At 43.0% G+C, this 121,896-nt stretch overlaps 1 protein-coding gene and 5 long non-coding RNA genes across 13 annotated transcripts; 3 read left to right on the top strand and 3 right to left on the bottom strand.

Annotated features, from left to right (window-relative positions):
* The first annotated feature begins 667 nt into the window (after positions 1 to 667).
* On the top strand, positions 668 to 87,619 carry SH2D4B (SH2 domain containing 4B). Of its 5 annotated transcripts, none has more exons than XM_081190945.1 (8): positions 668 to 887; positions 28,843 to 29,002; positions 30,043 to 30,190; positions 41,281 to 41,428; positions 48,968 to 49,178; positions 52,656 to 52,783; positions 79,834 to 80,054; positions 86,476 to 87,619. In XM_081190945.1, exons 1-8 carry the CDS (start codon positions 860 to 862, stop codon positions 86,566 to 86,568), a joined length of 1,137 nt encoding a protein of 378 aa, XP_081047071.1. In that variant the 5' UTR covers positions 668 to 859; the 3' UTR covers positions 86,569 to 87,619. The 5 variants fall into 5 exon arrangements, with proteins under 5 accessions (XP_081047071.1, XP_081047070.1, XP_081047074.1 ...); XM_081190944.1 differs by lacking the exon at positions 668 to 887 and adding an exon at positions 4,601 to 6,102; XM_081190947.1 differs by lacking the exon at positions 668 to 887 and adding an exon at positions 28,483 to 28,500.
* On the bottom strand, positions 4,240 to 5,629 carry LOC308585370. Its single transcript, XR_014007340.1, has 2 exons — positions 5,529 to 5,629; positions 4,240 to 4,605 (listed from the first exon to the last, which is right to left on the bottom strand). It is a non-coding gene; the product is annotated as an uncharacterized lncRNA (long non-coding RNA).
* Positions 54,035 to 62,106, bottom strand: LOC308585356. Of its 2 annotated transcripts, none has more exons than XR_014007320.1 (3): positions 61,688 to 62,106; positions 56,223 to 56,448; positions 54,035 to 54,159 (listed from the first exon to the last, which is right to left on the bottom strand). It is a non-coding gene; the product is annotated as an uncharacterized lncRNA (long non-coding RNA). The 2 variants fall into 2 exon arrangements; XR_014007321.1 differs by having other exon boundaries at positions 56,223 to 56,445.
* On the top strand, positions 66,956 to 76,446 carry LOC308585345. The gene is made up of 3 exons (XR_014007308.1): positions 66,956 to 67,248; positions 71,448 to 71,496; positions 75,450 to 76,446. It is a non-coding gene; the product is annotated as an uncharacterized lncRNA (long non-coding RNA).
* Positions 87,620 to 90,203: 2,584 nt separating the features above from the next.
* Positions 90,204 to 96,628, top strand: LOC308585507. Its single transcript, XR_014007453.1, has 2 exons — positions 90,204 to 90,315; positions 94,291 to 96,628. It is a non-coding gene; the product is annotated as an uncharacterized lncRNA (long non-coding RNA).
* A 17,653-nt stretch (positions 96,629 to 114,281) lies between these two features.
* Positions 114,282 to 118,532, bottom strand: LOC308585361. Of its 3 annotated transcripts, none has more exons than XR_014007327.1 (3): positions 117,592 to 118,532; positions 117,026 to 117,113; positions 114,282 to 114,640 (listed from the first exon to the last, which is right to left on the bottom strand). It is a non-coding gene; the product is annotated as an uncharacterized lncRNA (long non-coding RNA). The 3 variants fall into 3 exon arrangements; XR_014007328.1 differs by lacking the exon at positions 114,282 to 114,640 and adding an exon at positions 114,954 to 115,363; XR_014007329.1 differs by lacking the exon at positions 114,282 to 114,640 and adding an exon at positions 114,954 to 115,329.
* Positions 118,533 to 121,896: the final 3,364 nt, after the last annotated feature.

Genomic DNA, 121,896 nt, shown 5'->3' with positions numbered 1-121,896 from the left:
GCCACCATCTTCCCCTTTCCTCTCCCAGTAAGTGGCGGTGACATGGCTGCTGAGTGGCTACTGCTTTGGCTGCGCCCCATTGGGCAAGCTGTCCCTGCTGAGAGTCACCAATACATTGGGTAGAATCCAGACTAATTTAGTTGCACTGAGATTCCATGGATTTCAAAGAACAAGTCATAACTAGGTTCTCCTGTTGCACCTAACTTAGTCCAGATCTGACCCATTGACTTGTGGATGACCTGGAGAATATATTGGCTAGGTAGCTATTTTGTGTCTTGGAGATGCTAACGCCCCACCCCTATGCTTGAAGATCCTGTAACATAAATCTTCTCCAATGACATTTACAAGCTTTGCTATCTAAGGCTGCCTAGTGGCTTCTTGCCTGATAAGAGCGAGCTGACACACATACCTTCAGTTGCTATGTTACACCAACTTTCACTTGAGACAATTGCACTTGGCCGTACAACTATGCTGTGTCCAGCTTGAAGGCTGTGTTGTTCATCTATATGCAAAATATCTGCTTAATAATAATAGTAATTTATTACAAAAGCACAATAGTTTAGAGGATTTATACAGGCTTCTCTAACATTTGACTGTCAGACATAAACAGGGCACCTGTACACTATTTCCTGAATTCAATAGGTAATTTTTGTATATGGACAGAGTCCCAAGAGCTTAGCCTTCAGTCTGTGAAAGTGGTATATAAACAGCTGGTCCAACAAAACTTCATGTGCTATGCAGTGATAGCAACCACGCGCATAGTAATACATTCTGAACTTTGCTCTAGAAAACAACAATTCTGCTCTTATTTGAAGAAAGGGGAATTATAAGGCAAAGGCCTAGACACCAAGTTTACCAAATGCTGAGTGACAACATTAAAGCAGCAGGTAACAAGAGACCTTTAAGTCAAAGATTTGGCTGGCTATTTCAAATCAATATGTGAGCTTCATCTTTCATCCCTTCTACAGATCCCTAGGCTTGTGCGGGTCTCTTTTCTGCCCCCACTCTCTTTCAGCTTTCCTTCTTTCCTCTGAAATTATTTTCCAGTTTTGTGCTTAGTTAATTTCAGACTCTGCATTTAATAGTCTTGGAGGGACCCCCCCTCCTGCTGTGTGGTAGGTCAGTCCTGTCATGTTTGGTGGCCCCATCCTATTCATTCTACCCCAACCAATTGCCCTGACAGCAGCTCTGTAGATCTTCCTTTTAATTTTCTAATCTAGGCTGCTGCAATTTTGCAGACCACTCTCTTTCCCTAGAGACCTCTGCTTCTTCTGTTGATTCTTCCTGCCTTGCTTTTCTGTAGGATTAAGCAGTCCAGGCAATGATAGCTGGATACACTTCTGCCTACTTTTCCAACCTGTGACATTAGGATAGCTCATCCAATCCCTATCAGAGGCTTCCCTACTGTAACCACCACAACTAACCTAAAATCATTCTGTTGAATTCATCTCAGACGAGCATGTACCATAAAAAAAAATCAAAGGGAGAGGTGTGGGGCAAGAAGGGAAGGTGTTTCTTTCTTTTACCTTCTCTCTTTACACCCCTCCAATTCCTGTCAATGGAGCTGGCTGTGGGAACAACCCATGGAGCTCCCCTGTTCAAGGAAGTCATCACCAGTCTCAAGCAGAGAGGTTGTTGTGAGTCTCCCCAAATTCTATTCCACTCAATGGAGTTGATGTGCAAGAGGAGCCAACAGGGACTTTGCTGCCCACAAGCAAACTGGAACAAACTGTACGAAAATCGGCATGCATGTAAGTTTGCAAATAAAAAGAAGAAAATACTCCGCCAATGGGTGTCCTCATGCTGCCAATGAGCATTTTTTTAATTAACATTCTTGTGTTACATATGTATACATTGTCATATTACATTACATGGCTTATTATAATATGAATTTCAACATGTATACAAAATTTATATACAAAATATATATACCTAAAGAAAGGGGGGGGGGGGGAGAAAAAAAGAGAAAATAAAGACAAAAAACTATTCCAAAATCATATATGTACCAACACTACAGACTTCCTGTCAATCACGTTGTATATTCCTTTTTTACAAACGAATGTACTCTTATTATTGTATATTTCTTTACATTTTATCTGATACATTCCTATATCAATATGTACCCTTAATCTTATTTCTCAACTCAATTTCTCTCCAACGTCAATCGAATGCTAGCATAGATAGCGAACCTTTACTGTATTTCTGAACATATATCTTATATCTATCCCTCATGCTGCCAATGAGCATTAGAAGCAGAGAGTGTCTACAGAAGTCTAGTGTTCCAAACATGGGAAGTAATAGTACTGCTCTATTCTGCCTTGGTGAGACCACAGCTGAAGTACTGTGTCCAGTTCTGGGTGACCAAGATGCTCAAGGATCTGCAAACCAAGCCCTATGAGGAACTGTTGAAGGAGCTGGGTATGTTTAGCCTGGAAAATAGGTGACTGAAGAGATATGATAACCATCTTCAAGTATCTGAAGGGTGTCACATGGAAGATGGAGAAAGCTTGTTTTATCCTCTAGATAGTAGGGACCAGACCAATGGCTTTGCATTACAAAATAGGAGACTAAACACCAGCAAGAACTTTCTGACAGCAAAAGCTGTTGGCAGTGGCATGGACTCCTTCAAGAGGTGGTGGACTCTCCTTCCTTGGAGGTTTTTAAGCAGAAGTTGGATGGCCATCTGTCATGGATGCTTTAGTTGAGGTTCTTGCATTACAGGACTAGATGACCCTTGGGGTCCCTTCCAGTACTACAATTCTATGATTCTATGAAATGTACCAAAATGCCTATAATAATGTATATTCTAGGAAAAATCAATTTTAGAAATGCATAATTTGAGAGAAAATTTGTTTAGAAATGTATATTTTGTCAGCAACTGTAAATACAAATTTTCAAAATCTTTTATGAGTTTTTTTTATAAAGAAAATAACAGATTAAAGCAGAAATGGAACAGGACAGAATTACAAATGAACACCCGTGAACCTGGCAGAGAGTGATCCACTCATTCTGATGCTGAACTGCTCTGATAATTAACACAAAGCTTTCTTGGTGGTGTAAACTGACTGTAGAGTTTTGCCAAGGAAGCTTCTGCCAAAAAGAAAAAAGAAAGACCTTGACCAGAATAATCATTTAGAGAATTTTGCCCTTTTCTGTTACCTTGAATCATGATCAGTAAATGTCCACCTCTTAAAACAAACAAGTTGTTTGATTTACATCATTCTCACTGACGTTGGGGAAAAGATATGTGAGAAGCTTGGAAACCTTCCATTATGGGGGATAGTTCTATCAGCAGCTACCAGCTATGATAGTTAAATGGAACCTCCAAGTCCAGCAGCAATATATGCGTATGAATGCCGAGTTGTGGGAACAAAGAACAGAGGGGAAACTCTTTCCACAATGTCTTATGTTGCCTATGCAAAAAGTCACACACAAAAATATTTCACCAAGGGCAGCTGTAATACAAAGGGTAGTGATGTGATAGCAAAATGCAATACAGTGGTACCTCTGGTTACGTACTTAATTCGTTCCGGAGGTCTGTTCTTAACCTGAAACTGTTCTTAACCTGAAGCACCACTTTAGCTAATGGGGCCTCCCGATGCCGCCGCACCACCGCATGATTTCTGTTCTCATCCTGAAGCAAAGTTCTTGACCCGAGCTACTATTTCTGGGTTAGCGGAGTCTGTAATCCGAAGCGTATGCAACCTGAAGCATATGTAACCCGAGGTACCACTGTATTTTTGTGTGAATTTGCATTTTGTTATTATATCACTGCTCTGTGTATTGTGTTGCCTATGGCAGATATTTTGGTCAGTTTATGGGTGGAAATAGCTGCACTTCGCAGTTTTCTTTAGCTGAAAATGGAGCAGAGGTTTTTAGGTCACATTAATGTCATACATGTAGAGCACGAAGCTTCACCCAAAAATCCTGGGAACTGTAATTGCTGGGAATTGCAGCTCTGTAAGGGTAAACTACAGCTCCCAGGATTCTTTGGGGGAATTCATGTGCTTTGGATGTATGATGTGGATTTCACTGTAGATGGAAGTTGGATTACAACCGAGACTTGCAACAAAATGTTGTATTCTTGCCTTCTAAGAGAAATGTTCCTATTCAGGGTACTAGCTAGCCAGCTAAGTCCTCCTCTGGGGTAGTATAAACTATAAGGGGCTCCAAAACATCCATTTGCTTCTTATCCCCAACTTTCTGTGTCTACTCAGCATGCTTGGTATTCATCAGGTGTTTTTTAATGGTTCTTTTAGGTTTTATTTTGAAAAGCCTTTTTTTATACGACTCGGTTCTCTCGAGTATGACGATACCTTCCTTAGAGGCACTGGAATTGTTCCAGTCTAAATGCTATGATGTGGTTAAGGTGTCACTCCACCTAAGACAGGCATAGAGGAATCCGATACAAGTTGGCCAAGGATGTGACTCTCAGCCGATGAAGATCTGAAGTCAGAAAGCTAATGTTAAGGTCATGTAGCCTTTTGAATTAATGGTTCTCTTGATGTTCCAGAGAGACTGCCTTCCCTTAGCATCCTGCTTGACCTTTTGCTCTAATCCAGCAGGACTCTTACATTCTGATGATCCAAAAAATAGTTATCTTTTCTAAAAAGCAAGGGGAAAAAAGAGTAGATGTCTTACAAAACTATTTTGATGATATCTGAATAATTCAAAGAAGCCTGAGCATCTTGTTAGACTATTAACATCTCCATGGCCTTTTGGTGGCCTGAGATCAACTGGTTGGCAGTTTTGTTATGCATTTAGCTGTTTCAAATGGGATTTTAACAGAATTTTACCATCGTCTATTATGCTTTAAAATCTATTATTACACATCTTAGACCTTAGAGGCTGGACTGATTAGTTGCATATAAATTATTGTAATAGAAACCCCGAGGAGCTAACAATAGTATTTCACGGAGAGCAGGAAAATGCCAGTAAACAGCAAAAGGTCACCATTTGCTTAAAAAGCAATCTCGTCTCTATCTTCCCACCGCAGAATGGAAAACACACCCATGGCAGGAGGGTTAACGCAGTGTGCTTGAACTGCCAAGGCCAGACTTTGGCTTAATTAATATTAATTAGCTGCCTTGCAAGTTTTCCTCCTGACAGCTTTGGGCTGCTCTTCCATCCCTTTCTGCAAGTTTGAGAGAGGGGAAAAACCCCTTAAAAAACTTTTTAATCCGTTAGTGCTGAATCACCATGTCTGTTGGCAATAAGTAAACATGACCCTAGACACAGCCAGGTGGTGGTGTGTGCTCCAGCGACCGGGGAGAGTAAGCAGCGCTAGAGATAATGTGTAAACGTGTGTTGCCTTTTATCGGAAGGGATCAGTTCCCAAAAGGCGCTGGAATGACATAGATATCACCGGTGTAGTTGTTACTTTTCACCATGACATCATAGATTTAAAAATAAACCCCGAGGCACAAATCCCCAGCACTACATCAAGGGGAACACACCACCGTGGAAATGAGAAGCAAGAAACCTGGGACACCGCGCCATAATCGGATCAGTTTTGTAAAATACTGAACTGTTTCCAGGTATTTAAGTGGCAGCTGTCAGGAGTTATCCTCTTTCCCCTTTTGGGGAGCCTTTTAATACCATCCAAGTGGCTCATCCTTGTTTGTACGCCTTCGCCCTGACAATCTCCTGTTCCATCTCTCTCTCCCCCCCATTGGACACCTGTTGATAGGTGACACAAGCTATTATTATTGTGGCGATTAACGGAAAGCGATCGGAGCATGAAAGAGAACCCAATCCCTCTCAGGAAGGGCCAGCACTTTCATTTCAAGTTGTTTTTAAGGAAGTGCTAAAGGCGTTAAGTTGGCTGGAGTGGACAGGGTATTTTTCCTTCGGTTTTGAATTTTGTCTTTTCCACCTGGCCACTGCACACGCGTTGCTTTCTTGACCGGATTGCCATGCTGCAGCAAATTTTGCGGGATATGTACATTGACCCGGAGCTACTGGCTGAACTGAATGAAGAACAGAAGCATGTCCTCTTCTACAAGATGAGGGAAGAGCAGGTCAGGCGATGGAGGGAGAGAGAGGAAGACACGCAGGAGGGAGAGGCGGCTGTGCTGCAAAGGACAGCGAGACTCAAGCAGAGTAAGATTTGACAGCTTTTCTGATCACCAGTCATTTCTGTGGGGAGTTGAATGTCTCAATGTCTGTGTATTCCTCATATTGTCTGCTCTGGCAGTTGCCCTGTGAAGGAAATCTCAAGAAGATGGAAACTGAGACCTCACCCAGGCAACTGCCAGGTGTATTGGTCTTGAACCTAAGCATTCCAAGGTAAGGCCTAGAACTCTGCCCAATGAGTCACAATGGCTCCAGTGCAGAATACGGTAGTTGCAGTTCAGTCGCATTGAAATGAAGGGGGATTAAGTCAGCTTTGAATTTTTTCTCCTCTATGGATTAAGCACGACTCTTTGTTTCTCTTTATGCGTGGGGATTTGTGCCTTACGACTTGCACACATAATCCATAGACTCATTGTTTCTGTATAATGCTTAACAGTGTGTAAAACTAGCAGACCAGAAATGTAGGGCCTACTGGCACCACCAGTCCCCCTACTGGGATGTGAATGGGCTAGAGTGGGGTGGTGGGCAATACCCTCCCTCTCTAAATTGTCCTCTGAATGCCTCATGAGGACATGATTATACATTAATTCAGGCATAGGCAAACTTTGCCCTCCAGATGTTTTGGGACTACCATCATCCCCAGCTAACAGGACCAGTGGTCAGAGATGATGGGAATTGTAGTCTCAAAACATCTTGAGGACCGAGTTTGCCTATGCCTGCATTATTTCATGGCACACCCTCCGTGTCCCTATTTTCCAGGAACAGTCCTGGATTTACAGAAGCTGTCCCAGTTTCTGATTTGATCCTGAATTTCCCACTTTTCCTGAAGGCATCCCTATTTTCCTTGGAGAAATGTTGGGCAGTATGGAGTTCTTTGGCCCCTGAGTCAAGGAGATAGGTAACTATACAAGCTTTTGAAGACATCTGAGGGCAGCCCTGTATTGGGAAGTTTTTTAAAAAAAAGTTTAATGCTTCTATATAAGTTGGAAGCCTCCCAGAGTAGCTGGGGCAACCCAGTCAGATGAGTGGCGTATAAATAATAAAATTATTATTATGGAATAGGCCGTCCCTATTGTCATTGGAGAAATGTTGTAGGGTATGTCATGGAGGCTGGGGAAACCCACCCAGATGGGCAGGGCATTAATAATAATAATAATTGCAAATGGAACCCATCCCAGAAAAGGCAGTAGCTCAGCAGAGAAATGGCACCCTGGGATGTCTTTCTTAGCTATTTACTTTACTGTTTATATTCTTTGAATTTGTTCCATTTTCATTTCATATTTATTTTTGTACCTGTTTTGTTTGTATGTAGGTGTGTGTGTTTTTCATTTCTTTTTCTTTTCTTGTCTTTATTTTTGCCAGATGTATGTACGCTTTGCCTTTGCTTTGTATTTGCATAATAAATCAATAACAACAACAACTATATAGTTTTTCCTGTAAACAAAGCAAAGACTATGAAATAATTGTGTGCTGTAGTCGTCTGTGGTCAGAAGCATAGACACACGTCAGTCAGAGGTGTTTTGCGGGCACAGAGTAGGAAGTGACCCAAATGGCCCATTCACACTGGGACTGAAAGACTTTATAATCTCTGATTCGCTTGTCTAAGACCTACTGTTTTTAAATACAGTGTGAAGGGTATCTCTTCGGGAGACCTTCAAGAGCATTCTTGCATTCTTGCAGTTCCCTCCCATGTGCAAATAAAAGCCTGTTCAGTTTGATTGATCTGTCATTTGTTGGGAGTAGGGGGTTCAGAATGCAGCTCAGCTCTGTGCGCCAAAACAACATTAAGAGGATGAAGATTGTCTTGTGCAGAAGATGAACATAATGCACACTAACACCGAAAAATGTAACTGCAACATTTTTATATAGTAATTTGTCACAGTGTTGACAGCTGCATTTCCATATATAAATTATACATTAAACCTATTCTGCTTTTTAGTGCACAGAATTGTTTTCCGGGTAATTAATTTTCTGGTTTACAAAGAATGATGAAAAAGAGGAGAAAACGATCACAGGAAACTTTATACTGTCTTTCTATCTCTGCATGCATGCGTCTCACCTATGCTCAATGTTTTATGACACTTTGCTCCTTCCAAATGACTTGCCCATCTCTTTAGCTGCAGTTTTTGTGTGTGGGGGTGGTGGTTGTGAAATTGGGGCAGAGTGACTGGCGAAAGTTGTTTCCATCCTTCATAAAAGGGAAGGACAATGTTTTTCACCTTAAATGGGAACAAAGGCAGCCTGATCAATTCTGAACTCAGTTGGAGTACAATGGAGACCAAGGTTATGCCAGTAGGCTAAGCTGAAAAACTTACATGGGTGACTTTGAATTGGCACTGCAGCTTGCATGGTGAGAAGGAATCTCACAGCTCTGTGTTCCACAGAAAGCCCTATGCCAGCCAGTGCGCTGTAGTGGTTAGAGTGTTGGGATTCAGAGTGGGGAGACGGAGACCCTGGTTCAAAGCCACAATCAGTTGTGTAACTCTCACTTGGTGACTAACTTACCTTTGTTGTGAGGGTGAAAAGGGGGCTGGAGAGAACTTTGTACACCCCTCAAGGATGAGCTGTGGAAATAATAAAGAGAATTAAAAATATTTCAAATTACCTAGAGTTTTAGGAATGTTACAAGGCTGGTGCACATTTTTCAATGTTTTCTGGCTGCAGCTTATTTGCATGTTTGAGCTATTGTAGCTTAAACACCCCAGACAAATCTTTGGGCTCACTCTTGTTTGCCCCATGCCTAGAAAGCATGGGTTCAAATGGCTTTGCCGATTCCCTCCGGAAAACCTGCTCCTTGGCACTAAATCAGAACAAGCGTCAAGCTGCAGAGAACCTGATTGCCATTTGTTCCGATTCAGTGCTAAAGATCCGGTTTCCACGAGTGAAAGCAGCAGGGCAAACGGAGGTGTGGCTAAGCCCTTTGATTCTCACTTGCCTCCTAGGGCTTCTCTATGTCTAGAGTCATACAATCCTAGAATTGTACAGTTGGAAGGGACCACAAGGGTCATCTAGTCCACCCCCTTGCAATGCACAAATCTTTTGGCCCAATGTGGGGCTCGAACCCACAACCCTGAGATTAAGTCTCAGGCTCTACCGATGGAGCTATCCAGCACCTGGCATCCAGATTTCAGCCCATTTCAGAAACACGTATTTGCTTTGCTCCTGGTCTTGGAACCCTGTGATTGTGCTAGGGATCTTTAATAAGGCTGAGAATGAGTTTTTGTCCCAGGTAAGAGTTGAACCAGGAGCTTCCATAGCTTGCTTTCTTAAAGCATCATTCGACGCTTCTTTAGCGAGAAGTAGGACCCACAATGCTTAGGTGGATATATATCTCCAACTGAGTGTGCCAGGGATTGCAACCCTAGCCTGTACATTATACCATGTGAATCTGAAATTTTTAGTCGCATATATTCTCTCGCCCTCTGAAAGGGGGATTCTTACTTCAAATGGAGAAGCAATACTTTACTGCAATATTTCACTAGAAAGGTCTTTCCATAGAAGGAGGCAGGTCTCTCTATGCCCTATGATATTGTGGTGTTTCTTCAGCACATACCTCTCATCTCAGATCATAAACTTGGGAAATACATATTTAGCCATTTTCCATTTTAAGCCTTCATTAATACGCATACATTTTCATTTCAGTGTGAATTAAATCAACTATACTTAGCCCCACACCTGAAATTACATGATGTCAAGTTGTGGGGCAGGTGAACATGGCTTGGCAAAAATGGCCTCACAGGGCAAATTAGGACCAATTTGTCTGGTGGCCAGAGGTTCATACAGTACCTACCCTAGGTTAATCCAGAGGCTTAATCTTGCCTGTCAGTCACAGGGGCTGAAGCTCACACACGATTCCCTTCTGTGTCTGTAGACCTGCATACCCTCAGACCCAGCCTTGAACCCGGAGGTTCTCCGTTCAAGCCCCAAAGTCCTTCATAATAGGTTACCTTAGTAGGGCTGGTAGTTGGGTACTTGTGTAGAAACAGGATGATTCTTTCTGCCTAATGCTGGGCTCCCTTGTTGCGCATAAATCTTGCTTCTTTTACTTAAGAGCTAAACGATTAAACAAGTCTTGTAGTAACAGATGTGCCTTAGCTTGGGCTCCTGCCTCCATCAGCTCTTTGCATAGCTGTCAGGATAGTTTTAGATGTTATGAATGGGGACTTGGTTTCGATCATAACAGCAAAACCAACTTCAACAGATTCTACATAAATTGGAAAACCATCCCTGCCCTTTGGACATACTTAAAAAGTGTGTGTTAATGTCCGCGGACTGGTTAAACCATACAGAAATGGAGTAGGAAATCTTTCACAAGTGAGTACCTTGGGCTCAAGAGAGCTTAAAATTATTTTTCCTTTTCTCTTTCTCCCAGAACACAGTTACGTGTATCTTGGAGCACAATATGGGAGTTGCTCTTCAACATGATCTTGCAGAGCTGTATCACTTTTCCATTTACTCAGAGTAGGAGGCTAGAATAGATCTTTGCTTCTAAGGACCCCCACTTTAGGGCACCCACAAAGGGGAATTGATCATTACCCCTCCCTGGGGCCTCCCTGACAAAAATGAGAAGAACCAGTTTGGCAGGTGTCTATACCCGGTGATCAAAGGTTGCTGAGAGAAAAAGTAGGATCAATAGGGCCATATCATTTCCCCTTAGTGATTTCTAAGTGAAGATCATTGATCAAACCACAGGTGCAGCCTCTGTGCTGTTCCCAGCATGCAGGCTGAACTAGCAGCACCCGCTTCTCAGTCACATACCTACCATAGAGTTGGAATCATAGAGTTGGAATGGACCCTGAGGATCATCTAGTCCAACCCCCTGCAGGGCAGGAATATGCAGCTGTCACATACGGGGATCGAACCTGCAACCTTGGCATTATCAGCACCACGCTCTAACCAACTGAGCTATCTGGGACACAAAACAACTACTCTAAAATCACTGAGCGTGAGCCTTTCACTAAGGTTCCTTATATGCCATTTGATTGCTACTGACTTGGGGGCTTGTCCTAAAATAGCAAAATCCAGATAATAGCCTGAATATGCCATTTATTAACCACCCACGTCTTTTGTCAACAAAGCATTTGTGTTAATCAATTATGGATAATGCCTTCCTTCATCAATTATAGAATGACAAATCTGCAGGATTTTTTTTCCTTTTCCTTTTAAAAAAATCTGACCCTGAATGGTGAGAAGACTGCCTTCCAGGATGATCAAAGCACCTTTACTGATGAGGGGGGGGGGGAACCTGCTGTTCTGGAAAATTCAACAGCATCTGGCTCTGTCCCTTTTGATTATGCGGAAGGTGGAGCCTGTCTAAGAGACCATCTTTCAACCGTACAACTTTTCCACTACGGTCACGGTGGCACCATTTTCAAACAATGTTTCCATTGAAATATTTTGCCTTAGGAGCCACTTATAATTCGGGAATAAGTTGTGGCGTTTGTCTCTTCTGCCTATCAGCTTGTAAGTGACAATCTGCACAGAGAACTGATCACTACTGAAAAGCGAATTAATTAATGAATTAATGAATTAATGAAATAAATAAATAAATAAATAAATAAATAAATAAATAAATAAATAAATAGAAAGCTCCATGGCTAAGTCTCTCCATGTCTCTCCAGGCAAAGTACAATGTCCAGTTTAGTATAGTATATAAGGCAGAAATATTAATTTTAGTGGGAAGCAATGGTGGATTTTTTTTGCCTGTCTGATTTTTTTGTGTTGTTGTTTGTAGTATGTCAGGAGAAGCCAATTAGAAAAAATTATCATGTACTTTTAAAGCAACCTAATTAGTATTAGAAGGAAATGGGTCATTTCACCCTCGTTTCAAATCTGCTGTGACGCTAATATTCTATTTGACAGTGCTATCTTTTCCCAAGCTTCTTATCTGTTTTTATATATAAAGCTTGTTGGCCTCTTCTCCACAAAATGCCCAAACTGTTGTACAATAAAACAAATAATTAAAATAGCGTATCTGTTAAAGACAAGCATAACTTAAAACTAGCAAGAGTTTATAACCTGCAGCAATAAAAACACCTGTATAAAACCCCCCTCAACTCAGCCTTCCAGCAGTTTTATTTTAAAAGGCTGTCCAATAATGATAACGATAAGAATAAACAAAATACAACAACTTGCTGGAGAAGTTAGCACATGGATAAAGAGGCATATTTCATGTGGCTAGCTGTCCCACAAGACCCCTGAAAAGTGCTTTTTAAAAAACACAGTTCCCCCAAATGCACACTTTGGAGCAGCGCACAAGATCCCTGCCCTGAAAAAAAGCTTTTTTGGGGGGGGGGGACACAATCTCATGTGAGTCACATGATTCACACGCAACCCTGAAAAATGGTATCCTGGTTTTGGGCCACTTCGTATTGGAAATTTTGGGAGTGGAAGCACTGCAGCACTGTGACCACTAGGTCCAACACATGGAGATGATCCAGTCTCGATGGTATCAAAAGCCAAATAGAAGAAGGAAAAAGCCACTGGACCATACTCCCTTAGGGATTTTCAAGGCTGCTTCTGTCCCCGAACCAGGCCTGGATCCAGTCTGAATTAGGCCCATGTGATTTGTTTCATCCAATAACTCCTGCAGCAGAGCAGCTTTGCATATCCCCTCACAAAGTCTTGGCTCCTTTTCCTCACCCTTCTCAGTGGGCGATCACTCGGAGAGCTGCCCACTTGAAGAGGCAGTGAGAGCTCTTGTTCACCTGGGACTCCTGATCAAGGCTGTTTCATTTCCCTTCCTTCCAGGGCCTGTGACTCTTGCACCTTGTAAAGAGGGCATGTCTTTGGGGGAGACCACAAGGGCTCTCGTCCTGAAGTCCTCAGCCCAGGAGGAGCAGCTGGCAGGAGATAGGAACGGTAGTTGCAGCATGAACACACAGCAGTGAATAGAAGGCTTACAATGCATGAAACTTGGGGTTATTTTTATGGTTTAGGGTATGTTTAGGCCGCAATCCTAGGCACACTTACTCAAGAGTAAGTACCACTGCAATTGATGCTACAGAACATTGGCCGTGACCTTGTTAACATCCTTAAACTGGGTGTCAAATGTATGAGAGGGTGTTTGGGGGAAGTTGCTAACCTGCCCACCTGCTACACTTTGAGCTTTACTGAACCCAACGTTCAGCATCACCTGGCAGCAAAAGCCACTAGATAGGGTGCTGAACCTGACTTCCTGCCATGGAGCTTTGGTTGTGTGTCAGCAGAATGCGTGGTACTGTTTCAGCATAAGAGTGTGACACAGTTGTGTAAGGGCTAGGTATTCTCTTTGCCATTGCCTTTTTTCTTTAGTGAGTAACAGTTGGTTTCTCGCCTCCATCTGGTGTGGGTATTAGCTTTCTTAGCAGCATTTGCGTCCTTCCCCTATGTCTTCTGTATATCTATAGGTAGCTCTTTCAATAGCATTTAGTCCCCCAACCCTTCATTTAGTGTAAGTTAGCATTTCCCCTGTCACTCCACTTGCCTGTTTCATTGTTGTTCCCAATTGCCTCCCTAGTTCTTTATCCCATCTGCCGTCTTGTGCCTCCTCTCCTCATCTTTGCCTTTGAAACTCACAAAATACCCCTCTCTGTTTCTTTCCTGTTGCTTCCCATTGGCCAATGAAATCCAAAGCAATGCTTACAAAATCAAGACTCATTTAAACAGAATGGCTTTTTCCGGATGGAGTGGAGCTGGTCAACTACACTAAATAGCAGTCTAAAGCAGGGATGACTATCCCACGGCTTGACTTCTGTAAGAACTGCATACCCTCCAACATTTCTCCAATGAAAATAGGGACATCCCATTCCATAAACTGCTAGAATTCCTGCTCCACGATTGCAGTCATGGGATTGTTGTCTATCACATGACGGTATATGTTTTGACTCCACAGAGTGGGAAGTGATGGAGACAGGATGTTTGTGTTACTGTGTTCCTCGAAGTGGGACTACTGTCCTTTGTTTTTTCTCTTTGCTGTCTGATGCTAGAGAGAAAGGGATCCATGTTGCAGTGTTACGTGTGTGTTTATATGTAAATAAAGTAGATTAGCCAAAATGCTGAGTTGCTGAGATCTGTTATGTAAGCTGCGGAAACTCTGCGGATCCTTAAGTGTGCCAGTGTCTGTTGGCATCGGTCGCTGTGATGTTCGGGCTGAAGAAAGCTTTTGAAGCTCCGAATCATTGAGACCAGGAGGGAGGGAACATGCCAGTCGGGCATGTGTCTCTGCCAGGGTCCTACTCGAGTGTAGGACGAGCTCCTGACATGAACACCATTTATACCCTGCCCATCTGGCTGGCTTGCCCCAGCCACTCTGTGTGACTTCTAACATACATAAAAACATAATAAAACATTAAACATTGAAAAAACTTTCCTTTACATGGCTGCCTTCAGATGTCTTCCAAAAGTTGTGTACAGTGGACCCTCCAGATATGAACTTAATTCGTTCCGGAGGTCCTTACGTAGCCCGAAAAGTCCGTAACATGAGGCGCCACTTCTGCAAATGCATGTGGCGTGATAGAGTGCTTCTGCATGTGGCACGCAGAGCACTTTTGTGCATGTGTGCGTGGCAAAACCCAGAAGTATACATTTCTGGGTTTGCCACATTCACAACCCGAAAGTTATGTTACCTGAAGGTAACGTAACCCGAGAGTCCACTGTAGTTACTTATCTTCTTAGCTCGGGGGGTCACATAACACCATACTGTCCAATGTTTTTTCCAATAAAAACAAGATAATCCTAAGGAAAAGCAGGACATTCAAAGATCAAATCAGAAATCAGGACAGCTTCTGTAAATCCAGGACTGTCCCTGGAAAATAAGGACACTTGGAGGGTCTGCAACTGATGTTTTAAATGCTTGGAGCAAGTTTTTGAGTCTTTGGCATTGAGTGGTGGTGGGAGAAAGCAATATTACATTATTAGGCTAGGTATTTTCTTAATGTTTCTGTGCTATCTATTAAAACAGAGGACCAAGAAGTTAATGCAGGCATATGGCTATCATTCTGTGCCTGCATTAATTTGGAGTTAATGACGTTGAGTAGACTCTGTACATCAGTGAGGCCAACACACTGTAGTGCCATTTCACACATTATTTCGGAACCTATTGCCAAACATGCTGATGGCATGCATGTCTATCATCTGCAATATTTGCTGGGAAATGCTTGTAAGCAGGACCCAGGCCCTTAATGGGGCACTGCTTGCAGGGATTTTGCCAGAAAAGGCCATGATTTATACATGTGTGAGCTGAACCATTCATCAAAAATGCTGTGTGTACTTTGTACTCAGAAATAGGTTCCCCAACAGGGAAAATAAAAATGAATTGGCCCTAAGATATGCCTTTTAAAATACAAGTCACCTAGCAACCCTAACTCCCAAAGTTCCAGAGGCTCTAATTGGATGATTTTGCAAGTATTCATAAATGATTCCTATTGAAAGATTTTTTTTTTACAGGCTTTAATGAACTAGAGGCTAGGCAAGAGTTATCAGCCAGTTTTATAAGAATAGGAAAGGCATTTTGAATCATGAGTGAAGACTGACTGAATTTTCAGCAAGGATGAATGAGAAAACCATATATGATTTCTCACTAGTATAACTGTGATGGGCACAACCTGAACAAGGTGCAAAATTGGCAATAAATATTACATTATCAACACTGAAGTAAAATGATGGTCAGTTGTGCAATGTTTACAGGATGGAAAGACCAGGTATCAGTATGGTTGGGGAGGGTAGCAGACCAGATGGAATGGCACCACTGCAACTTCTGATTGACTCTATAAAAAGGTAAAGGGACCCCTGACCATTAGGTCCAGTCGTGACCGACTCTGGGGTTGCGGCACTCATCTTGCTTTATTGGCCGAGGGAGCCGGCGTACAGCTTCCTGGTCATGTGGCCAACATGACTAAGCAGCTACTGGTGAACCAGAGCAGCACACGGAAACGCCATTTACTTTCCCGCTGGAGCGGTACCTATATATCTACTTGCACTTTGACATGCTTTTGAACTGCTAGGTTGGCAGGAGCAGGGACCGAGCAACGGGAGCTCACCCCGTCACGGGGATTCGAACCACCGACCTTCTGATTGGCAACTCCTGCTACTGAAAAAAGAAATTATAGGTGGTGATGAGAACACCAGACGTTCAGCACTGGAAGCATTAATTAACAGATTTTGTGCCTCCACAGAGGAAATACCTCATCTGTAACAGTGGATGGTATGGTGGAGCAAACCTGCTCACCTGATCTCTCTGTGTCTGGCTGAGTCACTGCAGAACACTGGGATGGGGAGCGACACAGTGGTGAGGTTGGCATGGTGCAAATGCACCAGCAGATCCAATCTGGTGCTGCTGCCAGTGTGTTTGCACCACACTGACCTGCCTGCTATTCTCCTTCCCCTCTCTTTCCCAGTATGATGCAGGAACTGAAGGAGTATACCTGAAAGACCATCTCCACCCCCATCGTTCAGCCCTGACACTGAGGTCTAGTGCTGAGGGCCTTCTGGTGGTTCCCTCACTGCGAAAAGTGAGGTTACAGGGAACCAGGCAGAGGGTCTTCTCAGTAGTGGTGCCCGCCCTGGGGAATGCCCTCACATCAGATGTCAAGGAAATAAACAACTATCTGACTTTAGAAGACATCTGAAGGCAGCCCTGTTTAGGAAAGTTTTTAATGTTTGAAGTTTTATTCTGTTTTTAATACAGTGGTACCTCAGGTTACATATGCTTCAGGTTACAGACTCCTCTAACCCAGAAATAGTGCTTCAGGTTAAGAACTTTGCTTCAGGATGAGAACAGAAATCATGCTCTGGCGGCACAGCAGCAGCAGGAGGCCCCATTAGCTAAAGTGGTGCTTCAGGTTAAGAACAGTTTCAGGTTAAGAACGGACCTCCGGAACGAATTAAGTGCTTAACCTGAGGTACCACTGTATTCTGTTGAAAGCCACCTAGAGTGGCTGGGGAAACCCAGCCAGATGGGTGGGGTAGAAATAAACTATTGTTATTATTATTACTACTACTCAGCTGATCAAAGGTCATGTGAGCAGCATAGCCTTACCATGCCAGTTGCAGCTGCTCAGCATTGAGAATGTGTCATCTCAGCAACAACACTCATGAACTTGGTTTATGGTAGAGGGCATATAAGTGGCTAGCAGGGGCCTCTCATAGCAGCAGGGAGGATGAAGGCTTGTTTCACAGCACTCAGATAAGGAGGGACTATTTTTGCCTATGGTGTCTTGGCTTAAGCTTAATGGAGAGTGAGAGTTTTTAAAATTCAAAGCTGCCCATCAATTCTTTGCATTTGTGGCAACTGAAAATGGAGAACAGTTCTTAACAATACTGTATGCACAGAACCAGTGCATGTGGGAAGCATGGGGGAAGATAATAAATAAGCTACAGTGAGAAAACAGAGGCATGGAAACAAGGCAAAAATGGGACAAAGCTAGTATGGCTATCAATGGCCTAAGCAGGTATAATGAATATTACCTACATCTAAGTCCAGAAATGTGGATTGTTGCATTCGCAAAGTAAAGGAAGGACTGGACCCTGATTTAAAACAAGACACGAGGCTTTGACCAGCAAGGCTCTTGGAGAAAGTGCATAAACCACACCCCTCACCAGGCCATTTTATTAACAAAAGAATCCTTCACACAGTGCTCGTGAGAACCAATCCTATTTCCTCTGAGCATTTCATCAAACCCCACGTGGGGAAAAAGTTACACTACAACACTAATTAGCATGCATATATTTTGGGGTAAATAAGTTGAGAACTACAAAGGGGTGGTAAATAAGTTGAGAACTATAAAGGGGAGCATGTGGCAACCCCAGAGGTGAGAAATATACATGATAAGAAGGATGGCCAGAAAGACAGGATCACTATCACCTTCATGTGAGATCTCTTTCCTGGCTCCAAGATTAACATTTTAAGATTACATATTAGAAAAATACTTCAAAGAAACTTGCCCACTATCTTTATGGCCCAGGATGCCTGCCTGGCGACATCTGGGCCGTGTACGTGACATGTGAGGAGAGAGAAATGGAACAGGGATGCAGGGGTGTAGATTGATCAAGAATCATATCCAAATACAGTGGTGCCTCGCAAGATGAAAAGAATCCGTTCTGTGATTCTCTTTGTCTAGCGGTTTTTTCGTCTTGCGAAGCAAGCCCATTGAAGGATTAGCGGATTAGCGCTATTAGCGCTATTAGCGGCTTTTAGTGGCTTATCTGCTGATCGGATCAGCTGATAAGTGGCTTAGCGGCTTAGAAAAAAGGGGGGAGGGAAAAAAAACCAGCAGGAACTCGCAAGACATTGTCGTCTTGCGAAGCAAGCCCATAGGAAATTCGTTTTGCGAAGCACCTCCAAAATGGAAAACTCTTTCGTCTAGCGAGTTTTCCGTCTTGCGAGGCATTCGTCTTGCGGGGCACCACTGTAGTTTAAACCCAGTCAATGCAATTCTTTCATTGCTGACACAGATGGCTTACTCTATATTTGTTATAATTCCTCATAGCAATCCCACCTGATCACTACAGTGGATGAAGAGCTCAATATGCTCTTATCATGTGCTCCAATGCAGCTTTTATAAGGGCATTATTAGCCCATTGATTATGAAACTGAATAGTATTTATCCTGCAGATTTGACAAATCCATATCGGAACGTGTGACAATTCATCAACAGTGAGCATTGATAAAAAATGTAAGTGGTAGTTAATTTCATTGCCCATCCCCTGTGCTAAACCATTCAGTACATTAGGATGCACTAGGCTTCAAAATATGTGGTGGGAGAGAAGGAGGGAGGGAGGGAGAGAAAACAAGCCTTCAAAAGCTTGTCTCAAAAACTACAAAGAAGAATGATTAGGTCTATGGTGGATCACTGAATGCTGATGGAGCATATTTGAAATGTGCAGAACAGCTGCAGCAGAATATAGCAGAAAGGAAACAAATAAGTATGAAATCTTTTAAGCAGCAAGGATGAGAACACAACTTTCTAAATTTAAGGTTAGGTGATTATTTGTTTCAAATAACCTGTCCTGAGCCCTGGGGATGCATGACCTAAGGGTTCAATAAACAAGCAGTTCAAATAAACATACAATAGCCAAATAACGCTTTGACTTAAGGAAAGTGATGAAAATGTGTTATTTTTAACAGATGATGCGTGTCCCACATCTCTGCAATTGCGTGTCTCAATCTTCCCTCATGAATTTTTTTGGTAGCTAAGGATGAGGAAGAAAGTACTAAGCTTTATTTGAGGAACTTACTATATTTCTCTTAGGAGGACCCCAACTGCTTCTTCTCTCAAGGGACTCTACACTGGGACAGGACTGCTTCCTCTTGCTTTAGCAGGGAGTAGCTCAGGGTCTTTGTGACATCAGCAGTTACTGCACAAATCTCCACCGTCAGTTCAAATCTAAATTCCAGATGAGATTGGTTCAGTGGCAGCTGATGTCACAAAGTCAGCTCTTTTCTTCCAGCATGGCTACAGAGGTGGACTACAGCTGAACAGTATGAGGAGGAGGCAAAAGCTGCAGGAAATCTGAGCTTCAGCTGCAGAGGAAGCAGTGGACAGAGTCCAAATGGACAGCGAGAGGCAAAGAAAGCTGGGTCAAAGCCAGCTGGAAAGGGATGTAGCCAGGTATAGCCAACCACTTGATGGTCCTTCCAACCATCCAATGGGCCTCCAGCTTGTTAAGAACCTTGGTTGCCATGGCAGCCAAAACAGAATCCTGTGCTTCTGAATGACAGTCTAGGATTGAAATTGAAACTGAAATACTTTATTGTCACTTGTACAACTTGTATACAGTGAGATTACATGAGCACCCCCCACTCAGCTCTCTTAGTCTTAATTCCCCTCGTTTACTGATGCACACCCACCAAACCCAAAAGTCAGTTGCCCTGTTGTTATCTTTTCATTCAACAGCCTAACAGCCCATGGACAGAAGCTGTTCTTTACCCTGTTGGTGTGACTAATCATGCTTCTATATCTTCTGCCTGAGGGCAGGAGATCAAGAAAGTGCCGGCCAGGGTGTGAATCATCCCTGAGAAATTTCCTCACTCTCCTGAGGCAACGTTCTTCTGCTATTTCATCCAGTGGATTCACAGGACAGCCCATAATATCTTGTGCTGTATTCACCACCCTCTGTAGGCACTTCTTATCAGATGGTGTCAAACCAGCGTACCACACCGTGATGCAGTATGAAAGGACACTTTCTATTGTTGACCGGTAGAAGGAGATAATCAAATGTTGATTGACATCCTTCTTCCACAATACTCAGAGGAGATGGAGTCTCTGTTGGGCTTTCTTAACCACCTGGGTTGTACTTATTTTCCAAGTAAGGTCTTCACTGAGATAAACTCCTAGTAATTTAAAGGAAGAGACTCTCTCCACACAGCCCTCCCTGATGTACAGCGGGGCTAGTTCTCCTCTCTTCTTCCGAAAGTCCAACGCCATCTCCTTTGTCTTGCTGATATTAAGGTGCAAGTTGTTCCCTGTAGATATTTTTTGGACCTCCCCTCTATACGCTGATTCGTCCCCACCTATTATTAAACCCATTATGGTGGTGTCATCTGCAAACTTAATAAACTTAATAATAATAATAAACTTAATAATATGGGGCGAGCCATAGCTGTGGATGAACTGCCAAATGCTAATACACACACCACACAAAACAAAATGGTAGAAATCAGGACTGTGCCACAGTAGGTGTTTGTCTTATATTTTTAAATTCTTCTGCATATTAACCAACCCTCCACATGAAACAAACTAGGACCTTAGGAAGACAAGTTTAGTGCAGTCCAGTTTCTGTTATACTAGTTTACTGCATCTAGGGAACTTTAGTTGTGAGGAACATGTGATAGAAACAAAGGGATTAAACAGGAAATTGTAGTCAGCAGCAAGCAGGATTTGGAAGTACCTTAATGTTACTAAGGTTCCAAGGCAATGATCCACTAAAACGATAATTTAATTAGCAATTAATCTGCCACACAATAGAGTGACTGAAGTACCTGAATATTTCGTTCGGCTGAGTGTGCTGCAACCCTTGTCTAACTAATGGTATTTCTCTGAGATTTGATATCCAATTGGGTTTGCAATGGACTTTCCACACAAAAATGAATCAATTTCAAAAGGCTGTGGAGATGGCAAACAATGGGGAATTGTCAAGGATGCCATAATTGCTAAAAACAATGATAAATGAGCCTGCATGCAATGAGCTGATTCTAGCAATATCCCATCAACTGCAGCCCCAGTTATTTTAAATGGCTTTTAATTAGCAGCATGAATGCAAATGACTTGAGGCCTCAAATGAGAAATGCAGATCTTTCTGTACCTGCCTGACTTCTGCTGGGGCTGGAGACAGATTTTCTTACATATGTTCTTAGGTTTGTTAAAAATGGATGAATATAATATTGGTATGCAGCATCTTAATTCTGGTAGCCATTATGGATGGACCCCGAAAACTGTATTACAGGTTATCACAGGGAATCCTGGATCCAGGTTCTTAGGTGCCAAGGTTTATCCAGGTGAAGGTTTATCCAGACTTGCCTTTGCTGCACTGAGGAAACCCACTCTTTACCATTGAATTGGAGCAAAACATTGATTGGGTTTTCTCTGGATTGATGTTTGCTCCAATTTATAGTTAAAGAGTGGGTTTTCTGGGGGAAAGCAGCAAGGCAAGGTCAAAACTGCTCTTACCCATGCTAGAAAGTGTGGGGCAAGGGGAAAACTGCTCTGACACCTGCTGGCAATTATGGATGAGCCCTCAGATTGCTGATCAGACAAGCAGACCTGATGGGGGTTTGGGTGTCCTGGATTTGGGATGGAAAAAGTTGGCACGTACGCTGATCTTCCCTCACAAAAGGAAGGGGGAGAGCAACATGTCAGTGGCTCAGAAGGGAAACTCTCAGATCCCTTCCATTCCAAAGCTCTCTTCCCTACCCCTTTTCTGTCACCGATGGATAGAAGTGAGTAGATCGTGATAATGAAAATTCTGAGAAAGTGTGAAAAGTACCTTCAATTAATCACAGGGGACCATAAATGGGGATGCTGACTTAGTGGGTTTTTTTGGGGGGGGTAGCACTCCCCATGAATGAGTGCAGGCAAGCATTATTGCCATGAAATTGTTTTTTATTTAGTTCAAAGTTTTGCAGGTCAGAGGGTCTTCTTCATAAAATTCTTACTGCCTGGTGTATTGTGGAAGGTTCTTCCTCTGCTTCCCCTCCCCTCTTAATCTTCTGAAACTTCTTTTTTCTTTTAGTTTTGTTGGCCTTTTGCGAGCATGAGGCTGGGAACAGCCACTCCAGACCATGGCATACATTAGACTGGCAGTGGAGTTCATTGGAGACTAATGATTCTTACAGGCCAGAGTCCTAAGCTCCGTATTGCTCTCTAAGGCCTTGTTTCCTGAGCTCATTGCTGTGAAGTTCAGCCAGAAGTGGTTTCTATTTATCTGTCATAGAAGGCACTGGAAAAGGACAAGCAAATATTATGGTTCTGGTGCTAGCGCTGCTTGTGTTTACGAGCAATAGTGAGTATACATTTTCAATGTTATATTAGTCACAGCCTCCTGCCTCCTGGAAGGCTGCCATTGTAGTCACTGGCACTGCAAAAAGAGAATGTGCTGTGTACTTACCACACGGATGCAGCCTAGAATGATATGCGTTGAGGATGTAATCCGAACAATTCTTAGGGATGCTGGTTTGCTTAGCACAGGTGAAGCCAAAGGGCCAGAGATGAGTGAACTCTCCAAAATAGCCTCAGATGGACTTGTTAACTATCTGTCCTGCCCCCCACTGCTCCACATATCAGGGGAAATAGGATATTTTCCAGTCAATTGGAGGGTACCAGGCTGCCTCCAGATGACCTATTTATTGATATTTATCTTAACTTGTTTTTAGAGAGATTCCTAGCCTGAATTTCATTATTCAGGGAACAGTGACACTCTGGGTGGAAAAGAAATGTTCCTGCTTATAAAAGTGATGCCTGTTCTTGGATCTAAAGCAAAGGAAGAAAACTGTTTCTGTTCCAGCTCTTGAGTTCGTGTTTGCTGCAGTGCTACGTTCTCAGTTAGAAAGACCTCTATTTAAGTCCCGATGTGCATGCTCTGTACGGAAGAGTGCTCTGCAGAAGGCCAGCAGTCACATGCATACAAGTGGGCAAGGGTAGATCTGCTATGAAACTAAGGAAGCTCAGACCCTCCACATGTCCATATTTTCCAGGGACAGTCCTGGATTTACAGAAAGCTGTCCCAAAGTTTGAGAGTCAGTAGCACAAATGTTGTATAGGTGTGGTGATCTGTCTTCAACAGGCCCATTGAAGAAGATAACAGTGGTTACCCAGACTTTGTTGCTGGTTGCAAAGGGGCCACCATGACAGTTTAAGCTTCAAGACCCCCAAAATGTAGGTCAGCCTGTGGCTGAGAAACATCCAACTCTGCCAGTCTAAACTTATTTCTCATGTAGGAAGCCATCGAAATTAAGGGTTTATGGCACGTCAGAGGTTTTCAACCTTTTTGAGTCTACGGCTCCCTTGCCCAACTACATCATTTCTGCGGCACCCCTGTGGGGTTCAGGAGCCCAGCTATGTCACCCCTTGCCTGCATAGATGGTAGTCCCTCACCACTTTTCAAATACCCTCCCTTGTGGGGTGTTCCCTCAGCCTCCTCTCCCCTCTTGTTGGGAGTCCTCTGGGCAACCACTGCTGGCACCCCTGGTCTCTGCCCTGCTCTCCTGCCCCAAAGAGAGGTGTCTTCACACACTACTCCACAGGGGCTTAGAAAGGACCCCCAGGCTAGCCCCAGACATACCATTCACCTGCTGAGCTTGTAGCTAGGGCTGCTGCAACAAACAGCTGTGCAAGCCTTTGGCAGGCAGAGATGCAAGAGGGCATCAGAGGATGGAGGGAAGGAAAGAGGGACAGAGGCCAGTGTTGCCTGCAGCACCCCAGACGATCATTCAAGGCACCCCAGGGTGCCACAGCACACTGGTTGAAAACCACTGGTTTGTTGATACAGTGGTACCTCAGTTTACAGACGCTTCAGGTTACAGACTCCGCTAACCCAGAAATAGTACCTTTGGGTTAAGAACTTTGCTTCAGGATGAGAACATAAATTATGTGGTGGCAGTGGGAGGCCCCATTAGCTAAACCTCAGGTTAAGAACAGTTTCAGGTTAAGAACGGACCTCCAGAACGAATTAAGTTCTTAACCCAAGGTACCACTGTAGTTGCTGTACAGTCATCTGCTATAGTAATAGGGAGTTGGAGGGACTAAAGACCTCGCTTAGCCATAAGCAATGTTTTACATAGTGTCCATTAACACAAGAGAATGAACTGCGAATTGAAGTGTTGCCTCCTACCATCCATCATTCACATCACAGTGGTGAATAATGAGAATGAAACGTCCACAAACTCTTATTTGATAGGAGCCTTGCTGTTGATGTGTGCCGATGCAAAACAGCCATTTTCCAGACGTACATCAGGATAATTTTACCTCAGCATTTGTTCATAAAACAAGTCAAGTGCAGCTCACGACAGCCTGTTTTATTTATTATTTTAAACAATTTATATACTGCTTACCTACCATCGCCTCGACTGTGTTGCTGAATTCAGGATCCTAGAGAACATGACCAAACATTAAAGTTCACCTTACTTTAAATGTAAGTGTCCCATGTTTCAGATTCCTTCCATCTTTTATTGGTGTGCATGATGCAGGGATATATGAAAGTACCTCAATTGGCTCCATCAAAAAATTTTATTCTGATTTTAAATTATTGGAATCTATTCCAACTGGGACCAAAGGGTGGGTTATAAATGTTTCTATTTTTAAAAAGTACCACATAACTTCTTTAGGCTCAATATATATCTAGCATAAATGTATGCTGTTGATTCATCCTAGTGTTGGACACTGTCTTCCAAATGTGCTAGATTTGCACAATCATGTGCCTTGTACTTCTTCAAAATTTTATTTCATGAAAGCAGCATTTGAACACACGCCAACGTTTATGTGGGTGAAAATGTATTAGGTTGTAGGCAGTTCTATTTTTTCCTAGAAAAAGAGGTGCCTGAATGCACCATAGACACCCCCCTTGTTCTCTTTTAATGGCACTAGCGCCCACCTGAGACATGCCGGAACCGAGTTCCGGCAAGTTCTGGCTGAAAAAAAGCCCTAGTTGTACTTCTCTATTGCCTGTGTACAAGCATACGCTTCAAAAACCTTTTCCGGTTTGAGGAGTGTTGTTATGCCTCCTCTTTTCATGGCTGATGGAATATTTTTGGGATTACTTTAATTATTCTAGGTCTAAATGCAACATTCTGACACAAATAAATACATCTGAATTCATTTGTTTGATGAGCAAGGTTAAAACAGTTCTGGATTTTCTGCTCATTGCATCCTTAAATCACTTGGTTCTAATATATCTAAAACCGCTCACAAGCTATTCTTCGGGATACAGGTTTGTTGTTATGACATACTGTTTCCTGTATATGAAAACATTATACTCCATGTCCATGTGGAGTTTTAAAATTGGTTTCCACAAAAAAGTGCACTGTTATCATTGTCTTTGCCCTATTGTTTCTGCCTTTAGGGAGACACATAAACAACTTTGTTTATACTTTGCTGACTTGTGAATTTCTCCCATTTTTTTGGATGTTATATTTATACTGCTTCTGCTTCTTGACACTTTACTGTATGAACCCCTCTACTTGGTTCCTGGTAGGGGTGTGTGTGAACTTCATTTACTTCCTGAATTATGAGGCAGATAGGAGTGATACGGATGAGGTTTCCACATGCCTAAGTTGGAGCATGCTGTTTAACAAGAGTCTTTGAGTCAGATAAGGGGCTCCCTAAAGCCCCAAGTTACTCTGTGAAGTCAGGTGCGCCCCCCCCCCAGCATTTTCAAAGCTATCACTGCGTTAAAATAAAATGAAATACAGTAAAAGCAAAATGAAGCTGATAGCAAAACATCCTGAACTTAAGTGGTGGAAAGATGCAGGGAATCTTTTGTCTAGGCTTTAATCACAGTTAATTATCCCTTGGCACTCGAACCACGGTAATTTGTGGAAGAGATGTTGAGCAAAATATTAAAAAGTGTTTGTTTTTCACACTGATCTGTTCTGTTTTTTCCTACCATCACCCTTTCATGTCTCTCTCCCTGGGAGAAGTGGCTATATCCCCAAAAATCCCAGGGGGAGAGCAGAAGCCCACTGTACCAACAAACTTTGTGGTAACAGGGTATTTTCTGGGTGCCAGGTAGGTGGGTAATATTTTCCCCACTTCAGAATTTCTTTGGGATCTATACTAATTACTTCAGTATCCTGGTCACCCTATGATTTCTATTGTAACCCCCCCCCCAAGTATGTTCTTGAAGAAAAATCACTGCACTTATAATTCTGAAATTTGGCAGGCTTCATCTTTTCAACAGGGCTGATCATGCCTCCATTTCTGGCAGAAAACAAGATACAGGTATCAAAAATAATAACAATTAAAGATCAAACTTCAAAGGTTTCTTGCACAAAACTCATGGAATGTGTCTGCCTATGATTTGGCAGGCTTAATCCACTCTGGAGGGGCTTGTATGCCTGCGATTTCATTCACTTCTGTGAAAAAGTGTGTGTGTGTGTGTGTGTGTGTGTGTGTGTGTGTGTGTGTGGAGTTTTAGTCTTTTTTTTTAATTCCCCATAATAAGTGAATGTGGGCGGGGAGAGTTTTGTTTTAAACAGATCTAATTTGGTCCCGAACAGGAAGACACCAAACAGCTCTCAAACTGTCTCAAGCACCCTGATCTACAAACACAAATTGATTTTTGTGGCCATTGCATGCCCCTAGTTATTGATACGGTTTCAAACAGTTATTAGACAGTGTTTCCCCATGATTCCCCTCCCTCTCACACACATTTCTTTCCCCACACCTAAACATTTTCAGTCGATCTGCTTTGGGACTTTTATCATTTTTCTCTGGCTTGACTTAAATTGAACAACTTTTTTCTTTCTCTTCACTGCCTTTTTGTATATGTATGGAAACATCCCTTCATGTTTTATTTATACAATTATATTAACTTTTTGATTTGGTAGCTGTTCTGTTTCTTCAAAGTAGGAGCTGCTATCAACTCCCCCCCACCCGCCGGCCACCCTGCTTTTTATGAGATTTCTGTTTAATTTTTCCAGACTCTGATTTTTCCTTTTTTTCATTCAGTTCTGACCATTCAGTGGCAGCTGGTGACATTTTCACTTCATAGGGCTGCAACTTTTAACCTTGCTGTTTCCATCAAAATAGAACTTGTGCCACACTTATTTAGGAACGTGTGCCATTACACATGTGCAGTGCCATTGTCTCATGATCTCTAAATTAAATAAAATCAATTAATTTCTGCACATATCTTGACAAGGAAGCAGTTTCCATTTAAGAGACCTAAGTATGTTTTTCAGACAAGATTGACTCCATAATGTTAATGACCAGAGCTGTGGGAACTTCTGGGATCATTTGAGGTTTATATTGTATATCTATATTCATTTCACATGATTCTTGCTCAGGAACTCAAAACATAATTTTAACTTCTAACCCAATTCTGTTTGATAGGTTTGGTGTGTCTTGTTCTTCCTGGGTAGCCTGGGCATATACAGTGGTGCCTCACAAGACGAAATTAATTCATTCCGCAAGTTGTTTCTTCTTGTGAGTTTTTCGTCTTGCGAAGCACGGTTTCCCATAGGAATGCATTGAAAATCAATCAAAGCGTTCCTATGGAGACCGTCCGGGGACAGAGGGGAAGCGCCGCTCTGTCCCCTCTTCTGAAGCAAGGGGCGGAGGGGAGAAGATCACTTCTCCCCGTTGCCGCCCCTTGGTTCAAAAGGGGTCCGGGGACAGCGGGGAAGGTGCGCGCCTTCCCCTCTGTCCCCTCTTTTGAAGCAAGGGGCGGAGGGGAGAAGATCGCTTCTCCCCGTTGCACCCCTTTTGGTTCAAAAGGGGTCTGGGGAGAGGGGTCTCTGTCCCCGGATATTGCGGGGCTGGCAACAGGGAGAAGTGATCTTCTCCCCGCCACCCCTTGCTTCAAAAGAGGTCCGGGGACAGCAGGGAAGACGTGCTGCGCTTCCCTGCTATCCCCGGAGCTTGCGGGGCAAGCTTGGTTTTGCAAAGCAAGCCCATAGGGAAATTCGTCTTGCGAAGCAACTCGAAAATGAAAAAACCTTTCGTCTTGCGAGTTTTTCGTCTCGCAAGGCATTCGTCTTGTGGGGCACCACTGTATCCTGTTGTAACAGACTCGGGAAAAGGTTATGGGTAGCCTCCTTCACACAGTTCTGCATTTACAGAAAGATTTCACACTTCAAAAGACTGTATTTTTTACCTCCGGTGATGTATTGTGATGTCATCTTGAGTGATCAACAGCCAGCATTATGAAGTCAGCAGTAAACTGCTTTGTTGCACAAAACCAAGTGCAATAGCAGGAAGGGAAGTTTATATGGGAGCAGGGAAAGGCAAGGAAGTGAGTAAAACAAACTGGTGAAGCTGATGGGAGTCTGCAGCTTTCTTTCTTTCTTTTTTCTTTTTTTTACCAAAAGAGAAGTGATGGCTCAGAAATTGAAGCCTGCAGCTTAGCTCCCAGGAGGTTAGTTGCTGGTCCTGATGTTCACTCAGAGTGTTGCCACAAATAAGCACAGGGTTGGTGTAACATATTAAGGTTGGCTTCACTTCTGTGAAACAGCTCAGGTGCTTAGGTCCATGATTTGTATTTTGATCCTTGTGCCGACTGTGTGTTATTGACTCTTGAGAACATCATTCCCTTGTCGTAAAGCCTTTTTGTTGTGTATTTTGACGGCTGTTGCAGGTAATGACAAACGAGTGCAGTGGCTCTGTGGGACTGATGGCGAGGTCTGGGTTTGGATTATGGGAGAAGCTCCTGGAGACAAGCCTTATGAGCAGCTTACAGAGGAACTTATTGCAGAAAGAGCCAGACAACAAGCCCAGAAGGAAGCGGAAGAATTATGGTGAGCATTTTGCAAAACCAAAGTTACTCATGTCAGTGATGTTGGATAAGGAGGCTCACATTTCTAGAACACTGTCTCCTCAAAGTATAGGACAATGCTTTCATTTCAAAACCGTTTTCAATTTTTAATCTAAAATATCAAGTAGATCCATCTTTGCTTTTGTTATAAATAACCCACTTTGGTAAGGTCAGCTATGACATTAGTGCTAAACAAAAACAAAAACCCAACCAACAAGCAAAGCCATAAAACCTAATCAATTTGCATTTAAGTTTTTAAAAAATCTTAAGAATATTATGTCTCTTGCTTTAATCAGGAATCTCTTCCAGTTTTTCCCATGATCTTTAATACCCACAAAAACCTCTATATGGATGAAGAGCTTGTAAACACACAGACCTCTGTGTTTCCATTGTTGTTGGGAATCATCAGAATCCATGGAGCTTTAGTCTTCAGTTCTGAGGTTTTGTCTCTCAGACAGTAGGGTGGTTGCTTGAAAGAATGCCAATAATTACCATTCTCAGTGAGATCTTGCTGTGAATTACAGTCTGAGATCCTGCCCCCACTCTCATCACACCACAGGCAACCTATTGGGAGTGAAATTTTATCCTTGGTTGGCAGGTATATATATGGGTATAGAGGGGAGGAAGGAATTATAAACAGTATGCAAAAGCTTATGTTGGGGAACCTCTACCCTGCAGGCCAAATTTGGACCACTAGGTCTTCCCATTGGGCCCATAGCAGATGTCATATGTGGGGCAGGCAGAGATGTGGCTGGATCCTGCAGCTGGAAAGCAGGACTAAATTCCCTGCACATCAGTTCATGAGTGTGTAATTCAATCTTGCTTGCTCTTTATCTCTGTCCATCCTGCAGGCCAATTTTGACTGCTCGGTGGGGAGGTAAAGATCTGGCCCACCAAGTCTATGTGTTTCCTAATCCCTGGTATACCTCAAAATAAACATGTGAGCTTTTAAGGAGTCACAATCCTCTTTGCTGTTTTTACTTTTTTTGTTTTACTTGCCTACCTGCTCCCTTTTTTTTAAAGGAAGCAAAAAGAAGCGGAAATCACAAAGAAGTTTCGAGATGCTATGGCGAAGGAGAAGGCTCGAATAGTGGCAGAGAAGTGGAAGATAGAGACAGAAGATCGCAAAGCAGCCAAAATGATGGAGGAGAAAATTCAGGAGGAATTAAAGGTTTGTTGACTCCCTTAACTTATGTGTTTGCATTCTGCCATTGATCTTCCTGGGATGGCAAGACTCCCTTGGACTATCACGGCATTTTCACTCATGGTGAAGGCTCTCTTTGAGATGATATGTACAAATGGAGTTGGCCCTTAGGATTTGTGGTAGCTGAAAAGAGCAGCCCTGTGTAATATTCTCCACCTCATTATCTTATTTCCCCCCAGATTTACCTGTGACACTTCCCAAAGTTTTTTGCCCCTGCCAGTAGCAGCCACCCAGTGATGGGAATCAGAGGTGACCCAATACATTTTGCTGCTGTAGTTGAGGGACAAATGTCTACCCTTCTCCATTCCATGTACAGAAGCTGACTGGACTGGCAGCTGAGGATTTCATCATTACTGGACTGGACGGTGTAATCCAGTCACTCAAGGGTAGCTGACTAGCTCCCAGCAGATGTCAAGGCAATAAACAACTATTTTACTTTTAAAAGACAACTGAAGGCAGCCCTCTTTAGGGAAGTTTTTAATGTCTAATGCTGTATTGTTTTTAATATTCAGTTGGAAGCCGCCCAGAGTGGCTGGGGAAACCCAGCCAGATGGGCGGGGTATAAATAATAAATTATTATTATTATATAGGTGGACACAGACAGTTCATGTGGCATGTTCTTCAACCTCTCGCTACCATTCTTCATTTGCTGCTTGAGGCAGCTGCCTCACTCTATCTAATAGGATGTATTGACTAAATGTTCCAGGAAATGGGAGACCTGCATCAAACATCACATCTAGTTTCATGCACAGGATATATACGAAATTGAAAATTAACACACGTTAAGGACTGATGTCACATGGCAGAAGTGCAGATTTGATAGGAGAACTGGCACCGGGGAAGAGAGCACTGAAATATTTTTCTTTTGGTCTATTTCTGAGCAAGACCACCTACACTGAGTTGTTTTTCTACATGTGTGTGTATGGGGGGGGGGAGAAATATTGGCGTCATTTGAAAACTATTGAAAACCATTGGTAACATGAACCCCAACCTACAAATTCCAGATTTGTAAGATCCTAAAAAGTTCTTATTATAGGAACCAATTCCTAGGGACCGAGATCCCTTCTCCCCCTCCAATAAGATATTTGAGGGGGTGGGGCCCCCCAAAGTTGAAGCTGTTTGTGCTCCATGTCTTGTATTTTATTCAATTCCAACTGAACCTGGAGTGTGTGAAAAAAAATGTACTTGTGTGCATTTTCTAGTTGGCTCCACAGGAATGCATTTCACATAATAATAATAATAATAATAATAATAATAATAATAATAATAATACCCCACCCATCTGGCTGAGTTTCCCCAGCCACTCTGAGAGGCTGTATTTAGTGTGTTTTCTATAGCTTCTTTTGAAAGATTTGGATTTGAGCTCTTCTTTACTGCAGCAAAGCTGTGGACTTTGTAGGCAGAAGGCGGGGATCTTGGCGCAGGGATGGGAGGAAGTGGCTGCAAGTATAATGTGGGAAATGGAAGAGCCACCAGGTTGGATCTGGGTCCTGGAGACTTCCCTTGGAACTTTTTAATCTGCCACTCAACCAGAAGATGAAGCAGGCATTGCTCCTGCTCCTTTCCCCTTTGATGTGATTCTCTTCCTCCACCCTGCCTGTGGTTTGACATAACCAGAGCCCTGTTTGCTATAGCTTGCAGAGATGAGATGTGGATGAAAAAAACCGGGGAGCAGGAACACATGCAGGAGAAGCCGCAAGTGCCTTATCTCCCAATTAAGTTAGAGATTTAGAGGTCCAAGGTTGCAACCTAGCAACCCTAGTAGAAGATGGAAGCCGTTTTTCTCCTGTTTCCTACAAATAAAAAACTGGAGTCTGGTTGGTGGAAGACACACGCAGAACAATAGTTTCTTTATCTGTTCCCTTGTGCACAACTCTTTTTTTTGGCAGATTCACAATTAGTCTTCCTGTGCTTCATGAAATGAGGTGCTCTGCAACTTTTTTTTTCTTTTGTAAGGGAGCAAATAGCAGCGTTTCCCCCCCATATGAGTGGCTTTGTTAAGACTGTACTCCAGATTTAATGAGCAGTTATAATACACCTCTGCCCCCTAAAGTGCAAAAGCCTCTTGACCTTGGATGACCCACCTGCCCTCAAAAACAGCTGCTCAGCCTGTGTGCTAGAATCAAACGGCACTTTCCACAAGCACAGTGGGTGGAAATGTTTCATACGTAGCGATCCATACAGATAAGCTGTAAGAGGTTCAGCAGAAAACCTCACAACAGCTTCCTTGGCTACTAAAGTGGATGGGTCAAATGCCACCTCCACTAACATTAGTATAGCTTCTGAATCAAGGGAGTTACCCCTCCTCTCTGGGGGTCATTAGTCTTGCTGGTATTTTGCAACCCCCAGTTTCAAATGTCCATGTGAAGACATTGGGCATTTGGCTTCTTGTTTGTTTGGCTTCTTCTATACATGATTCAGACAAAAAACTATAGCAGAATTTGTAAAAAATTAAAAATAAAATTTGGTGGGATTAAATTTTTGTTGTTGTTGTTCTCTAGGATTTCCACTCCCTGCCCCCCTCTCCCCCTTTAGAAGGAGTTGACCAGAGTACAAATGATTGAGGTCAGGTCTGGTTACTTTACGAAATGGTGGATTTGCCCTTTGAGATGATGCTGGTACAAAGTGCCAATTTTTAAAGATAATCTATTCACTGCCCTTTGTGCAAACCACCGGGTGGTTTGCAACAAGCAAACAGGTTCTTAAAAATTTGTAAAATAATGCAACTCTTAAAACAAATCACAAACTCCCCCTCCAAAAAAAAAAAAGAAAAAGGAAAAGGAAAAAAATTAATAGCAGCAGCAGTCAGGTCTCTCCTTCAAATGCCAAGAAGGATGCAGCTAGTCACCTAAAATTTTAAAGAAATGAGTTCAGATATACCTTAGTAGGGGGGAAGTTCCACATACAAGGAGCCACCATGATAGGTGTTCTGGGTACTCCAGAACAACCACAGTTTGTTTGTTCACTTTTTACAGGAATCTACTTGGTGTGACCATCAAACTGTTGTTCTCCTGTGTTTTCCCATGCTTCCTCTGTCTATTTTGAGAGCTTACAAAAGGTGATGTTGTGGAAAGAGCGGTGTAGGGTCTGCAAATGTAGACATTTCCATCTTTTTAAAGAGTCATGGTTTTGATGTGTGCAGTGACATTTTGAGTATATGAGCATATTGCCACGTATGCACACATCTTCACTATTACCTTATTAGCAGTGTTTATTTTTTAAAAAACTTTTAATTTGTGACAAAAAATGCTTTTTTGCCTTTTGAAAAAGTAAAATAAAATCCTGCAATAGCACTTAAATAAGAAAATGTTTAGTACACATATAAACTTTGATTTAAAAAAGAATGTGTGCTCCGAAATAATATGTTTGGGTGTGTTGTTGTTAGAATTTATATACCATCCTATACCCAATTGTCTGTCTCATGTCCACATGACTATAGCATGGCTACTAGGGTTGGATAGAACTTGGCTGGATGTGCAGACACAAAAATTGCTATACCTCCTGACACTTGCAATTCCACAGACACTAGTCTGGAAGCACCCCCAGATCTTTCTTCCCTCTACAGGAGACATTTCCAAAGTCTGCTTCAGTCGGTTTAATCTGGCCCCTGTAGCAGTTTATTTCATGGGTTAAAATCCTAAAAAACAACTTCAACTCTAAAGAAAGCTCAATAACCTTGGTTGGCCATATGGTCGGCCCTCACAGCCCTTCACTTCTTCAAATCTGGCCCTCTTAAAAAAGTTTGGACACCACTGCTCTACAGGAACAAATGCTATTACAAGGATGCACATGGCTGCTTCAGTTAAAAATCTGTTCATGCTTGAAGAAATGAAGAAACGAAACTTTAATGAATGGTTCAGCAGGGGTGGAATAGTTGCAGACCAGTTAGCATGCTCATTTTACAATGCTCAAAATATTTAATACACCATTAATATATATATTTTTCCTGGAAAAATGACCGGGGCAATATCTGAAACAATCTTCATAAGAGAGAGAACAAAAACCATGAACTCCATTAAAGTTTCATCATCTGGAAGCGTTTTGATTTGGGAAATGAAAGTGTGCTGTCCATTGTGAGAAGGTGTCTAACCATTAATCACACAGTATTATCAGACCCCTCTCTCAAAAAAATCACTTTTATTCCTTCTGCTATATATCAAGATCCCAAAGTTGGCCAGACGAGAACAATTATATCTTCACTTACCAAAGTGAATAGGGAATCCTTCTTCCTCTTGACAATATTGTAATAATGATGGCTGGAAGAGGAGTCTATGAATGGACTCTACTGGAAAGCAAGAGATGATGTAATAATTCACTTTTGGGATGTCTCAGGATAGTTCTGGGTCATTTGCACACCCTGTTGTGGTAACCGAGTGATGGAAATTCATATGTGAACCAACCCGTAGAATTTTGGGTGTGAATTTGGAGTGTGCTGTTTGTGGCAAAACATCAACAAACACCAATGGATTGTGTGATGTTACCATATATGAGAGAGTGCTGGAGGGGAAATAGTTAAATAGGCTGCACAGACAGGACCCAGGGGGGTGGAGTCAGTGGGTCTATAAAGGAGTTCTGGGAGGAGTTCTGGGGGGTTAGTTCGTTGGGAGTTGTGGGTGGGTGGGTTTGAGTGGGTTGGCTGGTTGGGAAAGGCAGTTGGTAATAGAGAGACAGGGCAGTTGGTCCCTGAGCAGGGACGCGGACTTATAAAAAATATTGGGGGGGCCCGGGAAAGCTCATGAATAATAAATAAGCTCATGAATATGCAAATAAAGTGGCGCCTCCTCCTCGTGAGCGAATAGGGGAGAGCGTGCTGCGCCTATTAATCAGCTCCGAAGGAAATTGGGTGGAGCTTTTGCTCGGGAGGGAGGGCAGGAGGCATGCAGCTCGACCCTGTGCATTTTGGGCTAGGGGAGGGGCGGCGATGGCGCTCTGCTGGAGGGGCGCCCGAGATTATTGGGGGGGCGGAGCCCCCCCAAACGAATTTTTGAGGGGGCTCGGGCCCCCTCAAGCCCCATGGAGTCGGCCCCTATGTCCCTGAGTGTGGGGTGGTATCAGAGATAGAGAGAGGAACATAAGACTAAGAAAGTAAGGAGGAACACTGTTTGGAATGCTGTAATAGTTTTGTTTTAAGTCTGAAATAAAATACACTCTTCTTTGTGAATTGAAAAGCTGACTGAGACTGAAGTGATTTTACCAGGGAGGACCTGGTTGGTGGCAGCAGATTAGTGGTGTATGGGTCAATAGTCCGTGAGACGACCGGGGGCTCTGTACGAACGCCACAGATTGCATGTTCAATGTTTCTCTGTTATACGTACTAGCTTTCATAGACAGAAATGAAGGAACTGGCACAGACAATTTAATATGGTATTTTGCTACCCTAAGCTGAATTCCAGTGTGTCTCAGGGTGGTAAAATGTTCCATAAGAAATTCATGCATGTTTTGTCAGAGAAAAAGCACTTATCTCTTTCCATGGGCCCCTACATTTTTTTGCTTGAAAAAACTACATGGGACATTTTTACCCCAGTGTATTAACTGATACCCCTCAAAAAGCATGCCAATTGCAAAAATCAACAGAGTTCATTAACTATTTTTTGCCTCAGCACTTTTTGTTTATAGAAGGAAAACTGTAAATCGTAGGTGGCTGAAGTGTGGGGATATTGTTTACTACTATGCAGGTGACACTATTCTAGAAGGACTATACTGTAAGTCTACTTCTGTGCAAATTCTGTAATGAAAAGTGAACCTGGGGTTGATTTCAACCCTGGTTTTGGTAGGAAGGCTAGAGGAGGAACAGGAAATTACTTCTTATAGCATCAGAACTGAGCTGTGCATTATAAAGGACAACTTTTTTATTATTATGCACATATCTCCTTTGACTTTAATTAAAACTCTCTCCATGCTTGAAGAAGGCAAACAGTTTTCTTACTAGGAAATAATTCTCTTCCAGCCCTCTCAGGGCTCCACTGTAGTTTTTGCTGGTATGCCGTTACTTGATTAACATAACAAATATAAGAGGATCCTGTAGAGAGGCATCTATTATGTGACAGGTCCCATTACCATATGCGGTAGATGACATCTGTTTTATGACTGTAAAATGGGCATAACGTTCACACTCTATGAGTAACAATGTCTCAATGGAACCTCAGTAATGAAAAAGTTCGGCTAACATAAATGTATGGTTTCCAGCTCCAGTGCCATGGAAAAGTCCACACCATTGTTCTCTTTCAGACTTGTGTAGAATAGAAATGTCTGCCAGGGGCCATGCCACATTTTTAAAGGAATTTTTAGAGCAGTGATTTCTAAACTGTATTCAGGGCACACTAGTTAGGGGAACTGAACATTTTCAAAATGAAACTGCCATGTTGACTACAAGGGTGGACTTAGGTATTATGGCACCCTGTGCAAGGCCACAATTTGGTGCCCCACTCAGCCCTCACGCTACCTTCCCAAAGGTGGGTAAAGAGGCAAATGGCTTTGGGAAGGATGCATGAGGGCTCCGGCAGGATCCTAGCACACTCCTACTTCCTTCTCAAAGCTGGGAAAGTGCTAATGAGGGTTTGGGAGGGGAGGACTATAGGACCCTGTCAGAGCCTCACACCTTCCCAAAGTCCAGCGCCTTGCTTACCTGGCTTTGAAACAGCAAGTTCTTGGCTCAGTGTCTAAATCTGCCCCTGTTGAGTACATCTGCCACTATATCTACAACTAATGCAGAATGCGGCAGCTAGACTGGTGACTGGGGGCGGCCTCCGAGACCACATAACACCGGTCTTGAAAGACCTACATTGGCTCCCAGTATGTTTCCGAGCACAATTCCAAGTATTGGTGTTGACCTGTAAAGCCCTAAATGGCCTCGGTCCAGTATACCTGAAGGAGCGTCTCCACCCCCACCGTTCTGCCCGGACGCTGAGGTCCAGCGCTAAGGGCCTTCTGGTGGTTCCCTCATTGTGAGAAGCAAAGCTACAGGGAACCAGGCAGAGGGCCTTCTTGGTAGTGGCGCCCGCCCTGTGGAATGCCCTCCCATCGGATGTCAAAGCCATAAACAACTACCTGACATTCAGAAGACATCTTAAGGCTCAGGGAAGTTTTTGTTTTTGTTTTTTTTAATTAATATTTTATTAAGTTTTATCAATAAAGAAATTCAGAAAATACAAAAACAGAAAAATACAGTTACAAAATACGAAAGTACAAACATTAAACACAAAAAAGAAGAGAAAAAAGAAAAAAGAAAAAGAAACACATAGAAAAAAAACAAAACTCCCTCTTTTTAAATTTCTCATCTTTAGTTAACTTATTTTTCTGACTTCCTCACGCCTCCCTTTTTTGTATCCCTTTTTTTAAAAAAAAAATGGTTCAGCAAATTCATATCCCTGTTCAGGGAAGTTTTTAATGTGTGATATTTTAGTGTATTTTTGGTCTCTGTGGAAGCCGCCCAGAGTGGCTGGGGAAATCCAGCCAGATGGGCGGGGTACAAATAAATTATTATTATTATTATTATTATTATTATTATTATTATTATTATTATTATTATTATCATCTGTAGGAGCAGATAAGCCACATGCAGCAACCAATGTCCCATGTTAGGGGAGGGGAGGGACATAACCTTTAGGAAGGATGTTCTGTAGGCTTTCTTATGCAACCTGTTCTATGGCTGTTGCCCAGAAAGTGGAGGTTGTCTCTAGACCATGACTGACTGGAAGGCTGAAGGCAATGAACTGGGCTATCCCAAAATTGTGAGAAGGACGTCTATCTATTATTCCTAGAGATGATAAAGAAGCTAACTAAGTTTTGCATTGTGTCGAGTATGCCTCAAATATTTTTTTCCCTGGGCATTAAAAGGTTGAGGAACAACTACTTTAAAAGGAGAGACCCTCTTAGGGTTTGGCCTGGAAACTCTGCAGGGTCTTGTTAACTTTCATGGGTCTCATCAGGCACCAACATCCTCTGTAAAACAAGTTGCTGAGTTCCCAGCTGATATAAACGGCAAGTACGAAATTTCATGAGACCTACTTAACTGAAGCTGAACGAGATGTCGCCCTTATAACGGTATTCAGACCACCTGGAAAAACACTTTGATTACCCCCCAAAGGTACAAAGTTGCACTCTTTCCAATTTTATATTCCTTGAATATCATAATTGCCTATAATTAGCAAATTGCTTACTTTATTCCAGTCATTTTTGAAATGTCATTGGGCAGAAACCATCTAGAGAAACCATCCTTGTGAAGCCTAAGACACCTGTCTTTGTTTATTTTCTTCCCCTCTCCTTACTAATAGAAAGTGCCAACTCTCCTTAACTGTATTCTTAAATAAATAAAAATGCTTGTCTCTGAGCAGTGAAGCAACCTGAGCGCTTGCTGGTATTTTAAAGGTCAGGAAGAAACAGTGTAGCATCTTCTTTTGAAAGATCTTTGAATGTTGACAGTGCTAAAACTCCCACTACGCACCCAGCATCTCTCAAGGTGCAACAGTGCTGAGAACCAAGCTGTTAAGAAACAAAAAGGCAACACTCTTCATAGAAACAAAGCGATTTCTTAAGTCTCCTGCGCAGCCTCTTGTATTTCTCTGCTGTCAACAGCTCATCTGGTTTGTGTGTGGATACAGCAATTAGTGGGAACTTTTATGACAAACTGGGTAAAGAGTTAGGGCACACTCCTGACATTACATTTGCACAGATATAAATGTAGCTCATTTATTTGTCCTTGTTTGAAGCAAGGCCCTGTGTCTGTCTTGTCTTTACTCAATGGACTGCCCCCATCTTATGCAATGGGACTTACCGTATATACTCGTGTATAAGCCGACTTTTTCAGCACATTTTTTTATGCTGAAAAAGCCCCCCTCGGCTTGTACTCGAGTGAGGGTCCCACCCCTTTCGGGCTGCTTGTTCTTCCTCCACCGCTGCCGCCACCAGCTTCTCGGCAGCACCCTAGGTAGGCAGGGGGATGGGCTGGGGGGGAGAGAGAAGCCCCCTCTGCCATGTGCGCATGTGTGCACACACTCCAGCCCACCAGGAGGTTTGTGGTGTGGTGAACCGGCTTATACTCGAGTCAATAAATTTTCCCGGTTTTTTTGTGGTAAAATTAGGTGCCTTGGCTTATATTCGGATCGGATTATACTCAAGTATATACGGTAATTTCCAAACAATAGGATTGTTTTCTCTCCAGAAAGTCTTGGGCAATTAGAAGAAGAAGAAGAGTTTGGATTTGATATCCCGCTTTATCACTACCCGAAGGAGTCTCAAAGCGGCTAACATTCTCCTTTCCCTTCCTCCCCCACAACAAACACTCTGTGAGGTGAGTGGGGCTGAGAGACTTCAGAGAAGTGTGACTAGCCCAAGATCACCCAGCAGCTGCATGTGGAGGAGCGGAGACGCGAACCCGGTTCCCCAGATTACGAATCTACCATTCTTAACCACTACACCACACTGGCTCTATTAGAGAAGTGAGAGGCTGCATACTTCCTTTCCAGTATTTATTTCTTTGCTCTTTGTTCTCATTTCCCCCCGCTTGGACTACTGCAATGCGCTCTACATGGGCTACCTTTGAAGGTGACTGGGAAACTGCAATTAATCCAGAATGCGGCAGCTAGACTGGTGACTGGGAGTGGCCGCTGGGACCACATAACACCAGTCCTGAGAGATCTGCATTGGCTCCCAGTACGTTTCCGAGCACAATTCAAAGTGTTGGTGCTGACCTTTAAAGCCCTAAACGGCCTCGGTCCTGCATACCTTAAGGAGCGTCTCCACCCCATTGTCCAGCCCAGACACTGAGGTCCAGTGCCGAGCGCCTTCTGGCGGTTCCCTCATTGCGAGAAGTGAGGCTACAGGGAACCAGACAGAGGGCCTTCTCGGTAGTGGCGCCCGCCCTGTGGAACACCCTCCCTGCAGATGTGAAGGAAATAAGTAGCTATCTTCTCTTTAAAAGACATCTGAAGGCAGCCGTGTTTAGGGAAGTTTTTAATATTTAATGCTGTATTGTTTTTAACACTCGATTGGAAGCCGCCCAGAGTGGCTGGGGAAACTCAACCAGATGGGCGGGGTATAAATAAATAATAATAATAATAATAATAATAATAATAATAATAATAATAATAATAATAATAATAATTATCCTCCTCCCCCAACAGGACTAGATTGGTATGCCACCAACTACTAACCGTAGAAATTCCTGCCCCACAGGCAGCCAGTGTTATTTTGGGGATAAGCAAGAGGAAGCCTACGCATCCCTGTTGATGGGGACTCATACCAGAGCAAATTCTCCCCATAATAATACAAAGCTGCATTACATCCCTTATTATATTGTCCCACAGGCAGCAGGTCTCCAGCATCTTAAACTGGGACTTCCCCCAGTCCTGCTATGCAAATGGTTGAAACTGGGATTTTTGGCATGCAGACTGAGAGCTCTGCTATGGAGCTATGGGCAGCATTCTGGACTGAGAACATTTAGGGCAGGGATGGGGAACTGGTGCACTTCCACCATCATGGTCATGCTGGCTGACGGGGATGGACCACAGGCTATCCATTTTTGATTTAGGGTTTTATAGGGTATTGTGGGCACTTTGAACCAGTTAAAAGTTTCTAGATGTTCTTCAAAGGCAGTCCCATGCAGAGAGCATTGCAGTAATCCAATGTGGAAGTTACCAAGGTATGTATTTCAGACAACCTAGTGAAAAAATTAAAAAATTGTCCAGTAGCGCCTTAGAGACCAACTAAGATTGTTCTGGGTGTAAGCTTTCGTATGCTTGCACACTTCTTCAGATACAGTCAGCCTAATGAGTTAACTAAGGGCAAGATATGCTGTTAAATGGGTTAGCCACTCACACTTGATCAATCAGAGCACCAACAATTATTATTATTATTATTATTATTATTATTATTATTATTATTATTATTATTTTAAAAATCTAATGTGTCACCAATCACAGTGCAGGATGGTTTGGCTTCCCACAGTAGAGTTGTCAAGAATCCTGCCAATGAAATGCTTTGGGGAGTCATAGCATGTGACACAGGAAGTTTCCTTATTTGCTGTTTGATACCCTCCATCCTTTTTTTTATTTTTTTAGAAAAGAGAGGAAGAAGAGAGGCAAAGAGGTGAAGAGCAAATACGGCAACAGGAGGAACGCAGAGCTCAAGAGCTGTACCTGAGCCTCAAGCAAGCCCAGCAGTATAGCCTGCAGAATGAAAAGGAAGACCATGAATGGGAAGAACAACGTGAGTAAATTTTAACCGGCAGAGGGTTTTAAATGATGCCGAGATCTTGGTTTAGCCTGAGAAAATGGCAGTGTGATGCCATACGATTTGTGAGCTGGGCCTTGAATGGAAAGCATTGTGATCCGGAAGAACTGGTAGGATTACGAAGGACAAAAACATGGTGCCTTTCTAAATGGCTCAACAGGAAGAAAGAGCTTTGATAGCTTAGATCAGGGATGGGGAACCTGTGTCCCTTCAAATGCTGATAACTGCATTTCCCGCCACCTTGACCTTAACACCATTGGTCATGCTAGCTGAAGCTGATGGGAATCTGGAGTCAGACAACAAGAGGAGTGGGGGGTTAGAGGAGCAGCACCTCTCCTGTTGATCTTACAGGAATTTTAACACAAACACTTTGCTCCAGTATTTGAGCTTTCAGTGTTGTTTTTGCTGGACTGATGTGATTTTCTGCGTATTTTCCATTTTCCTTGGTGAGTTCTTGTTTATGAATCTTGTGCTAGCTTATTGCTACTTACTGGGTCTCAAAGAATACAAAACAAATTAGTTGGCCCAATAAAATGCATAACCACCTTATCTCATTTCATTTTCATTTTTTGGTTTATGAAGAATGCTAATAAAAAGCACCAGAAAAAAGCAATATGAAAGTGAATTTTATCTGCATCATCATTGTATTCCCTACTTTAGTCCTGGAAGAGATATATATTGGTGTGTTGAGAATCCTATTCAAGGACACCGAAACTAGTAGTAATAAGTGGAATTTAGTGGCTTTAAACCTCAGACTCTAGCCTAATTATTAAAAAAAAAACACCAACAGAAGATGAGTAAACTTTTGCTGGGGCTGTACCACTTTAGACTGCAGGTACAGTTCACATGGTTGAGAAACCATGCAAAAAGATATTAATCCTGCACTTTATTCTTAGTATTTCTGAGTTGTCTGTATCTAAGGTCCCATCTGCACTAAACATTTAAAGCAGTATCATCCCACTTTGTACAGTGGCTTCTCTTGAGGCAGGCTTCCTCAAACTCGGCCTTCCAGATGTTTTTGGCCTACAACTCCTATGATCAGTGGCGTAGCGTGGGGGGTGCAGGGGGGGCCGGCCGCACCGGGCGCAACATCTGGGGGTTAGGGTTAGGGGGCGCAAATCCATGGGTTAGGGGGCGCAAATCCATGGGTTAGGGGGCGCAAATTACTTGCCTTGCCCCGGGTGCTGACAACCCACGCTACGCCACTGCCTATGATCCTTAGCTAGCAGGACCAGTGGTCAGGGATGATGGGAATTGTAGTCTCAAAACATCTGGAGGGCCGAGTTTGAGGAAGCCTGTTGAGGAAACATAGGAACCGTAGTTTCTTAAGGGGGGTGAGGGTTGTTAAGAGACCCCTATTCCACTCACTGAGCTATAAATCCCAGAGTGGTTTAATAATTCCACCTATCTCCACAGTAGTGTGGTGTTGAAGAATAGGGCGAGCCCTGTGCTGTCCCTGTGCTGGGTCTTCCCACCAGAGGGAGATGTAACAGGCCTTTCCCTTTGGCTGGAAAGATTCCAGGTGAGCCTGCCGGCCAGATTGGCCAATGGATTGGTTGCCTGATTGACCCCAGGAATAAAGGTGGGCCCACTGCATATTTTTCTTGGGTCTCCCATCATCCCTCCCGATTGTTGTGCTTCGAACACCCACTTCAGTGGGTAGGTTGGATCTGATCTTGCTATAGATGAAGTTGGTTGCCATATTCAGAGCACCAGGGAGGAATTTCACTACCTCTGGCAAGGGAGGAGTAAGGATGCATGCAAAATGCCAACTTGATTGTTTTTATGTGCTTAACAAGTTCAAACTGGCATTCCCAATATATAATGTTGCGCCCCGAGGCCCCCAAGCCCTTTCCCAGTAAATAACTTCAAACGGACACATAATTTTAGTTTAATTTTTTGGGCAAAATTTAGGCCACAGCTTTATTGATTACAAAATAAATTGAGCAGTATTGGCCTAGGCATTGGTCAGGGACTATAACTGACTCCTGCCTCTCTGGCTGGCAGTCTGAAAGGGTAAACACCAAACGAGGGGGCAACATCAGTGAAGATCGATTGAAGCTCACCCCGGGGTTCCTGTGGTCCTGGCATGGCCCAAGTCCCTCAAGCGGACTTTAGACGAGATCCAGGACACCCAGATTCCTTTAACCTATTTCTGGAGGGGCAGGTGATGGCCACACCTCCCCTCCCGCACATTTCTATAAACCAATGCCTAACCGCCAAACCTTACAAAGTTCTGACGATTGCTAAGGGGGTAGGCGAAAACCAAGTGGCTAAAGCCAATCTGCCAAATGGAAAAATTCCTACCCAGCCCCTGCTCCAAAGCAGGCGACCCAATCCAAAGCAAGGCCAAAGCAGCAGCGCCTAATATAGGGAGGGAGGGAGGGAGGGCGGGTGTTGGGCGGGTGTTGGCAGCACGAAGCAAGTGCCCACCCCCATTGCGCTGTCACATTTATAGGTCCCCAGGATCATGCCACTCAGCCCATTGGCTCAAACAGCCAAGCGCGATCCCGGGGCCCAACAGACAAGCCTTGGGCCACGCCTAGCAACAACACACCCCGTGGGGGTGGCTGAAGGGTCCCAAGCACAACCACAACCCTCGATTTAGGAGGATCCCATTTGTCGTCCTTCTGATTCCCTTTGTGTCGTATTTGTTTAGACTGCAAACCTTTGGGCACAGGCTCGTGATTTGTTTTAATTTTCTGCTGTGATCTGGTTAAATGTTAAGCACTTTACAAAGTAACAACCAAAGTAACGCTGCCTTGCGTTGAGTGCCGTTGTGGGTCTCAGTTGTGTTATAGGAGGGGGCACATTATCTATGAATACAACCTTATTCATAGAATTTGGAATAATTTAAGGAATGTCAATTACCTAAGGACTGTGACCTGCCATTCATATGAGATCAGGTCACTTTGAACCAAATTAATTTTGCATGTGACAAATGATATTCCCATTAACTATGATTGTACCTGGCTTCTAATCAATGGGGGTGGGGGGTGGGATACTGATTATTTCAGGAATAATTCTAAGCCCTGTTGCTGAAAAGGAGATACTGTCTCTTGAAGCAGACTTGGAAGGAACCTTAGTATTGGGATTGCCTGATTTCTGTCATTGGGGTTACACAGAATAATAGGGTTGGAAGGGACTGCAAGGCTCAATTAGGCCAACCCCCTGCAATTCAAAAATCTTTTGCCCAACGTGGGGCTCAAACCTGTCACCCTGAGATAAGGAGTCTCATGCTCTGTCAACTGAGCTATATCTGCATGTCATGTGATTTCTGCCCTTTTATAAGTGATCCTTTGTGGATATATGGGGGAGTGGGGAGACAGGAACTTGGTAACTGTAAAATAAAAATATATCTTCAATAATAGTAAAAAGCCTTATCTCATTACTTGAGAGAAGTGGTAACTTTATCACCACTGAAAGGGGAGGTCTAGACCTAAATGAGAGACCACTGACCCATTTCTCCCTCCTAAGAAAGAAGGATGGCCTTCTTGGAGGCTGCTCCCAGATCGTGGAACTCCCTTCCATGGGAAGCTAAGCTGGTATCGCTCTGGTTTGCTTTCAATAGCAGGCAAAGACTGTTTTGTTCTGACAGGCATTGGCAACTAACTGGCAGAGTCTTCTGAGGGTGGGTGTTGTATTTTTGTTTGTGTGTATGTTTTTGTGTTTTGTAGTACAATGGTACCTTGGTTCTCAAACGCCTTGGTACTAAGACAACTTGGAACCCAAACACTGAAAATCCGGAAGTAAGTGTTCCGGGTTGCGAACTTTTTTTGGAAGCCAAACGTGCTCTGTTTTGAGTGTGATGCTTCCAGTTTGAGTGTGATGCTTCCATTTTGAGTGTTATGCTAAGGTTTGCCTGATTTTCCTATTTATTTTGCGGTTTTGTGGCTCTTTTTTGCGGTTTTGTGGCTCTTTTTGTTTTGTTTTTGTGACTGTGTGGAACCCAGTTCAGCTACTGATTGATTGATTGTGTGACTCCAGTACATTGTTTATTGCTTTCATTTTATGGATCAGTGGTCTTGTTAGATAGTAAAATTCTTGTTAAATTGCTGTTTTAGGGGTTGTTTTTAAAACTCTGGAACAGATCTTTCTGTTGTAAAGCATGGCTTGGTTTTGGAATGCTTTGGTTTTGGAATGGACTTCTGGAACGGAGTAAGTTTGAGAACCAAGGTGCCACTGTAGAATTTTATTAGAGGTTTTTAACATATTAGGAAATCAAATCCAAGCTCTCTTATACAAAGATAATAAAAGGATCAAAAGAAAAGAGTAATATAGAAAAAAGAAAATACGAAATACAATATTCATGATCCTCATAAAACACAGTTATATCTATCTATAGTTCTCTATCACCATTTTATATCAATCTTCCATCCATGTTTTCAATGCTGGTTTTACTTGGGTCACACTTGTTTTCTTTTTAATATATCTGTTTATTGTGTTTTAACTTATGCTGTGAGGAGTCTTGCCCCATTACTGAAATAACACCTCTGGTCCTTGCTTGTATCTCAGGCTTGTGCCTTCTTATGATCCAAGACTGTATGGACTAATCATGCCCTGTTGTTACCCCTCAACTGTATGGCAATGCCAACCTGGCTTCTGTCCACCAGCATCAGAGGCCAGGAAGATGCAGCGATGTCAGTGTTTGCGTCGTTTTGCTATTATGTGCTGACTGCGGGAGCCAAATTATCCATTAGGAGCAGCGCCAGGTCCCATCATGTCTTGCCACCACCAAGTCAGCGGCTGTGCTCAGCAGTGCCAGGGGTCGGGGGGGTCGAAGAGGTGCATTGCTAGCGCAGCTGCTGTGGAGGGTGAACGTTGCAATGATATTGATGACACTACTAATTTATTTAGTAGATGGAATTTCCAACAGAATGGGGATTCATCTCATCATCCCACCGCTATTTATTGCCAAGTCAATAGGCGAAGCGTTACTAATTTTAGTGTTCGGTTTAATTCACTGCTGTGGTTTCTTTCGTCGAGCCAAACAAATAACAACACCATTCTTCTATAGGTAATTGAAATATATAGCCTGCTAGTGCTAAAAAAACAAACTATGTTACATGGGCATTTCTCAAACGTGGACACCAGCGCTTCATTTCATTGCTGGGTCCAAGCAAGGTCTGGCATGATAACATTCACCCAGCCAGATTCCTCTGGTTCTCACAAGTAAGACGTGGTGGTGATGGCTTCCCTCTTGACCCCAATAGGGAGCTTATAGATGAGACCCAAGCCCACAGTCCTGAGGGCGAGATGGCCCCCTGGCCACAAATGGCTGCCTTATGCTTCTTTGGAGAAAAGCAAAACATTGCACTTGTGAGCACGCTGGTGTGATCAAGGCAACACCTGACTTTGGCTCTCACTTGCGCTCCTGGAGAGATGTGTCTGTTCGTAGATCACACAGAAATGCACTGTGGTGTGCCATTTCTTCCCTCTGCACACATGGCACCTGTCATAATGATGGGCATTTTGCCAGTGCATGGATAATAGGCATGCACTACTTGAATTTTCATTGATGCGATCTCAGCTTGCGTGTTTTCCTGTTTTCCAAGAATTATCCCCCCCTTCAACTGAAGAACAGAAACATACCATGCAATGTTTGCAGTCAAATACCATTTCTATCTTGAATATTTATTGCGAGTTGTTCCCAAATTAGCTACAGACCAAGGACTATTAACAAGCTAGCAGCTGGAGCAAATCATTAAAAAAATGTGATGCATATTCATGCGACATTCTTATAATATACATTCAAGCCTAGCCCTGTGACTCACTGCTCTTCAGAAAAGCAAAGGAGGCCATAAAATATGGAGATCTCCTAATCTGTCCCAAATGATGCGACTTGCTCAAGTTCATTCCCAACACAGTAGGAATTCGTTCACATCTTTATCAAAGAACTTGCGGTTAGAAATCCTATCAGAGCAGCCAATATGTTTTGCTGTTAGGATTATTCTGCACTTGTTTTTCCTGTGCCAGTAATGCATTCTCCATTTTGGACCCTAGCCCCAATTTCTGTCTACATTTTTCCCCCAATGAGATTTTGCCTCATTTACTCATTTATTGCATTCATACACTGCTTTTCTGCCACGGCACCCAAGGTGGTTTATAATTATAAAATACCAAAGCAAATATTTGGGATAAAATATACAGCAACAGAATCCTCTCAGGATGACTGATGGTCCCTTCAGGACCTGGTAGCAACATTCAGAGAAGTGCCTGTTTCATAGCAGAGCTGCAATTTGGTTTGTGCGTTAGTTCAAGACATGTGAATTAGGCAGGTTCATATTGAATTGAAAACAGATCCCCCATTCCCCCCAATAGGAAAGATGCATCCTGGTTGCTAGGGGAAAAGGAAGGACAAACTATGGTGATCCCAAACACTATAAAATAAGACAGAAGCAGGAAAAATGTACTAAAGGGGAGGCAAAGATGCAGCACTTTAGCACCTCAGGCAGTGATGTAGCATGTGTTACTGGTGCCCAGGGCAGGCAAGCTGCTGACATCTGCAAAGCGCCCCCCACCAGAGCCAAGTGGGGGGTCTGTCTGTCCTGGGAAGGCCCCAGCCAGCTTCTGCAGCCCTTGGTGGGTGAATCCCTCCAACGCCCACAGAGAGGAGCTCTGGGCTGGGCTTGCCTGCCTTTCTCTGTCCATGCCCACTCACTGTGAACCTGGGCTGCTCAGTTGCCTTCACCACAGTGGGATGGGGATCCCTGCAGAAACCGGCACTTGCATGGGGGCACCTGGTTGTGTCACCTCAGAATTTGCGTCTGGGGCCATGGCCCCCTTGGCCCCACATGCTATGCTACTGACCTCAGGAATTCCTACTGCCCGGCATTAAAACAACTCACTTGTGAATCACAGTTTCTGACTTTACTCAGTGGCTGAAAACACAGGTAGAAGCAGCCAGGCTGGCTCATTTTACAGAAATCATTTAGAAAGGCGCTTGCACATTTTGGTTCCATAACTTTATCTTTAGGAGAGCTAGAGGCTTACATTTTTTTAAATGGAAGAACAGATTCTCGAGCACCTGCCCATGGGTGCCCATGAAGGTCTTTTTAGTGCCCACGTGCACTGTGTTGGCAACTCCTGCTCTAAACCCACAGTTATATTAAAAAGTCTCTGTATGGAAAAAAGCAAGCAAGCTGGTAAGGCGAGGTGAGCATGTCATTGTGGCTTAGCCAAACAATATAGAGTTTGACCCTTGGTGCCTTATTTGTGGAATGTTATGTGTTATTTTTCTATTAGGTACAGAAGGTCTTCTAGCCTCACCTTGATGCGTTGGGATTCGATGGCTTTCCATGTTGCTGACATGTTATCTCTCAACTTAGAACTTGAAATATGGGTCCCCCCAACAAAATTTAAAATTCGGCTTTGTAATTCGGAATTTATGTGATATGATTTAATTTGATGTGTTGGCAGTTAATAAAAATTATTTTTTAAAAAAAGAACTGCATGTTCTGGCTTGCCGAAAAAGCAAAGACACTCTGACGAGTCTCTCCTTCCTCATCCCTACAGTACGTCGCTCAAAAGCCGCAGATGAGGAAAGGAGCCATAAAGCACGCCGGGCCCGGGATGAGTATCGGCGGCAATCCTTGCGGGCAATCCAGAAAGGAAAAGTGGCGGGTCTCAGTAACCTGTTCCAGGCAGCTGGTCTGAATATCGAGCCAGAAGCAAAGCTGAATGACGCCTGTCCCATTCCAGCATTCACCATGACGGTATCAACCAGGTTTGTTTGTATTAATAAGGCGACCCAGGCCTGATTGACATGTTATGACTCCTATATGGAGGCTGTTGACTCCTATATGGAGGCCTTTTCTGGTTTCCCCATGGGAAGAGGCAGTGGAGGAAGCAAGATTCTTGACAACATTGCTCTGAAATGCATTCAGAATTAAATGGCAAACCAACAATTTTAAATATCAGTGCATTTTAAGGTAGTGGTTACTTTTTGCAGAGAGTTGATCATGTCCATATGTTACAGCATAAACAATCAATCTTGGGACACCTTAAAAACTAACTAATGTATTATGGCATAAGGTTATGTGGATTCCTTTTAGATGCCTCTTAATTATACCAATGTCATCAACAAACTGGCACCATGTTTATTTTTATTTATTTTTAAGCAGAGGGATCTGCTTAACATTAAGAAGTAAGAAGCTCTTCATGTTGGCACATTGTGTTACCTCCAGCTATGACAATGTCAACAATAGTCACTGCTTCAATTTTTTTAAGCAGGGGAATTTACTTAACAGCAAGGAGCTATAAATCCTGTACATTCTTCAGACTGGTGCACGGCCTGACCTCCAACTAAGGCCTTATCATTTCTACTTCTCACATTCCAGGCAGAGAGACTTTTGTATGCTTAAAGAAAGACATCAATGCCTGCTTAAACCACAATCTAGAGTTCCTTGAGTTTGCTTCCACTCCATAGCTGCCGTGTCTGCCATACATACAGTAGTTCACATACCGCATCACCAAGCAAGCTGAGTATTAGGAGTGGACCACAGGCAAACGTAGCTTTGCCAATACAAGCTGTAAAGCACCTGGGTTTTATGGACAGAGTCCCTATCTGAGGGCCCTTGTACAGTTCAGTACTTTTGCACCGTTTTCCTCTAAAACTAAAAAAATCAGAAATCTTTGTAATCAAGAATGCAGCAAATGAAGCAAGTCAGGTTGTGGTTGAGAATTTCTTTACAAAATCCATTTCAACTTAGTTGTGAGTTTTCTTTTGGCCAAATTAATGCCCCCTCTGATTGTATTTTTATTGATCCCCTGCCTGTCTGGTAAGTTCTGTGGGTTTCCAGCAGTGAAAAACAATCCGACATAGCAGATGGAGTTAGGCAAAGTTTTATCAGTGGCTCCTCTTGGGTTTACACTGCACCATATGATATTATTAATTAGTCTTGGTGTTATGAACAAGCTAGTGGAAACCCGAACATGCTGTTAGTTTTTTTTTATAATGTGCAACGGCATACACCAAAAGTTCCACTAAGTAAGTGCAAGTCTCTTTGCGTCGATTTGTATTTTCATTTTTAATACTGAGACTCTCAATTGTCAGTCTTTGCTCCTGTGAAGTCTGGCAGCTCAGTAGGGCAAAAGGAACCCTAGTCCCTTTCTGCTCGGCATTTTGCGTTCCGCTTTGACAAGCAATCCCTTTGTCTTGCTGTGTTTTGATATAGAATTGTGCCTCTAATGGTTGCTGGCATTCCCAGCTTGATTAGGGAATAAAAAAATGTAGCCTCCGAAAGGCAGTGAATTCTCTATGTTTTGCTGGTGAGTTGCTTCTTGTAGCGATACTGTGGTTATTTTTGTTATTCCAAGCCACTTAAGATGAAGGAGGCTCTTCCAAAATAAAGTCATAAGAACATTAAGAAAAGCAATAATTGTGAAGGGCTATTAAATATTATTCAGCTTTGAGTTCTAAGCCTTTTAAGTTCTAAAGTGCAACTGTTTAGTGTGGAATTCAGCAATAATTTAGATGCGAATGCTTTCTTAATACTCAAGTGAGACCAAGAAGATCCTTACAAGGCTATGGCAATTATTCCGTACTTACCCAAAGCTGTTTATCCATCTCTTAAGTGATATTATTGTATGATCAAAGACTCAGGTTGCCTTGCTATCTTCATCCTTGTGGAGAGCTAGAAAGTTGATGCTCACAGGAAAATACACTTAGATCTTAAGATCATCTTAGTGGAATTTGAGGATTGCAGCGCAATATCTCCTGTATCATTGCAGTAGCCTTATTTGTGGATTCAGAAGAATGTGAGAAGGTTTGGGGAGGGGGAGCAGGCACATGCATGCTGTCCCTGCCCTTATGCCCCCACGTGCTTTGGGTGTGCCCACTCCACCCACCTCAACTTCCCCATATTGCATGGGAAGGTATAGAAGGGGCTTGACAGCATGTTCAACTGAACATGCTTACAAGCACCTTTGCTACCAGGAGCCCTGGTAATTCAGGATTTCCCATCACAGGAAGGCTTGTGAGCATGTTCAGTCAAATGGATGAATACGTTTACATGGGAATGGTTCCACACTATAATTTCTGTGAAGGCATCTCAATGTGTGGATCAGCGTTCCCCACATGCCTTACCATTCTGGCTTGGGCTCTCTGAATCGCCTTGTATTTGACAACTTGCTTGGTCACCACAGGTGACAAGGGATTCTATGCAGGTGGCTGAGCAATGTTCCAACCCTCCACGTAAATGCAGTGGGCTGGTTAAGGAGGGTTGGAATAACAACAACAATTTATTACTTGTACCCCACCCATCCGACTAGGTTGCCCTAGGCACTCTGGGCAGCTTTAGCCAGTGATCCAATGCTGACTTTGGAAGAATGAGAGAACACACCCTAGAGCAGCAGTAGGGAACCAAATCCTTGGGCTGGGCTGGGCTGGGCTGGACAAATGTGGTCAACCAGGCATCTTTATCTGGCCCCAAGGACTCCCATCAATCACACTCATAACTGACTGCTAAATTGTTTTCCCCTGGCTGGAATGTTTCATTGAATTGTCAGGATGCCTGTAGCTTATACATGCACAGACCAGTTTTTTTCATGGTTGGACTTGCATCCATTGCCCCACCCACGCTAGCATCCAGGCCCAAGAAGGTAATGCAGCTCTCAGACTGAAAATGTTCCTTGTTGCTGCTGTAGAGGCATGAATGCAGACAAATGGTGCAAACAGTGCCCTCCCACATCAGGAGCTCTGGATGGAGAAGATGGGCAAAAGATAAGGTTCTGTTCCACCTTCAGGATGAAAGCCAACAAAACAAACTAGGCCTGGTTTTTCCATAGACTCATGTTTCTTATCACTTTTCAGGAACTGGGAGAAAAACCACAAAACCATTTTAGTGTGCTGCTTCATTGTACACTGAAAATTACTCTTTGCTTTGTCTCTTCGCCTTCTTGAACCCTGGGTGGGTGACTACTATGGACTTTTGGGTGGCAGCCCCCTGGTTCTGAAATGGCTTTGGCAATAAGACTTGCCTGGTGCCTTCTTTATGCACCCCCCATGTTTAAGTAATCAACCCTCATGTTTAATTAGCCTGAAGAGTACTATAGAAAGTGGGAAATAGCATTTTCCAAACCATAATTGCCTCATTGACTGGTTAGAAAAGAAATCCCTTTTATTCCATAATGTGCAATTTCATTTCGGCACAGCAATCTCCGTGTGACTTTAACCTTCTTCTTTTCTTTTCATTTAATACAGTAAAGCCTGGGAACGGCCTCTGAGGCCTTTCTCCAGAGAAGTTATTATTCAGTGGTTCAAAGAAGAGCAGCTTCCGCGCCGTGCTGGATTCGAGAGGAACACTAATACTGTGGCACCTTGGTTTCATGGTAAAACTGTTATTTGTTGGCGTTCTTAAGGCTGAAGTGCTTTTCTGGGAAGCTTATAGTGGCGGGGGTGGGATGCTCGAGAGGTTTGTTTATTTCCTGGAGGAAGCTATAGCATATGAGACGTGCTCAGCCTGAGCCCCAAAACACAGATGCCTTTTCACAGATAAAAAAAGGGAACAGCTACATCTCTCTCGAAACACTATTTCGTTAACCTCGCTGATGTTTAGTTGGTCAGCTGGTGCAGTGCAGTGGTCAAAATAGGCATGGGGCAAGGGCATCAGTGAAGACAGTCCAGTGCTCCCACTGTTGTGTCCACACCGTTCCACCACTTTTCCCTGCTGGTAAGCCCAGCAACATGGCTGACAGGAGGCTAGGTGTTCTGTGGTGTCTTCTCCATAGGCATTCCGTGTACCACTTCAGAATGTGCAAACACGTATGAATTAATGCTGTCCTGTACAGGCAACTCCCCATGTACGTGTGTTTGAGGAACATGTGCACATGCATGTGCCCACTGCTGCTAACCTGGAAGTGGCATGAAAGGGTGAAAAAATGGCACAAAAATAGCATCTAGCAATCCCATGAGCCTTTGCAAGTACAAGCACTGAATTTGACGCCTGTGGAAAGTTGGAGTTTGAACAAGGAGGGTTGAAGGGAGGGATTGTCATGGAGTTTAGTTTTTTTCAAGGGTTTCCAGGGGTATAGAGGGTGTTTGCAGGCTTTTCCAATGGCGTTCCCAAAATATGTGATTTCACTTAAACGTGCGGTGCTTTGGAATATGGCGCTTGCGTAAATGGGGAGTTGCCTGTACTGTACTGCACTTAGAAAACTAGCACGTTAGGGAGAAAGCTAGGCTAAATCCTTTCTCCCTGACATCTAAAGTTCCGTGTGCAGGGACTATTTATATCAAGGAGATTTCAGGCGTGTGAACTTTCACCTGCAGTCTTAGGTAGTACAGCCCGGTGAGCAATGGGTTGACCTCTGAGCTTGGAAGCTGACAGCTTTCTGGTTCTTAATCTCACTTTTGCTATAAGCTCTCTAGGTGATCTTAGGCTTGCCATTTTCTGGCATTGTCTTAGTCCTCTGGTCTGCTCATAATAATGATAATGGTACCGCTGGCCTGCCTTAGAAGGTTGTTGTATTACTAAGGTGTTAAAGGTTAAATATTCAATAGTCACAAAGTGCTAAGAATGACTGTTATTATATGCTTGTTCCGTTGCTTTTCTTTCTCCCTAATATTGTAGCTCACAGTGCCGCGACGCTTGCATTTTTGTTGCTGTCTTGATTAATTACTGCATTGGTTCCAGTGACAAAGGTCCATGCAAGCCAGCCTTTTGGCGGAAGGAAACATAACCTGCCTCAAACTGAACTGAAGAAATCTGAGGGGGGAAAAATATTTTAATGAATCAAAAATACTTTCAGAATGCTTCTAATTCTGGTCCTGAAAATCTAGTCTAAAACGTTTAGTCTTATTTAGAACTGTGCCAAATATTTATCAGCTTCACTTTTCAAGCAGTATCAAACAATTTTGATATGGTAGAAATTTTCTATTAAAAAAATACTTAGGTGGTGCAAATAATTATCATTTTCAGTGATATCTTTGCAGCTTGGTGGTTGTTGCTTTGATTGCCTTCTTTGCATGCTAGGCAGGGCCATTCCTACCATTAGGCAAAAGGCAACTGCCTCAGGTGGCAGATCCAGTGTGGGGGGGAGCAACAGCATTCACTTTTACCTCTGCCCAGCTTGTCCTAAGTCCCCTATTCTGGTCTGCTGTCTCAGATGTGGTAGAGGATGCTACACCTGTCAGCAGTCTCAAAGTGAAGATTTAGCTGCCAGTCTGGTGGGCTTCTGTGTGTGCAATGGGGAAAGGGGTATCGTCTTGGGCTGGTCAGAGGCTGCTTCTTCCTCCCTTTCTGTATGAATTACTTTGGCAATCCCACCCACCCAAGGATCACAATGTAAACAGAGAAATGTCTCTATTCTGTGTGGCCAGTCAGATTTGCCTATCTGATGCTGTCACTGATAGCAAGTGATTGTGCAAGGAAAAGTAGGAACACCAATAAGCAAGTAACAGCAATGAAAGGTGAGTAGTTTTAGCTTTCCTGTGGTTTTATTGGATTCGAGGACAGATCTGTGCAGGCAGTGTAAGGTCAGGCCTACTGGCAGGCAGAAAGCATTGACAACAGGCCTGGGTGAAATCCCTTTGCTCATGAAACTGCTGAGTGGTCTGAGAAGATCTGTAGAGCACTTGACTTAAAATATCAGCTGCTTCTGATGACCACTTGAGCTGCTCAGCCGCTATCGACTGAACATCACTTTTTTGCCTCTGTCTCAGCAAAGTGCGAGAAATTCCTTAATACAAGGACTGAATCTGGCCTCCACTGTGTTCTGGCTGAAATGAAGCCCTTTGGAACCAAGCCTACATTGGTGAAGAAAGTGTAGTTGAATAGTGCTCTAAGAGTCTCTTTTCCCCTTCCCACCCCCCGCCCTGCAGAAAAGCAAGATTTAAGTATATATAATGGATGAACTATTAAATCAATAGGTTGTTGTATTAGAAATAATGGTAAACCTGCTCACACTCGCATGCAAAGTGCTCTGTGAGGTAATGCTGCATTCATTGAATTTTATTTTATTTATTCATGGCATTTATAAGCAGCTCAGTTGGTTAGAGTCTGAAACTGACAATGCCAAGGTAGTGGGTCCGATCCCCATTTGGGACACCTGCACGTTCCTGTGTTGCGGGGAGATGGACTAGATGACCCTCGGGGTCCCTCCCAACTCTACAATTCTATGATTCTGACTTTTTCTCCAAAGGAGCTCAAGATGGTGTGAATGGCAAAACTCTGTTCACTGTGGGGATGGAAATTGTGGTTTGGGCATGCCTGTAAACCTTGATTACAAGGGGGAAGATATTATTGCAGGGCCGATGGGAATCAGTAGGATTGTTCCAGTTGACCTGGAGGGGCTTTGAATGGAGGCTGACTGAACTGGTGAACAGCAGGAAATACTTGAATCAAAAGCCCCTTTGTGCGGTGTCACAAATCGCTGACATATCTTTGATAAAATAAAATAGATGAAAGTTCACCTCCATGTATCTGGGTTTGTGAAAAAGAAAAGAAAAATAGAAGAGGTCTGAGTGTTTACAAGATGCCAAAGAAAGTCAATTTCTATGTGATTTAAATTCAAGCTAGTCATTACACAGAGTGAATAGTACAGATAAAAGGGCTGTATTGTTATGATAAAATGAATGCAGGCAGAACAAGCTTCCTAAACTTGAAATAATATTTAGCGGAGTTGGCTAAAACACACAATTTTTAAAAAATTGGGAGGGGATTGTCTGACATAAAGATTCCCCCCCTTTCTTTCCAGAAGCCCTATCAAGGTGTAGAGATCCTACTCACTGAAATAGATTTGCACAGGAGAAGTTCTTAGTGGGTTATACCTTAAATACCCAGTGTCATGAGTGAGGTGCTGCAGTTGTCCAAGGACACATTTAGAGTACTGGTGGAGTGGATACAGCATTGGAACAGGGACACGTGAATTCAAATCCTGGCCAACAAGCTCATGAAGAGTGACCATGACCCAACTGCAGTCTTTTAACTTAAACTCTCTCTCAGGTTTGTTGTGAGCATACCGTGGGATAACTTCCTATGGGGCCTGCTCTGCTGCTTGGAGAACAAAGAGGAAAATGATTTTCTAGATCCATCTCAGTTGGGGTTTAGACCTAGTTTTGGCACAGAAAGTGCTTTGGTCACCTTGTATGATGACCTCTGTTGGGGGAGAGATGGGTGAAACGTGTCACTGTTAATCCTCCTTGACCTCTCAGCAACTTTTGATACCATCAACCATGGTATCCTTCTGGAGCCGCTGTCCAGGTGGGTGGCACTGCTTTGTGGTGGTTCTGCTCTTACTTGGACGGTCATTTCCAGAGCGTGATGCTTGGAGGAGTGAGCGCTTTTTGGCCCCATATCAGACTGAGGCACTCTTAGTTGGCAGTTCCCTAGACTCGATGGATGGGAGGTTGCTGTTTTTGATGGAGTTACACTCCCTCTGAAGGAGCAGCTACACAGCTTGGGGGTACTTCTGAATCTGCTGCTATCACTTAGGTGCCGTGGGCTGCCTTCTATCACTAGTGGACCAACTACATCCCTGTCTGGAAGGCCTAATTCTGCCTTCAGTGCTCTGGTAACCTCTACGCTAGATTACTGCAATGTGTTATATGTGAAGCTGCCTCTGAAGTTAGTTCAGAAACTTCAGCTGGTGCAGAATTCAGTGACCAGGCTGCTCACCGGGGCAAGGTGCTTTGAGCATATACTGGCCCAAGTGCACTGGCTGCCGATTAGTTTCCTGGCCCAGTTCAAAGTGTTGGTTTTGACCTGTAAAGCCTCAGATGGTTCAGGACTGCAGTACTTCAAGGACCGCCTTTCTCCATATGAACCTAGACCCTGCAAGCATCATCAGGGCCTTCTTTGTGTGCCTCCTCCATGAGAGGTCTAGAGGGTGGCAACAAGAGAACAGGCCTTTGCTGCAGTGGCTCCCTATTTGTGGAACGCTCTCCCTAAGGAGACCCACCTGGCGCCTTCATTACATATCTATAGGCGCCAGGGGAAAATGTTTCTCTTCTCCCAAGCCTTTGGCTAATAAAACAAGCTGGCCTTTTAATCTCTCTCTCTCTCTCTCTCTCTCTCTCTCTCTCTCTCTCTCTCTCGGGATATTGTTATTGTTTGTTACTAAGTTATGTATTTTTGTGTCTTTATATTGTAATTTGCCCTGTGATCCTTGAATGAAGGTCAGCATAGAAATTTAATTAATAAACAATGATAAGTTTCATGGGCAGGGGATCACCTAAGAATGATAAGTAAGCCATTCCGTTCAGAGGAAGAGTGAAATGTATTGTGAGTTGTAAGACAAACCTTTGTAGGACAGAGCCTCCTGTACCTATGGAGATTTAGAATCCTGGAAGAATATTACACATGCTAGACATTCTAGAACAGTTGGGGGTATTATTTCCTTAAGGACCATTGTGTTGCATCATCATGAAGCTTAAGCAGAACAAGGGCAATGCTTCCTTGCTCTCACTGGTTTTGCCTCCAGTTGTGTGAGAGCAGAATGCTAGACTTGATGGGCCATTGCTTTGATCTAGCAGGACTCCTCTTACATTCTGGAGCTGCTGAGTTAAAAATATATATATAGAGAGAAATGGGACCCAGCAGAAACGGGATGTATTTGCTGCCACAGTAAATGGGATGAGAACGTTTCTGGTGCCAATCAGGGGGTTGGGAGTGGGAGAAGAAAAATGAGGCAATCTGCAGAGGGCATGAGAAAATCAAGCAGTGCTTGGGGGCTGAGGGCTTACTGGAAAAACTGCAGTGGCTGTTTCTTTTCTTGCTTTTCTCTGGCTGTTTTAAGGTGGCCACATGGGCCACCGTGTTCACCACAGATGTCTCTGAAATTATGTTTTGTCACAACTTAGTGCCTTTCTGAATGAGGGATCTGGGGGATCTGGCTGTGTTATGTAATTTTGTTTCTCAGCATCCCAGATGCGGCATTGCAAAATCATGGACAAATCACATCAGCTGTGTCAGACAATTGGATTAAACATCAGTGTGGGGAAATGAGGCTGACAACTCGATGGTGAGGGCATGGAGGAAACAAACCTGACATTAACAGCCGCATAACTGAAACTGCGCAAATGTATTTTCAGTGTGTGCCATGAAGAAAAAGCGAGGCACTTTTGGACACTTAGGAAAATGTAAGTGAAATGAAGTAAACAGGTTCAGCTACACCGTAGCTGCAGTACTCTTGAGGTGAACGATTAGACAAAAATAAGGAAGCATTTGGTCGAGGGTTCCAATGTTCATTTGTAATCAGTGCCTCTGTGGTTGTAGAATACCTGCATTAATGTTTGGTGGCGTACAAGACTGTCTCCAGGTGATTATGGCTGTTTTTCAAGGTCAGTCAGTCTTCAGCAGTACCAAGGGGGGAAAAGTTGATTGCCTTGTTGACTCCAATTCACCTCCCCTGGGAAGCCACCGTGGTGGTTATTTCCCTCCTTTGTTCTCACAAATAATTTGATCCTTCGTACAACATGTCACCTCACTTTAGTTTTTAATAATTGTTGAGAAGGCTGCCCGTCCTTTTGAAGGCCTTGTGATTGTCATTCTAGGGCCATTGTAGTTGAGAAGTGTCTGCACCAAGACGTTATTAGCAAACACGATAAATGTTTTAGAGCTGTGGCCTCCTGGAGGAAGAAAGAAGAGTATCTAAGGGAGGTAACGTGATCTGGGGCATATGGCAAGGAGAAAGGAAGCGAAAAAGGCCAGCACTGCTGTTGCTCTGAAACCGGAGAGCCAGAGGGCTGAATAATTCATGCCGACGGTCTAATTGTCAATGTGGAAATAGGCCTTGCTAACCCTCCACAATGCACCGAACATCTTTCCTTTGTGTTTAACTGGGAGTCAAGTGCTTATGCACCAAGGCTGTAGATGATGGATGGAAAAAAGATTGCTTTATTGGAGAGCTGCTGCTGATTCAAAAGAGGGGGGAAATGTGATTACATCAGGTGCTAGCACAGATGTGGAAACAGACTTGCTTGCTGAAGCATGATGAAGGCTTAAGAAATAGAAGCAGCCCCCTGTACTTTGGAAACGAGTTGCCCTGGGCATGACAATGCTCAGTATTAATGTAAAATTTTAATCTAATCTTGAGGCTTAAGCAATGAAAGACCATCCATGTCACTAATTAAGGATGTGCACCAATGCCAGGGCATGTGGATTTGCAGGTGTTTTTGCTTTTGATTCCTGTTTTGTTCTCATCTGACTGTTGGTGAATCCTAGCAACTGCTAATTAACATGTCCAAGAACTTCTCTTTGTGTTCAGAAATGGAAATGGCAGCAATAGCCAGTCATGGACTACTCTATTGTAGGCTAGTTAAGGGTTTTTTTCCTGTTTTTTGGGTGTGTGTGTGTGTGTGTTTTCAGACATTTCTGAGTCTGATGAGTGGAGCATGATAGCAAAAGTCAGGCCAGGTCAGAATCCCACACATATACTTTTGCAGGACCCCAAAATATGTGTGTAGAATATTGGTGGCTTTCAAGGGGTGGGATGTGGGTATATCTTTCAAGATGAGGTGGCTGAGTTTTTAACAACAAAAAGCTCCACTCACCAGTCCAGTGGTGACACAGATAACTACACTCACTGGCACTATCCTCAACACTGCCACTGACATGCATCCATACGGAATGGTACTGGCATAATTAAAGATGATGTAAGGAAGTTCAGGGGCACAAATCCGGAGCTCTGCTTACCACCACTGCTGCTTGGCCATGAGGGCTGTTCAGAAAAGCTTCTTTCCTTTCATTTTAAGCTCCATCGCTTGATTATGATTTCTCCTACACACGAAGACAGTTTTCAGTGGATTGAGTGGCCAAACTAATAGTGGGTCCAAAGGTCAAGAAGGTGCTTTCTGCACCTGCTGTAGAGGGAGATGCGGGGCAGATGGGGCTCATCAACCTGGGAAGAGAAGGAAAACTCTGGTCCTAAACGTCTGCTGCCTTGTAGGGTATCCTTAGGAGAAGAAAAGACTAAAGAGTAAACCCTACAAAAATCAGGAGTGGACTCCCTAAGATGGTTGGATGGTGCCTTTTGGCAACACCTGCAGCCACACTGGTGCCAATGTATTGCTCTGCTTTCCTTTGGACCCAAAGGCCAAGAAAGGGGGTCTTGTCGTCTGGGCAGCCCAGGACCTCCATACACGCTGCCCAGGCTTGTGCCCCAGGGAAGTCACTTCAGTGCTGCTAACACAGTGTTTTGGCTTCACCCCTGGAGGCACACTCCCTTGTCTCTTGAGACAGACGGATGCCAACAACAGCTTGATTATCCAATGCTTTCATGTCATCAAGATTGCTGTATGATGCTTACTATTATTTATAGTTATGCTGGGACAGCTTTCAATACCTTTTCCCAACGTACCCTAGCAGGGCAAACCTATATCTCTGGGAACTTATGTCTCTGAACTGCGGCTCTCAGCATCCCTTACCATTGGACATGCTGGCTGGGGCTGATAACAGCTGGACTCCAACATCAGGAGGGCTGCAGGTCCCTCATCCCTGCTATGCATGTGTACTCAGAAAATCCCATTGAGTGCTACAGTTTCAGCCTAAGGAACACTTCCTTCTTTAGATGAATTTCATGTTCAATACTATTTATTTATTTTATGAATCACTTCCTGTGAAATATTCTGAAGTGAATTAACAATAAAGCATTTATAAATTCATTTTCTGGCCAATGTAGATAAAGGCAAATTCCATTCAAGAGCTATTTCAAAATAACTTTAAATGGGTTAGTAGATGACTATCTGATAATTAATCCAATGTTTTGACTCTCACTCATATTAAATATTTCTTACATAGATTTTGGCTCAAGCTCAATGTTTGCATAAAACTACTAATGGAATTGGACGCAATGCTTGCTGAAAATAGATTCCACAGTACACATTTTAAGTCTAACATGTGATCAGAACTTGGAAAAATGACTTGGCTTTCTGCATCTCACTCTCCTGCCTTGGGGAATGTCCCTTATAGAGGCGTGCAAAAGAACTGATCCCAAATCAGGAACCAGGTGGATCCACTTTGGGTAGATTTGGGTCTTGTCTGAGCTGAAGTGGGATCTCTCCAAAGCACCACAAATTGAAATAAGGATTTTAAAAGTCCTTTGGGGTGCTTTGGAAGTTTGCATATACGGTAACTCTTTTATATGTGTCATTATATTGCGAATTGTTTTGTGATGCTTCATGGGAAGCCATTCATAAAAGAAATAAAGAAATTGAAGAGAAATACTGCAAATATAATGGCAAAAGTACTGACGCTACAGGTAACTTTTTTGCAGACGACCTTCCTACTGACCTACCTCCATAAGACTACATCCTTATTGATTTCAGCCTCTAGATGGAAGTCGCTGAAGCTGTCAATCTGAAGTTTCTTTTGGAACCACAATATTTTTGAGGCTTGACAAGGCAAAATTATGCTCACGAACGGGCTCTCAATGGGGTTGCTTGCACTCTGCAATCATGCCAAGGGAAAGCACGTGATTACAGAGAAATATGTAGAGAGATCAGACTTCAAAACTTTGTCACTCAGGAAGCAGTGGGAGACAATACTTAACCTACTGACATTACAATGGAGAAATAGCAGAAGGATTATTAGAAAATAAAAAGCAGACTTTGGGGGGTAGGTTTCCATTAGCTGTTTTGTACACATATAAAAAATGTGAGTTTATTTATGTGGACCAAAGGGGTCAGGTAAGAAAACGTAAGCCTGTGGTGAATATAAATTAAGGCACTTTCTTTGTAGCCTCTCTCAGACGCTCGAGAAAGACTTTAGCCCCATTTCCATCCTTAGCAGTTATATGGCTTGCATGTTTACCTACAGTAAAAGCTTATAAGACACTATCTATTATTATTATTATTATTATTATTATTATTATTATTATTATTATTATTAAAAACCCACATACATTCCCAGGTGCATACAGTTCTGAAGGATGTAGATTATGCAGATGCAGGGAATTTCAGGCTCCACCCCCACCCACCACCACCAGGCAGAGGAACAACAACAATGGGATGTGCAGAGACAAATTCCAGAGCACTGGTGTGCTCCCCTCCCCACCTATCCTGTAAAAGTAGTCCAGAAGAATCCCATGGTATCAGAAGCTGCTGAGAGGTACAGGAGAAACAACAGGGTCGCAGATCCCTTGTCTTCGAGCATAGGTTGTCTTCCAAAGTGGCTGAGTTTCAGTGCCAAAAGTTTGCCCAAACTCTTCAGCTGGAGCTTTTTTGGGCTGGCGCTCCTCCCTGTGCACTGTGATCTGTTGATGTAGGTGTTGGAAAAAACGTCCTGGGGGTGCTTGCAAGCTCCCAAAACTCTGAGCGTCCTCCGGTACGTGCAGCTCTGGAAAAGGCATTTCAAATCGTCTGCAGTGCGCTCAGCAACATATACCAGCTGGTATATGCAAACTAATCTGACATAATGCAGCAAGAAGAATCTGAAGAAGAAGTGTGTATCTGAAGAAGTGTGCATGCACACGAAAGCTCATACCAAGAACTAACTTAGTTGGTCTTTAAGGTGCTACTGGAAGGAATTTTTTTATTTTGACTATGGCAGACCAACACGGCTACCTATCTGTAACTGGCAGCAAGAAGAGTGAGACATTGTAGATCTAATCTACTACAGTCACACTGTACGTCCGCTTCATGTTACGTTCTTTCAGGTTATGTCCTGCAGCAACCCAGAAGTACCGGAAAGGGTTACTTCCGGGTTTCACCGCTCGCGCATGCGCAGAAGTGCAAAATGACGTCATGCACATGCACAGAAGCGGCAAATCGCAACCTGCGCGTGCGCAGATGCTCTGCTGCGGTTGCGCTCTTTTCATTTTGCGAATGGGCCTCCGGAACGGATCCTGTTCCGGACCAGAGGTACCACTGTATTTATTTACACACTATGTACAGACAAAAGCATAACGGCGTCCGTTCTCTCCAGCTCCGATAGAACAAACAGAACAAGTAAAAGTGAAAGTACATTATCGTCTTCCGTTTCCCACACTCTCCCCAGACAGGCATGTGATTTACAACAATCTCATCTGCAGCATCAGAAGAGTGAAATTGCTAACAGGAGGTCCCCTTTGGATGGTGGGGTTCAGCTGGCTGCCTGTGGAAGGGGATTCTACCCGCTCACATAATTGGCCAATTGTTAGCAGGCAATTGACTATTGACTAATAGACTATTGTATTTTAATATTCTGCTGAAAGTCGCCCAGAGTGCCTGGGGAAACCCAGCCAGATGGGCGGGGTATACGTAATGAATAATAATAATAATAATAATAATAATAATAATAATAATAATTAGCCAATTGCGAGCAGGCAAGGGGGCAGGCTGCTTCCGGGGGGCAGACCAAACTGGGCTTGTGGGCTTCGCTTGGGTCCACGACCTGGGAATTTAAGGGACCTGTAGCCTACCTTCCTGGGGGGAAACAAGGTGAATCATGGGAAGTGGGTCCTGGGACTTGAAAGAGTATATTCCTTTGCTATCAGCTTTCTTTCTCCCAGCATTACCGTGCCTAGTTACCACTTCCTTAGTGTTAAGAAGACAAACCTTTATTCTAGCACCCATTAAATAAAATCAATATATAAATGCATCAGAAGCAACTAGACAAATATTAAGTTCACTTTGTTAATTAGAAAGTTCTCACTTGAGCTTAAGCAATTTAGAAGAGGGGGGGGAGGGAACTGTTCAAATTCCCTGGAGCTATTTAATCTTTAATTGAAATGTGGGTTACTAAGGAAAAAAAATATTTCCAACTTGTGTGCTTTTAATGTGCATGTTTGGGCAGAGGGGGGACCCCTCTCTGAAGGGTATAACATTCACTTTGTGGTGGATTTTGGACCTGTTTCATTTACGCAAAGCAACTGATCCAAAAAGAGATACCATGTATTTGTATGTGGCAAATATGAATTCATATATTGCAAAGAATTAGTAGAAGTGCACTGATATTTGGTTAGGTTTGGCGGCAGTTCCCTGTTGTTTGTACTTTCTACACTGTGGCTACTGTAGCACTGAGACTTAAGGCATTGCTTCTTAGGATGGCTTTTAAGAGAATTGTGATTTTAATTTGTTCTGGTTTCAAAGTCCTCTTATTCCTTGGCTTTGTAGTTAAGTATAGACTGTAATTTGCAATGTGTCGTAAATATACTGGTATATTTTAGTAATGCTGCTCAATAAGCTGCAAAGAATGATATCCGCCTGCCCCCCCAGCTGGGCAGCATACAAAATTAATATCCTATTTCAAACAACAGTTTTCTTTTGCAGCAGTGTCACTGAAATTAAATAATTCAGATTAAGTGGTTCACGGGCACTAGACGAGGTGCTTTGAATCTGAGCTACGATCAGAAATCTGTTGGAAGACATTAGGAAGCCAGTTCCGATTCGGCTGCATTGTTGGAAAAGGCTGGTTCCTTGGCCATCAGGGATGATGGCAAACTGAGAAGCAGGTGGAAGAGGCAAACAGGGAAGTGGAGACAGGCAGCCTGGGAGCAACTCTCAGAAATGAGTTGGTTACTAATCTCTTTTGTTTTGTTACTGCAGCAGCCTCGGAGGGCTTCCAGACCGTTGCAATTTGGGACAGGGGGTGAGAGTCAGTCACATTCGGGTAAATTCAGGTTGCACAATTAAAGCTGATTTGGTGCTCTTGTGCAAAAACCTGCTTCCCCCCCTCTGCTTTATGCAATAAGGAAAATGGTGGGGAAATGTACCAGATAGTGTGGGATAGTAATTGCTTGACACAAGGCTATCTAACCTTTATCTGAGGTCCTTTCTCCATCTCTCTCCTCTGAGAGGTGGCTTGGAGGCTGATGACTAGGGGAGGTGGCCTTCTCAGTTGTGGCTCCCCATCTGGCTCTCACCAGAGAGGATCACCTGGTGTTTTCAGTGACATCTTTTCAATGCTGGTAAAGTCTTACCTGTTCCCCCAGGCCTTTGATGGACTGAGATGGTTCTGTTTTATCGTGCTGCCGAAGCTTCTTATGGCATTTTACATGTTGTATGAAAAAGGAGGATTTTAGCTTAGGCCTCTTCACATGTATTCTGCAGTGGTACCATTCCAAAGGAGCTTCCCTATACGTTTTTCCTGAATATCTGAGATGGCTCTTTATGTCCTGTTTTGGGCTCATTTGCCATCTCTCTGACACACAGGCCGAGCTTAGCTTTAACTGGCCTCTACAGCAAACAGTTATTTTCACATTAGCAACAAATTGCAATTAGGGCAGGCGAGACACAGTTCAATATGAGTTGCCACCAAAAGGAAAGCAGTGAAGGGTGTGTGAGAGAGAGAGATCAGCATCTCTAGTAAATTAGTAACTTCTCAATGACAGTAATACAATGTTTGGTCTTCTTTCAGGCTGCCCAATTAACCTTTTTGACTATTCAATACGTAAAAGCCGGACCAATCATTTTACTCGTCCATCATTAAATAATTGAAGTCATGTCAAAGATGGTGTATCAATGAAGAACTGAAGTTGTTGACAAAACATTTGCACTCTGTTGATGGTGAACTTGAGACGGAGATGAAATGAAGCCGATCAAATCAATAATAGACCTTCGATACTTGTTGATTATTGATTGTGGTCATTGGTTTAAGACCAACGAAAGGAAAGACTGCTTCACGTAAAGTGTTTCTGACATATGGAATCATTACATTCAAGAACTGTTGATGGCCTCTTGCTTCAATGGCTTTTGAAAAGGGATTAAATTTATGCAATGCTTTTTTCGGGGGAGATGCAGGGGTATACATACCCCTAAACATTTTGTGAATCTAAGTTTGGCCTCATTGAGGGGCAGTATTTCAATATGAGTAGGAAAATGAGAGTACCCCTAATTTATTTTTTTAGAAAAAACCCACACTGAATTTATTTATGGCAGATCTAGGTCCAAGAGATGGGATCTTTCCCCCCCTTTTAGGACTTCTCATTTATTCTAACTTTCAAAACATTTCAACATGAGAATCAGTTCAACCCAAAGGCATTTGGTGCAGATTAAAACAGAATGCTGAGCAGACATCTAAACAGAGTCTTATTAATTCAGAATTGCACAACCTACTAGTAACTACTGGAAAAGGGTCAAAACTCAGAGAGCAAAATTGGTGAGACCCCTTGGGGATTCTTTCATATTCCATTGAAGGCCTTGTAGATGAAAAGATCAATGAGTCAATATGCAGTGACTCAGCCTATGTCACAAAATTCATAGTTCTTTGAGTTAATTCATCATGGTGCAGCACTGCTGAGCAACAATGCAACCCTGCAGTGTTAGGAGACAGCTGCTGTGACATACATTTGTAATACTTTAATATGTCCCAGAGGATCCCCCCCCCAAGTGTACTGCGCTCAGCAGGGTTTCCTAGATGAAACTTCTCAGAGTTTTTGAGAGTTAAGGCTGTGGTTTGTATACGTTTGGTTCATAGCTGAGGAGACTGTCGTTCATCATAGTGCACGGTAATATTTTGAGGCGCTTGGTGATAACGAGAGGACCAATTGCATTTGTCTATAGTTTAACCTGATGGGTGATGTTTATAATCCAGGCCTGCAGCATTCATATGAAGAGAACTACTGAAAACAAGCCCCAAGGGCAGCTGATCTATCAATAAAGGCAGCCAAAGTCCAGCTCAGTACAGGAACCTCTGTAAATGTAGTTGGACAAACAGACCAGTGATGTCATAATGACCGTATCGGCCAATCAGGAGGCATTTTCATTTTCTTCTAGCTATTGACTATGTAACTGATGTAGTTATAACAGACTGGCAATGAAGTTCTAGATTTAGAAAAACTTTCTAAAGACTTCTCTTCAGACCAAGCTCATTAATTTTGCCTGCACAAGAAGTAAGAAAGTGTGTTGCAGTTGAGACACCCAATTTTATCTATAACAGGTAGAGTGAGCCCTCAGAAACAGCAAACCATTAATATAATTATAATCAAGTAGAGTTGTGTAAAGGCTGGATTGCGGTAGCAGATGCAATGCACAGAGCATCAGAAACAAGGAGATACAGAGTTCTGCTTTTCCTAGAGCCAAGATGGGGAACTTGTGGCCTTCCAGATGTGTTGGACTCCAGGTTCCATCAGCATGGCATGGGGTTATGGGAGCTGTAGTCCAACAGCATAAGAAGGTCCATAGGTTCTCCCTCTCTGAGCTAGAGTTTAGGTATGTTTACATTACAGCTTTTTCTGCATCCAGTGCACACCCACTGCTAGTTTTTGAAGCCTCATTTAGCCACAGCCCATATCGATCCTGTAGTTGCTTGACAAATACCGCTTTTTGATGCATTTCCCCTCAAACCAGCTTCAATTCAAAATGGATGTGGAGTAATTGGTAATGTGAACATTGGAGATAGCTGCCACACGTGTGCATATGACTCTCTGTGTGTGTTGCAGTGGGTGGGAAACCAAACAGTTCATGTGTCAAGTGAAGACATCCCTGACCCCTCTCTGATGTGAACAACAGTGTGTAAATGTGACTTGAAACGCTGCTGGTGTGAATATACCCTATATGACAATCAAGGTATGGAGCAGCTGCTTTTAGGTTATGTGCAGATTAGCACAGCAAAATCTACTGCTTTTGCTCCAAATGTATGAGCATCTGAAGGAAAGCTGAGGAAGCAAAAAGACTGCCTTTCCTCTTCACAAACTAATTAGCTGGAACAAAGGCTTTCACAGCTTCCCACAAAGCATAATAAAGGCAGCACCACAAATTACCTATCTTTCTTTGCAAGCATGCACAACACAATATGTACAATGGGCCACATGTTTTAGGTTAATAACTGGTTTCACACTTAGGAAAGAGTTGTGAAGTGAACACCATCTTGCTTGCTTGCTTCTGCATATTGTATTACATGGGCCAAATGATGTTTGCTTAGAACTGAGATCTCTTTAACTTGCTTGGCTGTCAAAGGCTTTGAATCTCTCTCTCTCTCTCTCTCTCTCTCTCTCTCTCTCTCTCTCTCTCTCTCTCTCTCAATGGTCTGTTCTATATGAGTGAAGGGACGCGGGTGGCGCTGTGGGTTAAACCACAGAGCCTAAGATTTGCCAGTGTGGTGTAGTGGTTAAGAGCGGTAGTCTCGTAATCTGGAGAACCTAGTTCGCGTCTCCGCTCCTCCACATGCAGCTGCTGGGTGACCTTGGGCCAGTCACACTTCTTTGAAGTCTCTCAGCCCCACTCACCTCACAGAGTGTTTGTTGTGGGGGAGGAAGGGAAAGGAGAATGTTAGCCGCTTTGAGACTCCTTAAAGGGAGTGAAAGGCGGGATATCAAATCCAAACTCTTCTTCTTCTTCTTCTTGCCGATCAGAAGGTCGGCGGTTTGAATCCCCGTGTTGGGGTGAGCTCCCGTTGCTCGGTCCCTGCTCCTGCCAACCTAGCAGTTCGAAAGCACATCAGAGTGCAAGTAGATAAATAGGTACTGCTCTGGCGGGAAGGTAAACGGCATTTCTGTGCGCTGCTCTGGTTCACCAGAAGCAGCTTGGCCATGCTGGCCACATGACCCGGAAGCTGTCTGCGGATAAACGCTGGCTCCCTTGGCCAATAAAGCAAGATGAGCGCCGCAACCTCAGAGTCGGTCACGACTGGACCTAATGGTCAGGGGTCCCTTTACCTTTTTATATGAGTGAAACTGAGGGCTTGCCATGGCACTCTCCTTCCTGTTTGCTGCTGAGTTGGAGCAAATGTCAACCAGGAGAAAACCTGAATGGCACTTGCTCTGATTTAGCACTAAAGTGTGGGTTTTCCAGGGGAAAGCAGCGTGGCAAAGGCAAAAGAGCTCAGACCTGTGCTTTCTAGGTGCAGAGCAAGTGGAGGTGTGGACAAGCCCTGAGACAATATTGAACAAATCCTGATTGAAATTTGGTAGGGCCATGAGGGGCCAAATAACATTGCCTCATGGCTAGATTATGTTCACAGGCTACCAGCCAGAGATCATTCCCTGCCCCCTTTTCTTTTTACATAGATGACATTTATATTCACAAACCTCTTTTGCTGATAGACACCCCCCCCCCCAGAGGCTGTCATGGACTGGTTGGATGCAGAAGAATGGTGGGGGGAACTAGTTGGGGAGCCATCAAGAGAAGAAAGCTCAGACCCCAGTGATTGGTGGTGAGATGATGATGAGTGGTCAGACTGGGAGGAGGGAGGAGGTGTGAGAAGCTGAAGGGGTACCATGGCTTAGTGAGCTGGGAGAGTCTGTGGCAGGGAGAAGTCAAGAATCGGAAGGTGAAGCTGGCAAGTGGGAGGAGGAAGGCCAAGAGGCAGGGGTGACTCAGGCTGTTGAAGAGTTAAGGTCCCCCCTTCTTTCTATGACGAGTTCCCCTCCTCTGTCTCCCAGAACCAGAAGAGATATGAAAAGGGTGGAGTATATTTAAAGTATACTGTAGTTCCTGTTTTCATAATTCCCCCGTGGATTATGCCCAGTGTTTTAGGAGACATATACCTCCAGCATGGAAAATGCATTTGTATTCCAGCTCATAAGATTACACTATACTTGCGCTCCATTATTCCAGTGAAATTTAATTTTGACACAAATTATGAGCAATTTTTCTGCAATGAGGGAACATCCCAAACTATCATGACAACCATTTATTAAAGTTTTAAAATGATTGTATAAGATATAGGCAAATGTCATCTTCTTGCTTCTTTCTTTTTGAATTTTGCAACGACTTCCATTTTTCTTTTTCCTTTTCCAGACCATTTTCTCCCGGTAACAGTGCAGATCCAAATAGATAGGCAGCTTCCTATGAATGCTGATGAAATGCATAGGTGCTTAAGAAAGAGCTGAATAAATGAGATTAGGTTTTTGGTGTGTTAGTAATTAGATTTTTTTCCCTGGAATGATGAAAGGGTAGCAGCGCTTTATGATACTACTGGAACAAGGCCACCATTTCATCATATTTATATTGCGGTAACGTCTAGTGGCTGCACTTTTGATCAGAGTCCCATTTCATTTGGAACTCTGCATGCAAATGAGTTCATGCCTTTAGTTTACAATTTGGAGGTGGTCTTGAAATATATAGGACATATCAAATGCAGCGATACCCTAATATGAGGTGGCTGCTTCAGTAGCAGGGCTCTTTTTCAGCCAGAACTCACCGGAACTCAATTCTGGCACCTCTCAGCTGGGTGCCATTGCCATTATAAGAGAACAAGGGAGGCATTCATGGTGAGTTCTGGCACCTCTTTTTCTAGAAAAATAGCACTGGTAGGTAGAGTTAAGAGGTCAGGGCAAAAGGTGGGCAGTGGAGCTGAGCAGAGATAGAAGTGTTTTGAGAGGGCAGAATGGGGAGACCCATTGGCAAGGCAAGACAGCAGTCATCATCAGAAGCAATAAGAGAACTGAAACAGAGGGAGTGGAGTGTAGTGGTTTAATATTTTGTTGGGAGCTGTCCAGAGTGGCTGGGGCAACCCAGTCAGATGGGTAGCAGTTGTTGTTGTTGTTAGATTGTTAGACTCAGAGCTGGGAGACAAAGGTTCGAATCCCTACTCAGCCATGAGAAATGTAGTAGCACTACTACTAGTAGTAAAAACAACAATAACTGCAAAAGGGGCAGGTAAATATTTTCATGGTCGATAAATTCAGAAGTGTAAATAAAGAGAGAGCTGTGTTTCCTGTTTTTCTTATCTGCATTGTGAAATAAATTACAGCTCTGAGATCATGAAATCTTTTTGTGCAAACTGAAATGAAAGACAGAGGAGGGGAGAAATGAAAGGAAGCAACAGCACAGTTCAAAGAAGCATTCATTTGTGGCTCTGCGTTACAAGCAGTGTGCTGTGAGGAGTAATACTGTGGCCCACCTTTCTTGTGCGGCACAGAGCTTGTTAGTGAACGTGGGGGAAATATTTTGACAGCAATCTGAAAAAGGTTTACAGTACTTGAGAGCTTGAATTCAGGAAGAGGCAGGGGGAGACAATGAGAGTTTTAACCACGACTCACAGCAGTGGGTGTAGCACATCTAATTTGCAAGGAAAGCTGCTAGGGAATTCATTCCTGAGCTGCGGAATTCATTTCAGAGAGATTCTGGTGTTCAATTCATCCTGACACTTCAATATTATTTGGGCAGATAATTCTGTAGAGGTTTCTGTTTCAGAAATCTTGAGTAACAAAGCATGGGCAGAGCTACAGTGCTCTTTCAACAGGTAGTTAAAAGGTTAAGTCCAGCTCAATCCTGGATGGTTGTCTAGTCAAAGGCGACTATGGGGTTGCAGTGAATTCTGGAACAAGATGGAGACAGATTAAAATTGCAGAGCTTTGAAAAACTGAAAAACAGAGTGCGAGATTGGCTCCATTATTATCAAATAATGGAGGCATACAATCTGGACAAAAAAGTTGGTTTCCAGGTGGAAAAATCAAAATTGGAAACAGAATTGTTAGATCCAAAAATCAAGAATTTGTCAAGAATGTATAAATTGCTGTTGAAATGGAACACTCAGGATGAAATGGTGAAATCAGTTATGATTAAATGGGCACAAGATGTTGGACATAACATAATGATGGCTGACTGGGAACAGTTATGGACCACAGGTATGAAATTTACGGCATGTAATGTCCTAAGAGAAAATTTAATGAAAATGATTTATAGGTGGTACAGGACACCAGTCAAGCTTGCAAAAATTTATCATTTGCCCGACAATAAATGTTGGAAATGTAATGAGACTGAAGGTACATTCTTTCACCTTTGGTGGACATGCCCAAAGATTAAGACATTCTGGGAGATGATCTATAACAAAATGAAAAAGGTATTTAAATATACCTTTCTGAAGAAACCAGAGGCCTTTCTCCTGGGCATGGTTGGCCAATTGGTGTCAAAGGATAGAACTTTTTTATGTATGCAACAACAGCAGCAAGAATACTTATCGCGAAGTATTGGAAGACACAAGATTTACCCACCCGGGAAGAATGGCAGATGAAGTTGATGGACTACATGGAATTGGCGGAAATGACTGGCAGAATCCGAGACCAGGGAGAAGAGTCGGTGGAAGAAGACTGGAAAAAGTTTAAAGACTATTTACAGAAATACTGTAAAATTAATGAATGTTAGAAAAATGTTGAAATGAAGTTATATGGCCTTAGTAGAAATGCTATAAGGAATTAAGTATAAATAGATTAATAGAGTATTAAAGGAAAAATAAGGTTAGAATATGTTAAGATAATTATAGGATAGAAAACAGAGGAAGATGGAAAGGAATTGCTGAAACAATTAATAGAAGTGGAATACAAAAAGGGAGGTGTGAGGAGTTCGTTGAAATAAGTGAATGAAAGATAAGATATTGAAACTGTTTGATGTGTTTTAAACTGTTTTTGTTTTGTTTTGTTAGTTTAATGTGTTAGTGTTATGTACTGTTTTTGTATTGTATTGTATTGTTTATTTTTTGTAGTGTTTAAATTGTTGGAAAAGTAATAAATATATATATATATATTTAAAAATGACTATGGGGTTGCAGTGCTCATCTTGCTTTTGAGGCCGAAGGAGCTCACGTTTGTCCACAGACTGCTTTCTGGGTCATGTGGCCAGCATGACTAAACCGCTTATTGTGCAACGGAACACTGTGATGGAAAACAGAGCGCACAGAAACCTCATTTATCTTCCCGCTACACTGGTACCTATTTATCTACTTGCACTGGCAAGCTTTTGAACTTCTAGATTGGCAGGAGCTGGGACAGAGCAACAGGAGCTCACTCTGTCTTGGGGAATTCGAACTGCCAACTTTCCAATCAGCAAGCCCAAGAGGCTCAGTGGTTTAGACCACAGCGCCACCCATGTCCCTTTCAACAAATACCAGTCAACTGAGGGCAGAACTAGGGTTTGATGCTTGATGCAAGACTGCTACCAAAAATGGTGGCTCATTTTTTTTATTCCACAAAATTTATATACCACTTACTAGAGCAAGCAGTTTATGCTAGTCTGAAACAGTAATTAAAAGCAAGTTCCATATGAAGAAGAAATCAGGTAAAAAAAACAGTAAATATAAAACACTTTTACTTCCAAAGCCCACACATCTAGTTTACATGCTGAAATTACATGCCTGGGTAGACTTTCTGGAACAACCCAGTTTGAAGTAAATGCCCAAAATAATACAGTTACAGTGGTATCTCAGGTTAAGAACTTAATTCGTTCTGGAGGTCCGTTCTTAACCTTAACCTGAAGTACCACTTTAGCTAATGAGGCCTCCCACGCCGCCACGCCATGATTTCTGTTCTCATCCTGAAGCAAAGTTCTTAACCCGAGTACTATTTCTGGCTTGGCAGAGTCTGTAACCTGAAGCGTCTGTAACTTGAAGCTTGTGTAACCCGAGGTACCACTGTAATATAAGGAGCTCATCTCCCCCCGCAAGCCAATAACATTTAATCTGATTTTTTAGTGTTATTTCTGCTGCTTTTTGCTGTCTTTTCACGGCCCGCCCCCATGAAGCACAACGGAAACAACATGCTGGGTTGCAGCCCCATTGAATTGTCATATATTGTGAGCTCACTGGAGAATGTGTGCAGCCAATGAAGAAGCTTATATTTTGAAATTGGATCCTAAGACAGAAAATGGGAAACCTGCGCCCCGAATCACAACTCCCACCATCCTTGACCTTTGCCATGCTGGCTGGGGGTGATGGGTGTCCAATACCAGGAGGGCCACAGGCTGCCTTTCCCTTTCCTACGATGTGGGATTTTGGGTGCTCCTTTTTGGTCTTGTTTCCAAGCTCTTTGTTACAACAAGATTTCAGAGCAAATAGACTTGGAAGTGGAGAATTGTGGTTCGGCACAAAGGACAGGAAGTAGGCCGCACAGGCGTTGCCATATCCAGACCTACTTTGGAAAGAGTATTTCCCTGACAGCTTCCACCCCCTGCAGCCATACAATTTCCATTCTGAATTTTCAGTAAGCCAGCTTTCCTTACCTTTGATGTACTATGACACTCCCCATCTTGCTCAACCTCTTTCCAGATCCCTTTCCTAAGATCTCCCTCTGTGGTGGCCCTACAACCACCCCAGTTGCATTAAATGGATGGAAAGCAGCTTTGAAGTGAGGGACAGGTCTCCAATCAAGACCCATATAACTAGATGATGCACTAAATATGTCATTGTATTTAAAGTAGGGACGCAAGTGGCGCTGTGGTCTAAACCGCTGAGCCTCTTGGGCTTGCTGATTGGAAGGTTGGTGGTTCGAATCTGCGCGACAGGGTGAGCTCCCTTTGCTCTGTCCCAGCTCCTGCCGACCTAGCAGTTTGAAAGCATGCCAGTGCAAGTAGATGAATAGGTACTGCTGTGGCAGGAAGGTAAATGGTGTTTCTGTGCACTCTGGTTTCCGTCACGGTATTCCACTGCGCCAGAAGTGGTTTTGTCATGCTGGCCACATGAGCCAGAAAGCTGTCTGTGGACAAACGCCGGTTCCCTCGGCCTGAAAGTGAGATGAGCGCCGCAATCCCAGAGTCACTTTTGATTGGACTTAACCATCTAATTGTCCTTCACCTTTTTTACCATTTGTATTTAAAGTATCTAATTTTATTCCTGCTAATAATTGCTCTGGATGCATGGGTGGTCATAACTGGGGCTGTGGGGAGGTTGAGTTAACCCTTTCCCCCCTGGTGCAGTCCTGACAAAGATCTCACCCCTGAAGCTGCTCTTCTCTTTGATAAAGCTCTATTGGCAGCAATGACAACTTCTCTTCTGGGGCAAATAGGATCTTCAGAAGGGGTGATTTTTGGTGGGACAACAGCAGGTGGGGGGGTGAAGAGGGAGGAATTAACCCTGTGTGGTGTGGTTAATTCCTCCCTCCTCACCCCCTGCCTCAAAGCTGTTAATCTAAATGGGAATCAAGAAACATTCAATGCAGCCATGGCATTTAATATATTGTCTCGTATGTCCTGTACTTGAGCCTTTCAACTTGGATTGTGCAGGAAGAATTAAATTACTGCTAAATCTCCAAGGAACTGCCCACACCTAGGGTGATTCACATTTTGAGCACCATTGAAGTTATCCTTGAAATATAGCAGCTTTTTCCCTGGGAATCACTCTCTAATTTATATATTCTCACACCTGGGAAGATTTGTTTTCTTTTACCTTTTATTCATGTCAGTTAAATCCTTATTGCTTGTTCCCAGCTGCAAAATTGTGCTTTTGCTACCAGCAGTACAAGCACGTCTGGTGCGATTTCTTGCGAGCGAGTCTGTGAATTCAGCCTGCAATACCAGCAGATGGTGAATCCCTCCAGCAGTTTAGTTTCTAGGTCCAGCTGTCTTTTGATTCACTTTGCACTGCATTTCAATATATATTAAATAATGCTCCGAGTTAAACAATGGAAGAACTGTAGTATTTGCAATTATAGCCATTCACAGTGCGCTACACCTGGATCAGGGAGACCTGGGTTCAAGTTGTCTCATCCATGGTGCTCAGAGCTGAACAATTGCAGGGAGGGCAGTTTTTGCTGGGTTGTACCATACCAGCGGACAAGCGAGGGGAGGCATGTTTGAAATCTTCAGCACATTAAAAACTGTGATGCCACACCTCTGCACGTACAAAACAAATCCTTGCAGGGACAAGGATGAATGGAAACTGTCTTTGCTGGTATGTTAGTTCTGTATGCTTAGGAAGGTTTTTGTTGCACATTCAACCATATAATTCCCCCCCTTAACAATCTGAAATTGCCAAGTTTGTTCTGACAAGCTCAGGGATATCTCCCAACGTGCTGGTGCTTCTCTTAACCATATCCTGTGAGCCAGTAACTCAAAGACTACAGAGCTCTCCAGAGCCTTAAAAACCAGCCTATTGAACATAGTATTTTTAGTGTTCAGGACTTCAGCAAAGAATAAACAAAATTTCAGAGGTGGAAGGCAGCATTAGAAATCACACCAAGATGGAGATATATTTTGGCCACGAGAGTGCAAATAAAACTACAAATGCTTTCTGCTCAGCTTTTGCTATGAACGCAGTTTTGCTGTTTTTCCCCGACCGGTTGCATACCTGGTCTTGTGTGTACCTTTTTCAAAACCAAAGAAAAGAGGAAAATAGTGGGAACAATGGAAGGGGAGAGGTCAGTGCTATGGATTTCTGCAGATAACATATCTCAAATCACACTAATAAAGGCATCAGTGATTCAAAACAGGGAGCCTCAGGAGAACGAGATGGGATGCCAGACCACTTGAATTCAGACTGTTTCAACTGGTTTTCTACAGATGTTGTTTATTTTCCAATAACTGTCCCGAAGTGAGTGGCTTCTGTAAGCCCCCACTCTTCTCTGTTTGCTTTCTTGTTGTCATGAGAACAGTACAGTATATTTTTTTAAAGCAGAAAGGATGAGGGCTTCCATTTCTCTAATTAACACACACTTGGCAAATGACTGGTTAGATGCAAACTAAAACAAAGAGGTGTGGGAGAGCTGAAAAGAGAAGGTACAGCTCTTGACGATATTAGAAAACTAAACACAGAATTAACAAGAAAGCTTCCTGAGAATTCTTTCCAGCTTTTTTTTTTGGGGGGGGGGAGAGAACTAAAACAAATATGAGTGTTACCCTAAGCTAGCTAAAATGTTATACCCATGAAATAACACCCGTGCCTCAGAACAAAGGTATGCTCTGGCAGGAGAAAAGGTAATGTGGAAGCCTGCTATGTTTTCCTTCCAGTGGTGGGTTTGGGGAGGAGGTGAACAGCTTGTTGAAAATGACCGCATTTGGTGGTGTGTGTCTGATAATGATGGCCAGTGAAATGCTGGATGGCTGTCAGCTCAGTATTTCTGTTGTATATGCAGGGTCCAATCTGATGTCCAGCTGGAATGGATTGCTCAGATCGCGTCAATCTCAGTGGGCAGCCTCAGAAGAGTGATGCTGCAAAGATTATAAAATCAGAGAGCTGGTGTGTGCAAGGTCTTGGATTTGAGCAGGAATAGGGCCAGCTTCAAACTCTATTCAGCCATAAATCTCACAAAATGATTTTGGTTTGGTCACTGTCCATCCACCTAACCCCGCTCTTAGAATTGTTGTGGCAATAAATTGGGAAACACCTGGGTTCCTTGGAGAAAGGGCAAGACGGAGGTAAAACAAGTAAAATGCACCTTAAGTTAGAAAACACTGGCATAGTTGCATTGTCCTTGCCACCCTTTCATCTCCTTAGCTATGTGGGTTTTTTGGGGGGTGGGGAGTTGTCAAGGACATCACGATGGTACATCTCATATGACAACACCCTGGACATTCATAAACAAAATCATGTGGATCAACGCAGCCTTTGGGATGATACAGCAGGTTGAGCGAATGAAGCCAAAGGCAATGGGAGCAGAGAAAAGATGCAATAGCCAGATGAACTAGGGGACACCAAATAGCGTCAAAACAGCACGTGTGTTTGGTGACGTGAGAATTTTTTCTGTAATTTGCCTGTAACACGCATGCTACTTTTGAATTGAATATTGAAACCGGAGAATATTTGTCACAGCTCTGACATTAAATATGTGGAATACATGTGCATAGATTTGCACATTGCATCCTCTCCAGCTTTAGAGGGAATATACATATTTAAAAGGGAGGTGCACAGCAGGGAAGTCTACTTCAAAACCTGAGGATCAGCTTTAATATTTCTCTTTACAATACAGTCTTCTTCTGCTTGCCACTCTGTATGTATTCATACACACTCTGAGCTGGCTGCTTCCCTATAGGTCCAGCTGTGCTTTCCGGATTGCAGTTATCCTTGAGTGAGCATTGCTTAGCTCTGTCTACCCAAGGCACAGGGAACCCTTTTCAATTCATGGACCACATTCCCTTGTGGACAGCTTTCTGGGGGCCACATGCCAGTGGTGATGGGCGGGGGGCAGAAGCAGAACTGGGTGGCACAATGGATGTAAATTTTACCTTGTACAACAAGCTAATTTATACATACACTCACATACATACACTACTGGTTTGGAGGCAGGATTCTGGCTAACTGCAGGCTAGAATGCAGTAGCTATATTTTGGTACAGCCAGCCAGCTGTTAAATTGCGTGATACGGGGAACGGTAGAAAGGAGCCAAACGAGATAGCCACTGGGGCCAGTTCAGCCCTCTCTAATATCTGTGATTCCAAGAGCTGTTTGACATTTGCCCTGTATGGGCAGCGGTGCATGCTGCTTTAACACAATTTGCCTGGTGGACAAGTAAAGGCTCCCTGATGAGAGCATGACCATTAGAGAATCACAAAGTTGTCAACTAGAAAGCCAACCACTTCGAAAACCCCAGCAGCTCTCTGTGAACTGATGGCATTACTCTTCCCAGTGCAACCCTCTTTACTGAGGACAAACATGCCTGATCTGTCTGTGTGGTGTTTAAACTGAGGTGGTAACCATCAGTAAAAGGAGATACTATAGTAAGCACTGCCAGCCCTTCCATTTGCATATTCAGAGAAGGCCAGAAAGGCAGAGACGTGAAACCTTACCTATGCAAACAGAGCTCTTATTTCCAGTATGATTCTCTTTGGCACATGGCACATTGTATTAGAATCTAATGATGCCTCTTCAGACAATCTGTGTCACATGGGGGTTCTATCTATCAGCCTGTGTCCCCCTGCCTTCCTTGCAAATGTGTAACCAGAGTTATACAGATCTAGGTACTTCTTGTGCAATTCTGGAGTGTTTAACAATTGACTGCTTTGGTGGCTCTTCATCTATTTATTGTTATCTATTTATTGTTAAAATTTCTATACCACTTTATATTTTTAATAAAAACCTCAAAGCGGTTTACAGCATGTTAAATCAATAAAACAATAGCTGGGTGATGTTCTTCTAGCCTCATGAGGAGTCTCATGAGTAGGGCTGGTGAGTCTGGGCACTGTCCTCTAGGCCAGGTGGAAAGGGCCTTGCAGGGAGCGGCCTTCACAACTCACATCCGGGCAATGTAATTGTCTATTTACATGCCATGATGAAGGCTGGCTGTTGTCTTTCCTTCCTGAAGAAAAAAAAGCCCAATTTGAAGTGCTTCATACCACAGTGCTGTAATTTACATATGTACTTTCCCAGAGGCTCCAAAATGTTTGCCTGATACTGTAGATTCATCCTTTGGACATTTAAAAATTCCTCAATCTCACAATGCTCTTCCACAATTTATATTACACCTCCAGATGTTGTTGAATGCCAACGATAGCCCCACCACAGCATGGTCTGTGGGAAGGGATGGTGGAAACTGAAGTTCAACAACATCTGGAGGTTACAGGTTTCCCATCCCTCTCTTAAAAACTATACCATTTGATGCATTTTAAGATTTTATATGAAACAGCCTGCTTCACCTGACGTCTAAATGCCTTTATTTAATGGACTATGGATATGTTTCCAGACCTCTAGGGCAGGCTTCCTCAAACTCAGCCCTCCAGATGTTTTGATACTACAATTCCCATCATCCCTGCCCACTGGTTCTGCTAGCTAGGGAACATGGGAGTTGTAGGCCAAAAACATCTGGAGGGCCGAGGTTGAGGAAGCCTGCTCTAGGGAATACTAGTTGCTTGATACAGTTTTTTTGCTCTGTTTTGGGCAGGAATTATTAGTCGCCAGGAGGCAGAAGAGCTGCTGATGAACAAGTCTGAGGGAGCATTCCTAGTGCGGGTCAGTGAGAAAATCTGGGGATATGCCCTGTCCTATCGCCATCAGAGTGGATTCAAACATTTCCTGGTGGATGCTTCCGGAGACTTCTACAGCTTCTTAGGGGTGGATCCCAACCGACATGCCACACTCACAGACCTTATCGATTTCCACAAGGTATTACTTGCTATGTGCACAGAATATGAAAAACTGAACTTGATGGATGAATATTTCAAAAGGAAGAAGCAGTGTGAGCCCGGGTCTTATACAGAATTAGTCTTTACAGACAGGGCTGGCTCCAGGTTTGGGGAGTGAAGGCTAGCTCTAGGCATGGTGACTGTGGTGGAGCATTATCTGAAGCACCAGATGGCTGAGTCTAGTTACCATTTTCATTTCCCATAATGCCTCAATGGTGTTGTGGCAAGGGCATTGTGGGAAATCAATATAGCAGTTGGATTCAACTGTCCAGAGCTGGTCCAAGTGCTGAACCTCCCCCTCCCCGAAAACACACACACACACACACACACACACACACACACACACTTGACTGCAGGTTCTACATATTAGGGAGAAATGCATATAAATGCCTATGAAAGGGAAAATAAAATTCAAAAACAACCATTCTAGTAGGGGAAATTGTTTGTAAAAATGTGTATATTTTGGGTAAGTGTGCACTAAACTGTTGACAAATGCAGTGCAGCCCAACCCATGCAGCTCCTATCACTTGGGAGCATGTGAAATAGGGGAACAAGCTTAATCCTCTCACAGTCTCCATATACATACTAAATCAGATTATTGGCTCATTCTCAGCTGCTCCCCAATTCCTCTCATCAAGGTTTTGCACGGCCCTGCTACCTGCGTGCCTTTTTAACTGGAGCTGTCGGGGCCTGAGTCAGAGGCTTTGTGAATGCAAAGCACATCGTCAGGCAGTGTAGATAGAGCTATTTTTCATTCTGATGTAATGCTTCTGGGAGAAAGAAGATGGGGAACCGGTAGTATACATGATATAGCAAGGGACCTGTGTATTTTGTGCAAAAATGGGGAGGGGAAGAGCCCATCCTTATTAAAGTTCTGTGCCAAGGCAATCCGAGTCCCATATCAGGAAAAGCTCAGTTCATCAAAATAGATGATGCAAGTTTATTGATTTTGTGTGATTTCTTTATTTCCCCATAATTTATTATATGGCATTCTTTCCTTCTTCGTTAGCAAGCAGGGGCAAGAATTATGAGCGCCCTTACCCGGCACCCAAAGGTTGGTAGTCTCAGTTAGACACCCTCCTTTGATTTCTGAGAACCCAACTAGATAGGCGTTTGTTTGTTTGCTTTTAAAAAGACTAAACAACCAGTCAAGAGTTGGGGGGGGCATGGCCCCCCATTCAGAACCAGTCTTCCCTATGTGCCAGCTATTTGAAATGGGAGGAAAGCTGACACAGGCGCCATTGGAAACTTTGCTTCCATTGCAAATAGCAGGCTTCTGGTTTGTGATTCCAGTTTGTACCATGGCAGATGTAAACGGTTAAAACTCTCTTTCCCCTATACAGTGTTACTTCGGGTTACAGACGCTTCAGGTTACAGACCCAAATGCTATGGGTCCCCCTTGTAAAGGAAAAGGCTGCCTCAGCACACAGTTAAAATGAGTTGTGATTTCCTTATATTCCTCTGTCCTCCTGTTGGAAGGCTTGGGAATTCTGACATCACAATGGTAACCTGGGCGATACTGCATACAGTGGTACCTCGGGTTACAGATGCTTCAGGTTACAGATGCTTCAGGTTACAGACTCCGCTAACCCAGAAATAGTACCTCAGGTTAAGATGAGAACAGAAATTGTGCCGCCGCAGCACGGCAGCAGCAGGAGGCCCCATTAGCTAAAGTGGTACCTCAGGTTAAGAACAGTTTCAGGTTAAGAATGGACCTCCTGAACAAATTAAGTTCTTAGCCAGAGGTACCACTGTACCTGTTTTTGCGGTGGAAGGGATTGGTCACCTGCACTAGCAATTGGTTTTGATATTTGTTTGTTTTTGTTTTTAAAAAACTTGCAATGCATATGTAATGACATCACTGTCAGCTTGGCCCGAAAATTTCAGCTGATGTTGTCCATATATTTTCAAGCTTATGTTTGCAGCCACAAAAGCTAGAACAAAGATGGGAAGGCTGGGACCCTTCTGCTACTGTCAGCTCCATTCAGCCTGGGCATTGCCCGGGTATGATGGGAGTTGTAGTCCAACAACATCTGAAGGGTCATGGGTCTAGAATCTTGCACTAAAAAGACCATAAAATAAAATAAAATAAAATAGACAGCTGAGATAGTCGAGAAGCTGAATTGTGGACTCATGCTCACTTTCTGCAAGCTTCCAGATAGGGATGCACAAATCTACCCATTTTGCTTTATCTTAGTTTCTCATTTTTCCAATCTGAATTTTAAGTTCTCCACATTTCTGTTGGTTTGCAATTTTTTTAAAGTTCTCATGAAAATTGACCAATGTGAATTTCTCTAAATGTACACATCTTTGTATGCAATCCTGCCTAATTCATATTTTTGCAAAGCAGTTTACCTTAAATTAATGCATTTTGGGGCGCCATTTCCACTAATATATGCATTTCTATGCACAATTTACCGTAGTATACAATTTTCCCCCCCCTCCATCTTGCCTGGCGAACTGAATTGCAAAATTCAGAGAAGTGTGAATTTAAAAAGAGAACAGTGGTTCAGTTTGAGCATTGCTTCGAAAAGTGCATATTAGGTGGGCTAACCTTAAAATGGGAACTGAATTGCCTTTCTCTCCCACTGCTCCTTGCAGAATCACAGCATGCACACAACCCTGGGCATAGTTACAGAACCAGCGACAAAAAGTCCTACAAACTTCAGATATAGGGACTGCGGCAAGTTCAGTATCCACCTTCTTTCCCTAGAGTCAAGCTTGCACGAAAACTTTTGTATTTCTCTTCCTCCCAGCTTGCTCATCATAGGCAATAAGAGCACAGGAAAAGCCCATCCATCCAGGGAGGAAGCACAGGGACACCTGTCAAAAGCAAAACGTCCATTAGCCTCTGACATTCAAAATAAAATAGATTGGGATGTCCCCCGATGAGAAAAATCAATGGCTGCAGCTATGACAAGCTTGTTAGAGGACTTGCTTGGCCCCTGAAGTGAGCAGGCAAGTCTCGCTTAATTGTCTGTGGTCAAATGGGAAAGAGATTTAACAGTGCCGTCTTGGGATGTTGCCCCTTCCTTATCTCCCCAGCCACTAACTCCGGTGCCTTTTTCATCTGAGTGCACTCTTAACGATAAATACAGGGAAAAAAGTCAGAGCCAGCTGTGGTAATGGCAGAAAAATGCAATGGTATACAGGCACCAGCCAGTCTACCTGCTATTATTAAATCTTATATATATATATATAGAGAGAGAGAGAGAGAGAGAGAGAGAGAGTTTATAAAGACCCCAAAGTCAAGTTCATGTACATTTAAACACAATGCAGAAAATGCTACAGGTAGCCCTCCTGAACCAATGATGTGTAGGTTTGTAGATACAGTGGTACCTCGGGTTACAGACACTTCAGGTTACAGACTCCGCTAACCCAGAAATAGTACCTCGGTTTAAGAACTTTGCTTCAGGATGAGAACAGAAATCGTGTGGCGGCGGTGCGGTGGCAGTGGGAGGCCCCATTAGCTAAAGTGGTACCTCAGGTTAAGAACAGTTTCAGATTAAGAACGGACCTCCAGAACGAATTACGTTCTTAACCCGAGGTACCACTGTACATTGGTTTTGTATGTGGATATCCTTCAGATGTGTGCTAAAAGCACTTTGCAGAAGCAGGGTTGTGGTTAGGGTCATCATTGGCTGCGTACACACACTTAAAGCACATTCGCCCACCACCTAGAATCCAGGGAACTGTGGTTTGTTAGGAGTGCTGGGAACTGTCACACTATGAGAGGTATACTACATTTCACGGGATTCTTTGGAGGAAAGATGTTCTTGAAATGTATGGTGTGTACGCAGCCGTTGCCAGAACTGAGAGACTCCAGTACTTTGCCTGCCTCAGATCTACAATCCAGAGTTCCGTGGGGAGAGGGAATGGCTCTTAAACCAGTTTGTCAGTGGTGCAAATGCATGCCCTCAGTGCCTTATGTCAGTTTTAGATATGTACCTAACTATCGAAGGCTTTTCACCAAAGCCAGACTGAATGTCTTCCCCTCTGCAGTGCTGGATGGTAGGCTGAGAGGAGTTCCCTATCAGGACAGACTTTGCTCGTGTGGTCAAGACATCGATTCCATAGATAATATTTTGTTACATTGTGCGAAGTATGAGCAGGCCAGGGCTGAACTGATACTACCCTTGCTGGTGCCTTTCCTGGGAAAGTCAGAGGCTCACTATGTCAGGTTCCTACTGGAAGACCGGACAAAAGCTAGAACGTTGGCAGTGGCAAAGTTTCTATCGGTGGTTGCAAGAACAAACGAGCCCTATATTCCAAACAAAGTGCTTGATTAACCTGGAGGTAGACTGTATGAACTCTGTATTAATTTGTAATGTTTTGTTGGGTCTTTGGACCATAATAAAGATTGATGATGATGATGATATGTAAAGAGCAAAAGATTGTGTTTCTGGCAACCCACCACCACGACAGCACTGGGGTAGGAGAAGGAATGCTGCCCTTTAGTCTCCCTCAGCAGCTGGAAGAGCACTTTATTTCCTGATTTTATTGCTGAGTGCCACAGCATTAAGAACAGGAGATTAATCTGTGGGGACTAGCAAGCCACTTTCTGTGGCTTGTCCAGCCAGAGGTGGCCTGTGAACTAGCCAGGCCTGTCACAGAGACATATCATCACCATGGAGCCAAGCAAGGGACCCATATTACACCAGGCAGCTGTGATCATTGTGCCAGGGTCAAGAGTGGCTTTTCCGGGCCATACAATTACATATGCAGTGTATTCGTGTAACTTTACTCCAGTTATCCAGAAACTACACTAGAGAAGAAGGAACTCTTTTACAAGACCCTTGGCATCCTGGCATAGGATTGCCTCTTTCTCCATGAAAGTCAGTTTTGCTACTGATTTAAATAGGCTGCACCCTTTTGTCTTTGGTTTTTCCAGGGCCAGATTTAGGTTTGATTAGGCCCTAAGCTGCTGAAGGTAATGGGGCCCTTTTTATGTCCAGCTGTCCTTTGTCAACAACAAATTGTCAAACATTTTTGTGTTGAATATGTGCTATATGGTAATTTGTGGACCTAATAGGTATCTAAAGCCATTTGCACATAACCAAATATGTATTTTTATCAAAGTACATCCAGTTTTTTCCCCTTTAATTTTTTTTAGGGGCCTCCAAGAGAGTGGGGCCCTAAGCTATAGCTTGTTTAGCTTATACGTAAATCCAGCACTGGGTTTTCCTGATCTCTGGCTTTGGTTATGTGTGCATGCACAATATATATTTGAACAAAACAAACTATACCCACCCTCCTGTGCACACACACAGACACACAGAGACAAAACCTTTTCAGTTCTCTTGAAGCATCTTAATGTACCAGACATGGCAAAAAGTGAATCTTCAATGAGTAATGGCCTGTAAGATAGGGCTGTCGAAAATAGATTCATTTTAGAAATGTTTCAGATGATTGCTGTTTATGTATAAGCATCAGATGATCTAGATACAAGTGATTCAATTGCAAACAGGCAGCAGGCAAGAGAACATGCATTTAAAAGGAGGTGGGGCTGGCAGAGGGTGGGGAGGAAGAAACTCATATCCAAGGCAAAGATGAATAGGAATGGGTGAATAATGCATCCTTCGACTTCTGCATGATTAGACAGTGCCACATCCTAGATGGAGAAAGATAATAGCTGCTATTTCCAGACTGAAAACAAACAGTGGTAAGTATGTACATGAGCACCAGCGAGTCTCTTCTCATTGAGCTGAGCTGAGCTGGAATGATTAATCATCCTAGCTGTGGTCCCACCTGCATCCCATGTTTATTTGTTTAGCATGGAGGTAATGAGGTTTTCACGTGAACCTTAGGAGCTGTGCTACACGATTAGCAGGCCGTTAATGACACAGCCCCTGCTTAACTGCAGCACCTCAAACTGCAGGCGAGGGATTAAATGCTCGAATGGTCCCTCATCTCAAAAATGACAACAACACAAAACTTGCCAGTTAAGCTTTCTCCCCAACATGCTAGCTCTGCGTGTGTAGGGAGAGCTTTTTTATCATCTATTTTAATATCGGAGTGCATTTGAACACCCAGTTGCTATGTCAGAAATAGTTTGCTGCAGTTATAGATACATTATATCAGTCTGCTAATCATGTGGCTGTGAGTCTGTGCATTCCCTCTTTCCTCTTTAGAAAAAAATCCCTTGCTGAGCTGTTAGAAGGCAGAACAGGATGATTAATCACGAAGATCTCCCTCTTCCCCCCACCCCAGATATTAAACACCATGCTAATATGTCTCCTGTCAACTGGTTTAATATGAACCATCAAAAGAATTAAAACACCTTACAGCATGAACCTAGATGTGCTTATGGGACTTCATAAGTGCAGTATATAGTAAGCCACATAGTCATTTCAACATGATTATTTTTCACACTGATGATGCAATTTATTTTCTCTTTCTAGGAAGAAATAATCACATCCTCTGGCGGAGAGTTGCTGCTGGAGCCTTGCAGACAAACAAAGAACCCACCTGATTATAGCCCTTTATTTGAATGACTGTGGAGACTATAGTAAATATTTCTGGAGAACAGAAATAATTAGTGAAATCACTCCACCTTGAGATATAAGATAGCAGCTTATCACCAGCTAATGAATGGCAAATGTTAACCAAGAAAAAGTCTTATGTAGGCAATCCAATTTTTAATTCGCAGCCATTATTTATCTTATTAGCCATTTAAAACTGGAAGCACGAGAAAGCATTTCCTCTACAATTGTACTTCAGAATAGGGTTAAACCACCAGTGATGATCAAAAATCACCCCCACAAAAATTTCCCTAATAGCTGTAGCAAAAGAGATGGTTGGTAATGGAACTTATTTAGCATATAGTGAGTTGTGGAATTCTCAAAATGGTAGAATTCAGGAGCTAGATGTATGCGACTGAAAAAAATGCAGATTAATGGTATGGCTATGTAGAGATAGGTCTTTTCTAGTCTTCAAACCATGCATGATGTTAGCAGCCCCATTTGCTTAAACCTCGTCTTCCCCAGGTATGCATAAAGTGGGGGTCTGATTTTTATTTTCACCTCAGTAAGGAGAGCAAAACCATCCTTGCACCCACCACTTTCCTTCCCATAACCTTTCTTCCAGCCAAGCTCAATTCTGGCATCACAGCTTGGTTGAAGAGAAAAGTATTGGGGGTGGAGTCAAAGGTAAGCTATGGGGAAGGGGTTAAGTACCCCCAATCATAGGGGCAGCTCCTGGCTGAAACCAACGTGGCAGTGGCTGTTACATGTGCCTTGAGCCTATACAGAGAGTGGAAAGGGAGACCACCGTTTATACGTTTCACAGTCCTTTAGCAGGGGTGTTACAGCCATTAGACCCTCCTCCCCTTTCCCAGAATGACTTCCTCACACTGCTTGCCTACCATCCCATTATAAAGAGGGATTTCCCTTTCAACAGGCCTTGACTTGTATGCAGGATTGAATTGTCAAGTGTAAAAGTGTACATATTGCCACCTGGCAAATATTGGAGGATAAAACATACCGACTTCTAAGTTGCACTCATTACCAACTTTTTATAAGGCACAATAAACACTTGTGAAACATCGACATGTTATGGATATTTTTGCTTTTGTTTTTATTTAGCTAGGAAAATCTCTTCCTTTTGTCCCTCTGTTTTCAATTACAAGCCTATATGGGCAACTATACTCATGCATTTTTATACTTTGTACCAAGCCTCAGTTATGATGACAAATAACATTATGACTGTGTGATACTTTGGTGAGTTTTTCATTGGAATATGAAAGGATCTGATTTATTTCCATCTTCTCCCCTCCTCAGATTTACCCTATAAAAATTGTTAGAACAATCTGACTATTAAAAACTGAGAAAATAATAAGACTAAAACACTGGCAGCACAAATGCAGAGAAAGGACTGACACTGCAGCCTAAAAGATAGCAGAAAAAAGGGCTTTAGCTTGTTTTCTAAAAAGTCATCAGCAGGAACTAACATTTTGGACTTCCAAGGGAAGGCGTTTGACAAGGGAGGGGTCACTACAAAGAAGACCCTTCTTCTGCCACACAGCCTAAATCTGGACAAGAAATGCACCTTCAGCAAAAACCCATTTGAGAATCTCAAAATCTGTAAACTCATGGTGAAAAGGCAGTCTCTATATTTTTCCAGTTTTAGGCCATTTAGGGCAGAAATAGGAAATATGTGACCCTTCAGATGCCGCTGGATTGCAAATTCTACCATCCCTGACCAGTGGCCATGTCTAGCATCAAGAGAGCTACTGGTTCACTACAACTGATTAGGTCTTAAATATTATTTATATCTCACTTTAGGGTTTAAATAAAGGTGACCTGCATTAAACATTAAAGATAAAAATAACATTAGGAACAACAAGCAAGCATCTCTTATATCAAAGCATTAAAAAAGAAGAAATAACAGTAAGATGTTAACAAAAACCGTAAAATCATAATGAAAAGTGGACAAATCAAACTTCTGCTACTCCCAAGATCCCCCCCCCAAATAAAAAGACTTTGACCACCTTAAGCCACAGCTGAAGAAACCTCCTTGAGCACGAGTCTCCTTTCTGAAGGCGGAGATGTTCAGAGCACTCCCTCATAAGATGGCGTGAGTACATGGGAAGGGAAGTATTGAAGGGGGAAAGGCAGGAACATGAATGGGAACCAAGTTGTTGCATATGAATTCCTCTCAGCCCCAGCCAGCATGGCCAATGATGAGAGATAATGGGAGTTGTAGTCCAGCAACACCGGGAGAATCAAAGGTTGCCCACCTGATTTAGAAATTTGACGGTCAACACCAGAGCAGTTGGCATTGGGCTAAGAAACCAACTGGATGCCGGAGGATCATAGAATCATAGAATCATAGAGTTGGAAGAGACCACAAGGGCCATCGAGTCCAACCCCCTGCCAAGCAGGAAACACCATCAGAGCACTCCTGACATATGGTTGTCAAGCCTCTGCTTAAAGACCTCCAAAGAAGGAGACTCCACCACACTCCTTGGCAGCAAATTCCACTGTCGAACAGCTCTTACTGTCAGGATCAAGGATCTTCAGACTTGATGCTCCAGGCTTCCTGCAGCCAATCCTGGTTAATAATTAGGCATCTTCCACATTTTGGATGCTCTTCAGAGATGGCTTCATGTAGCATACTTCCAGCAGGAAGAAACCAAAGGATGCACGACACTGACCGGATCGTTCTCCTTCAGGAGAGGGCACTGATGATCACTCAACTGAAAGCAGTGAAAGGCATCTCTACCAACAGATGCTTGTTGACGTGCCAGGATCAGAGCAGAGGTCAAGAGTAACCCCCAAACAGAGAACAGCTTGCAGAAAGTTTGGTCTCCATCCCATCTTCCTTGCCATTTCCTAATGAACATATATGGGACAGCAGTGTGATTTTTCATTTGGTAATCCATTTTCATTTTCCCCCAGTCTGCATTTCATGCATGCCTCATATTTTAGGTTTTACCTGGCTTTAAAATAAATTCCTTGTAAGTTCTCTGGCAAATGAAATTACCGGCTGGAAAACTGCAATTTCATCTTGAGAGTTTTATTATGCTAATAAATGTCAGGATTCTCAAATAAAGGAATTGCTTTTTTTTCCAGAGTCCCAAAGAATTAATGAAAAACAGTCAGCCAACTCATAGAGTACCAGAAAGGAAAACCTCGACAATATATAACCAGAAACAGCAGCCGTATAATAAAGTGGAACTTAACCGAAGATAAATTTCAAAGGAAACAAAAAGAGATCATAGCAGGGAAGAATTTAAAACAGCAGAAGCCTTACTTGGAAAAGATGTAGAGCCACTGCTAATACTCTGGGGGTGGGTTGGGGAGCAAATTAGAAGGGGGTGCATTTTACTAAGATTATATGTGTGTATTGTTGAATCTGAGAAAACAAACAAGCCTTTAAAAGCTAAACAGTGTGTAGGAGGTAAACAGGGAGGAAAATGATTTTGCAAAGTTTTACCTGAGTTTGCCAGAGACTTTGTGATATGTCTCTCTGTGATATATATATATACACACAGAGAGAGAAATGCACACAGTGCTTTTTGTGATGGTACTCACCTGTGCGGAATTCCTTCCCTCCCTCCCTCCCTTTTACTGCCATTGGCAGCCATTTTGTACTGGCGCCCACAGCACTTTTATCAATAATTACTATTGGGCAAAGATACAAAGAAACATTTTGTCACAGGTCCCAGTTGTATACTCTACTAGCAACCTTTATCCCCAACCAGGAAGAAAGCCACTTCCCCACCCCTCTTTATCATATTGGTGAGTATAACTGCTAGTTCTACTTTCTGTCTGGGGTGGAAGGCTTTTGAAGATTACATGGGAAAGTTACCCAGTTGCCCTAGTGTGGTTGCACTCCATGGATTTGCTTTGTGCTGTTTGCCACAAATTTCAATAGAACCTCAACGGGTCATAGAAGTTTGTCAGAAGTTTGGTTTTTCAAACACAGAAGTTAGAGTTCATCACCAGGGCCCTGAAAGAATCAGCTGCCGTTCCATGCCCTTGCATTGAATTATGTGCCTACCTGTTCATTGTTGTTTCATTTCCTTCATTGTCTGGGTTTAAGATATTACGGCAATGGCCAATGCATCCATGTTCATAATTTACTACCCCAGCTATAGTTAGCATTGCATTCAAGGGGCTTTGGATTTCCATTAGGCGCCTCCCTGCCAAAAGAGCTTGTCACTGAGATCTCTGGGAATTTATTACTAGACACTTTATGTAGTTTTATTTTTACAGGAAAACAGACCCCAGTCATAAAGGGAAATTTGTTAATTCTTATAGGCACGGACCATCCACTTCCAATTTTATGTGTGTAATAGGAAGCTCGCAAATATAAAAACCAGGGTTGCACCACTGACATGTACGCTATTGTGATGTGTTTTCAATATTTTGTTGGGAGCCACCCAGAGTGGATGGAGGCAACCCATTCAGATGGGCAGCATATAAAAAGAGGAAGAGGAGGAGGAGGAGGAGGAGGAGGAGGAAGTTGTTGTTTACTAGGGTTACAGCAGATGATGGTTAGCAGCTCATCCATGTTTATGGCATCTTTTGTATCTGTGGGGCAATACCTACTTGGGCAAGGGAGTGAGAAGAAGCTCTGCACTTATGTAAATCTTTTTTGGGGTGTCTCTGTGTGTGGATGATTAATAGCTATTCAGCTTCATCAGCTAACCAGCCTATATAAAAGTCAGTTCTGGCATCTTATTTCCCATACCTCCCACAGGCCAAATTTGACAGATGGGTGGGGCTGCTCACCTGTCAATCCTTAACATTACAACGACATCACCTAGTTGTTGGACTTCAAAACACAGTGCAAGGCTCTTTGTAAGCTGGCATGACACTTTAAAGTCCTGCCAACCAGCTGATCGCCAGAACTTCAGAAGCATCGTACACGGGGCTCTTGAAGATTGGCAGCACTCCAAAAGCTCCTCTTGGCCTGGCCCAGCTGCCTTTTTATCTGCCCACATATTGGCAGGTAGGCATGGCTTGGAGAAAACGGCATAGTGGTCGATTTGGGGAGGCCTGGCAATGAGGTCTACGGGCCAGAGGTTCCTTACTCTGATCTAGTACAACCCAGAATTAGAACTGAGTGCAGAGCTATTTAGAAACGCAGACCCTCCAAGTGTCCTTATCTTCCAAGGACCGTCCTGGATTTACAGAAGTCATCCCAGTTTCTGATTTGATTCTGGAATGTCCCGTTTTTCCTTAGGACATTCTTATTTTCATCAGAGAAATTTTTGGAGGGTATGGAAAGGAGCCAGCTCAATTCTCAGTGTCTTTCACTGAGTTCCACAGACTGGCTTCTACTGACAGAGACTCATGTGGGGGGGTCATTGGAAAAGTTTTAGATAATCAGCCTTTGATCCACCCCATTTTAAATGAATTAATGAAAAATTGATTGATTGATTGATTGACTGATATATTGAATCAATAAGAAAACAACACACTAGAGCAGGGGTAGCCAATGTGGTGCTCTCCAAATATTATGGACTACAACTCTCATAATCCCTCACTTTTGGCTATGCTGAATGGGGCAGATGGCAGTTGCAGTCCAATATCTGAAGCACTCCACAGCGGCGACCTCTGCGTTAGGGCTTGGGTGATGGCAGCCTGGTTGACAGGAAAATAACAGCCTCCGTGTGGACAAACACCACATGGACAAAGTCCATGTCCCAGATTAGAACTGGGAAATGGAGACAATAGAACTGGGAAACAGAGACAATAGATCCACAACAGCAAAGCCATGGAGCCAAAGAAAAAAGATAAAAGGATGCATTCACAATTGATGTAAATTCGCTTACACTTCCTTAACTTATAGCTGAAATTACCTCAGCTTGAATCAAGTGAGTGTCTATAGATAATGGTTTCTGTTATGCAAACACAGGCCTTTATAGAGTAATATATCATTGTGGCTTTAAGTCTCACCTAATAAATCCTTCTCTCCTAAGATTTTATATTCTGTTGCATCACAGCTTTGTGTTAAGGTGAAAAGTGCCTCTCTTTAATTTTCAAAGAATGATCTCTTCTTTCCTCTTATTTTTTTTATAGGAATGTATTCATTGATATCATTTATGGGCTGGTACCTGTTGTTCCCAGGACTGCAAAAGCTTGACATTCTTTTGTCCCATGTACACACTATATCTTTGAACCACATCCTGGGCACTGTAGTTTATCCCTCACAGATTTAGCACTCCCAGCAAGCCTTAACAAACTACAGTGCCCAGAATTCTTTGAGGGGGAAAAGTATTAGAAAAATTTATATCCCATATGGTCTCAGAATAGGTTACACACTCAGTTAAAATAATAAAATTGCAAAATACAATCAACATATCCAATTCAAATTAAATAAACCAGCGTTGTTAGGCAGAGGCCTGGATAAAAAGAATGGTTATCACCCACTGTTGGAACCCACCTGCTGTCTGTGATTATCTAATCTCAGGGAACAACACATTCCCACATTCCAGAGCTGTGGTGTTGCTATCAAGAAGACCCTACATAGGACTTTTTCTGCATGAGACTTAAGCTGCCCTTGAGCTTCTCATATGCTATTTAAATGGGTGTAGGTAAAAAAAGGTAAAGGTAAAGGACCCTTGAACAGTTAAGTCCAATCAAAGGTGACTATAGGGTGTAGTGCTCATCTCAATTCAGGCTGAGGGAGCCGGTGTTTGTCCACAGAGAACTTTCCAGGTCATGGGGCCAGCATGACTAAACCACTTCTTGCACAACACATCACCGTGATGAGTGTCAGAACGCATGGAGACGCTGTTTACCTTCCTGCTGCAGCGGTACCTATTTATCTACTTGCACTGGTATGCTTTCGAACTGCTAGATTGGCAGAAGGTGGGACAGAGCAATGGGAGCTCACCCAGTTGCGTGAATGCAAACTGCCGACCTTCTGATCAGCAAGCCCAAGATGCTCGGTGGTTTAGACCACAGTGACTAACTAAATGGGTGTAGGTTGCAGTGATGCCATCAAGAGTGTCAGAATTTCAGCCCAGAGTGGGGAATCAAGTCATCAATTTAACAGATGTCTGGTGAGGTTTCAGCATGGGTGCCATTCCCAAGCCCTGTAGAGAACTGCAAAGAGACCATCTGCTATAGTTCAAGAGACCTCCTTGCATCATTAAGCCAGAGTAGGCCTTGTGATATTCCCTGACCCCTGTGAAAAATTCCAAGACATGCTTCCTCAATGGTTTGAGATCTGGTAATAAGAACTGTACATGTGTAGGTTCTGTACATGTAACCCCACTTTTTGGGGTTCCTTATGGTGTAGTCTAGTTGTACCATTTGCACAAACACACACAGAAGAATAGGAGCAAGACAGGAGCACAAGTCTGTTTCCATCACATTGTAATATAAGGCAGATCCTTATAAAAGGCCACGATTCCTGGAGCATGTTCTTGTTGGTCACTGTACTCGCTGAGAAACTTTAATTGGTGGTGTGTGTGATCACTCACACACATTTGAAGTATGCAAAATTAATTTCTCCCTGGGGTTCCCTGTAATAATATCAGCTGACAGAGTATGACTAGACAAACTGCATTATTGGTTTGCAGATGAAACATAATAATAAATTAGTATCTGTGTACTCGTACACATTAGACTATGTTTGGAGGTCATGACTGCTTCGAAATGCCTGGGGTGTGTGTGGGTGTGGGTGTGTAACTGCCAAACATAGACCATCAGCCACACATTGTATCGTCTGTGCTTCTTTTTCCTTTCTTTTTCTTGCAGATCCAGGAAGGCAGAAGAACAGGAAGTTAATACTCTCCTGGTGGTCTCCATACATAGGTGGTGAGCTGCATATTTGGCTTGGTGGGTCACAAGTTTACTGGATTAATATATCTTGTAGAGTTGGACAGGGGTTTCCAAAAATTTGAGGCCACTGGGCACATCTGGATTTTTGAAAAGGTGCCTTGGGCAACAGTCACAAAATGGCTTCCGTGGAGGTGTGGTGTAACACAAAATGGATGCTCTGGGGTGCATATGAGAAGCTGAGCAAGTGTTCACATGAAATGAGCAGGAAGGAAGAAACAGTCTCTCATGCATTCTGGATATTTAGCCTATTTATTTTCATGGGTGCTATACGAGGTACTGGTGGGGGGCACACTGGTGCCTGCAAGCACTGCATTGGTGGCTCCTGTGGTCATATAGCTTCATATTTCAGCTGGAATTGAAAGAGCTACTTAGGAACACAGGCAACTACTTTATACCATGTCAAACTATTGGTCCATCTATCTCAGTATTGTTGACACTAATAGGTGGCAGCTCTCAAAGGTTCCTGGACATGCAAAGTGTGTGCCCTATCACTAGGCTGTGGCCCTTCGTCTTTATCGACATCAGGGTTAGCCATACCATGTTGAGGTGATTTGTTTTGGATGGCACAACAAAGGTGAAGGAAAAGATGAAGGCTGGCATGTATGTCTGAATTGCATCAAAATATGTTTTAATGAGGAGAGGCCTCTGTTACAGGCACCGATATGTCTTGGACCCCCACCATTAATTATCCTCTGCTACAGCACTCTTTGGCAAAGGCCCTAATCTGGATATCACCACCAGCAAAAAATAGAGCCTTTCCTGCTGTTTTTAGGAAAGGCAGAAAAACACATTTGTCAAGAAAGGCTTTTGGCCTGCAGACCGGGATTTCATATTGTAGCGATGGTTGTAATGCAGCTTAATGATGTGATTCAATTTTTTAAAAATATTAAAAAACATATGTATTTAACTATGATTTGATTTTTTGGGGGAACTTTTTCAAGCTGATGGAGATGTGGAATATATATTTGGTTCAGTACTTGAGGGCATAAGCCTGCAGTTTGCAGAACTTGTTGAGAGTCAAATAGCCTAAAAATATTCTAGCTATCAAGGAGACAGTCAAGGTGGATTGGAAAGGCTTGGCTGCATGATCTGTAGGTTACGATTTACAGATGAATTAAGAGACATACTTTCTATCCCTCTCTCCCAATCTATTAATAATGAAAGACGTTCACAACAATAAAGGAGAAACTTGCCTGCTGGCTAATATACAGTTTGTAAATGTAATACTGTCTTTGCCTGCCTGCCTGCCTGCCTGCCTGAGGAACTTTTCACTTCTTTCTTTTCTCTCTCTTTTGTAATTGATGATCACTTGCATTGTCTTTTATATTTTTTTTAAGAAATCAATTTCCTGCATGTTGCATTTTATATCAACAGTGAATCGATGGAACATTAATGCAAGTAAAGCTTCAGTCTGGATTAATGCCCTTTTCTCTGTTTCAGTATGAAGCCCACACTTCCAAGCCTGGGAGCAGAAGAACCTTTGCAAGCTTGTCTTCAGATCGTAGCAGTGTGGTTGGACTTCCTGTTAAGGTTCTAGGCCAGGGATGGGAACCTCAGGCCTGGAGACCAAATATCCCTGGAGACCACTCTCTGATCCTCACGACTCTCCACAGGCCACACCATTCACCTGTCCTGCTTTGCAACTTCCTTGAGTTCTTTTGACTGGCTGGAATGTGTCCCTGAACTCAGATGATATTATGGACTGGCTGGATGCAGAGGAGTGGTGGGAGGCACCAGCTGGGGAAGCCCCAGGGGAGGAAGGCTCAGACCCAGGGGATTGGTGGTGGGATGGCAATGAGTGATCAGAAGGAGAAGAGGAAGCAGACTGGGAGGAGGAGGTATCAGGTGCTGAAGAGGCAACAGGGTTGAGTGAGCAGGAAGAGGCTGTGGTAGAGAGCAGTCCAGATGCAGAAGCGGAGGCTGGAGAGGAGGGGGGCAAGAGGCAGAGAGGAGGCAGGTTGCTGAAGAAGCCACAGAGTCTCCTGGTCCTGCTTTCACCAGCTCCCCTCTACCCTGGTCTCACACAAAAACAGAGAGGAATGAAGAGGGCGAAGCAAGGAGAGACAAGATGATGAAGCCTTAGGCTGATGGGGAAGGAATCAGCAGAGGAGCCTTAGAGAGTGGTGAGAAGGCAGGGGACTTCAGTCCTTGAAACTGCCTCACTGGGGCAAGACCTACTGGGAGTCGCTGTGAGTACTAGGCGTGTGTTGTTTTTGGCTTCTTTGAATAAAGAGTTAACTTCACTGACACCAAATGGTTTATTGCTCACCTGGTTCCTGACAGCTGATGCTTCTTGCCTGAATGGAGGAGGGGAAAAATGTCTGAGTGTCAAGAAACTAGCCTACTGCACAAAGGCAAAATTCATATTCATTGCTCCATCCACTTTTACCTCTGGCCTCAGCCATCAATGGTATGTGGCCCTCAGAAGGTTGGCCAGGAGGGAATGTCGCCCTCAGACTGAAAAAAGGTTCCCCACTCCTGTTCTGGGCAGAGAAGTGCTAGCAATATGTTCAGATTCCCAATGCTGTTGTGGAGACCTACTGCTTTGTGCAAAGTGCCCTTTCTCCTTGTTTCCTGTCGTTAAAGTTCTCCCTTGTGGGCTCTTAAGTGTATGTAATCTGAGGTTGGAGAGATATAGTTCCATGTTCTCATCTGAATTGTACTTCCCACCCCATATACTTATGGTGGTGGTATGTGATTGTGCATTGAACACTATAAGGCCATCACAGCGATGCAAACAGGGCAATGGCCAATACAATAATTTTCAAATCACCTTTGTGTCCAGTCTAGTTCTTGTGTAAAAACTGCACTGCCAATACACAGGGAATCTTGTCGGACTGGACGAAACTTTGGTTTGATCCAGCACTGATGCTCTTATGAATTAAATCCAACTCCTAAGATGCTCTAGTTCTCTTCAAACATCTAAATTCAACACATTCTCGATGTCTTCCAAGGCCATTTAAATGTTGCATTGAATAGGTTTTTTTGTAAGCTTTTAATATTGCTAATGGGCTAATAGACAGGTAGAAGTGTGTTAGCAATAAAAATGAGATCGGGCCAAGAATATTATATTCATATATCCTTCAAATCAAACTCTCTCTTTAAGTTTTAATTCCCACACCATTCTCTCCCTCCATTCCATTTTAACATTTCATGAGCAAAAGAAAACCATGAGAGGAAGCATGGAAAATTTAAATTAGGCTGCACTAATTCAATACAAGCAGGGCTTGGATGAAGTTGCTTGTGAAAATTATTGCCATTATCAAGAAATGCTTTAATTTCTCACCCCATTTTTTTTTTAGCTAATTGGACTTGCCTATGTGACTGATAAAAACAACAATATTGTTTCTCAGTTGCCACCCTGTTGCTCTCAATGACATCATAATGTAGCCCAAATCTGACTGGATACAGTTCACCATGAGGTTATCACATTCACTATGTGAATCCTGATTGGAATATGGGTTCATGTGACAGAGTCAGGAAGGACAAAGCATCAACAGTAGCCAGGAAGAAATGGTGTCATAGCAGTAGCCAGTGACAATGATCTGGATGAAAAGTAGGTGAGTTTTTACGTAATTTAGTCATTTTCTACCCCAATGAAATCTCTATTTTCAATTTGAAAACTCTGCAGCTGTGGGATGCCATCCATTGAATTTGCTCAAGTTCAATCAAACACTTTTGGTTGTGTTGTTCAAGATGCATTTATGACCGAACAAGAAACGGCAAAAGCAGAAAATGTCAGCTGAATACCTGCTTCTTCTGTAGGTCTTTTTAGCAATTTTGCTAGATTCAAGAGGCTTGTAGTTTTTGGAGAAGTTTCTAAGAAGCATCTGTATGGTTTTGTGAATAAATGAACTCATGAACTTTTGGAGATTAACTAGACTCTAATAAAAAATGTCCTTCTATAGTTTTTAATCTACTCTGGCAGAAGTGTGGAATAAAGATGTTAAGTTCTTAATATCTCTTGAGAAAGCATCCAAATGTCAGGTTGTACAATACAGTGCCTTTCTTTGTAAAACCCTGGAAGCCTAGTTTACAAAAAGGAATGTAATACAGGGGGAGATCATTGTGGATTACAAAGCAGCTTCTGAAAATGTCAGTGGTAAATAGCCAGCAAATCCCTTATTATCAATATCATGGCATTGATATACAGCACAAAGGCATATATGATACTTGCAAATCCATATCGCATCAAACATTTTAGTCAGTAGCAATCCCTCAGACCCAAGCGAAACACAGGTCTAATACATGTGGGATCTTGGGTTTTATTAATGATTAAGTTACAGGGACTCCTCTTGCACAAATGAACTTGATTTTAATTGAGTTCTATGAAAATGTGCCTGGGGTGTTCCTTGCTTTCCTTATGTCTAAACATCACAAAAGAGATTAAAACCCCTTTTTGGGAAATGAGTCTTCATTAGGAAGGAATAAACTGCTTCTACATTAGGTTTCCCATGAAGTGAAAAGTGTCTCGCAGTGGAACACAGGCAGTTTGCACCAAAATTACCATTTTTAATGTAATTTTCTAATTGCAATAAATCATGATTTTTAGTGGGAAATGGTTCAGTGTTCTTTATCCTTCAGGCTTTTGAGTCTGAATTAAGCAAAACCATAAATGCTGATTAACCTCAACCTCTGTGGACTAAATCAGATGTAACCTTCATGCCATTTGAGCTCACGCACAATCTGGTACAATCTGGTCTAATGCTACTCTGATCACCTATTGTAACATAAATGCTATCTTGTGGCGTCAAGTGAAAAGACAGCTGTCTTCTGTTCACGTCAATTGCTTACTAATGAGCATGGATGGTCATCTGATGCTTTCCAGACTTAGCTGAAGGTGCTTGGTTTTTGATGGCTGTTTCCTCAATGACCACTGCTAAGGAGCTAGGTGTGGCCTGAGAAGAGGGGGAGTGGCTGAGGAAGAAATTTGGCCTGTAGAGAGTCCCAAAAACCACACAGAGAGAGGTCTGAGGTTCCCAAGCCTGGTCTGATATTCCTGTCAACCATGAAGGGATTAATCAGCATTTATGGTTTTGCTTAATTCAGACTCAAAAGCCTGAAGGATAAAGAACACTGAACCATTTCCCACTAAAAATCATGATTTATTGCAATTAGAAAATTACATTAAAAATGGTAATTTTGGTGCAAAATCCCCCTTTTTTTTTTAATTGACAAGGCTCATCAGTTCCAAGCAGAGATTGATTCATGTTGCTTGGAGGTCTTGTTAACCAATCCCATTATTGTTATATTTTTTAACTTCTCTGGGCTGTTTGTAAGAAAGCATATTCGCCCCAAACGGTAATTTGCCATCAAAAATAGATAAAATATTGCAGTGGTAACTAACCAGAAAGAATAAAATGATGATGGAATTGAGAAAGTTGTACTTGCCCAGAAAGCTTTCAAGATCAGCATCCTCAGGTGTGATTAACATGAATGAAAAAAAAGAAACCTCACATAAATAAATAGAATGCTAGCAACTGCTATCTCCTACTTTACTTGTGGGCTCTGCGGTGTAGGGAGCAGAGGGTGGGGTGCTCTAGGAATATGAGGCAAGCAAGGGCCCACAGCCCAGCTCCCTACCTGGCCAGGTGGGGCTCGCTAGCTCTGGAAGGAGGTGTGTGATAACTCAGGTGGAGTAGGCTTAGAACAGGCGAGGGTCACACGTCTCATGAGGCCCAGATGCTGTAACAGGCATGCAAAGTACAGAAGGGCAGCAGAGCGAAGGTTCTGTTTCTGTTGACCTGCCCAGCTTCTGAGACTCTGTTTCTGTATGGACTTTGGACACTTGGATTGATCCTGGACTGGGGACTTAACATACTGACTTGTTGCCTGGTAGGCCAGGGGTTCAGGACACAGGAGATGGTGGAAATTCAACTCTTGATTGCTTAATCACTGCCAACAGGAGGGGTTGTAGCTCAGTGGTAGAGAATATGCATTATGTGGTTTGATTCCTGGCATTGTCAGGTAGGGATGGGAAAGTCTTCTAGCTGAAATTCTGGGAAGTTTCAGTTGGTGTAGAACAGTGATTGCTAAACTTGGCCCTCCAGCTGTTTTGGGACTACAATTCCCATCATCCCTGACCACTAGTCCTGTTAGCAAGGGATGGTGGGAGTTGTAGTCCCAAAACAGCTGGAGGGCCAAGTTTGGACATCACTGGTGTAGAAGATCACACTAAATTGACAAGTGCTCTGACTTGGTTCCTATGTTCCTAAACCAGAAAATGGGTCATGGGATTATGCCATCCCTCCTGGAATATGAAATCTCATAAATTTGAATATGGTTTCAAACCCTGACTAAGTAGTAACCCAGTTTAGTTCTAACTAAGTGCTGACATAATGATCTACTGCAGAGAATTTATGCTCTGCGAGAGGTATTGGAAAGATCATTGTTGAACCATGTTAAGCAATTGGCAGTGTTACATCTCCAGAAAGAGATTTCTTTTGGACTTCCGGGGTGGCGCCATCGGTAATGGCGGACTCCCTCTGAACCGGAGGGACTAGCTCTGCGTGAAACGGGTCTTTTCCGCTACGGCGAAGCGGGGACCCAGCTAAAAATCACAGGCGGTTGAAGCCTGTGACCATGGGACTCGGCAGGCACCCTTAGCGCCCCCCCAACCCGCAAAGGAACCCACTAATGGGCTCCGAAGTGAAGAGGGGGAAGTGGCGCGGTGCTGTGAGTCAACTGCTATTTCCATGGAGCGAAGCCGCATAGCCATTGCCGGAGAGCGCTGCCTTTTTCCTGGGACAATTTGGCTTCTAAAATAAGCACCCGTGAGTACTTAAACTTTGAACAATCGGACTTTAAACAAGGACTTGTGAGAAGAAAGGAATTGGACTTAAAATTTTATTTTAATATGGTACTGAAACGGGAAGGTCTAAACAGGAAGTCAGCCTTCCGTTTCTTTGTAGACAGAGTAAAGCAAAGACAACGTAAACTAGAGCTCAGAAAATCGCTTTTAAAGGATTGGCTTTCATCATTTAAAATTGTTGAACCCTCCTTCGGCAGCAGGAGAAGAAGGGGGATCTTTTTCGGACTGTTTAAACCTGCAGAAGTGAGTTTAAATTAAAGTAACTTTCCACCGTCCTGATCCTGGAGCGGGGTGTCAGGACTGACGTTTTGAAGCTCATTGACCAGAGACAAACGTTTTTGACAGATAGTTAAAGGAAGAGAAACATAGTGATTCCATTGTTTCCTTTCGCACTTTAAAGGAACAAATATTGACAAAATATCTTTAAAAAGATACTTTGTTGCAAGAACAAATAGAAGTCCCCCCCTACAGGGAGACTGTGAAACTGTAATTAATTCCAGGGAGCTTGCAGCTGTCTCAGATTACAATCGTGGGAATGGACTTGTGACCTTGTAGGACAATGTATTCAGAGGCTCTGTTGTGTGCTCTTTGTAAAACAAGTGCCCTACTGGAACAGTTAAGTGAGAAGATGGATTTGATGACTAATGTGGCCAGAATTTTTGAACAGGCAGTGGGAAACTATGTGGAGCCCACCCAGGAATTAGATCAGGAGTGTGTCCTGACAAAGCAGATGAGAGAAGAGGATGTTGCTGAATCTTGGGCGCCAGAGATGGAGGGAGCAGCGGCCTTGCAGGAACAAGAGCTTTTGGATTTGACAAATGAACTTGGAAAAAGCCAGATTTGGAAAGATAAAGTTTGGACTGGTCTGGAAATGGGGGGTTGGATAGACCCCCCCTATGCAAGGATGTTTGGACTTTCCGAGTCTGGCAATGGGCCGTGAGATGTTTGGAGCTGTGGGGGCTCTCAATTTCGGAGGGATTCTGAAACATCTTCTTAAATACCACATGGAGTTGAGTCTGGACTATGGAAAAGGGGCTGATCTGTTGAAAAGGGTCAAAAACATCACCAAGCTGGAGTTCCCACGAGTGAAAGGAGAATATGAAGAAGAGCTGCGGAAGGGACATGGAAGAGATTTAAGGGCCTCGGATATAAGTTTGCCAGGTTAATGCGCTAGATCGATGGGATAAAAAGGACTGACAAAACCCGGGACCAGGAGGAAGGGACACTGGATGAAGATTGAATTGTTTTTATTTCTTTTTTACTACCAGGATTGTTTTATAAAATTGATGAATGTTAGAAAAATGTTGGAACGAAATTATTTGGCTCTAGTAAAAAAGTTTAAAGAATTAGGTAAGAATATTATGGTTGTGAGAAGTCGGTAAAAATAAGATTTAAGTTTTAAGTTTTTAAGGTTTTCTATAAGATAAGATGAAAATAGATTAAGGTAACGTAATGACAGAATACTATGAAATATGGAAAGGATTTGCTGCATAATTATTAATCAGGATACAAAAAAAGGGAGGAGGAGGAGGTCAAAGAAAGAAGGTAATGAGAGTTGAAGATTTGAGAATGAGGGATGTATTTTTGTTTGTTTGCGGTGTATTTTTGTTTTTTGATTTTGTATTGTTTGAGGTGGATTCTTTTTTCTATTTTCTTTTTGTGCTTTGTTTTTTCTTTGTAATTTCAAAAATTTTCAATAAATATCATATTAAAAAAACAACCAGAAAGATATTTCTTTTGAAACAGGTATAAGATCTCATGTGTTAGAAGCATGACATGAAACCCGTTATAGCATCTAGTGCGAATCACACTGCCTCTTTGCATGCTTACCAGTGGTGAATCGCTCCAGAACTTGCCACCTTGGAGATATGCCTAGCATGAGGCTGTAAATCAGATGTAATTCTCTGCTTTAGTGCTGGTTATATGAGTATTGGCAAAAAAGCGTCTAGTCTGTTGATACAGCTTCAGTCAATTAAAAAAAAAGCAGAATGAATTATTAGAGATACAGTTAATTTGGCTTCTCTGTGAGTGCATAGATAAATTCCTTGAATCTCATTAATTGTTTTCCTGTAGTGAACAGGAAAATGTATTCCCAGAGAACTGAGCTGAAAATGGTATCTCATATTCTTAAAATTAACTGGGGGGATTGGTGGTGGTGGTGGTTAGAAATGTATAACCTAGCGGATAATGTTAGTGTTTAATACAGATGGGAAATGGTGTGTGTATAAAATCCCTGGTGTTGAATTAATATAAAAAGTGGCAGTTCTCTGCTTTAGCATGCTGCAGCCCCTTAGATTTTGTTTCTTACACCTGGCTAAGCACCCATTCAATATGAGTAATCATTCAGAATGATACCTATAGACTAATAATGCTCAACAGACCTCTGGTTAATTTTGTGGTTAGTGAGTTGGGAAATTGTGGAGGTACACCATGAAAACATTGCTAAGCAGTAAATTATCCTAGACTTGGTTGCTGCTAAAACCTTGGAATCAAAGCATGTAATACACAGAGGAACGGCTTTCAATCTGTCTTCCATAGGCTTTCTCAATGAGAAGATCAGAATGGTAGGCAAGGATAGGTGGGCCACCGCTGACAATCTTCCCTTGCCGTTGTTCACTGTAGCATGGGTTTGGGCAATGCTTGCTGTATGAACCATGCTACTAGAACGTTCCCCAGAGTCCTCTGCAACAAGCAGGGGGTTCCTGGCAGGTATTCCACAGCAGATAAGTTGAGATAGAAAGGATTTCCCGAAGCCAGACAGTTTGCAAATGACTAGTATAGACCTTACAATGGAGCAATGGGTATTTGGACTCTACATTGAAATATATTAGTGTGGTTTTGGCGGGTGGGGAAGAAGTCCCTGCCCTGAGGAGTTTTCATGAAAAGGGAGGACAAGGGAGAGGAGGGATACAAATGAATGCAGTTGCACAATGCTTGGGAACAAGCCAACCAAAGGTACTTGGATTTACTTATGAGTAAACATGCAGAGGATGGCACCATGGGGGTGAGGACTAATCGTTAAGTCAGACTTTCCATGGAAAAGGTGGGTTTTGTTTAGGGATTTCCCTCTATTTATTTACTCCTGTCATATAATTAGAAAAGTTATCTGGGCAGCTTATAACACCATAATAAGGCAAATTAAGAATGAGAAGCAATAAAATAAAAGGTAGCAATAAAAAATAATGCAGCTTGAAAACACATGGAGAAGACAAGGCTGAAAACAGGTCAGGTTTGGACTTCCGGTCGGTGCCAGCGCTTAATGGCGGTCCTAGCTCCGAGCTCCGGAGAAGGACTGCTTCGCAAGTTCGGGTCTTACCCGCTACGGCAAGCGGGGGACCCCTAAAATCCCAGGCGCTGAAGCCTGAGAACAAGGAGACTCGGTGGGCACCTTCGCGCCCCCCGGTACCGTGAAAGAGCCTTTTTAAAGGCTACGGATCGACATCGGGAGTGAGCGCGGTGCTGAGAGTCGCTACCCAGCCTGCGAAGTGAAGCCGCGTCGCCATAAGCGGAGAGCGCCGATTCCTTCCTGAAAAGAAATTCGGACTGATTCCCCGTGAGTAAGAACTGAAAAATAACCGGGACTCTTTCATTTTTAAAAATTGGGCTAAAAACGGGGGAGATTTAAACAAAGGAAGTCTGCCTCCCCCCGACTGCATGAAAGCGAAAGCAACGGAACTTTAAACCTGCATCCGTTTAAATCTGTCCTTTGATCAGCTAGACCGGACATTTAAACCTTTGATCTCCCCTCTAGCAAGCAGGGCAGAGGGGAGGCGAATCTGACCATTAACTGCATGACTTATTTGGAGGAAAAAAACATCTGCTGTCTCATCTGTTTGAATGTATGAAACGGTCTGCCTTCTTAGTACACTGAACTGACTTTTCCCTGTGAAGTGATACTTTGATACAAAGTTTCTACACTGCCTGACTATTGTATATCACAAGAAGAAACAGTATAAATTGGGCAACTGTGGCAATTTGAAGTTATAAGTATTTAGTAACATTGGCTTGGACTGTGTTATTTCCCTTTTTCTCACTTTTTGGACTGTCTCCTTTGTTTTGGTACTTGGAAATTTTGCTCTATGGCCATTTTGATTTGCTCCCTCTAGAGGAAAAGTTCGGCACGGCTTAAGACAGTGGAATTTTCCAAGGGAGAACAAATCCCGTGGGAATTGACCTTGACATGAGTGGCCCACAAGAAGAGATAGTCACAAGAGCCAAGATCAAGCAACAACAGCAACAACAACAGCTGCAGCTGCAACAGGCAAAGAAAAGAGGTTCAATCTCAGGCGCAACAGCCGGATCAGCAGGAACAACAGGTCAAGATAAAGGAGCAGCCGTCTCTATGGAAGCTGTGACAGAGGCCTTGCTCAAGATAAACCAAACCCTGGAGTCTTTGACAAAACAGACTTCAGAGAACACACAAAAATTAACAGAAATATCAACAAGATTAAATCAGAATACAGAATCTATAAATAGATTGGTAGAGGAGAACGCCACCACGCGCCAAATTGCCGAGGAGGCCAAAGCCACTGCCGGAGAGACACAGGAGAAGCTAGAGCCCCTTGCCAAGAAGGTCTATGAGCATGATGCAACATTGGCCTTGTGGGAGTTACAGAGGAAAGAGAGAAATTTAAAATTAAGACTGATTCCGGAGAACGAAAGAGACAGCCTTGTGGAATACTTGACACGGGAGTTTGTGGATTGTTGGGACCTTGAGGAAGACGAATTTAAAATCACGACTGCCTTCAGATTGGGTAAAAAGCAAGATAGAAAGACACCGAGAGACTGTTTGATTACACTCAGATCCAAGGAGGAAAGAGACAAAATATTAGGATTACACTTCGAAAAGGCCCTGCAAATTGGAAATTCAGCTGTACAGATCTTTAAAGATATCCCAAAATACATTTTGGACTTAAGAAACTTTTACAAGGACTTGGTTCTCTTGCTAAAGAAGAACACTATTCGCTTTAGGTGGGAGTTCCCACAAGGACTGTCATTTGACTACAAGGCAAAGAAAGTGAAAATAAAGACAATTCAAGACAAAGACAAATTTTTGGCAAGATACCAGGAGGATTTACAGAAGGGGACTGTGGACGTACTTGCAGAACAGAGGAGAGCATTGGACATCTTGAATCTCTTGCCTGGACAAAAATCATTACCATCAGAAGAAGAGCAACAACTTGGAGCTGTTGGAGGAGTCTTAAGAAAATAACAAGATGGCTCTGCAATTCCTTAGTTGGAATTGTAATGGGCTCAATGGGCCTTTGAAGAGAAGACAAGTATTTCATATATTGAATAAAGAACAATTGGACTTGATATGCTTACAAGAAACTCACATAACCAGAGCCCATAGGAGATTACTTTCAAATAAAAGGCTAGGACAAGAATTTATTTCATCAGATAAAGTTAAGAAGAGAGGAGTTGTAATATATGTGAAGGAGAAATGGGCTCCAAAAATGATATTCAAAGATGAACAAGGGAGATATCTGGCTGTGGAGATACAAGTACATGGAGAAAAATTCTTAGTCGTTGGAATTTATGCACCAAATGAAGGCAAATCTGACTTCTTTAAGAGACTTCATGAAACCTTGACGGACTATTTGGATTATAATATGATAATCATGGGAGACATGAATGGCGTGGTCTCCACTAATATGGACAAGGCACAAAGACTAACAGTCACTAAAGAAGGGAGACTCCCTAAGACTTTTTTCGAAATGACAGAAAATATGGACTTGATAGACATTTGGAGAACAAGGAACCCTCTGGAGAGAGAGGGAACCTTTTTCTCCCAAGCAATGATGACCTGGACCAGAATTGACCAAATTTGGGTTACTAGTGGACTGGCTCCAAAGATTAAGAAAGTGGAAATCTGCCCAAAAACTTGCTCCGACCATAACGCCGTGAAGATGGAGATGAAACCCACAATATCTGGTCAATTTAGATGGAGAATGAATGACACCCTCTTTCGAGATAAGGAGATTCTCACGAAGGCCCAAAAGACCCTAAAAGACTATTTTGAAATAAATTTGAGGACCGACGTGGAGAAAAGAGTGATCTGGGATGCAAGTAAAGCGGTTATGAGAGGATTTTTGATTCAACAAAATTCAATAAAGAGGAAAAAACAAAATGAGAAAAAAGAGAAGATCTTGGAAATGATAAAGGAAGGAGAGAGGAAATTAAGAACAAAACCAAAGTCTCAGGACATTTTAAGAGAGATCAAGTTATATCAAACCCAATATATGGAATTGATGAACCAAGAGATTGAATGGAAGATAAAGCAAATGAAGCAAAAAACTTTTGAATCAGCAAATAAATGTGGTAAACTTTTGGCATGGCAATTGAAGAAAAGACAGAAACTAAATACAGTTACAAGTCTAGAGGTGGATGGAAAGAACATATCTAAACCCAATGAAATTAGAAATTGCTTTTTAAGTTATTTCAAAAAACTCTATACTCAAGGCCCGCAAAATGAAGAAGATATAGACAAATTCCTTGGAAGATATGGATTACAAAACATCTCTCAGCAAAGCAAGATGGACTTGAACCAGAGAATCTCAGAACAAGAGATAGAGGCTGCCATTCAGAATATGCAACTGGGCAAATCTCCGGGACCAGATGGATTGACTTCTAGATACTACAAATCGCTGAAGGAATGGTTGATTCAACCATTAAGAGAAGTTTGTAATGAGATCCTTGAAGGAAAAAGGGCACCTGAATCGTGGAAAGAGGCATACATTTCACTCATACCAAAGTCAGAGACTGAAAAGACCCAACTCAAGAACTACCGCCCAATATCATTGCTCAACGTGGATTACAAAATTTTTGCAGACATTTTGGCAAAAAGACTCAAAAGAGTTTTGATGGAGATGATTCATAAGGACCAAGCAGGCTTTCTCCCTAAAAGACACCTGGCGGACAATGTAAGGAATGTTATAGACATTCTGGAAAAGCTAGAGGTGAATATAAACACTAAAGCAGTATTGATATTTGTGGACGCGGAGAAAGCCTTTGACAATATTTCTTGGAGTTTTATGAAGAAGAATCTGCATAGGATGGGGGTAGGCCGGGGTTTTGAGAATGGTATGGCTGCAATATACTCTGAACAAAAGGCCAAACTGATTGTAAATAATGTGGTGACTGAGGAGCTTAAGATAGAAAAAGGAACACGACAGGGGTGCCCGATTTCCCCATTACTCTTTATTACAGTTCTGGAGGTCTTGCTGAATATGATAAGAAATGACCAGCAGGTTAAAGGTGTGCAGGTCGGAGCTAAACATTACAAGTTAAGAGCGTTCGCAGATGACTTAGTATTGACTTTACAAGAGCCAAACACTAGTACGAAAAAGGTATTAGAAATAATACAACAGTTTGGCCAGGTAGCTGGATTTAAGTTGAACAAGCTAAAAACCAAAGTTTTAGGGAAAAACCTAACAGATATGGAAAAGGAGAAATTTCAAGAGGAAACAGGTTTGACTGTGGTCAAAAAGGTCAAATATCTAGGGGTTTATCTAACATCCAAGAATCAGAATTTGTATAAGGACAACTATGAGAAATGTTGGTCAGAAATTAAAAAAGACTTAGAAATATGGTCAAATTTGAAACTGTCAATGTTAGGCCGAATTGCAGTAATTAAAATGAATGTATTGCCTAGAATGCTATTTTTGTTTCAGACCTTGCAGATTATTGACAAGATGGAATGTTTTAAGAGGTGGCACAAAGATATTTCGAAATTTGTCTGGCAGGGCAAAAAGCCCCGAATTAAATTTAAAATACTGACAGATGCTAAAGAAAGAGGGGGTTTTGCCCTGCCGGACCTAAAATTGTATTATGAGGCAGCAGCTTTTTGCTGGCTCAAAGAATGGATGCTCCTCGAGAATACAGACATCTTGGATCTGGAAGGTTTCAATAACGCTTTTGGATGGCATGCATATCTTTGGTATGATAAAGTTAACAGTGCCTTCAAAAATCATATTGTCAGAAAAGCATTGTTTAATGTTTGGATAAGATATAAAGATCTATTGGAAAATAAAACCCCTAGATGGGTGTCACCAGTGGAGGCTAATGCTGTGAAAAAACTCAATATGGAGGTCGGATGGCCGAAGTATTGGGAAATTTTAGAACAAGATGGAGATAAGTTCAAATTACAAAGCCAGGAGAAATTGAAACATAAAGTGGAAAATTGGTTTCAATACCGTCAAATAATGGAATTTTTTAAACAGGACAGGAAAGTCGGCTTCCAGGTGGAAAAATCAAAATTAGAAACCGAATTGTTAGAACCTACCACTAAGAATTTATCTAGAATGTATAACTTGTTGCTGAAGTGGAATACACAGGAGGAAACAGTCAAATCAGCCATGATTAAGTGGGCACAGGATGTTGGTCATAACATTATGTCAGATGACTGGGAATGGTTATGGAACACCGGTATCAAATTTACGGCATGTAATGCCTTAAAGGAAAACATTATGAAAATGGTATACAGGTGGTACATGACCCCAGTCAAGCTGGCAAAAATTTATCACTTGCCCGATAACAAATGTTGGAAATGCAAAGAGACTGAAGGTACCTTCTACCACCTTTGGTGGACATGCCCGAAGATTAAGGCTTTCTGGGAAATGATCTATAATGAAATGAAAAAGGTACTTAAATGTACTTTTCCTAAAAAACCAGAGGCCTTTCTCTTGGGCATTGTCGGCCAATTGGTGTCAAAGAAGGACAGAGCTTTTTTCATGTACGCTACAACAGCAGCAAGAATACTCATCGCAAAGTATTGGAAGACACAAGATCTACCCACTCTGGAAGAATGGCAGATGAAAGTGATGGACTATATGACATTGGCAGAGATGACAGGCAGAATCCGTGATCAAGGAAAAGAGACAGCGGAAGAAGAATGGAGAAAATTCAAAAGATATCTTAAGGACTATTATAAACTTAATGAATGTTAGAGTGTTTTGGTTCTTAGGAACAAAGGGATACAGTGACATAAGGTTAGAATATAGAGATGACTAAGATGATTAAGGTTGGAAAGTAACAATTGGGAGTTGCTACAAAATTATGGACATTGGGATGCAGAAAGGGGGGGTATGGGGAAGTCTTAGAAAAGAGGTTTATGAAAATATGTTATGAAATTATACGTGTATGTTTGTTTTTTTTTTTAAGTGTTTGTTTGTTTTTTAAAAATTTCGTAAAACCAATAAAAATTTTATAAAAAAAAAAAAAAAAAAAGAAAACAGGTCAGGTTTGAAAGGCTTGGGGAAAAGAAAATGGTCTTTGATGTCAGGAAGGTGGGCTTTCTCTGGGAAGGCCGGCACCAAAAAGAGCAGAATGGGCGCAATACATGGTACTGCCACCACCCCATTGCTGCTCCTACTTACTTTTAAAGAGTTTTGCCTCCACTGATAATGATGTTATGAGAGGCTCTTCACTCAGAGCAAAACATTATAGGCAAGGTGGCCCAGAAGAACAGTGGCACTGCCACAAATTTTCTATGGCAGCTAAAAATGACCTCTAAATGTTGAAGCAGGAGTTGTGTCCCCTGGATGTTTTTGGATTCCAACTCTCATCAGCCCCAGCCATCATGACCAATGGGCAGAGATGATGGTTTGTTGTCAATATTTATTCTTGCCATCTCATTTTTGACCACATCCAACTTACCAAGGTTCATGGTTCTTACATTCCAGGTTCCTATGCAATACTTTTCTTTACAGCATTGGACTTTCCTTTCACTTCCAGGCATATCCACAACTGAGCGACCTTTCGGCTTTGGCCCAGCCACTTCATCAGCTCTGAATCTACTTGTACTTGTCCTCCGCTCTTCCTCAGTAGCATGTTGGACGCCTTCCGACCTGAGGGGCTCATCTTCCAGCGTCATAACTTTTATATGCCTGTTGTCTTTGTCCATGGAGTTTTCTTGGCAGGGATACTGGAATGGCTTGCCGGTTCCTGCTCCAGGTGGATCACATTTGGTCAAAACTCTCCACTATGACATGTCCATCTTGGGTGGCCCTGCACAGCATAGCTCATAGCTTCTCTGAGTTATTCAAGTCCCTTCGCCACGGCAAGGCAGTGATCCATGAAGGGGATGGTAGTTGTAGCTTAACTCCAGCATTACAACACACCACTTGGAACGCAGAAGAGACAATGTGCGTGAACAGCCTAGACAAGCAATGTTTAAAGCAGGACCCTATGAGTGTTTATTCCCCCCCCCCAACAAGAACACAGGCTCTGTAATGTATTTTGGGATAAAAGTGTTGCACAAAACAGGAGGGGGAAGAAAAGGCTAGCAACTTCTGTTTTTAACACTAGCTTGTGAGTGACTTGTCTTCCTACTTAGAATGCTGAACATGTAAGCTTCAGCATCCATAATGCCACACAACAGATTTCAGGCCAAGAATTTAAAAACATAATGTTTTCCCCTTGAAGCTAAAGGAGGAATGATAGGTAAGCAGAATTTAATAATCGCTCAAGTTGGGATTTGTACAGAAAGAATCGCTTTTGCAATTCCATTCGTATTTTAGTGTTTCTGCTGCCAGAAGATTAGCAACCTTTTTATATTTATTTAATACTATGGATTGTTTATTTGGGTGGGAGAAAAATGGGATGTAAGGGGCAGGATATGATCAGGGAAGAATGCTCTTTGGCTCATTTGAAAGTGTTCTGAACCACTCGAAAAAGAAAAAGAAATACTCCGCTGCAATCCCCCCCCCCCCAGATACTAGAATCCAGGAGATCAGCATAAGCTCCTAAAATCTGTGACTTGCACAGCATTTCCTGATACTTCCTGTCCCCATTAGGTCACTCAGTGTTTATGATCAGAGCAACAGCACGGCAGGAGTTTGCCAAAGTTCTGTAGAAATGGCTTGCTGTATTAATTGCAGAAAGCGCATCCTTCTCCTTAGAGATTACTCTAGTTTCCTGCTCCCCACACTCCCCAGGGAATCAGGGAGGGATTATATTCAAACCCAAAGAATACATCCAATGTATAAATTGGGACAGCACCAATCATTTGAAATTTGTAATTTGCACACCAGTCTGTGGTTGCTTGTAGGCATTGATTGTCAGTTAGGTCCTATATCTGGCTTTCCCTTACCCTCAGATCATTTAGGTTGCAAACCTGTACACACCTACCCATCAGACACAATGGGTTTACTTCTGAGTTGGCATACATAGCATTTCAGTGCTAGCTGGCTGGGCAAACCAACACCCAATGTGCATTGTGCAGGCTACTCAGATTCTATGAATTCCATTGCACACATGTGACACTCTCGGCATTGTGGAAAACATTGTTCCCCTGTTCTTTCAGGTAGTCTGAGCTTCCAAGCAGCAGGTATATCATTTTTGCCACACTCCCTACCCCAGATTGTTCTGCAGGGCTCATGAGATTGATGGGCAAGACTTAATCGAACACGAAATAATTTTAAAAAAACCAACAGACTTTTCAGAGGCTTGCATCCCATGACATACACTGGTGATCTTGCTGGCTTACAGCAGGGTGATGATTGTGCCTGGGCCTAACTGTATTCATTTCATACTTTCCATAGATTCTGTTAATTACAAATTAGCTTCAACATGCCCCTACATGGGATTGAGGAGGGCACATGAAATCTGCCACCAAACATGGCTTCTCTGATCGCCATCTTTGCGAATTAAAATCAGGATTGATGATTGCGTTGATTTGGTGCTTATCCTAAGTAATTCATTCTCTTGAAAGATGGGTCTTGGTATCCACGACTGAGCAGCCCTATTTAGGATCCACGCTGCTTACCCCCAAAAGGGGGAGGTGCTAGAAAAAATGCCCTAAACATAGTCTGCCTCTCCCCCTCCCCGACTGGGTTATCATGCCCAGTGGGGTCATCACCCAGCGGTCATAAAAGACAATCCCACCCCCGGAAGGCGAAATTCTTTAAAAATAACAATTGACAAGTCATTTTGGAAAACTCTCACTATTATTTAGAGCCTGATTTGAAAGCCAGCTTCATTGTATCACTGTAGGTGGTATGTTGACCTGTTGATGTTTGCCTGGTCAGTTTTATGCTCCCTTCCTGTACTGTAACCTGTTTTTCATAATAGAAAAGTGAGTATGGATGCAATCCTAAAGGGCACGGTGGAGGAAACCAAAGCCATTGAGCCACCTCATCCAATGCTCTACCAGGCTTTCATAGAAGTACTTGTGTGTCCCTTGCTCTTTTTCCATATTCTCTCTCTATATATTATAATTCCCATTGTTCTCAATGGGAAGGAAATAAACTATGCCAGCTCAAACTGGCGTAGTTTGGGCCCTAGTTTAGGATCCAATACTTTTCACTAGCCAGGCCTGAGCATGTCCCCTTTTCTGCCTTACTGACATCAGAGCTCTGACATTAGCAGGGCAGGGGCCACAGATATTTTTTGTAGTGGCTGAGATGTAGTGGGTCTCCCTCTCACAGCTCAGTGCAGCCCATGGTTCCTCCCAAGCAAAAGATATATAAAAAGAAAAGTACAAAAAATTAGCTGCGGCTTGTGCATGCAGCTCTTGAGAAGATGAGTGGGCTTCTATTGTGATGTATCTGAGATAAGGGATGGGCAAATCAATCAATTTCGGTTTCTCATTTTTCCACCCTAAAGAACAGTTCTCCATATTTCCATGGCAATTTGCATTTTTTAAAAAAGTTATGAATCCCCCGCCCCATTTTTGTGTAAGTTTCTGCTAATGCACTGATTTTTGTATGCAATTTACTTAATATACACATTTTTTTGCAAAACATTTTCCCCAGAACAATGCATGTTTGTTATTTTCATGAATATCTGCATTTTATCCTAACGCGCTTCACCCTCCCTACCCTCCCTTTGTTTAATGTTTCTTGTTTGCAGGTTAACTTTTTCTTCCTGTTTAGTGGGCGCTGCTACAGTGTTTGACTGGTTGCTGTTGGTGGACCAGGAAGAAATTTTCCTGCATTGGCAGGTTTTTGTCTTCCCCATAGCAATTCGTCACAACTTTGGTGGTTATGGCCTTGGGTAGAATCCTTTAGTCTTTTCTTCCCTATATGGGGGTGGGTGGGTGTTGAAGTGGTGACTCACCCCCCTGCGGCAGCGATTCCAGGGTCCCCCTCTGGCCATACACTGAAAGGCTGTCAGTGAATTACCCTGTGTGCAGGGATATGGGCTGGGTTGTCTGCCTACAATTATGTCTCACAGAGCACCCCCATATCCCATTTACCCTATGAGCCCCAATTCCCCCCGGATGGGGGGCAGGGAGGGATACAAGCCCAAGGCCTAAGCGAAGGTCTTCCTACATTCAGAAGTTTAAGAAAGTTGTGGCTTAATTTTAATTCCATAACATTGTCAGAGTCTTTATTTCCTTTCCTATGTTCCCTGGGAGTTGGGGCTGTTGAGCCTGGTCATGCAATACGAGTGGCAACCATTTTAGGTGTGTCCGATTGACATCCAACTGCCAATGTGTGGCTCCTTTTGGACCTGGAAGAGGGAGAAATCGGGCAGGATGGGCTTATGCACACTTGGCCAATGCATGCTTTGACACAAACTCCATGAAAAAGGGCAACTGCCTTTATAACACATTTTGTACACATTACTTCATGGGAAAACTGCATTGCCAAATGAGGAGAAGCATGAATTTTGAAGGGCAGCTGTGTTTGGGTCCACATATTAGATCAATTTGCATTTAAATGCAAACTGAATCCCCTATCCCTAACCCAGAGAGCAACACATGGATGATAAAAGGAGCCCTTTAACCATTCCCCTTACTGCAGGATTTAATTCCAAAGCTCACTTCTCTTCCCTCCTTTGTGACCTTGAAATCTTGCCTTTCATTGGTGTTTTTTTTCTGGGGGGAGAGGGTAATATTACAGCTGCATGCTACATATACTTGTGTTAAAATGGTCCAGAAGCAAGACATATTGGGAGGGGCAAGCTTTTTTGACGTGAAAGCATCCCAGCTGTGTAGAGTGAGCAGGATTTTTTCATTAGGCATGCCTTGTGGTCCTTTCAGTTTTCCAAGTTTGACAGGGTAAACTTCCGTGTCTGCTTCCCTTCCTCTCTTCTGCTCCCTCCATGCTACAGCTCACTCGCTCTGTCTCTCAAATGGCTCGATTCTGTGGGTTGCGGTGACGGAACAGACAACATATTCCTGGAGCCGTTGGTGTTTACTAATCGGAGATGATAGAAGCCAGAAAGGGAAGCCTTCTCGCCAATAAATAAAAAATGATCTGCAGTTAGATCACTTAAGCCCTTCATTGTAATGTGAGGAAGAAAAGGGGGGAGGGTATATACCCTCCCATAAAAGCAGAACTGCTCTCCTTTTTCATTCCTCAATCCAAATGCATCCAGGAGGCAGCCTCTCACGCTGTGTCTTAACCTGCCTTTTGCAGCTATAGAAGAATACAGATGACGGTGGCTTGAGACATTTTCCTTTGTGCGGTGCGTCTTATGCAAAGTGGGGATAAGGAGAGAGGAACGACGGCAGCAAACTGCACAGGCAGTGTAAAGAGAGACATTCTAACACAGAATGAATGTCTTCCTGATTGCACTGAGGTTTATAACACTGTGTGCTTTTGTCCCAGTGGGTGGTGCAATTGAGCTAACCTTCCCAGCAGACCAGTTTTATTACAAGAGATACCTTATTAATTTAAGGGGGGGAACATAGAAAGAAAAAAATAATAATAAACACCCATATTACAAATTGCAGGTCATTATTTGATACAGCTGCATGGCTTTAAGAAAGGATGGCAGCTGGAACATTAAAAGGGAATGCCACTGCTAAACTTGCTCTGGCCAATTTGCTTCTCATTAACTCTCGGGTTTTGCCCCCTCCTTTTACAAACATGAATTATGCCTGGATTTTCCATGATTAACGTTTTTTTATAGAGATCACAGTTTTTGTACTCGGCTGCAGTACGCGCAATGTTTTCTTTACTCTCAAAAACAAGCCCTCACCCCAACACTTCTTTCTGATTCCCAAAGCAGGTATGGATTTTGAGCTTGGGGTTGATCAATGTGTTTGGATGGGTCCACTGAAATTCTGGAACTTTATCTGCATAAAAGCTGGTTTAATAATAATTCTCTCCCCCCCCCCAGTGAACTCTGGGAATTGTAGTTCAGGGGTGGGTTAAGGATATCCAACAGAGGATTCTCAGCATGCTTGAAATTCCATTTGCTTCTTTCTTTGTGGGACTCTAGGACCACATATGCACCTTGCAGAGTTCCCCATGAAGTGGGACTGGTTATTAAACCACTCTGGAATCTGTAGCTCAGTGAGGGGCACAGGGGTCTCCTACCAACACTTGGCACTCAACAAATTACAGGGTTTTGCTTTGTTTATTCACTTTCAATTTTAGTTTGTTCAATTGAAATATTCTCATTTTTTTAAAAAAACCCCCCCCACAAACTACAATTCCCAGGATTCCTTTAAGGAAGCAGCGACTGTTAAAGTGGTATATGAGAGCAGTGGCAGACCTTGGGGTCTCAAATTTCAGCAGCACCCTGTGCAACACCAAAATTTGGTCTCTCTCTCTCCCCCCCCCGGCCTTTGCTTCTGCATCACAGTTGCGGTGCCCCCAACTCTCTGTGCCCAGTGTGACTGAACCAGTTGTGCTCCCCTGAATCCACCTCTGATGAGAGCTTTATATGTGTGGTGCAAATGTGGCTTATGACAGCTGAAATGCTGCAGAATTGGTATTAGCTGCTGATGTAAACAGACTTATGAACTGTATTACATAGTTATAGTGCCCATCAGGTTATGTGGGGTTGTTGTTAAGCTTTGAAAAGGAATCACACTCTACCACAGTCCAGGTCTGATCAGCGTAAGGCTTCCACTGTCTCTAGTTCCTTGCAGAGATAACTTACCAGGGAGTTTCACAGGAGCTGTCCAAGGTACTCAATGCTTGACAGGGAAAGTGCCTGCGTCCATTGTGAGCCTCATGCCTCTACAGACCTGAACAAGTCAAAAGAAGAAAAACCCCCCATTAAATTGTGGGGTGATGCTGAGGAGCTATGCACACCCATTTCTTGCAGTAGGGGTAGCCTGGTTGTAGGGTTGAAACTCAATAGTAGAGCATCTGTTTTGCATGCAGAGACTTCTAGGTTCAATCTCCAGGTACAGCTTGGAGAGACCCTCTCTGAGTTGCTGCTGGTTAGTGCAGAGACACTAGCCTAGATGGACCAGTCACCTGATAGCTTCCTATGGCAGCTTCCACCCACAATTCCCTGGCCAGAGGTGGCTTGCTTTGTAAATAAACATCTCCTAACCATCAAGTGCTGTTGAGAAAGCATCTTCAGCCAGCTCTAGAAACACTATCAGTATTCCCTAGGGAGAAAGAAAGTGATCCAAAAGGCAGCCATCTCTTCACTTGATCCAACACTAGAGGATTTCTGTGTTAATAGATAGAAAGTGGGGAGAGTACTCTTCTTACCTACTCTGCATGTATGCTAAATGGGTAGTTAATATGAATGGATGGAAAGAGTACACGCCTCCTGAAATCTTAACATTAGAGGATGGTAGAGCGATGCTCCCATCTGATTAAGCAACAGGATTCCATTGATGGTGTGGCACAAACTGATAGCAAACCTCAGAGACCAACATGAATTGTGCAGGAGATATCTGTGGGACAACAAATATGTTCTGTGAGATTGAAATCTATGCTCCACACAAAATAGCATCTGTAGTGTTACACTGGATGACTCTGTTATCTCCTGCCCTCTTGGGTACTCCTTGCTCCAGAGAATCTCCTACACGATAGTGGCATTATCTTACTCCCGTAAAAGTAGTCAGCCTCACCATTGCCTGTGTGTCTGTATGTGAAAGAGAGAGGAAGAAATAGAAAAACAGAGTGCCCACAATATATCTTGATCAGATTATGTAAAATAATGGCAGTTCCATCGTCTACTTTTCAGATCTTATGATGTAATGTCCTGTTACAAGATGCAGAGGTGTGTGTAATAAATGCCTAGATCAGCTCCCCCCCTTTTTCCTTTAGGAGTGAGGAAGGGGCTATGGCACAGAGGCTCAGTAAATTAGGTTGACTTAGAAAAAATGGGTGCAGGTAACTTTTATCATGAAAAAGTTAGTACATGGTTTCTACTGTCCCTCCAGATCAGCCTTGCCCTCCAGTTGCTTCCCTGTCCTAGGGGCTGGGGCTCCCCCATGTCTTTTGGGTAAAGAGATCTGCTGGGCATGAGATCCAGTAGAAAGGAGCTGACAGGCTGGAGGCAAATCTCCCTGCTTGGTTTCCTTTCCTGGCCAGCAATCTATCTCTGCTGTCACAGATTTTTCTCTTCAAGTGGGGATATATTCCCTTCTATCCATCGAAAGGAGAGAGCTAATCATGCCACATGGGCATTGGGCTAGCCCTCTGCTTTTGAGGATGAGCTGCAGAACTTGGACCGTACTGTCTTATTGCTGTCCTCCCCCACCAGGTTTGTAGATGTCCCCACAGGTAGTCAGCAGAAACACTGAGATTCTTACTGCTAGGTACAGAGATGCTGTAAATAACCAGTGGTGGTGGCTGGATATTGTTGTTGTTGTTGCAACCATTCATCTGTCTTGAGAAACAATGGAGTGCAACCCCAGGAGTGAAGTCAAAACTGCTGTGTTTGCAGCACTGAAATGACCTCTCTGGGGCACAAGCCCATGCAGTATTTATGGAGGTCCTGAGCTGCCTAGATGACAAGACCCTGTTCTCAATCTCGCTCGTGTAGTTTAGCACCAGCTTGGCCACAGGAGTTGCTGGAAGGAGGTGTACAAGGCATCATCCAACTGTCTTAGGCACTCTACTCCAGATTTGTGTAGGGTTTACTCCTTAGCATTTTCTTCTCCAGAAGATATCCCACAAGACAGCGGAGGTTTAGGAGCAGAGTATTTCTTCTCCAAGGTGGGCTACCTTCCCAGGTTGACGAGCCCCATCTGCTTCCCACTACCCTCTGTATCATGTGCAGAAACTGCCTTCTTGACCATTGGACCCACTATAGGCCTTGTCCACTCAATCCATCAGAGCCTGTCTTCACATGCAGGGGAAGTCCCTGACTCACCAAGGGTTTGAGACCATTGGCTACCCTCACCTGGTTTAGCCAGCCAGTCAAAGCCATTCCTGGACTGTGACCGCTGTCATACGCTGACAGCTTCTGGAAGCCACAGGTGAGAGCTAAATGCAGGGTAGAGACCAAAGGTGTACAAACTTCCTCAGAAGGAGGACATGTCCCCTATCCTCTCCCCTAACACTCCATACACACCTGATGTACACCATCAGGATCATGCTTCCCAGTAATGCTTGATCTCTCAAAGGATTGATGTGTACTTTTGAATAAAGAACAACAACGCTGATTGTCATGGTATACTACTTTGAGTCAAATGTATAGGATTGTAGCCTGAGACGCTTTTCCTTCTTAGTTTAGGGTGTGGAGGGAGCATCTTACTTACGGAAAAGTCAATTGACAGATATCTCTGTTTTTCCCTTTGAGAGGAAAAGGTATTTGTCTGGTTTTTCTCCTCCATACTAATATGGTCTGAGTATAAGAAATAGCCCAGCCCAGCAACAAATACAATCCACGGGTCTTCCACTCATTTGTGTTAGCTCTTAGGCGGGAAGCGTCTGTGCTTGTGAAAGGGGAGCATGATGATGAGCCATTAAGCCAGCTGCAGATAATGATGCTTATACAAACTGCAACAATCGTTTTGATCACTGCGCTGTGAAAACCACATAGGTGGAAATATCCATAGCTATGCTTCTACACATACACGCCAGCAAGCTCTGTTTCCCATGAAAGGTCATTTTGCCTAAAGCATTTCTTGATTTCTCGAGCGGGTGAAAAATAATCATGCACTTAGCAGGGATGTGATCCTTGCAAGATGAGATTTCCAAAGATGGCTGTGACAATCACAGCCTGTGTCTTCCAGGCATTTTGCACACATTAAGCCTCTGCCACAGCTAAGCAAACCAGTTTGCGCAAAGAAAGAAAAGAAATCGCCCGGACTATGTTGTCACTCACTCTTCACTATCAGGCTGCAGCTGAAATGGGTACAGAAGGCCAAACTCTCAGTTTGATTCGGAATTGGGCTCAGCTAAAGCTCTTTTTACATGTTAAATACGCAAAGGTGGCTTCAAGTGATTATTGGGCATCTGGGCTGCACCACTGCCCCTGCCTCCAAGGGCACACAATGTCTTGCAGCTGCTTTGGACACACATTGAACAGTGGTGAAGCCTATGCTCATAGACTTTCCACATGAGGTGGGGCCCTCTAGTGTAATCTTCACTCCTGCAGACATTCACAGTACATGGACATTGGAGGCAGGGCCAGGGAAGCTTTATAATTTGAGTGGCAGGAGCAGTGGTGTGGCTCTGTTTCCCCTTCATCATGTGGTCTTCCTCTCATGTGTGAAGGGTGTTTAAGGCTCTGATCTGGAGTGCACTTACTAGGCAGCAAACTGCATTGAGCTCAATGGGACAGTTATCCAAGCGAACAAGTATAGGGATTGTTTAGCAATGCAAGTTGTTTTTTCTTCCAGAAAAATGTTTCTGGTTTCCTCCCCAAGCACAATTCCAAAATCCAGAAACTCTATTGCGTTCTCAACAAAATTATTGGTAGCATGAGGGGACCTTTATGTGTCTCTCTTTTGTTTTCATTATTAATTATAAACGCTGTAAAATGACTACGTACACATTCAATAAAGCAAAGAATACAACACATTGCTATACATAGTATAATGATAGCAGTTCCAAAGCAGCTCAAAAAAACCATCCACAGTGTGTTGAGTAAAACCCAAGAAAATAAAATAGTTTTTTAACCACCTGCCTATATTATATGAAGCTGGTGCTAGGCAAATGTCATTTTACATGGTCTTAAAACACTTGCAGTCCTTTATGTGTCTCTCAACCCCATTGATAACAACAACAACAACAACAACAACAACAACAACAACAACAACAATAATAATAAATTATTTATACTCCGCCCATCTGGCTGGGCTTCCCCAGCCACTCTGGGCGGCTTCCAAAAGAATATTAAAATACTATAATACATCAAACATTAAAAGCTTCCCGAAACAGGGCTGCCTTCAGATGTCTTCTAAAAGCCTGGTAGTTGTTCTCTTTGACATCTGGTGGGAGGGTGTTCCACAGGGAAGGCGCAACTACCGAGAAGGCCCTCTGCCTGGTTCCCTGTAACTTGGCTTCTCGCAGTGAGGGAACCGCCAGAAGGTGCTGGACCTCAGTGTCCGGGTAGAATGATGGGGGTGGAGACGCTCCTTCAGATATACTGGAGCCTCTGTCCTCACAGTGCCACCTTCCCTTCACCCAAAACACACCTAGCAGTGAAGGCAACCAGGAGGCCTCCCTGTGAGGCTTCTCTTTCCCTTTGGTACCTGGTTAAATGAAATGGCAGGGTGCTACTCTGGAGATCCCAGTTCATGCAATTTCCCAGGACATCTGAGTAGTAAGAATCTGAGACACCCTGGGAACGATACACCCGAAGACTCTGTGTATATGGAATACTGCTAAGCATGCTCATAAGTGTCCTGGATGCAAGGTTTCCAGGAACATGCACTTCCAGGATGCCTAATATCCCTATTTAAAAACTTAGGTACCCAGGAAAACATCTTCCAGAGCTCCTTGCACATGTTTAGAATTTGGTTTCCATTCTAAGCCAGGGAAGGATTTCTCAGGAAAATTGCACTCTATTTAATGAGTGGGCCTAGTTTGTCTAGGACAAGGGTTTAGAATCTG

Source organism: Podarcis bocagei (genome assembly GCF_964188305.1).
Source record: "Podarcis bocagei genome assembly, chromosome: 4".
Taxonomy (NCBI): Eukaryota; Metazoa; Chordata; class Lepidosauria; order Squamata; family Lacertidae; genus Podarcis; species Podarcis bocagei.
Note: the sequence above shows the minus strand (reverse complement) of the source record. Positions and strands in the feature narration are given on the sequence as shown.

What these genes read in the sequence shown, in the direction of transcription:
- SH2D4B (XM_081190944.1), top strand. Translation starts at nt 5,916, where the DNA reads ATGCTGCAGCAAATTTTGCGGGATATGTACATTGACCCGGAGCTACTG. An exon ending in CCATGAATGGGAAGAACAAC is followed by an intron (nt 41,429 to 48,967) that starts GTGAGTAAATTT and finishes TCATCCCTACAG; the next exon opens with TACGTCGCTCAAAAGCCGCA. An exon ending in ACCTTATCGATTTCCACAAG is followed by an intron (nt 80,055 to 86,475) that starts GTATTACTTGCT and finishes TTCTCTTTCTAG; the next exon opens with GAAGAAATAATCACATCCTC.